A 114787-nucleotide genomic window follows, 5' to 3' on the forward strand; every position below is an offset into this window, starting at 1 on the left:
TGTGTATAATGGGGCTCTGCTTGGCATTAAGTGTGTATAATGGGGCTCTTCCTGGCATTACGTGTGTATAAGGGGGCTCTGCCTGGCATTACGTGTGTATAACAGGGCTCTGCCTGGCATTACGTGTATATAATGGGGGGTACTTGTGAGATATCCGGGCTGCCGATTTTGTCCTTAAGTTTAGTTAACTTAAGGACACCCGACCGACGCGATGCCCGCGATTTAGCCCCAAATCGGGGGCATCGCGTCGGTCGTGGCCGTTATAAGGGACCGCGACGCGATGCCCGCGATTTCCCATAGACAGTAATGTTAAAAGACACGATGGACCCGATTTCCCATAGACAGTAATGTTAAAAGACGCGATGGACCCGATTTCCCATAGACAGCAATGTTAAAATAAAATGACAATGTGAAATTGGCCAATATGGCCCTTTCACATTGGATATGTTTTAAAAAAAAACAAGTACCTAATGGGGCTCTGCCTGGCATTACGTGTGTATAATGGAGCTCTACCTGGCATTACGTGTGTATAATGGGGCACTGCCTGGCATTATGTTTGTATAATGGGGCTCTGCCTGGCATTACGTGTGTATAATGGGGCACTGCCTGGCATTACGTGTGTATAACGGGGCACTGCCTGGCATTGCGTGTGTATAATGGGGCTCCTCCTGGCATTACGTGTGTATAATGGGGCTCTGCCTGGCATTACGTGTGTATAAGGAGCCTCTGCCTGGCATTACGTGTGTATAAGGGGGCTCTGCCTGACGTAACACATATAATAAGGGTCTGCTTTGTTTAATGTGTGTTAAAGGAGTTCTCTACCTGGCATAATGTGTATAACGGGGACTTCATTATACACATTATGCCAGGCAACGCCAAAGGTATACCAGGTGGAGCTCCGCCTGCATACCTCCCAACATGACCCATTCCAGGAGGGACAAAATGCTCTGCTCCTGGACTTCCTTGCCAGTGGCAGTTGCAGAGGTGGGACTGGACCACTGTCCAAAATTCAAATAGAGGAGCCACACCTGCCAGTGATTCCTTGACTGTGGAGTTTGGGGTGAAAGCTGGTGCAGCTCCCCTATCTGAATTTTGGACTGTGCTACAGCCCTACAACTCTGCAACTGCCACTGGCATCCAAGTCCAGACACAGAGCATCTTGTCCCTCCTGGAATAGGTCATGTTGGGAGCACTGCCTGGCGTAACATGCAACAGGGGATCTGCCTGTCATAAAGTGTAATTAGACAAGCCTCAATACGAATTCAGTGAGGGTGCATCTAAACCAGGGATGGGGAATCTTCTGCCCTCCAGCTGTTGTTGAACTGCACATCCCAGCATGCCCTGCTACAGTTCTGCTATTTGGCCATGCTAAAACTGTTGCAGAGCATGCTGGGATGTGTAGATCAACAGCTGGAGGGCCGAAGGTTCCCCATCCCTGGTCTAAACAATTGCAGGCTTGCGGGTATGTCAATATGCTTGTATTGCACCAAATATAGGGCTGGTGGAAGTCTGATGATGACATGTCGACATAGATACCAAAACAGTGCGGGGGGAATAACATTAACTATGTCGACCTTTTGCATGTGTCACCCTTCTGTCAATGTCGACTTAGTGTATATCGACCATTATTAGGTGTCAACTTAATTACTGCCGACCATATATGTCACAATCTAGCTTGAGATATACATGTGACATCACTTAGAACACGGTTACTCTCCGGCTTCCCCGTGTTGGGGATTAGCACAGGACCGACCAGACTTTAGCAGTATCACTTTCTCCCATACTTCCCCTTCAATGAATGGGGACTTTCAGTGTCTGCAAATGATGACACTCTGCCAGATGGCAACACGGAGGAACCATTGAAATGTGTGACCTAATACGACACAGAGAGAATATTCTCCTCTGAGTGTCGGAGAAAGCATCTGTAAGACTATCCTGGCTTCCCAATGACTGGCGAGGCTGTTTCCTCACAATGCTGAACATATATTTTCCTGGCTCCTCTATGACTTTAAGAATAACTCCGATTTAGTCCGTCTGTTGCCTTGGAGACATTCTACAGTACACTCCCCTCTGCCAAGGCCCGGGACTCACATGGGACGTGGTGCCTTTGATCAGACGGCTTCTAGTACCGTAACTGCGCACATTCATAAGCGCAATAGAAAAATGACATTGTCTAGAAAGAGCGCTGTGCATGACGCTGCTGAGGCCTGGAAAGAAAATACTAATAGAGTGATTGTGCCTTTGTGAGTGAACCAGAATAATCTCCTAATGGACAAAACCATGTGCACTGCAGGTGGGGCAGATGTAACATGTGCAGAGAGAATTAGATTTGGGTGAGTTATTTTGTTTCGGTGCAGGTTAAATACTGGCTGCTTTATTTTTGCACTGCAATATAGATATCAGTTTGTAGTAAAACCCCACCCAAATCTAACTCTCTCTGCACATGTTACATCAGCCCCACCTGCAGGGCACATGGTTTTGACCATTAGAGAGTTATTGTGCTTTTGCGAGTGAACCAGAATAACCCCCCCATAGTCTGCATACTAATAATCTCCTGCTCTCCTTAGATTAATAGTCTAAATGGCCACAATAGTACCCCCTCCACACACACACACACACACACACACACACGGGAGAAAAAAATTACAAATTAACACTCAGAAGAAAAAAACACACTCTGGTCACACAGGAGAAAAAAAACTAATACCCCTTTTACACCGTCGAAAAATCTGGGTCAGCGGCGGGTCAGACCCGGATCATCAGCGGTGTAAATGGGGTCAAGCCGTGTCCATTTACACGGGGTCCTCTACCCAGGTCCTGACCTGGGTAGAACCCGGATAGGACCCGTGTAAAGGCCGGTGTAAATGGTCCCGCTGCGGGTCCAGGCACCCGCAGCGGGTCCACAGCGTGCAGCGCTGGGGAAGCTGTCGCCAGGTGCTGAGGGAGGACGGGGGGATACCGGTCAGCCTGACTCTGAGGTCGGAGCCGGAGGGGATGATGTGCGCCGCTGCCGCTGTACCTCCCCCCGCAGCTGCGAAGTTCCTGCGGCGAATGGACAGTCAGCATCGGGGGTCCCTCTGGTGCATGGGAACTAGTACTAGTTCCCATGCGCTGGAGGGACCCCCGCCACTGACTGTCCATTCGCCGCAGGAACTTCGCGGCTGCGGGGGGAGGTACAGCGGCGGCGGCGCACATCATCCCCTCCGGCTCCGACCTCAGGCTGACGGGTACCCCCCTCCCCTCTTCCCTCAGCCCATACTGCCCAGATCACCGTAGCAGCACGCCAGTACACCTACAAATGTGTATTTCTTTCATCTTGAACAGATAAATGTATCAGATCAGTAAAGATCACATTTGCTCCCTCAGATGGAATAAATGGGCGCTACTGAATTGTTGCTCCTATCAGATGCCCTGTTACCCATGGTACACACTTTTTCCAGCATCTTCTGGAGGAGAAACAATGCGTTTGATGTTGAGTGGGGAAGATTCCCCCCTCTACCCCCTCAGAATTTTTATTTAAGTAGTAGTAATATATATATATATATCTTCCAAGATACAGGCGTCACTCCGGGGCTTGTGTAAACAAGTGAAGTTTATTAGCTTCTATATGGTCAACGCCGTTTCGTGCATGTTTGATTGTCTTCTGGTCCTGACGAAGGGTTAACTCCCGAAACGGCGTTGACCATATAGAAGCTAATAAACTTCACTTGTTTACACAAGCCCCGGAGTGACGCCTGTATCTTGGAAGCTGTATTGGTGGCTGTATTGCCACAGAGGAAGGCACCCGGGCCCTCGGTATCATTATCAAGCGGGGAGTGCCGGACATCTACCTACCTGTATGTGTATGTATATGTATATATATATATATATATATATATATATATATGTGTGTTGCCTCCTGGCAACAAGCAATTTCACCCCCCTTGGCAACGAGCAAGCATTTTTAACGACATCCACAAGGAAAGGCAGGGCTGACCCAGGTTCAGTGTAAATGGTGCAAACCCAGGTCGAAGTGCTGTGTAAACTGGGTATAAAGCAGGGTCAGACCCTGGAAACTCCAGCGTTCAAAGACCAGGGTCCGACCAGGGTTTTTGGTGTAAAAGGGGTATTATTGTCCACACAGGAAATATAGAAACACAACCTCTGATTGATGATTACAGAGTCAGCAGACAGAAATCAAGATGGCATGTTTGTGATATAGAACATGATTTGTATATAGCTTTATCCAATAATGAAACTGGGCCAGATTCTCTAAGCTTCAAAAGTGATAAAATGAAGTGATAAACAGCCAGCCAATCAGCTCCTACCTGCCATGTCACAGACTGTGTTTGAAAAATGTCAGGCAGGAGCTGATTGGCTGGCTGTTTATCACTCTCTATTTTATCACTTTTGAAGCTTAGAGAATCTGGCCCACTGTCTCTGCAAGCCTAATTCACTTCTTGGACACCGTGGGCCTGCGAATGATCCGACTATTGGTTCTTGAATCCGTAGCAAAGTTCACAACGCATCCCAATGACCTCACGGCATGGGAATGAATCATTAGCATTGATGCCTATGATAAAAGTGTTCGCAGACACAATAACGCATCAGAGGAGGAGAGTCCACTAACTACTCGCTGGTCTTCTCTGCTACAGCGCGCGCACGTTTTATATGCTGGTTATTAATGGTCATTCCCTGAAGCCTAGAAGAAACTTCCCAGCCGTAGGAGTTCCGAAACAAAGATCCTTTCAGACAGTTGTCAGATACTTGTCAGGTCGACAATGGGAATGTCAACAGTCAAAAGGTTGACGTGAGTTTTTCACTTTTTTGTCTCAAATGTCGACATGGACACTGTCAAAGTGTACCGCATCCGCCCGCCATGCTTTGGGCACGGTGCCTCGCTTGCATCTGTGCCACGGTGTAGTGGAGGGTAGGGCATTAAATACCACCTATCGGTACATGTCTGCTACAGGAAAACGTGGAAAATTCATGGCAACCTTTTTACTGTCGACCTTTCCATTGTCAACCTAATACTTTTGTTGACCTTCCAAACCTGTCGACATTAGCAATGTCAAACTGTGTCCCGTTGCTACACCCGAGGTGATTTTATTTGGTATTTATGCGTAATATTGTAATGCTAGCTTTATTATTTTTGTATATTTATGAGCCTTCCCCTAAAAGTTATATTATATTATCACTGACATTATGCTTTTTTTGTTGTCTTTTACCCAGCCAGAATGTTTGCCCCAAGTACCCCTGTTCTCCTTGGATTAATGGCCCATCTACTTCTCCTCTATCCTACGGCCCTCGGTTCAGACTTCCGTTCCGCTTTCTCCGTTGCCCGTACTAGCAGCATGGAAGGAGGACCTGAGATGGTCATCAGATTTGACAAGGTGTATGTAAATATTGGAGGGGATTTTGACCCCAAAGCTGGGATTTTCAGGTGCCGTATTCCTGGGGCTTATTATTTCTCCTTCACTATTGGGAAATTCCCCAAGAAAAACCTATCGGTCATGCTGATGAAGAACAAGAACGAGGTCCAGGTGATTGTCTACGATGAGCATCATCATAAAGAGAGAAAGGTGGCAAGCCAAAGTGCGATGTTGCAACTCGATTATGGAGACACAGTTTGGCTCCGGCTCCACGGAGACCCAAAATATGCCCTCTACAGCAATGTTGGACCTTATACAACCTTTAATGGCTATTTGATCTATCCAGATACATCCTACTATTTCCAAGGTAGCAGTGAATCCAACAAGCTTCAAAGTTCCCAAAACACGATGACCTCTAAAGAGGAGTCCTCTGAGCAGAATGAAGTCTACAGAAAGAACACAATGGCAGCCGACCAACCGGCGATAGACACAGACCCTAGGTCGGCTTTCTCAGTTGCTCGAACCCAAAGTCTTGTTGGGACAGAGGACAAGAAGACCCAGCATCAACCAATCACCTTCGACACAGAGTTTGTCAACATTGGAAAAGATTTCAACCTGTCTTCTGGAGAGTTTCGATGTCGCATGGCTGGAGCTTACTACTTCTCCTTCACCATTGGGAAAATGCCTTCTAAGACCATGTCCGTCAAGCTTATGAAGAACCAGAATGAGGTCCAAGCGATGATTTACGATGATAGCCACTCCAAAAAGCGAGAGATGCAGAGCCAAAGCTTGATGTTGTCTCTGCATCCCGGAGACACGGTGTGGCTCTACAGCTACAGACATGAAGGCTACGGAGCATACAGCAACCATGGAAAATACATTACATTCACTGGGTTCCTGGTGTACCCAGAAGCATCGCCTAAGCCACATGTATCGGTAACAAACCAAAACCCAGAAATAATTACAGAGATTTGACGGATACTGTGACGGGACCCAACTGTGACTTGTAAACAAGGCTGGGTTTGATATTTATTACCAGAGGCACCAAGTGTACGTCAACTCCACTCACATTACCACTCACAGCCTTCGTGTTTGTAGTATGTTGCCATCGTCACCCCCCCTCTGGGGCAAACGTTGCTTAATTTATCTTCAAAAGTGACTAATAGATTTAGTACAGATATAGCCAGAATTATCCGAATGTGAGGTCTTCATTATCTAGGATACCACTGTCTGATTCTCATTACTAAGGGCCTGATTCAACATCAGTCAGTCCACATAGAATTTTCTGCGGGGACCGACAGTGCGGTGCATGCGTATAGGCGAATATACAATGCTTTCGGCGACTATCACAGTCATCAAGGTGTTCGCACAGGGGGGGGGTGTTTTGGGGGGGACAGGGGGCTTGCGATTGGGGATACCCAGCGTTTCCTTCCACAAAAACAGTGGGTGTGCTCAAAAAAATGCTTGGTGTCCCCGTGCGAACGCAGGCGGGTCAAATCCCGCACAGGGAGGGCAGCTCACATCACGCCAGCGCCCGCCCCATTCTTGGACGGACTTATTTGCGAACGGGAAAAAACAATCTTTAGATGTTCGGCGACCATCAAATGATTTTTTTACGTACGCTTGCATGCTTCCGAGGGGATTCGTGTTGTTAAGACACTCACTAAGCAGCGAACGACCGCTGTTAGCAAGCAGTTCTGAATCAGGCCCGTAGTGTAACACGAGTAAGAGAATGGAAATCACCGTTGGATAACATTGGCTGCATCCATAGCAATGTCCAGACCCATCTCAAGTGTAAATCTGTCCTTGTCTGATGTTATCCCGGGAGTCCCGTGTTTGCACTCTTTATTTGTGTGTAGGTGAGCATGTTATAAGACGGTGCACTTGCATGAATGGGGGGGGATGAACCCCCTCACGTGCCATAATTCATTGTTATCGCATAAGGAAAAAAGCAATAGAAGTTGGGGCATATGGTCGTTAGGTTCACATGCATTGGGTCAACCACTGAAGGTGGACACACAAAATAGGTTGACATGGCTACAGTCGACAGGGTTGGAAGGTCGACAGTCAAAAAGTCAACATGAGTTTATGTTTTTTTTTTTTGGGAGCCGACATGTGCCGACAGGCAGTATTTCATGCTCTACCATCCACTAGGGCATGGAGGAAGAATAGAATAGTGTCCCGAGTGCAGCACCGTGCCCGAAGCATGGCGAGCTCAGTGGTACACTTTGAAGGTGTCCATGTTGATTATGTCGACACCTCCCCAAAAAAAACCTTATGTCGACATTTTGACTGTCGACCTAATGCTTGTGCCAACTTTCCAGAATATATATATATATATATATATATATATATATACACACACACAAGAACAGTGTAAGATACCCAGGCAATGAATGCAGGACACTATACATATACATACACAAGGGGGTTGATCAAACAAACAAAAAATAATAAATTGTTTTTTTCTAATAAACTCGTATTTGTAGCTTTCTAATGTCATTAACACGGTCTGTTTATTAAAATCTGTGCAATGTAATTTCCATGCATCCCCTGGCGGCTTATTTCTGACTCTAGCAGATCATTAAAGCCGTTAATGAACCACGATAACACCATTCAGCACAATCCACAGCTCGGAGCCGCTAGTTCTGGGTGTCACTGACATCAGATTCTAGCACTGCAGGTGGTGTGATAACGAGGGCTGCCGGAATACTGTAATAATACAGGAATAAATCATTTCCATCCCCACAGACGTCTATCAATCACAGCTGCCAATCACTAGCAAATGTAGCAACGGCAAATAAAAAGCTATTTCTTCATCCATCAGCAATTAGAAAATAGTGAGGAGTAAAAACTTAGGGGTGTATTTATTAAAGCTTGGAGAGAGAAATAAATTGTGGGAGATAAAGTGGTAGCCAATCAGCTTCTACCATACATTCTACAAGCGGTGTTTGAAAAATAAATGCTAGGAGACGATGGATTGAGACTTTTTTTTTTACTCACAATCAGAGGTGGATTTAGACCTTATGGGGCCCCTTGCAAGATACAGGTGTGGGGCCCTCCTTAAACAATCCATAGCACTATATTTTGCTGCTGATTGCAGGCAGCATCGATAGAGGACCTTTCAACGTGCACAGTCTACTGATAAATGGTCAGATGCGTGAACATCGGCATTGCGTACAAATCTGAATAAGGGGCGAGGTCCTTTGGAAATAGGCTTATTACCGTGTCACATGTAAAGTAACCTGACCACCCGCATACAGTGCATGAAATCATTTGTGCGTCCAAATATAATTTTTCCTATCAAAGAACATCAAAGGGCGTTTGGGAGCATGGAAAGGTCGATGTGATGTCATGACGGCACGCAATACTCCTCGCAATGCTCATCTGGGAAGGTTTTGGATGCCAAGCATATATTTATGGGGCGCTAGGCAGGCGCCCAGTTGCCTTGTGTAAAATCCGACTCTGCTCACAGTTGTATCCATCTCCAATACCCCCGATACTCAGCCATGACGTATTGCTGGTATAGACGCAGCACCGTATATTAGGGAAGGTTGAATGTCCGCACAACTTAGGAAACGGGATGTCCCACTCATTGGGCTCCCACTTTCATGCCACATTAGAATTAAATTCACTTCACCTTACCAGTGTTCAAACGGACTCCAGAGGTGTCAGATTACAACTGATGCCAGCCCGGCCATTTCCAAGATGTCGCAATATGGTGGCGCCCCCTTATGGGCCCCATACATCAGCAATCACAATTAATGGATTTCCAGATCCAGGGATTTTTTGGCCAGATAAATGGATTTTACAATCTATTTGACTTGCCCACACATTACAGATTTATTTCAGTGATCGGCAGATTTTTCCATCTAAAGATTGCATCTTCATATCTGGAAATTGCCCCAATCGATTGTCATTTCAGCTGTTCATAATGTAAATAGATGAAGAAGACGAATTGGGAATGCCCACACATATAAAAAAGATCTGCAGATAATACCAGATTATTAAACATGTTTAAAAACCTGATTAAGCAATCGATTGGCGATTTTGATTGGGATTGCCAAAAGGGGGAGCCCACACATCTAAAATTAATTGTGGCAATCATCTCCATATCTGAAAATTGTCACAATTAATTGCTGATGTATGGGGCCCATTACTTTTACCTACTGCTATCCCAGAACGTTTGGCACTTCAAAGCTAGCGGAACAGAGCAACTGCCATTGTGTGTAGTACCACATAAGGGGCCAAATGTAATAGGGTGAGAGTTTCAGAAAGTGAGAGATTTTGGGAGAGTTTTCCCATGTTTTTTAAAGCAGCAATCAATTACATGGCAAAATCAACCTGGTTTTGCAGTGTAATTGATTGCTGCTTTAAAAAACATGGGAAAACTCTCCCAAAATCTCTCACTTTCTGAAACGCTCACCCTATTACATTTGGCCCAATGTCTCAGTTTAGAAATACATAGACACATAGTAGGTGTGATCATCATATAGTGTAGGACCACCAGAGCAGAGCCGCCCTGCCATGGCTGGAGGCTTACCAGAGGTTTGCAAATGTGTGCAACAGAGATCTCTGCATTTTCTATTCTATAGGATGGAAACCTCTCTTGCCGGTCTATCGCCAGTGTGCTGGGGGATTAAAGGTGCGTACACACGGATAGTTTGGCAAAAGATCTGGGCGTTCCTGACCAATTGAAACGACCAATCGCTCAAATCGTTCCGTGTGTATGAACGATATATTGGACGATGCGCGTACCCGCCGGTCGTTGGTAGAGGTCGCTGATCTTTCCTGCATGCAGAAAGATCAGCGACCAATCGTTAACGATGTGTACCAATCGTTTCATGCGTATGCACGATGAACGATTTGGTACGGATGATTGACTGGCTCCATCTCCCTCCACCATCGTTAAAGATCAATCTTTCATGGGTAATCGTTTGCTCAATCGTTCATCATTTGTCACCAAATCGTTTGTGCAGAAGGTTCAGAGGAAATCGTTAACGAGATTGAATAATTGACCAAATCTATCCGTGTGTACGCACCTTTAGTCTTCTCTAGATGAACCTCTCCCTTAAGGTGCCCACACACTAGAACAATTTTTTTGATGATTGCCCGTTTTCCAACTGATCGGACCAAAAAAAAAAAAATCAGTCGATTTTTACCATTAAGCAGAAGAAAATCGTCCGATAACGGTCGGATGCGCGCTCCTGCGGATCTTTTGCTGCATGTTAGATCAGTAGATTTGGCAAAAGGTCCATAGGAACGCACATGGGATCTTAAGAGAAGTCTTGGGTAAAGATGTGCGCCTGCCTAATCTTTTGTTCAGGACGGGCAAAAGATTTCAAGACTAATTTATGCGCAGATCTTTCTGGTGTATGGGCACCTTTACATGCACCTGAGATGAGTCTATAAATTGATCTGAACTGCCATTGATGCGACAGGGCAATGTATATATGATAGACATCTGCTCTCACCATGCATAGTTTGCAATTCAGAAGATCTGCTCAGGTCCCTGCTGGCGCGTGATGATAGGATTGGCTGTATTATGTATAACAGAGGACATCCTGACTGAGCAGTGGGGGGGAATACAATGATGTAAGGGAATAAACTGGCAATATATACTGCCTTTACTAAATCAGTCTGCATTTGCTTACAATGCCACATTGATACATGCACACCATGGGGACAAGCCATGAAGATAAAGGGTGCTATTCAATTGTTTTTTACCAGCATTTCAGTTCGTATCTCCGGGGGGAATGATCTGAAATGAGAGAACATGTTGCTAAACCTGACGACAATGAGCGCAATATGTGATGGATCAATTGAATATCGCCCTACGAACTCCTGTCATATTAGATGGGGGACTGGGACGAGACGTAGGAGGACAAGGAGGGGGAAGAAGAGGACAAGGAGGGGGAAGAAGAGGAAAGAGGGGACCAAGAGATTGGAGAGAAGATCAAAGGGAGACGAGGCGGTATCGGAGATAACATCTACCGACTCCCTCAGAATAATCAATCTCACTACCCATTCCCTCACAGAGGCACAAACATCTATACTTAATAAAGGCCTTAGTTTCTCCCCCACAAAGAATATAGATCGTTTTGAGTGTGAAAAAGATCTCCACCTCTACGTCAGGAAACTCTTGCTGAAAAAGTTTTTCAAAAAAAGACAAGAAAACATAATCAGCACAGAGCAATATGACATTACCTATGACAACACAGACCCTACACAAACCCGCATTGACCAATTTTTTGACAGCAACGACAGAGAGATGCTCAGGATCCTTGAGAACCTCTCAGAGGAATGTGAGGATGAACTCTATGATACGCAATCCCCTGACAGAGCAGGAGCTGACACTATCAGATTGAAGAAAAAATCAACTTTTCTTCCTGATGTGTCAATTTGCCCACAGATAAGGGTGTTTTTGGAAATGGTCAGCAGAGACCTTGATAAAATTGAAACCAACAAACCCTACTGCCACTATAATGATAATATCTCTGTGGCAGAGAGAGAGGCACTTAAAGAAATAAGGGGATGGGAGGACACTGTCGTGAAACCATCCGACAAGGGAGGAAATATTGTATTATGGGCCACTGACATGTACAGAAAAGAACTGAGGCGACAACTGGATGATATATCCTGTTATAAACCTCTGACTTTTAATCCTACCAGTGACTACCTGGAAATATATCAGAAAATTCTAGACCAGGCCAGGAGTGAGGGGGTAATAACCAAATCGCAATATGATTTTTTTGGAAGTGAAAACGGTGAGAATTCCAACTCTGTACCTCCTTCCTAAGATACACAAATGCGAATCAAACCCGCCTGGCAGGCCGATAATATCAGGCATAGGAGGCCTTACAGAAAAGGCAAGTGAGTTTGTCGACTTTCATCTAAGAAAATATGTCACTAGTCTGCCCTCATATGTGCGCGACACTATGGACGTGCTCCAAAAGATACAAGACATAGTACTCAGCCCAGACTCATGGCTCGTCACCTGTGACGTTGAAAGCCTGTATACCAGCATTAAACATCAAAATGGTATACAGGCTGCAGAATACTTCCTCAGTATGGAACGTGACACCCCTCTTAACACATTCATTATCAGATTACTACGCTTTGTCCTATACCGAAATTACTTTGTATGTGAGGACCGCTTCTACCTCCAGGTACAGGGGACTGCGATGGGGAGCATATGTGCCCCCACGTATGCAAACCTGTACCTGGGATGGTGGGAGCGGGAACATGTGTTCACAGAGATCAATGAACAATACACTGAACATGTTCTAATCTGGCTACGATACATAGATGACTTGTTCATCATCTGGCAAGGCGAAATCCAAGTCTTTATGGACTTCATTGGTAAACTGAACAACAATGATTTGAATTTGAAACTGACGTACCACATCAGCCAGAAGGAAGTGGAGTACCTAGATCTCCGCATTTGCGTTGAGACAAATGGGTCCATTACCACCGATTTATTTCGCAAAACAACAGCGACAAATTCTCTACTACATAATAGTAGTGCCCACTTCCCCCCGGTCCTCAAAGGACTCCCCAAAGGGGAATATCTGAGGACGAAGCGTAATTGTTCAAAAGAAGAAACTTACAATAAAAGGGCCAATGAACTAGACATTAGACTTCTAAACAGGGGTTACAGTAAGAGGTGCGTACGTAAAGCAAGAAGAGAAACCAGCGAGTACAACCGTGAGAGCTTACTTGTCCCCAACAAGCACAAGAAAACAGAATCACATGATAAAATTAGATTTATCGGAACTTTCTGTCAGGAATGGCGTGAAATTCAAAACGCACTTGACAGACACCTGAATATCCTCAAGACTGATAAAGACCTGGACGAAGTCCTGGGCAACAAAGTTGATATAAGTTGGAGGAGGTGCAGCAACCTCAGAGACCAATTGGTCCACAGCCATTTTGAAAACAAAAAAACTAAGCCCAAAATCATGAAGAAAGGGTCTTTCAAATGTGGTACGTGTAAAATCTGCCCATATATGATACAACAAAATGGGTACATTGATAAGTTTGGCAAGAATTGGAAAATTAAACAATACATCACATGTGACACCGCAGGGGTCATATATAATCTTCAATGCCCTTGTGGGAAGAACTATATTGGGAAAACCAAGAGACCCTAAAGAAACGCCTATCAGAACACCTGACAAGCATCAGGAATGCAGAGAGGGATCGACAACAAGGAAAAACCCTGACACCAGTGGCCAAACACTTTCTAAGATACCATCATGGAAGTGCTAGTGGCCTCAAAGCATTTGGCATGGTCCAGGTATCCCTGGGCATACGAAGGGGAGACTGGGACAGGGAGCTCTTTAAGCAGGAGACCAGACTTATCTTTTTGATGGGGAGTATGTCCCCTAGAGGTCTCAATGAAGAGAACAACTACATGGTTTTTCTCTAAACACTTTTCCCTCACGACGTGTCACTGACACACTCTGAATACCGGTCAAATTGAATGAGTCACCCAGTATGGCACTCATCTCATCGCCCAACTGTGATTAGACTTACCACCTAGTCCATTCACGCAACCCTCACGGGTCCCCACTCTTTGTCACCACTCCCTATTTTGGGAAACCTCACTTGTCTCATGACGGAACCCCGTTGTAAAAGAGGAGTACAATTAATATAAACACAAAAATATTATCACAAAATTGTATAGCCAATCAAATCCACGGATTGTCTACATACCCACCCCTCAACTCACTGATACCTATACCGATATACACTTGTCATACCCATTCACATCACGTGTGTCACTAATTTTTAATTTTTGTCTCACACCCTTTTTTCTTACACTGTTTTTTCACATTTTTTCTAAAAACCTTACCAAACACCTAGTACACAACTTTATTATTATTTTTATTATTATTTTATATTATTCACATTAATTATTTATTTTTGGATCACTGGGCGAATGATACTACACTCTGTCAATATTTTATGCCAGGTAGATAGATACTCACAATTTTATATTAACACTCTTTATCAGTATCTCATGTCCCCCTATATACCTTTTTGAATCAATTCTGCTACTTAGTATCAGGACCCAACATAAGTCCTGTAAACCATTTGCTTAATCCATGGAAATGCAACAATGTATATCATTCAATCATATACTTCATGCTCAAAGGAGACTGGGTCATGCCATATGTTCAGAAATACACATCCCTGCTGGAAGGTATGTTCATGACAATATTATATCTGCATATCAACATTATTACCATATTTACCAGGCAGGCCGGTCTGTGCATTGTATCTCACGTCGTTTCTGCACTATACAAACATAATAACGCAACACTTGTAGAACGCATACATGTGAACCCTATCATCCCGTTCCTTCAATTATCATGACACTAATCTTGGTACAATCCCAACACAGCCACAGCACTTCTCTGTTAACATTCCTTGTGAGACACCTGGATTTGACCACCAAACTATTAAAAATGCCTCTCTAACTTAATATAAACAGGCGCACCGCTGCTGACTGATGACATATTTACCCCAGAGATGATTCACATAAACCACGCTCAGGATCTATATCAAATTCCCTGCTAGGCACAGGATAGCACATATACAAGGTATACATTCGCATATTAGCGGATTATCTCTTAAAAACATACTCCTTCCTAGGTCGCTCCTCCAATTTGTTATGCTATTAACTGAGATGACAGACGTCTCAATAAGAACCGACAAAACCATACAGTGTGAATGCATGGCTATCATTGGCATACATATGCATTCTACCACTTCGCCCCCTTCTTTTCATCTATACTAAAATTAAATATTGTCATTACCATACCATTATGCCCCTCCCAATAAATATTTCTGACAACACGCCAGAAGATGACCAACATATGAATGGAATATCTCCGCTTAAACTGGATTCCTTTACTACTGCTGATATACTTACCTTTGAGACAAATTCCCTAGACTGCGTCCAGGACCCCCACCACATTTAATTACGAATATCGGAGAGCTTACATATGATGCGATCCATCCACACAATTAAACTGCCCGGGTCTAACTCCAGTGATGTGCAATAACAGCACACAAAAGGGGAGATTTCTGCAACAGACTTATTTGACGTGACATATAGAATAACGTAGAAAATCAGTAAAAAAAATTATCAATATTCATGGCACTAGCCTGTCACCATCACACGACAGCGCCCCTCACAATAAACATTCATGACGACACACAGGAATGTGACTATCCTGTGAATGTAATGTCTCTGCCTATACCCTATACGTCTACTATCGCTGACATACTCACCTTCGAGATAAAATCCCTAGACCACGTACAGGATCTCCACTACGTCCAATTATGGGTACCGGAGAGCGTACTCATGAGACAATTTATCCACACTTCAGCGTATGATATGACATTCCTGACGACACGCAGGAATATGACCATTACATGAATGAAATGTCTCTGCTTAAACTCCATGCGTTCATTTCTGCTGATATACTTACCTAGAGATTAAATCCCCAGATTACATGCAGGATCTCCACCACATTTAATTGTGGGTGCTGGAGAGCCTACACATGAGGCGATTTATTTACACATCAGTGCATGATATGACATTCCTGACGACACGCAGGAATGTGACCACCATATGAACGGCATGTCTCTGCTTAAACTATATGTGTCTATTACTACTGATATACTTACCTATGAGATAAAATCCCCAGACCATGTACAGGATCTTCAGCACACTTAATTATGGGTGCCGGAGAGTGTACACATAAGGCTATTCGAATTGATGATATACCAGGATTGCCCAACTACTGTCAGCAAACACGGTAACTGTGAAAATTAAACTGCTCGGATAAAACTTCAATGATGTGCAAGAACAGCACACAGACGGGGAGATCTTTACAACAGACACATTGGATGCGACTCATAGAATAACATACACAGGAGACAATTCACCTTCCGTCTGCGGGCATATTATTATCACAGACGGTGAGATGCACCATTGACAAGCTGACTGTCATTATGTGGAACAACGAATGTAGCAATATTGGTTGCCTAGGCAACCCTGGTAAACTACAAGAACACAGCGCTAAGCAGAACATACACGGGGACACCCGTGTTAAAGATGCAGACAAATGGGGATATCCATGATAACGTTACACCCCGTGCAATGCACAGTAGGATGCACACATATATTTTTCATTCTAAGTTACTCTCCTGACCTCTCCGCTGTTCACAAGTGATAACTTGTTTATTATAAACAAATTAAGACAATTACAATTATAATGTATGGGACATATAATCACACGGCTGAACGTCCAAATTTCTGTCATAAACATTAACAAAGCAAAAACTTATTTTAATACAGTACTTAGAACGAGTGTCGGAAAATTACTGATAAGGGATGGACATTCACGCATCATGCGTGACACCCAACCCCCGTGACCAATGAAACAAAGGGGATCCATATATACACTCCCATCACAATTTGCATACTATGAATATGCAGGGAGGAACTAGTATTTAAGGAGCTTCCGGTGACCTGTCCGGTGGTCCTGAGGAAGCTTTTTTGCGAAAGCGTACGCTCGACACTACACACCTAGTGTGTTTAATACCCCACTCTCCCCTCCCCACTTACTAACTGTATATTTTGAACTGTTGGCTGCGTGAGGGGTTTCCGTTGGACACGGTCCCCTATCCTAGACACTGACACGGTATCTGGCGCCAGAACCGGTAGTGTCCCTGTTTGTTCTAAAAATCCACGAGAGCAAGGAAGTGCAGGCAGGCACTCCTTTGATGTAGCTCTGTGGTAAGAACACATAATTCACTGGCTCCAGTAAACTAGCAGCAGCGCTGAGACGGAATTATATCCGTGCTCAGGCGCTTGCTAGCAGTTATCCCTGAGAGCCCAGAGTACCCTGCAACGCTGCAGACTATTTAAGTTAATTAGAATCATTTACAAATGATCACCTACAACGCAGTTCAACAGCAAGATAATTAAAGCTATCATTGGGAGATCAATTAGTGGGGCGTTTCCACTAGGTGAAGGATTTTTTATCCTTTTTTATTTTTTCACTAAATGTTGTCTTATGTCTTGTCAATATCTTTTTATATTTCGCAACTATTTTAATTAATGAAATAAAAGTGATGTTTTATGACTAATTTTTCTCCAGGTGCACCATAAAAAGACACTCTTTTCTTTACCGTTAAACTTTGTCCTCTCCGTGTCTATGGTAGCACACCCTCGTAAATATTATAATTTATTAGTGTAATTAACACACTGAGGGTCCATTTCTATATACCAACCTATGTATTTCTGTGCGACTGACTACACCCATTTTCAGTTTCCTAGATGGGGGACTGGGCGTGATCTGACAAAATGTCCAGAAACAGTCATTTATCGAGCACAGTTTATGAAATGACAATTAGCGGCTAATTTGTTGCTTTGTACAACTACTCCTTCGATCTCTCTCAGAAGGCCTTAATACATACCACTCTTTACCTGTCAGCCTAGGGAAGAAAGTAATCATTATCAAGCAGAGTCCCTTGTAGCTGGATAAAAGCGCGCAATGTTTGACTTTCCATCAAGTAAGACGCATTATCTGAAAAAAAAAAAACCAAGACATCTCTGATGCTTGGAAGGTAGGTATGACAATGGGAGGGGAAAACATTGTAAGCTATGTTGAGGATCCAGAACTCCAGTGGATTAATGAGATGGGATACGTGTGACCGCATCATCCTAATCCTGATAAAAGGCCCTGTGAGATGTATCAAAGGTAATTTTGCAGTCAAATCTCTGAAAATGCATTTCCCATATGGGATACATTTCGGAGCTCGGACCCAGTAACCAACTCCTTCTTTAGATGGTGAAGCATAATAGAAGATGATGGGTTTTTCATTTTGCAATGTGCACAAAGAGGGATCCTATCTGATCCCTCCCAGTGTCTGCTGTGCTACATGAGTCATGTGACGCACAAGCCAACGAATCATAGGTCATAAACCAGGAAGTCCTTGTATCGCAAAGGACAAATCTTAAATCGGGAGAGGTGTCTTAATAAAGCTACTGTTGCAAATAAAGTGACATATAATACAATCCATACAGTGAAAGTGTAGCCAGTGGTAAGCGAGGATGGCGATACCACGTTTATGAGATTACCTCTGCTTGTTCTGACTTCCCACTCAGTCTCATACACATTTGGTAGAAGCAGACAGTGACGGTTACAGTAGGTGTTTATTTTATGTACATAAATAGGTATGACAGGCTGCGTACAAGAACACAGAATAGCACAAACTATGCCGCCTCTACTTTGCCTCTCCCTTGGTTTCTCCTGACTCCAGCTTCGGACGCTCCTGCTCCTCCCGGTAAGCTGGGAAGGTCTCCCACGGGCTGCTCAAATCAAATTTTCGGAATTCCTGTGCCAGTTGCACTGGCTCTGCCACAACGCGTTTCACCTCGTCATCGTAACGCACCTGTGAGACGAGAGGACCCTTATGTCATTATCTCTAAGGACAACGTGCGCCCGATACACACTGTATATAGTCACAGCTAAATGTTGGACAAGTGTGATGAAGTGGAAGTGTGGCATTCTCTGCGGGTGCCAATTCCCTACACCGACCACTCAATCTGCCATTCACAATCTATTTCAAAGCTGCTAGTACGTTGTATGCTGGGACTTATACCTCCACAATAGGTAGTAGCTAAAATGTACCTAAGAAACCGCAGTAACATGCAACATCTCCATGGCAACATCTCCTGGCTGCTAAGAATTGCAAGTCCTAGAATGGTTCTACAAAAATGAGATAACCAATAGGAGCCTCCGTTTTATACCTTGGCACGGCTGCCATTTATACTGGTGGGTCCATAAGCAGAGATACATTTTAAGTAGAGCTATATTTTAAACAGGTACATTGGGGAAATTTACTAAGATGGGAGTCAGATACAATCTATTATCTTCTAGTGCAGGCCTGGCCAACCTGTGGCCCTCCAGATGTGGTCAAACTACAAATCCCATCATGCCTTGCCACAGCTTTGCTATAAGGGAGTGTTAAAACTGTGGCAAGGCATGTTGGGATTTGTAGTTTCACAACATCTGGAGGGCCACAGGTTGAAGACCCATGTGCTAAATAAATAAGACATACATTGTGTTGTTCATCCCATGTGAAACAGAACTCACATCTTAGTAAATTTCTCCCGTTGTGTTCATTTGTCACTCACATGTTTGATATAACAGGACAGGGACCACAGGATGTTGCCTCCATTAACTGCCCAGTGCATCTAATAGGAGCAACATTACCAGGGGTTGGTTGTCCTGTCCGGATTCCCTCAACTGAATCCTGTCTCCTTGTCCCTGGATTCCTTCTACTGGGATCCGCCTTCTTGTTTCCAGACACAGTCTACCCAGCATCCTGCTCTGTGGGTCTATCTGGGGACATCCTCTACCTGGCCCTTGTCCCTGGTGATAGAGTTTATCTTACTCAACATTATATCACTTATACCATAGCATTGGGTGTATCTTAAGAGACATGTTCGGAAATCGCTTGAGCCCAGATATGATGATCCATTTCAGGTCCTACTGACTGCACCAACATCAGTGAAGCTACAGGGGAGGGACACATGGATTCATGCCTCCCATTATAAACGATTACAAAGTTAAGTTTGAAGATGCAGTTTGCTGAAATGTTATTGGGGCCCAAACCCGATAAAAGTCTATGGGGATGTATTATGTGTTTGGCAACCACAATAGTGGCAATAATATGGTTATGTACAATACTAGAGGCACCAGATTATGTTAACAATAGTACAGTACAAGTTACCTCTATAGTCTATCCCAAACCACATTATGTGAGAAAAAGGGAAGTAGTAAGCCCTAACCATGAATGTAGGAATGTACCACTCATCTCATGGTGTATTTGAGAGTATTGTGGATAGCCACCTGAGGAAACATGCATAGAATGATGAAAGGCCCCTAATGGAGAAAACCGAAATATGTTGTTGCAATTGCATAATTTGGTAGGAAATGCCCTTAACACTACAAACTGTTGGATCTGCTCTCAAGGTCCTACCTCAGGAGGAGGAGAGTGGACATTCGTCCCCATCACATTTGATGAATGAGACAGGAAGCAATTCCAACGAGTTTGTAATTGATAGTCTAACGACAGAAAGAGGATTGGATAATTTAAGGAGAATGTGGGACAACATACCTCCAATTCTCCCAAAGAATCTATATTATTTATGTGGGAAATATGCCTACAAGTGGTTTGTTTATGGCGACTATGAGAATTTCACCCTAGGATGCATAGTACCTGCAGCACAAGTGATAAATCATGAAGATCTAAAAAATATAATCAAAGGCCAAGAAGGCCAAGTAAGGAAGTATAATCCCATACACAGGCACAGACAGGAGGTTATTGTATGACCTTATATACCCAGACAGGAATATTGTGTTGTACATTTATTACTAATAAGACTGACAATGCACAAGAGACAATAGAAAAACATGTACAAGAGATAGAAGAAGAAAAAAAGATCTATGCCACTAAGCATAATACACCTGACACTCTAGGAGGTGATTGGGGCTGGCTGTCTTTTCTAAATCCATCTACATGGTTTTCAGGAATCGGTGGATGGGTTATGGGAATTCTCATGTTTGGCCTAAAAAATTATAGGACTATGTATACTTGCTTATATTGCTTTCAAGGTATTGATGTGTGTTTTCTCTATTTGTCTAAAACAGTGTCAGTCCGCAGCAACTACAACCAAGTTCAAAACAACTCATATCTGGAAGGACACAGAAAGCAGAGAATCAGTCTATTCCGATGGATGTGAGCGAACAGCCAATTGCTCTCTGACGACAGGGAGAAGCTACCTTGTTCTCAGGGCCATAACCCACTAGAACCATCTGATGTGACTAATACTTTGCATAGTTAGGCAGTTTGAATTGTAAGATGTCCGACCACTATGAGTTTTCTTATATTTATAATAATTTTTTTGTATTTTTGACTTTGTTTACTACTGTATGTAAACAATGCAATCTCAATTGTAATGTTTAATTATTATAAAAAGGAGGGAGTAAATGATAGAGTTTATCTTACTCAACATTATATCACTTATACCATAGCATAATTCTTGTCAGTACAAAGTATTATAAAGACCCATATGTACTAGCATTATATATAATTATCTTGTGTACAGGAAGCTGAATGGGTTAAGAGATATATTCCTTCTGAGTTTCAAGCTTCTGTAGATAACTCAAGGTTACCCATATGAGGAAATACACTCTTCCATGTCATCGGAGATGGCATAGTAAAGTTACTTCAAACCAGTTATAGACTTTGTAACACCACACTAGGGGAGTGTAGCATGTGAACATGTATGTATTTGGTAATATCCCCTCCCATAAGGGGGAGGAATCATTTGTGTTTCATGGTATAAGTATGACCAACGAGCTATGGAAGTTACGGTACGGTGAATAAACCTGTTTGAAAGAGACCGTCTGCAGTCATTTCTAAACCTCTGAGATATCTGCGTGCTCTAGAAAGGAAGGTCGCATTCCTAAAGCTTTCACTGGTTTCCCTCACCCTGATCCAGTCCCATGTGTTCCTCTCCTTGTCCCTGGATTCCCTTGACCAGACCCTGCCCCACGCATTCATCTCCTTGTCCCTGGATTCCATCTGCCAAATCCTGTCCCATGGGATCCGCCTTCTTGTTTCCAGACGTCATCTACCCAGCATCCTCCTCTGTGGGTCTATCTGTATGTTACTTGACGTCCTCTACCCGGCCCGTGTCCCTGGATTCCCTCGCCCTGATTCAGTCCCATGTGTTCCTCTCCTTGTCCCTGTATTAACCTTGGCCTGATCCGTGTATCAATTTCCTTGTCCCTGAATTGCATCTGCTAGACCCTGGTCCCATGGGTCTGCCTCCCTGTTCCCAGACACAGCCTACCCAGCATCCTGCTCTGTGGGACCATCTTTACAGTGGTGCTTGAAAGTTTGTGAACCCTTTAGGATTTTCTACATTTCTGCTGAAATTTGGCCTACAGCTGCCTCACAACAGATGTCTGTGGGTGATTGGTACTAAGTCCCGGCGGTCGGAATCCCGGCGTTCAAAATTCCGACGCCGAAATCCCGACGGAGGGTGGGGGTCTTGGGGCATGGAGTGGGCACCCATAGAGAGAGAAAGTGTCGGGATTTCGGCGGTCGGGATTGTAACCGCATCCCGTCTGTGGGTGTGTATCATGCCAGAGGATTTGTTGATGCCCATCAGGCTGAAAAAAGGGCCATACATACCCGCGATAACCCAAAACTAGGTGCAACTGAATACCCCTCATAGACTCCAATATAATCCTACTACTTACCTCTACATAGCCAGAGAGAGGGAAGTCCTTCCGGAACGGATGTCCCTCAAACCCGTAATCTGTGAGAATTCTTCTTAGATCCGGATGATTAGCAAAAAATACTCCATACATGTCCCAGACCTAACAAGCAAGCACACGTTACATATAACTATATGGGCACTATTGCAATGTAACAGCATATACATAGAGAGAGGACATACATGTCCCAGACCTAACAAGCAGCACACGTTACATATAACTATATGGGCACTATTGCAATGTAACAGCATATACATAGAGAGAGGACATACATGTCCCAGACCTAACAAGCAGCACACGTTACATATATCTATATGGGCACTATTGCAATGTAACAGCATATACATAGAGAGAGGACATACATGTCCCAGACCTAACAAGCAGCACACGTTACATATAACTATATGGGCACTATTGCAATGTAACAGCATATACATAGAGAGAGGACATACATGTCCCAGACCTAACAAGCAAGCACACGTTACATATAACTATATGGGCACTATTGCAATGTAACAGCATATACATAGAGAGAGGACATACATGTCCCAGACCTAACAAGCAGCACACGTTACATATAACTATATGGCCACTATTGCAATGTAACAGCATATACATAGAGAGAGGACATACATGTCCCAGACCTAACAAGCAGCGCACGTTACATATAACTATATGGGCACTATTGCAATGTAACAGCATATACATAGAGAGAGGACATACATGTCCCAGACCTAACAAGCAAGCACACGTTACATATAACTATATGGGCACTATTGCAATGTAACAGCATATACATAGAGAGAGGACATACATGTCCCAGACCTAACAAGCAGCACACGTTACATATAACTATATGGCCACTATTGCAATGTAACAGCATATACATAGAGAGAGGACATACATGTCCCAGACCTAACAAGCAGCACACGTTACATATAACTATATGGGCACTATTGCAATGTAACAGCATATACATAGAGAGAGGACATACATGTCCCAGACCTAACAAGCAGCACACGTTACATATAACTATATGGCCACTATTGCAATGTAACAGCATATACATAGAGAGAGGACATACATGTCCCAGACCTAACAAGCAAGCACACGTTACATATAACTATATGGGCACTATTGCAATGTAACAGCATATACATAGAGAGAGGACATACATGTCCCAGACCTAACAAGCAAGCACACGTTACATATAACTATATGGGCACTATTGCAATGTAACAGCATATACATAGAGAGAGGACATACATGTCCCAGACCTAACAAGCAAGCACACGTTACATATAACTATATGGGCACTATTGCAATGTAACAGCATATACATAGAGAGAGGACATACATGTCCCAGACCTAACAAGCAGCACACGTTACATATAACTATATGGGCACTATTGCAATGTAACAGCATATACATAGAGAGAGGACATACATGTCCCAGACCTAACAAGCAGCACACGTTACATATAACTATATGGGCACTATTGCAATGTAACAGCATATACATAGAGAGAGGACATACATGTCCCAGACCTAACAAGCAAGCACACGTTACATATAACTATATGGGCACTATTGCAATGTAACAGCATATACATAGAGAGAGGACATACATGTCCCAGACCTAACAAGCAGCTGCACGTTACATATAACTATATGGGCACTATTGCAATGTAACAGCATATACATAGAGAGAGGACATACATGTCCCAGACCTAACAAGCAGCACACGTTACATATAACTATATGGGCACTATTGCAATGTAACAGCATATACATAGAGAGAGGACATACATGTCCCAGACCCAACAAGCAGCACACGTTACATATAATTATATGGGCACTATTGCAATGTAACAGCATATACATAGAGAGAGGACATACATGTGCCAGACCCAACAAGCAGCACACGTTACATATAACTATATGGGCACCATTGCAATGTAACAGCATATACATAGAGAGAGGACATACATGTCCCAGACCTAACAAGCAGCACACGTTACATATAACTATATGGGCACCATTGCAATGTAACAGCATAAACATAGAGAGAGGACATACATGTCCCAGACCTAACAAGCAGGACACGTTACATATAACTATATAGGCACCATTGCAATGTAACAACATATACATAGAGAGAGGACATACATGTCCCAGACCTAACAAGCAAGCACATGTTACATATAACTATATGGGCACTATTGCAATGTAACAGCATATACATAGAGAGAGGACATACATGTCCCAGACCTAACAAGCAGCACACGTTACATATAACTATATGGGCACTATTGCAATGTAACAACATATACATAGAGAGAGGACATACATGTCCCAGACCTAACAAGCAGCACACGTTACATATAACTATATGGGCACCATTGCAATGTAACAGCATATACATAGAGAGAGGACATACATGTCCCAGACCTAACAAGCAGCACACGTTACATATAACTATATGGGCACTATTGCAATGTAACAGCATATACATAGAGAGAGGACATACATGTCCCAGACCTAACAAGCAGCACACGTTACATTTAACTATATGGGCACTATTGCAATGTAACAGCATATACATAGAGAGAGGACATACATGTCCCAGACCTAACAAGCAAGCACACGTTACATATAACTATATGGGCACCATTGCAATGTAACAGCGTATACATAGAGAGAGGACATACATGTCCCAGACCTAACAAGCAAGCACACGTTACATATAACTATATGGGCACTATTGCAATGTAACAGCATATACATAGAGAGAGGACATACATGTCCCAGACCTAACAAGCAGCACACGTTACATATAACTATATGGGCACTATTGCAATGTAACAGCATATACATAGAGAGAGGACATACATGTCCCAGACCTAACAAGCAGCACACGTTACATATAACTATATGGGCACTATTGCAATGTAACAGCATATACATAGAGAGAGGACATACATGTCCCAGACCTAACAAGCAGCACACGTTACATATAACTATATGGCCACTATTGCAATGTAACAGCATATACATAGAGAGAGGACATACATGTCCCAGACCTAACAAGCAAGCACACGTTACATATAACTATATGGCCACTATTGCAATGTAACAGCATATACATAGAGAGAGGACATACATGTCCCAGACCTAACAAGCAGCACACGTTACATATAACTATATGGCCACTATTGCAATGTAACAGCATATACATAGAGAGAGGACATACATGTCCAAGACCTAACAAGCAAGCACACGTTACATATAACTATATGGGCACTATTGCAATGTAACAGCATATACATAGAGAGAGGACATACATGTCCCAGACCTAACAAGCAAGCACACGTTACATATAACTATATGGGCACTATTGCAATGTAACAGCATATACATAGAGAGAGGACATACATGTCCCAGACCTAACAAGCAAGCACACGTTACATATAACTATATGGGCACTATTGCAATGTAACAGCATATACATAGAGAGAGGACATACATGTCCCAGACCTAACAAGCAGCACACGTTACATATAACTATATGGCCACTATTGCAATGTAACAGCATATACATAGAGAGAGGACATACATGTCCCAGACCTAACAAGCAGCACACGTTACATATAACTATATGGGCACTATTGCAATGTAACAGCATATACATAGAGAGAGGACATACATGTCCCAGACCTAACAAGCAGCACACGTTACATATAACTATATGGGCACTATTGCAATGTAACAGCATATACATAGAGAGAGGACATACATGTCCCAGACCTAACAAGCAGCACACGTTACATATAACTATATGGGCACTATTGCAATGTAACAGCATATACATAGAGAGAGGACATACATGTCCCAGACCTAACAAGCAGCACACGTTACATATAACTATATGGGCACTATTGCAATGTAACAACATATACATAGAGAGAGGACATACATGTCCCAGACCTAACAAGCAGCACACGTTACATATAACTATATGGCCACTATTGCAATGTAACAGCATATACATAGAGAGAGGACATACATGTCCCAGACCTAACAAGCAGCACACGTTACATATAACTATATGGGCACTATTGCAATGTAACAGCATATACATAGAGAGAGGACATACATGTCCCAGACCTAACAAGCAGCACACGTTACATATAACTATATGGGCACCATTGCAATGTAACAGCATATACATAGAGAGAGGACATACATGTGCCAGACCTAACAAGCAGCACACGTTACATATAACTATATGGGCACTATTGCAATGTAACAACATATACATAGAGAGAGGACAGAGATGGTACTAGACAGGAAAAGGGAAATGGAACTTGTTTATTGGTAGTTATGGCGCTGGGTCCACTAGGTGGTAGGACACTGGAAGGAAACCTCTAGGACTTAATGTTAAAGTGCCAGAAGAACTGATCGTATGCCCTGTACACTGCCGGCACCTGAGGCTGTCAGCAGGGTAAACCGTCATTAGGTTGACATGCACTGAAGGTCAACATGGCGTGGGCGGAAATATGCAATAAATTGACATGGCTAAGGTCGACACGGTTGGGAAGTCGCCTCAATCATTAGGTCGACAATGGGAAGGTCAACACGAGTTTCACCGATTTTTTTTTTTTGAGCCGACATGTGCCGACAGGCGGTATTTCATGCCCTACCATCCACCACAGTGTGGTGGGAGAATAAAATAGTGTGCCCGAAGCAAGGTGAGCGTACGCGGTTGACCGTCGACATTGCTAACATGAAAAACTCATGTGGACTCTTGTGTGTTGACCTTGCCATTGTCTACCTAATGCTCGTGTCAACCTACCAACCCTATCGAGCTTAGCCATGACGCCCTATTTCAGGTGTCGACCTTCAGTGGTCAACCCAATGTATGTCAACCTAAATGGGGTAGACCCAATGACCCATAGCTGAATTAGCAAAGCACTGAGAGAGCTAAAGCGGAGAGATATAAAATACGGCCAATCAACTTCTGCCATCTTCCAGGCTGTTTGATAAGTGACAGGAGCTCATAGGCTGGCACTTTAGCTGTCGCCAAGCGTTGCCGAATCCCCTACGTCTCGGTTTATGACGTAATTACACTGCGGCTGGGTTCTAATGACCTCGCTGCGCACCAGTCCTGCTGTATACGGGTGACAGGAGGCCTCTGCAGGTTGGTGTCGGCTATATGAATCAGATGCTTACCTCTCGCTCATACCAGTTGGCAGATTGGTGGATGGAACAGAGTGAATCAATCGCAGTCAGTTCGTCGGCGTAAGTCTTCACGCGGATCCTGGCGTTAAAGCGCAAAGACAGCAAGTTGTAAACAATCTGGGGAGTAAAAAAATAATAATCTGAAAATGACAATACAAGCTATAGGACGGGTATTAAGCGCAAAGCGGGCGGGTATTAAGTGGAAAATGCGGTAAAACCCCCGGTTTACCGTGTTTTCCTATGTACTAAAACCCGGCCGCACCGATACCGCCGGTCAGGGTATCGCCACCTTTGGGTGGCGATACCCTATAGAAGCCTATTGGCTTTTTTCGCCGCAACCCTGCCGACCCCCCTCTCCAGCTAACCTTCCTGAAAGGTCCTCCTGGACCCTGGAAGGTAAACCCCCCTCCTCCCCCTAGCAATGCAGCCGGACGTCCTTCCGGCTGCAGGGGGGAGGAGGAGGCGCCGGGGTCAGCCACGCTGAGCTGTCCCAGCTGCAATGGAGCAGTAGGCAGCTGGGAGGTGATGGAGACCCCCCGCACACCACAGTACAGGTATCGCACGGGGCCTCTGTCACCACACCACGATGCCAGTCATATGCGTTAGTACATATGCGCTGGCATCACGGCGGCCGGGCGGAGATGTATATTAATACATACAGCCCATAGAATCAATGATCGGCCTTGACATAATCAAATAAACATGCAATTATAAACCTGCTGGAAGTTCACAGATGCGGCCGGCACATACATTACACTCGCTCGCTCCAGCACTTACCTCAAAGCGATTTTCCCTTGTTGGGACATCGACTGCAGTCAGGTCCGCCAAGCATTTAAACTGGGCATTTGTGTGATCGCGGAGAAATACCATGACAGGTATGACACCATCTGGATGGATCATGATCTCCAGTTCTCCATAGCTTGTTACCTATGAACGGCAGCAGTTATCAGATAGAGAATCGCACAGAACAGAGAGCACATGGGGCACATCAGCACTGGCCCTGGTCTCACGCTGGGAGCTTCTAGGCTGCACAGTGGATAAGGTACAATTAAGGTAAGTCCTATAAACTAGACATGTTAATTATGGGGCGATTTTTTTTTTTGGGGGGGGGGGGGGGGGGTTGTGAACCCCTTGAATTCCTGTTGTGGGGCTGCTCAGGGCATCACAATAGACCCAGCAAATTAACCCTTGTCACCCAGCAAATTAACCCTAGAATGTCTGCGTGCGCGTGTACATGTGGTAGGGAATATAGATTGTAAGCTCTACTGCGGCAGGGACTGATGTGAAAGTTCAACTAGTCTCTGTACAGCGCTGCGGAATATGTGTGTGCTATATAAATAACTGTTAGTAGGGAACAGGTTTATGGGAGTAATAGTGTGACATCGCCATCTAGTGGTGAGACGCTGCAACATCACAAGGACGATGGACAAACTGCAGTCTATGGCAGCTGGCTATGGGAAGATTTATTATTTTCTTGGTGCAAAAGTGAAAGTTACGGATTATACTTACGATAATTCCTTTTCTTCGGAGTACTTCATGGCAGCCATACAATGGGTTCATCCCTCTCTCCCCTTACAATTAGACAGGTAGTTTTTCCCTAGGACACGCCCCCTTCTTCCTCCAGTACATAGCCAGCACCTTCCCCCATGACTCCAGTCTTTTGACTCGTCTCCGCCACCGATCCTAGGGAAAAACACAAACACGGGGGGGATAATAATACAGGCTGCCATGAAGTACTCCGAAGAAAAGGAATTATCGTAAGTATAATCCGTAACTTTCTTCTTCTTACTTCATGGCAGCCATACAATGGGATATACCAAAGCAGTAGGGTGGGCTACAATACCTTAAATCAAGGCCTGATGTAGAACTCTGCTCCCAAAAGATTCTTCAGCTACATCCAATGCATAATGTTTTGCAAAGGTATGTATGGACGACCATGTCGCAGCTTGGCATATGTCTTTGACCGAGACGTTAGCCTCTCTTGCCCAGGAAGTTGCCATTGCCCTAGCCGAGTGTGCCTTTATACCTTCTGGAGCTTGTCGGCCAACTTTCTTGTAGGTGAAACAAATAACTTCTTTGAGCCACCTTGAGATAGTTTGTTTTGAAGGTGCAAATCCTTTCTTTGCTCCTTGTGGAATCACAAACAACGATCTCGTTTTCCTGAAGCTTGCTGTACGATCCAAATAAATTTTGATTATTCTCACCATATCCAGTGTATGAAGATCTTTTTCTCTTCTAGTGGTTGGATTTGGAAAAAAACAAGGCAAAACAATATCTTGACTCATATGAAAAGATGAGACTACCTTCGGAAAAAATGAAGGTTTGGTTCTTAGGACTACTTTGTCCGGAAATAACTTAAGGTAGGGTTCACAACATAGTAACGCATGTAACTCCCCTACACGTCTTGCCGACGTAATAGCGACCATAAACGCTACCTTCCACGTAAGAAATTTTAGCCCAGCTCTCTCACATGGTTCAAATGGGTTTGCCATGAGACCGTTTAGTACCAGATTGAGGTCCCACTGAGGAATCACTGGTCTAACCCTTGGACGGATTCTTCTGGCTGCTTGAAAAAATCTTTTTATCAGTCCTTGGTCTGCTAACTTCTTATCCAGTAGAACACTAAGGGCTGAAACTTGTACCTTCAGAGTTGCTATGGATAGGCCCTTATTAAACCCTTCACAGAGGAACTGTAGAACATGCGCCAGTCTAGCCTTGGGAAAAGGAAATCTATGTTCAGACCATCCCGCGAAGATCCTCCAGATTCTATAATATATATCAGAGGAAACTTTCTTCCTTGCTTGAAGCAGCATGTCTACTACAACTGCTGACAGGCCCTTATCTGTCAGTTGCTTCCTTTCAAATTCCATGCCGCTAAATGAAGCTTCTGTGGGTCCTGGCACATTACTGGGCCCTGCATCAGAAGATCCTGTGACACTGGGAGAAACCATGGCTCTGCCACCGCCATGCCCTCTGCCATCGGGAACCAGGCCCTCCTGGGCCAATATGGGAGAATAACTATCGCCCGAACTCTCTCCGCCCTGATCTTCCACAGCACTTTGTGTATGAGTGGGAAGGGTGGGAAGATGTATACCAGGGAGAACTGCCATCTTTGGGACAGGGCGTCCACGCCTTCCGATCCTCGTGCCGGGTTTCTGGAGAAGAATCGTTGAACCTTCGTATTCTCTGGCGTCGCCATCAGATCTATTTGTGGCTGGCCGAATCTGCGAACGATTTGTCTGAAGACTGAGTCCTTCAGCTCCCATTCTCCCGGCAGAATTTGAGTCCTGCTTAGGAAGTCTGCCAGCTGATTTTCTTCCCCTGGCACGTGTAATGCCGAGATGGATCGGAGATGTTTCTCTGCCCAGCCCATGATCAACCGGATCTCTTCTAGCAGTGGGCGACTCCTTGTCCCCCCTTGCTTGTTGGTATAAGCGACTGTCGCTACGTTGTCTGAGAAGACTCTTAGGTGGGATTTTCCTATTTCGCCTGAAAAGAACTTCATGGCCATGAAAACTGCTCGAAGCTCCCTGTGGTTGGATGATAGATCCGATTCTTGGACGGACCAGATACCTTGGGTAGTTTTGCCTGAGCAATGCGCTCCCCATCCTGTGACGCTTGCGTCTGTTGTCAGCACTACATACTGTGGGCTTGAAAGAGACATTCTTCTGACCGCCATGTACCTGCTTTGCCACCACTGCAGTGACGACACCACTGATTGAGGGAGTGTGATATAGCGTTCCAGAGAAACTTGGCTTCTGGTATAGGGTAGGAGATGCCACTGTAGTGTCCTCATATGCCACCTGGCCCATGGTACCACCTCCACTGTTGAAGACATCATCCCTAAGAGACTTATTGCTAGTCTCAGCGGAACCTTCCGATTCCTTTGGATTACCTCTACCAGCTCTTGAATCTTCTCGCATCTCTGGACGGACAGGGTGACCTCGAATCGTACTGTGTCCACGATGACGCCTAGGTATTGGATGGTCTGTGTAGGACACAGATGGCTCTTGTTCCAATTGATCAGCCATCCGTGATCCTGTAGGAACTGGACTACTATTTCTGTATCTCGGACGGCTTCTGCTTTTGACTTTGCTGAGATAAGTAGATCGTCCAAATAAGCCCATATTGCTATGTTCTTTCTCCTTAAGCACTCTATCATGACTACGAGTACTTTTGTAAATACCCTCGGTGAGGATGTGAGACCAAAGGGAAGGCAGGTAAACTGAAGATGTTTTCCTTTGACGCAGAACCTGAGAAATTTTCTGTCTGGTATATAGATAGGGACATGGAAATAAGCGTCTCTTAGGTCTATAGAGACCATGTAGTCTTCCCTTCTCAGACCCATAAGGATAGTCTTGGCTGTTTCCATGTGGAACTTGCGTTTCCAGATTCTGGCGTTTAGATCTCTTAGATCCAAGATTGTTCTGAAACCTCCAGAACTTTTTGTTACCACGAACAAACGGGAGTAGAACCCTAGGCCCTGCTCTGCCTCTGGGACCGGCTCCACGGCCCCCGAATCCGCCAGATCTCTTATGCTCAGGGCCAATGCTTCCTGCTCCGCCCTTAAAATTGGAATCCTTGAAACTAAAAATTTTTCCCTTCTGGGTTTTGAAATGAACTCTAGGCGATATCCCGTGGACACCACTTCTAGAACCCAGGTGTCTTGTACCGTTTGTTCCCACATGTGGGCAAACTGCAGCAATCTTCCGGCCACCTGTAAATTGTCCACGGGACACAACTTGTCACTGTTTCTTATCCCCTCTTTTGACAGTCTGCCGAAAGAAGGCTCTGGAAATACCTGAGGTATATCTCTCCCGAAAAGGCCTCCCGGGCCTATAGGCCCTGGCTTGTCTGAAGCTTTGCCTGGGGAAATAATTGAAACCTCTTCCCCTTTTATCTTGGGGGAGTCTCACTGACTTCCCACCCGACATCCTCTGTATCATCTGGTCGAGTTTGCTGCCGAAAAGGAATTCCCCCTCGAACGGCAGGGTTGCCAGTTTATTTTTAGAGTGGGTGTCTGCTGCCCAAGACTTGAGCCACAGGGCTCTCCTTGCTACCACTCCAGAGGTCAACGCCTTCGCTGAGTAATCCAGCACGTCTAGGGATGCCTCACATATATAATCAACGGTAAGTTGGATTTGTGCCAGACTGCTGATCATTTGCTCTCTAGCCACCCGTTCTTGTAGGTCCTCTTGTAAAGAGGCGCACCATATCCTAAGGGCTCTAGCCAAGGAGGCAATACCCACTCCTGACTTGATAGATGTGGCGCTAGAGATGTGCAGCCTTTTTAAAGCGCTCTCCATACGCTTCTCCATAGCATCCTTAAGAGATGCCCCGTCCTCAAGAGGAATCGTAGTTTTGGTGGTGACTTCGGACACTGCAGCATCAATTTTGGGGATACTACACCACTTTAGAAATTCTGCATCTTCTATGGGGTACATCTTCTCTGTCCTTTTCACAGGCCCAATCCGTTTGTCCGCATTGGACCACTCCTTAATTAGGATCTCCTTAACCACCTTGTGGACGGGAAAACACCTCCCCTTTCTCGACCTGTCCTCAAACAGAGCGTCATACTCGGTTCTTAGTGGTTGTTTATAGTTTAGTGTTTTATACAGTTCTTTAAGAACCACCTCCACTAGTTCTAAATTAAAGGACCGTTCCTCTTCCACTAGTTCACCGGCTTCTGTGCCGTCATCCCCATCATCATCATCATCATCATCATCATCATCAATATCTGCAGCCGCAGGTAAATCACATTCTACATCCAGACTGGTCTGAGACCTGGACCTCTTCCCCTGATATTCTTTCTTGGAGACAAAGTTATCTTTCATCCAGGCCATAAGCTCACTAATCTGGGAAACAGTCCCAATACTGGTATCAGCTCCTTTGTCACAGCTGCGGCACAAGGAATTCTCTCCAGTGAAAATCTTATCACAACCAATACATGTCTTGCTAACATGTTTCTTCTTGGCCAATTTCTTCTTAGTCCCCACAGGCACACTAGAAGATTAAATAACAATAATCACTAACTACTCTGCGTAATTTTCCATATATATATAAAAACTCAGTCCTCTGAGAGGACCTACCTGGGCAGCAACGTAGAAAGTTTTTGAGAGGCTTCCTCCTCCATGTCTCTGGTACCACGGGGCTTGCAAACAACACAGCTAGCACGAGGAAGCGCCTGTAACACCGACCAGGCGCATTAAGAAGGCTACTTCCGCCTTACGGCAGCGTCAGGCAGCGTGCGCGTCATCCCGACGCTTGGAACGCACGCCCGCCTGACTTCCTGCCCCGTGGACCGCAAGGTTGCGTCACAGTACTGCGCGGGGACAGCGTGTTTGGGTCAGAGCAGCGCGCCTGAACGCCTGATGACCCGCACACCGGGAGCCCAGCACGCGCCGCACAGACGCTTCTGTCTGCCGGCGGGGATTTAACTAGGAGAAAAACCTCCGGCTCCCTCCGCTTACCAGTACACGCAAGCGAGGTACATGCCGCCGGCCAGACCTCCTAATGGGAAAAGGCACCGCCACCCCAACGCTGCCCAGGACTGGCAGCGTAACGCCTACCAGTAGGTAAGAAACAAATAAAAAAACCTGTACTACACTGTCTATCTGTCTAGGAGACAGGAAAAAGACTGGAGTCATGGGGGAAGGTGCTGGCTATGTACTGGAGGAAGAAGGGGGCGTGTCCTAGGGAAAAACTACCTGTCTAATTGTAAGGGGAGAGAGGGATGAACCCATTGTATGGCTGCCATGAAGTAAGAAGAAGAAACAATAACTTAGGAGATCTACCATATACGATTCTCTCGCTTATGCAGTTATGTCTCTAAAAGTTCATTCTTAAACTTTTGTTTCAACTAGTTTTAACTACTAAAGGAACGTATATATGCAGGCTTTTTAATTTATTGCCAGTTATTTACATAGCGCACATGGATTCCGCAGTGCGTTAGAGCATATTAGAACATCCACATCAGTCCTCGCCCCAGTGGAGCTTACAATCTATATTACCTACCACATGTAGGTAATATACACGCACACATTCAATCTAGGGATAATTTTGTTGGGAGCCAATTAGCCTACCAATGTAATTTTGGCTTGTGGGAGGAAACCGGAGTACCCAATATGGGGAGAATATACAAACAGCACAGTTAGGGCCATGGTGGGAATCAAACCCATGACCTCAGTGCTGTGAGGCAGTAATGCTATAACCATTACACCGTCCGTACTGCCCCGTATATATAACACATGGTGGGGATAGAACCCATGACCTCAGTGCTGTGAGGCGGTAATGCTAACCATTACACCATCCGTACTGCCCCGTATATATAACACATGGTGGGAAAGAACTCATGACTTCAGTGCTGAGAGGCGGTAATGCTAACCATTACACCGTCCGGTATATATAACACATGGTGGGGATAGAACCCATGCTGTGAGGCAGTAATACTAACCATTACACCGTCCGTACTGCCCCGTATATATAACACATGGTGGGGATAGAACCCATGACCTCAGTGCTGTGAGGCAGTAATACTAACCATTACACCGTCCGTACTGCCCGTATATATAACACATGGTGGGAATAGAACCCAGGACCTCAGTGCTGTGAGGCAGTAATGTAACCATTACACCATCCGTACTGCCCCGTATATATAACACATGGTGGGAATAGAACCCATGACCTCAGTGCTGTGAGGCAGTAATGTAACCATTACACCATCCGTACTGCCCTGTATATATAACACATGGTGGGAATAGAACCCATGATCTCAACGCTGTGAGTCAGTAACGCTATAACCATTACACCATCCGTACTGCCCTGTATATATAACACATGGTGGGGATAGAACCCATGATCTCAGCGCTGTGAGGCAGTAACGCTATAACCATTACACCATCTGTACTGCCCGTATATATAACACATGGTGGGGATAGAACCCATGATCTCAGCGCTGTGAGGCAGTAACGCTATAACCATTACACCATCCGTACTGCCCCGTATATATAACACATGGTGGGGATAGAACCCATGACCTCAGTGCTGTGAGGCAGTAACGCTAACCATTACACCATCCGTACTGCCCAGGCGTTGTGTGAAAGACTCTAGGATGTAGCGTTACTATAGCTTCCAAACATGGAAACCAATCAGCTTTAACCTATCCCTTCTCTATTGTATACTAGAAAATGAAAGTCAAAGAGGGGTATTCAATCCCTGCCGCTATTTCCGACGGGGGAAAATGCGGTGGGCGCGTACTCAATGCTGTCAGTCCCGGCAGTGGATTGTTGAGATCACGATGGATCTTGACAATGCACGGATGTTTTCACAGAAACGCCCACTTTTTGCCGATTGGCAGATGGGACATTGAATCCGATAAACTGGCAAGTGGGCCGAAGACGGCCAGGGTCCCGAATGCTGGGGTGTACCGACAGTCGGGACCCGAGATTGAATACCTCCCTAAATCTGAGTATGGGAAACACCACCACTTGTATGTTTTAGCAGCCTTAGTGAATGTACCCCTAGGATTAGTCATTCAGGGGCAGAGGTATAGGCTTCAAATGGACTGAAATAGTTGAACATTACATTTTTTTTTTTTTTAAATAATCATGTCCATTAATTTCACCCCGCTGTACCTGGACAGGGCACTTTAATCTCAAATTTACCTGGACCTGCTGAACGTACTTGGGCAGAATCTCTCCCACATACTCGCCAAACGCAGTCAGGTGGTTCTGCAACACTGGATCCGCGGGACGAACAGTCGCTGTAAGTGGGAAAAGTACAAGACACAGGGATCGTTTACAAAGGAATAACTGTCCCTCTATACAGAGAAACATCAATGATTGCATTAAGCCAGGCATGTCCACACTGTGGCCCTCCAGCTGTTGTGAAACTACACCTACCAGCATGCATTGCCATAGTTTAAGCATTCCCTAATAACAGAACTAGTGTTCCTGCTAGGCTGTTTTAGCGGGGCGCTGCGCCCTGCCCGATTTTGAAAGTGCTAAATGCGCCCTGCCCCTCTGGCAGCGCCCCGCTAAAACAGCCTGCATTGTCCCCTCTGTTGTGACCGGGGAAGCCCGGCGTCGCTGTACTTAGCGATGCCCGGCACTTCCCCGGCAGTGTACAGCCGTCCGGGTGGCCAGGATGTGCCCCCTGTGCGTGACGTCGCCGGCCGGTCCCACCCCTTTGCGTGACGCCGCCGGCCGGGCCCGCCCCTTTACGTGACACAGCCGGCCGGGCCCGCCCCCTTTCGTCGCAGCGTGGCCCAGGCACGCCTCTTTTGTGACGTCGGCGGCCCGGGCACGCCCAAAACAGTGACGTCGGCGGGCCCGGTCCGTCCCCCTCCCGCCCTGCCCGCCCTAGTTCCTAGAAGGAACACTAAGAACTGTGGCGTGGCAATGCATGATGGGACTTGTAGTTTCACAACAGCTGGAGGGCCATAGTTTGGACATGCCTGCCTTAAGCCATCTCACTACAGAAGAGCATGAATCAGGAAATCTATGTACATATTATAGATGTGAAAGAGTCTGCTCAGATTTTCTTATATCCCTATCAAGTTTAATTTTTTTTTTTTTTTTTCAAGTTTAACTTTTTATTGAAGTCACATATCAAAATAAACAATGTAGCATTGCAATCGTTTCGTATGACTTTGATTTTTCTGATTTATGGGGAAGTGGTACAGAACAAAGAGAGGGGTGGGGAGGGAGGGGGGGTACGGTTACAGTTCCATATTGTAAAAACATAGTGCAGAAGTACAATAATACAATCTAGTGTTCGGAGTTAGAAGGTACATATACTGTTTAATTTCTACATTGCTAGTTCTGGTTATATTCCTTCCAAGTCTGCCATAGTCTAGTTGCGGAAGATGATGTCGATGAGTTAAAAGATGTGCCCGCTAATTTGAATTCAAAGTGAGATTGTACTGCTTCTTCTATCTCTTTAAGGCTAGGTATGTTCGTTGTCCTCCAGTTGCGGGCTAGGAGACGTTTAGTTGAGGCCAATATATGACTAACTACATACTTATCGGAGTATGAGGCTATGTCTGGGAGGACGTGAAACAGTGCAACCTTCGGCCGTGGGTCGATAGGGTAATGTAGTATATTGGAGACTAATCGGAATACTCTCCTCCAAAGGTCAGTTACTAGAGGGCAAGACCAAAATATGTGGTATATTGATCCCACTCCGCCACAATTGCGCCAGCATGAACGTGGGTTCGAAGCGCTTATTTTGTGGAGAAGGGCGGGGGTCATGTACATCCTATGTAGTAGTTTAAAAAATTGTTCTATATGGGATACACACTTAGACATTTTAAAGCACATCTGAAAGACGGACTGCCACTCCTCTTCTGTCATAGTCACACCCATATCTGTTTCCCATTTAATTTGAGATGAGAGTTTTGAATAATGTTGAGGTGTGACTAGAGAGGTGTACCATCTTGATATTGCACCTTTACTATTTGTCTTATGGAGTAGAGCCCCTGTTGTATTGGGTATTGGCTTCAGGGCCTGAGAGGATGGGGAGACAGCCTGTAGCCAGTGTCGCACCTGCAAATATTTATAAAACTCTTTCCAGGGTATGGAATATTTTTCTTGAATCTGGGTAAAGGAAAGTATTGTTCCTGAGTCTGTTATATCATTCAGTGTGAGTATATTATTAGCTATCCACAGGTCAAGGGACAAGTCTGGGATCAGGCGTGCCAGTCCTCTCATTGACAGTTCTAGCGTGGGTTGTGGCCCTCCTAGCATGCGGGACCTCAGCGTATTCCATGTTTTACATACTGCCTGAACCACTATAGAAGGTTGGGTGAGTTGTTTTACCTCTGATGGAGGTAGCCATAGTAAGTCCATGAGGGGGAATTGAGATACTAGACCTCTTTCCATTATAACCCAAGGTTTAGGTTTATCAGTTATCATCCATGCCCCTATGGAGAATAGCAACGAGGCCCTTTGGTACGCTTGAAGGTCTGGGTACGCCAGACCTCCATAGGATTTGGGTTGAGCCATTATCCTCCTTGCTAGCCTTGGTTTTTTGCCTTTCCAAATGTATGATGCAAATAGTTTGTTGAATTTAGCTAGTAGGGAGTCTGGCAGTAATATGGGAATTGTTCTAAATAGATATAGCAGTTTTGGGAGCAGCATCATTTTTAGCGCCGCTATGCAGCCCATCCATGATACGTGTTGCATCATCCATTCCTGTGTTAATTTTTTAAGATTGGCTAGCAGGGGGAGATAATTACATGAAAGAATGTTTTGGGCTTTTGCCGGGACTTGTATGCCCAGGTATTTGATGCTATTGTCCTGCCATGCGTATGAATATTTGGATTTAAGTTGGTCTAGTAAATTAGGGGTGAAGTGGATCGGGAGAGCTTCCGTTTTGGAGCAGTTTAGTTTATAAAAGGAAACTGATGCATATATTTGTAGGACTTTGTGTAGGTCTCGTAGGGAGGTACTAGGATTTGTGATAGCCAACAACACATCATCCGCAAATAGGCATATTTTCTGCGAGTGACCAAACAATGAGGGGCCTGTTATTGTAGTTGTGGTCCTAATAGTTTCGGCCAATGGTTCAATTGCTAAGGTAAACATTAAGGGGGAAAGGGGGCAGCCCTGGCGCGTGCCATTGGATATAGCAAATGCCGCAGAGAGCATTCCGTTTATGAAGACTTTAGCCGATGGGTTCGAGTATAAGGCTAATATTGATGATAGGGCTCTATCCTTAATACCAAATTTAATCAGCACCGCCCGCAAATAGCCCCAATGCAAGCGGTCAAACGCCTTCTCCGCATCCAGCGAGAGCAGGAGCAGCGGCTCAGGGGACACGGAGAAGGCGTCTAGGACATCAATCAGTCTTCTAGTGTTATCCGATGCTTGGCGGCCACCCACAAACCCCACCTGGTCGTGACAGATGAGGGATGGGAGCAGCGGCGCAAGTCTGTTGGCAATGAGCTTTGCATAAATTTTCACATCCGTGTTTAAAAGTGCAATGGGTCGGAAGTTGGCAAGGTGAGAGGGATTCTTCCCCGGTTTGGGGAATGCGACTATTCGCGCTTCTAACATTTCTGTTGGAAAGGACCCTGTTGCGGAAGCCTCCTCATATACTTGTTGCATTGGACGGGAAAGTAAATTTTTGAAGATTTTGTAAAATTTATTGGTGTAGCCGTCGGGGCCTGGTGCCTTTTCTAGTGGGAGGTCCGATATGGCTTTCTCAATTTCATCTATCGACCAGGGGCTCTCCAAGGAAACGAGAGTGGCTTGGTCCAGGGAGGGTAGAGAGATCTTTTCTAAAAATGAGGCTATACCTTCCGTCGTGGGTTGGGGGGTTTCAGGGTCTTTTTTTAAATTGTACAGTGATGAATAATACTCAGCGAAGGCATTCGCAATTTCGGATGGATCCGTGACTTTCGTGCCTTTCAAATTTACCACTCCCTTTACTCTCTCCTGTGCTACTTTGCCCCTAAGTTTTCGTGCTAATAGCTTACCGGCTTTATCACCTTGGACATAGAATTTTTGTTTCAATCTGAAGAGGTTTTTGTGCACCTCTTGCAGGGTAAGCACGTTCCATTCCTCCCTAGTTTTAAGTAAATCTTTATATATTGATTTGTCAGTGGGGGAGAGTTTAAGTTTGGATTCTAATTCAGCTAAGCGGGTTTCTACATCTTTCATCAATTTATTTTGTTTGGTGCGGTGTCTAGCTGCTGCTTGTATAATTGACCCTCTGATCACGGCTTTCAGGGTACACCAGAAGTTAAAGGTATTTGTGTCTGTTGGATCATTTGTATCTAGAAATAGCTGTAGGTTTTTTTGTATAGCTTCTTTGACGTTTGGGATGTCTAGAAGGTAGTTACCCAGGCGCCACTGTCTCGAGCCTGGATGGTAGTGGTCCATGTCCCACCTAAGTGTCAAGGCAGAGTGATCAGACCAGGGTATGGGGATTATACTAGCTTTTTTGATCTGCTGGAGTGTCCATTTATCTGAGAGGGCTAGGTCAATTCTGGAATAAGAATTATGTACCGGGGAATAGAAGGTGTAGTCTCTGCATGAGGGGTTCTTTGCCCTCCAGATATCATATAGAGCATATTCACTTAGTATCTTTCTAAATTGGTTAGATTTGTCTTTAGGGGTGGGTTTGGTTAGGGTTCGAAGTGGGGATGACTTATCCATGTGGGCGTCCAACACCTGGTTAAAATCACCTAGGAGCAATAGACTTCCCGAGCAATTAGCCTGTAATACTGTGCAGAATTTTCGTATAAAGGGAATCTGTTTGGAATTGGGTACATATACATTCGCTATCGTGACTTGTTTATTTTCCAATTTACCATTCAGAATCAGGTAGCGACCCTCTGAGTCTGTTGTTTGTTTCTCTAATACGAATTTGCAGGCTGAGGATAGTAAGATCGCTACTCCTGCTTTTTTCTTAGGGCCATTGGAGGTGTAAGTAGTGGGGAATTTAAAGTTAGTGAACTGAGGCGCGGAGGAAGCCATAAAATGGGTTTCCTGGACCGCCACAACGTGTGCTTTCACCTTTGTTCGGTGAGTTAAGACCCTTAACATTTAAGGATAAGACATTAACCATTTTTTAATTGAATTTGATGTATGCTATCAGCTAGCTTGTGGTCTATTTGTCTGTGTAGAGTCGAGGAGGTGGGCCAATCGATGTAATATAGTAAGGACCGTACCTTTTGGTTAGGTGGGGGAAAAAAACAGGGGTAATACGGGGGGGATTGAGAGTACCATGTGGGTACTGCTAGACAAGGCCACCTTAGGGGGTGGCACATTTAGGAGGCGTGGAGAGAATATGCGCCTCTGTCATTCTCTGGTTGTTAAGATTGTGTTGGGTAAGATTAGTGCAAATTGGTTTTCTTGGAAACTTAGACAACTTTAGTATAACGTACTAACCATAAAACATTAGTAAAATATTCTTATAACAATAATATTCCTGTGTAACTTTCCTGGGTAGCTTTCCAGGTATCGCCATTAACTAGGAGCATATCAAAAGGAAACATAAGGAAGAGAAAGACATCTGTACCGTCAGTCCGCCCCTTTTCATTACTAATCAATCGTGGGATGTGGCAGTCGGGATATATCCCCGCATGCTCGTCGGGTGCGGGCCAACTGCGCAGATACCTTACATATCTCTTAAGTGTACATTACCAAACTTTCAGAGTTAAAACGTGACTAAATTCAAAGGATATACTGTACACCGAAGTGCTCTCGGTTCATTTCGCCGTAAGCCAGTCATTATTTAGTCTGGGGGGTTTTGAAGTTGCTGCTGCGATGCCATCTAGGTTCCATTTGACGAGAAGTTTTATGCCATCTTCTGGTGTCGTCACTACATCTGTAGAGCCGTTGCGCCGTATTATCAGCTTGGTGGGGAATCCCCATCTGTATTGAATCTCGGCTTTTTGCAGAGCTCTGGTCACTGGCAGAAAAGTGCGTCGGTGGGCTATGGTAGCAGCCGATAGGTCACCAAAGATTTGGAGGGGGCCCAGAATCGGTGATGCTAGGTCTTTGGATCTCGTAGCCCGCAGTATTTTTTCTTTGATATGGTAAAAGTGGAAGCGCATGATAGTGTCCCTTGTCGCATCTTGGGGGGCCGATCTGGGTTTAGGGAGTCTATGTACACGGTCCAATAGTAAATCTTGGCTACTTGCTTCTGGTAGTAACTGTTTGAATATTTTCGTTACATAATCTTCTAGCTCTAGATTGGACACCGATTCCGGTATTCCTCTCACTTTGATGTTATTCCGTCTTGATCGGTCCTCAAGTTCCCCCACTTTATTCCGTAAGGATGCCACTTCAGCTTGTAGCTCGTCGTGTGAGGTGAGTAGGTCATTATGAGAGCCGACTATTTCCTCACATTTGGTCTCCAGATGATCCGTTCTTTGGCCAATATCATCGATTGACTGCTGGCAAGTCTGCAGAGCTGTTTTAAATTCTGCCGAAATGTCTGTCTTAAAGGAGGCAAGGAGTTGCTTCATTAGGCCCACCGTCAGGGGGGCATCATCTCCCATGGCCGAGACGTCTGTCTGTGAGTGTTGTTTAGGATCAAATGGGGTTGAGAGAGCCGAGAGTTGCTTTTGGTTTGCCGCCGCAGGTGGGGCTGACAGTCTTGTGGACGTCGGGGAGGCTTGAGCCTTGAAGAAACTCACTTGTGAGGTGCTAGGCGTTTCTTTTTGGCGTTTAGCTGGCATACTAAGCTTTGGGGATCACCCGAATTAGGTCCTAATGTGGTAGTCGTTCTGTGCACAATCTTTGTTTTACATAATGACAGAGGCCAACTTGTATATTACTTCATGGTGATATTTTGATCAGCGTATCTCAGAGAAAGTCTCGTGTGTATATTAACTGGAGCAGCAGAATCCAACGGCACCGATGTGGTTGTCGTTTCTCCGTTCCCTGATAGTGTTAATGTGCAGCGGGCAGATTGCTTTGAGCCGTGAAACTGTGACACCTGAGGCTAGAGCTCCTCACTGGGGATGTTATTTAACTTTCTTAACTCCAAATTTTTCTGGTGGTGCAGTTGCTTTTTTGGACCACTAGATGGAGCCCCCGGCTCATATATCTTCACTTGTAATTATAGCAATAGTTATGATTTCTTCAGTTTGGGTATAGCAGTGTTCTTTGACCCTTTATTTAGCTGGTGGGGTCTATGAATGAGGCTTTATTATGAGCTCTGTGTCCTTTATGTAATTATTCTCAGAGTCTCACTATGCTCACTTGTTTGATATTTTGGGTCCAGGCTAGGATTCTGTTAGGTCCCTGCGTTGTAGGGGGAACCCTGGGTCACCCCTGGTATGCTTCCTCTTATTTCTTGAGGTGGTGGCAAGTGGGTTGTGGGCTGCGCTGGTAACAGGGCTGTCTCTGGCTGGGGGGAGATGTAGATATGGCGCTTTGTTATGTGGGGCTCAGCAGTGGTTAGATTGTGGGATATCACCGCTGTCTGACTGGGGAGAAGGGATGCTGGCAGCACCTTACCTCTCCATGTAATGTGTCCTCAGCACGCCCTCTGAAATGATGTGCGTCAGCGTGCTGCCGTCGTCTGCTCCAAACTCGAGGTGCACCAGGCCACAACCCGCAGGAAGGCAGGAGGCCCTCCCCGGCTCCGCAGCCGGTGTCCAAGTGCTGTCCGGCAGGTAGGTAGATCAGGTCTGGCTGTCTGGGCAGTGGGTCTCCAGAAGAGGAGTGGCACAAGGGGCAGATGAGAGATGAGCCTGGGCAGTGGAATCAGGGTCCGGGTCCCTTGCTCTGATCCCCAGCATCCAGCCATCAAGTTTAATTTTTAATGTACATTTGATTAGTTGACAACACCTTGCTATAAACAGTCTTTATTTCCTGCTCATATGACATGACTGGAATAGTGTTATGGTGTGAGAAGGAAACCGCAGACTGAGAGTTATATGTTGGAAGGAGCAGGGCCCTCAGCAGCACACTGTTGTAATGTGATGCCGCTGTCTTGCCAATGGGGGAACATGGTGCTGTCAAACTCATCACTACATGAAAAACTAAAGCGCGTCAATTCCGCTTGCTTTCATTTGTGCTTATTATATAGGAACTCCTCATTAAAATAAGAGTTCCACTTTTCCGACACTATTACACAAAAAGCGGTGGCATGTGATCTGGTGTGAGCCAACTAGCTCTTTACACAACCTCGCTCTTTCTGACCTTAGGTGAGCGCTCTGGAGAGTTTAAATACCAATAACCTTCACTCCGATTGGTTGCTATAGATAACACCTCTTGTCGGCATTAGAAGCTTTAACAAAGAGTTTTATACTAATGTAAGTGATGTAGTGTTATGTGGCTCAGCGGCTGCTTGTTCCTGCAAATTGACAAGGAAGAGGGAACTTACGTTTGGTCTCCACTGTGGTGGCCTCACACCGGACTTGTGGCTGCACCTGCAGAACACGGGCTGCAAGACAGAAGGGATGCCATTAGTCCCCATGCATTTGTCATCCTGAACCATCAGATACTGTACACCAAGAAGAGATTTAAAAACATATCTGGTACTTCTGTACTTTCACGGCGCCAGCATGGCGCCGCGCGTGCGTTCTTGTGTTGAATGGGAGTAAGGTACGCAAAACGTTCTACAATTGAAACATTACCTGGGACATGTGGGACATGTGAATCATGGACTATTGCCTTTTGCCTTCAGATATGTGGTACTTCTTTACTTTCACGGCGCCAGCATGGCGCCGCGCGTACTTCCGGGTTACGCTCGCCACTAACTAAGTAAAAAAAACTAAGTTAACGCCATGCCAACATGGATAGTTCATACCTCCACTATCCATGTTGGCATGGAGTTGATTTTAATTAGCGTGGCGAGCATAGCGAGCCACCGAGCCTGCAGCGTGGGCGAGCGAAGCAAGTCCCGCAAGGGGACTCTGACGCGCGGCGCCATGCATCGGCTTGGCATCGGCGGCTGGAAGCGGAGGACCCGGAGATGTCACAGCGTGAATGGCTTGTACTCAACGTCTACGTCAACCCAGGAACGCCCCAACGCGTTTCGTCAGCTTGTGACTTCGTCAGGAGGCTGACGAAACGCGTTGGGGCGTTCCTGGGTTGACGTAGACGTTGAGTACAAGCCATTCACGCTGTGACGTCTCCGGGTCCTCCGCTTCCAGCCGCCGATGCCAAGCCGCTGTGCCGTTCATTGATTGTGGACTTCTGCCGTGCTGGTTTTTATATTGCTACATACCTGCATTCTCTATCCTACATGTATGTGAGCCTGTTATTATAGTAAAATTTGTACTTTCATACTAGCTCACCTGTGCGCTGTTTTTTCCATGCATGTTCCTACCTTTTGGCGTTTGGTGAAACACCTAACGGATCACAGCTGCACTGCATGTTTCATTGATTACGGACAGACCCTTTCCATTCTGGGACTCTTTAGCGCAAATATGGATTACCTGTATGTATGTATATATATATATATATATATATATATATATATATATATATATGGTACTCTTTACCTAGAAGGGCGCCAGCGATTGAAATCGCGGTGATCGGGGGTAAAAATCGCGGTGATCGCGGCCATCGCGGGTAAATCGGGATGACCGCGATGACCGCGATCACCGCGATTTTCCCATAGGGAACAATGTTAAAACGGCTGATTGACCGCGATTTTACTGTTAAATGCCTCAATGGACCCGATTTGGGGCCAAATAGGCCAAATTAACCCTTAAATGCCCCCCCACAATCCACGCCAACCCGAAGCGTGGCGAGCGCAGCGAGCCCGCGAGGGGCGGCGGTACGCGTCCTCCGACCTTTTCATGCCCTACTATCCACTAGGGCGTGGTGTGAGAATATAATAGTGTGGCGAGCGCAGCGAGCCACCGAGCCCGAAGCGTGGCGAGCGCAGCGAGCCCCGCGAGGGGCCGCGGATACCTTCACAGGTAGACGCGTCCCCTCGCGGGCTTCACAGGTGTCCGCGTCGACACGGACACCTGTGAAGCCCGCGAGGGGACGCGCATAAGTGTGAAGGTATCCGCGTCCGCTCGCCACGCTTCGGGCTCGGTGGCTCGCTGCGCTCGCCACACTATTATATTCTCACACCACGCTCTAGTGGATAGTAGGGCATGAAAAGGTCGGAGGACGCGTACCGCCGCCCCTCGCGGGCTCGCTGCGCTCGCCACGCTTCGGGTTGGCGTGGATCGTGGGGTGGCGTTAAAAATTTGGGGGGGCATTTAAGGGTTAATGGGCTCTGTGGCCCATTTAACATTGATTCCTATGGCCAAATCGGGTGGATTGAGCCATTTAACAGTAAAATCGGGTCCATCGCGCCTTTTAACATTGATTCCTATGGGAAATCGGGAGCATCGCGGGTACATTTATGTGCGGCCGCGACGCGACCGACACGATTTCAAAGTTTAACATTGGTTTCAATGGGAAATCGCGGGCATCGCGTCGGTCGCGTCGCGGCCGCACATAAATGTACCCGCGATGCCCGCGACGGGCGCCCTTCTAGGTAAAGAGTACCATATATATATATATATATATATATATATATAATAGCAAACAGTTCAAGGAACAGACGCACTCACCGGACTTCTTTTCTCTGCACTTTTAATCAGCATGAATAACTTCAGCAAAACATGACAGTGGGTATGGTCAACGTTTCGGTCCCTCCAAGACCTTTGTCAAGACCCCTTCTCCTGTCTCCAACGCTGATGGAGACAGGAGAAGGGGTCTTGACAAAGGTCTTGGAGGGACCGAAACGTTGACCATACCCACTGTCATGTTTTGCTGAAGTTATTCATGCTGATTAAAAGTGCAGAGAAAAGAAGTCCGGTGAGTGCGTCTGTTCCTTGAACTGTTTGCTATTTTGTATGAAGCACCTATTGGATTAGGGCTTCTGGACTGACACCCCGGCTGGTGTGCTCAAAGGTGGAGAGTGCTATCCAAGACGGATGTATATATATATATATATATACATACATACATACACATATATATATATATACACACACACACCTCACAGTGTAATGCGACTAGTTACTACTACCTGTACATAACTGTGCAAAAATATGATTATATAAATTATATTTTTTGAGCCAAAGACTTTTGTGGCCTGAATAATTTATCAAGTTACAATTAAGATGTTTTCCTGACTGTTACAGAATGTTATAAAACAGACCCACAATTATTATACTGTATATAAACATCACCAGTTTAGATATTAACATAAAACCACCACAACATCTGGGACCTGATCGGATACCTCAACTCAAGCACAATGGTATTTTTAGGCAAGGATAATCAAATGCTTACACAGGCTCCACTGAGCAAATCCAAAACCCATCCTGCATAGGGTCAGCAAGAGTTCTGCGTCTTTGGCAGTGACCAATCATGCAACCTTCTTTCATTCTTGTCCATTTTGCCCCTCTCCTATCTGATAGAATCAATCAGTGTGTAATTTTCACAATGAGCAATTTTCGCCCGTCTAAGCGATTTTCCCGGGGATGGATGGCTTTCTATAGCAGGACGCTATGGAAATCCATCCACTCCGTCGCTCATCTGCTGGTAATATCAGCAGATAAGCGACTGGTGATGATGCGGGAGCGCGCATCAGCACTCACCCCTGGGCCGTACGTACGGTCTGTCTTTTGACATGAAAGCAGCTCAAACGGCAAAACTGAGCTGCTTTCAGCTCATAATCGCCCAGTGTGTATGCTAATTATTTTTATCCCAATTAGTGGGGGTCTAATGGGACCACCAGTCCTGGTGTGCTCTCACTGGGAGGGTGAATGACGTGCCCGAATAGACTTTTGGTAGTACGTTGGATGTAGTTTGCGCCATTCAAAACAAGCCTGTTTACAACAGCACAACCTATTTTGCATTCCATGCAGCCAAGTGTTGACATGCAATAGAATATATAGCAGACTAGCTTTCAAAGCATTTGCTTTGAGCGGAGGAAAGGAAATTAGGGTACTTATGTATTATCTGGACTCCCATGTTAAATGCACCCCATTTTTTCATACCCCTACTATCCAACTACGCATTGAGTTGATTTTATATAGTGTGGCGAGCACACGCTTCGGGCACGGTGTCTCATAAGAAAAACGGAAGCCCAGATATTACATAAGTACCGAAATTTGTTTTGAGCGGGCTTACTAGTAGATCTATAATAACTATGGTAGTATTTGAGATGCTATGTGTAAATTGCTTTTTTCCCCCTTTTTAATAAAGGATGACATGAAAACAGCTTCTGTTGTGACAACAATGGACCTCACTATGGATTAAAATCAATGTCTATGTATAAGTGATGGACTTTGCCAAATATATGGTAGTATGTCAATGTTATTTTTCTATACCTTTGATCAGGTAACCGCCAGTGTTTGCTGACTGTACGCAAGCACACTTTATTTGTCTTTTTTTACTCTCCACTGGATGCAATGGGTTAAAGGCATTGGAGACAATAATGCTTCCATGGGGATATGTACTAAGCCCTGGCCCCCAGGAGAGATTTAACAAGTGAAACCAGGCATGTCCAAACTATGGCCCTCGAGCTATTGTAAAACTACAAGTCCCATCATGCCTTGCCACAGTTTAAACAATTTATTGTAAGATGTACAAATAATAATAATAATAATAATAATAATAATCATCTATTCAGAGCAGATGTCATGCATCTATTAAACTGGCTGTCATAGCATGCTGGGACTTGTAGTTCCACTACAGACCGCCACTGAGCCACACAAGCTTGCCTAGTCGCTGTTGTGGCTGGCAGTGCACGCTGGCACTTGTAGTGCTACCTATATCCCGGCTGTGTCCCGGGTGTCACCTGCCATGGCGCCTCCCTCTCACCTCTCCGGAGCAAGCCCCGGGCTGCCCCCCGCACTCCAGCCAGCATCATTCCCCCCCGATCCGGATAGACAGCAAGGGCAAGCAGGGCAGCTCTGACGTCACCACCTGTGTCAGGTCCGGCTGACAAAGCGCTCCGGGTAACTTCCGGTGCGCGCAAGCTGGAGAAGGTGAGTTCCGGCTGTAGAGGGTAAGAGAGGAGCGGCAGCAGCTGGGGGGAGACTGAGGGAGGGAAACACACCAAGCCCCTCACCTAGAGCCGGCCAGAGTCCCTGCACACGGTGTAAGGGCGCTCAGGAAGAGTTATATGTGATCCATAGCCATAGTATAGTGATACTGAGTACTGCTCAGCATGTGCCCCTGTGTGTGTGTGCTCTTCCTACCTCCCACTGTATGTTATCCATGTTCTCATGTAAATAATGCCACCAGGCTGCACAGCCTGCCCTCACCCCCATCATCCTAACTCTTCCCTACATTGTGGTAACACTCTGGTTCTGCTTTGCCAACTTATTTCCCAATTGCCTTCATCTGAGGGCTGGGGAGAAAACAAGATGTCTGTCAGACAGTCAAAGAGAACCAGATTGGTGGTGGTGGTGATGTCACACTATCATCTAATGTGTTTGTGTGTATATATATATATAAAATGGTACTTGTTTTCTAGCACGGCGCCCTTCTTGGGTCATCGCATACCTCAAGTTAAGGTAAGCGATGGACGCGACCGACACGATTTTTGGGCTATGTTTAGCCTTTTTCCCGACAATTAAAAAATCGCGTCCATTGCATGCCTTAACTTAAGGTATGCGATGCGACTGACGCGATTTAACATTTTGCATTGTATTCAATGTTAAATTCCTATGTAAAATTGGATCCATTTAATGCCATTATAATGTCATACAATGCAACCGATGCGATGGACCCGATTTTACATAGGAAACAATGTTAAATTGCCCAATGGACCCGATTTTGATTGTATACCCACCCTGATGGGTAATTTGTATGTGAAATGCCCCCCCATTGTTAACGTCACCCCACGATGAACGCGAACCCGTAGCGTGGCGAGCGCAGCGGTACGTGTTCTCCGACCTTTTCATACCCCCACTATCCACGTCGGCGTGGAGTTGATTTTATATAGTGTGGCGAGCGCAGCGAGCCCGAAGCGTGGCGAGCGGACGCGTAGTACCTGTGAAGTAATGCGCGTCCCCTCGCAGGGCACGCTGCGCTCGCCACACTTTGCGCTCGCCACACTATATAAAATCAACTCATATGGGTGACTTGTAAAACCCCACCCAAATCTAACTCTCTCTGCACAAATAACATCTACCCCACCTGAAGTGCACATGGTTTTGTCCATCTAAGAAGGAATTTGCCAGAAGGAGTGAACCAGAATAAGGCCCTCAGTCTTTTGACCTACACATTCCTAAGGCTGGGTGCACACACTATGCCAATGGTCCGTCGACAGAGCTACAGATTTGGTAAGCATACACACTTACCAATCAGCCACTCTGATGCAGACGCCACAACTGAGTGGGCATTTTAATTAGCCCCGCCCAGCTGTGATGTCCGTCGCTGTAGCCAGTTTATGGGTGACCAGACCACCGATAGATCTGTAAGCTGTGCTGCAGGGCCGACATGATCTGTCTATGAACACTGTCCTTCAGACATATCGGGTGTACACACCCGCCGACCGGGGTGTACCCAGGCCTAGACCACTTGCAGCTTGAGGGTCAGATCAGAGACTTTCATGTGTCCAGTACAGTAGGATATGAGAACCCGTTCTGTATCTCGGAAATATCTTTCATACATTGTGTAAATTCTGTAGCCGTGCCGTTTGGAGGTTGATGTAGGGTACAGGGTTCTCCTGGCCTTGATGACTAATCATGCCGTATAGGGTACAGCTTTTCACGTTTTGTACATCTTCCAGGCACCCAACATTCAGACTTGTTACAGAACATGGACCCTTCAGAGGAGGCCGCCTCTCAGAACTTAGCAAGCACCACGGAGGAGAATTATTTTGTGACGTACACATTTACAGACCGCTCTCACAGCAGCCGCGTGGCACAAAGCATCATGAAGCTGTGCATGGAAGAGGAATTATTTGCCGATGTCACTATTCTAGTCGAAGGAAAAGAGTTCCAGCTGCACCGGTTGGTCCTTTCGGCTCAAAGCTGCTTCTTCCGCTCCATGTTCGCCTCCAATCTGAAGGAGGGACGTAACCGCGTCATCCAGCTGCAGGACGTAAGTGAGAGCGTCTTCCAGCTGCTGGTAGATTACATTTACCACGGGACGGTGAAGCTGCGGCTGGAAGAGCTGCAGGAGACGTATGAGGTGGCCGACATGTACCAGCTGATGTCTTTGTTCGAAGAATGTTCCCGCTTTCTGGTGAGGACGGTGCAGGTGAAAAACTGTCTGCAGATCATGTGGCTGGCGGACCAGCACAGTGATACGTCTCTCTACACTGCGGCTAAGCATTGCGCCAAAACACACATGTCCCAGCTGTGTGACACAGAGGAGTTCCTCAACTTACCTCTGCGGTTGCTGACAGACATCATCGAAGGTCAGTTGCCTGAGCGGTCTGGCAGCGTTAGAACGATGTCCAGTGGGAACATATTATATATTATATGACCAATATGAAATGGTTGCACTACCATTCTGTATACATGCAGCATAATGGAGGAGGTTGGTGGGGTACACCACTTGGATCAATTACAACGTTCACGGTGTTATCCAGAATATTGACATTCCTATCATTCGCATCATTATTTCATTGTATAGTCAGTAGTAAAATGAGAATGTTTACATGAGCTTAAGCAACCCGAAGAGAGACATATAATTACTATGCTCACAGGGATATCCCATTGGGCAGCCAGTCCTAACATTAGAATGTTCATTTGGCCAGACTAAGTCAGTGGTTCTCAAATTCGCTCCTCAGGGCCCCACACAGGTCATGTTTTCCAGGTCACCCGGGAGGTGCATTGTATATCACTAACTGTCACATTTAAAAAAAATTCCATAGGTGACCTATTTATTTATTAGCAGTTTCTTATATAGCGCACACATATTCCGCATCGCTGTACAGAGAATAGTTGAACATTCACATCAGTCCCTGCCCCAGTGGAGCTTACAATCTATATTCCCTACCACATGTACACGCACACACAGACATTTCTAGGGTTAATTTTTGATGGGAGCCAATTAACCTACCAGTATATTTTTGGATTGTGGGAGGAAACCGGATTACCCGGAGGAAACCCACGCAAGTACGGGGAGAATATACAAACTCCACACAGGGCCATGGTGGGTGTCGAACCCATGACCTCAGTGCTGTGAGGCAGTAATGCTATAACCACTACACCGTGCGTGATGCCCAGACCTGGAAAACATGAACTGTGCGGGGTCCAGGGGTCCGAGTTTGAGAACCTTTGTAGTAGTCATTCACTTGAATGTTCAGTGCAGACAAAATGATTCCTAGTCTGGTAACTGTTGTCCTTTCCATCTAGATGGAGTTCCCTGCTCACAGAAGCCAACCATAGCTATCAAAACCTGGATCAATTACAATAAGGAAGAGCGGGAGGAATACTCGGAAGTACTTCTTTCTAGCTTAAAGGTAAATTATCTTTTTATCAGACTATGGGTGAGATTTAGTGAAGTGCGATTTTATTGCACTTTCAGAAATCACACCAAATCGCACTTTTTAAAATCGCATAATTGGCCCGATTTTCGCATATTTAATGAGATGCGAACTTGCGGGAAAAAAACCTGCGATATAGTGCGATTTTTAGTCATGAAAATCTGCACATTTTCAGACATGTGCGATTTTGGTTAAAAAAAGTAAAAAAAAAAAAATTGCGTCTGGTCCCCCCTCCTGAGCATAACCAGCCCCAGGCTCAAAGAGCAGGTCCGGGTTTCATAAAATCACGGGGCAGAACAAATAGGGGTCCCCAGGATTTTATAAAACTAGCACCAGGCTCAAGGGCCGGTCCTGGTTCCCAAAATTGGAGAACCACATGTCCCAGCATGCGGGGCAATAAAGGGCCCACTGGGACTAGTAGTCCCCCAGCAGTACAAATAGTTAAAAAAAAATACACACTTACAGTTCAACAATACAGGCCATGCATTCCAGCTCACCTGACTTGATAGAAGATCGGTCCCTTTCAGAAGAATCCATAGTGGGGTACCTGTAGAAGCAAATTATACTCCCCACGCTGATCTTCGGGGCTTCTCCGGACCCCTGCAACGCTGTCCGGTATCTAAGGGCGGGTTAGTTTACATCTGGAGCTCTGCCCCCAGACCGGTACTTAGCCCCGCCAGCCAATCATGGTCTGGAACCTTTACTAAAAATCGCATCCCATAATTTTGCAGATTTGTATACTTTTTAATGGGAAAACATCTGGATGCGATTTTTAGTGTTACTAAATATTGCACCTTTAAAATGTGCGATTTTAATTTTTTTTGCCATAAATCGCATCCTATAAAATGTGCGATTTTCGGAAAATGACCGAAAACGGACGTTTTTTTTGCGAAAGAAAATCGCACCCTATTAAATGTCACCCCATGTTTCTGTAATCTATATTACAAAATGACCGGATCCGCGGCTTGCAGCAGTTTTCATAACTACCCTAGTGTCTGTTTGGTTTTATTATAATTCTTCTTCTATAGTAAAGCTGAGCAAATGGGGATTGTTAACCCCTTGAGTGGTGGGTTTTGCTGGGGCAGGACAAACTTACCAGGGCAGGTTTGTCTTACCCCAGCAAAACCCACCACAGAGCTGTGGGCCACCCCCCGTCTCTCCCACCCTCCTGTTGCTCCCCCTCATCTCTGCTTCGGTGATCGTACGCCGGAGCTCCTGTGCCCTGCCGCTGCCCCAGCAGCCGATCATAACACGTGGCGTCTGCTTACTAGAACTAATGGGGGCAGGGGAGCTCCGGCGTACAATGGCCCGAGAGGTGAGGGGGAGTAATGGGAGGGGAAAGGAGAACGGGCACTAGGGGCGTGCCCTGACAGGTGGTGCAACACTGGCACACACCTTGATCCTAGTGGTATGCCCAGAAATGTGCCAGGACAGCCCTGCTGCGGCAGCGCAGCTGAGCCAGGAAAATTTCTGAGCATGTGACCATCACATATACGTTACATAAAGGGCCTCATTCAGACCGCATATGCGCAGCCTAGCGAACAGGTGAATGCCACCCGACCGAACAATAGGCCCCTCGGCTGACTTTTATCTTGGCTGGAGATGGCTGAATGTGAGGTGGACGCTGACTTCATGTTGCGTTAGCCACTCACCCAAAGCAGACATGGACACATGTGTGTGTGCAGGAGAACGCCCAGTGTTTTAATGGGCAGGCCCAGCCCCCTGCCCGCCCACTTCCCACCCCTCCTGGAGCAAACGGCCCGGCAAGTGTGAAACTCACCAATACTGTTAGCTTCCGGATTTTTTCCATATTCCGGGACCATCAGGAACAAGGACCAATTTGGCCTTTTCCGAATCGGCCCCAAAGTTGAGATTATCCAAATACAAAATACAACACCAACCTCAGAGAAGAATTCCTGCAGAATCTGTTTATATCCTGAAGTCGTATTCAGTGGAATTGTGCAGATCCGTCCCGGCTTCTTTTTGCTTCCGTAGATTCTACCCCCACCTGCTGTCTGCAGCTCAACAGCCATCTTTAAAATTAAACTTATTGAACATGTCTCTACTTAATGGCTAGTTAACATTGGCTGTAGTCAGGACCCGGAGGTGACAGCGGAACGTTCTAGCATAGTGCCTTCATGGCTTCACTACTTGCAGTGATAATAGCAGATCTTTGCTTCTAGAACTGGGGTAGCCAAACCGCTCCTCAAGATCTACTAACGGTCCACGTTTCCCAGACCACCTAGCTGGTGCACAGGTGTAGTCATTACTGTCACATTCCCCAGATCACCTAGCTGGTGCACAGGTGTAGTTATTACTAACGGTCACATTCCCCACATCCCATAGCTGGTGCACAGCTGTAGTCATTACTAACTGTCACATTCCCCAGATCACCTAGCTGCTGCACAGCTGTGGTCATTACTAACTGTCACATTCCCCAGATCACCTAGCTGGTGCACAGGTGCGGTCATTACTAGCTGTCACATTCCCCAGATCACCTAGCTGGTGCACAGTTGTAGTCATTACTAGCTGTCACATTTTCAAACCTGCTGCATTCATTCCTACTATAGATCCACAGGTTGTCTGAGAAACATGAACTGTTGGCAGATCTTGAGGACAGGTTTGGCCACCCCTTATCTAGAGCAACAGTAAATAAAATGCAGACAGTGACTGTTGCAATATTTATGTTTAAATGTCTGTTTTGTCTTTTAAGGAAATTGGGGAGAATGTGCACATCTACCTGATTGGGAAGGAGGAGTCTCGCACCCACTCTATTGCAGTCTCTCTACACTGTGCGCAGGATGACTCTATAAGTGTAAGTGGGCAGAACAGCTTGTGCCACCAGATCACAGCGGCCTGCAAGCATGGCGCTGATCTGTACGTGGTGGGAGGTTCCATCCCCCGGCGGATGTGGAAATGTAACATGGAGACCATGGACTGGGAGCGGTGCGCACCGCTTCCCCGAGACCGCCTGCAGCACACGTTAGTGTCTGTCCAAAGCAAGGACGCTATATACTCTCTCGGGGGTAAGACGTTACAGGACACACTGTCTAACGTGGTCATTTACTATCGAGTACCGGACAATGTCTGGACAGAAACCAGCCAGCTGGAGGTCTCCATCTCCGGAGCTGCGGGCGTGAATCTTAATGGGCTGATCTACCTGATGGGCGGGGAGGAGAATGACCTGGACTTCTTCACAAAGCCCTCACGTCTTATCCAGTGCTTTGACACAAACACTGAAAAGTGCCACGTGAAACCCTACTTGTTACCTTTCGCCGGGCGAATGCACGCAGCCGTACACAAGGACTTAGTGTTCATTGTGGCAGAGGGAGACTCGCTCGTCTGTTACAACCCACTTCTGGACAGCTTCACGCGGCTCTGTCTGCCCGAAGTCTGGAGTTCCCGACCGTCTCTCTGGAAAATCGCCAGCTGCAACGGCTGCATTTACGTTTTCCGAGATCACTACAAGAAAGGGGACGCCAACACCTTCAAGCTAAACCCAGCCACCTCTGTGGTGACGGTGACCAGCGGCATTCGCTTCTTGCTGACCAACCTGCAGTTCTTGTTGGCGTGAGGCCTACTCTGGAACGTAGGAGCTGGAGAACGTGGAATCCCTTGGCCAAGTCACTCTAGTCTGGCCAGAGAACCTCCCACCACCTTACAGATGCAGGAAGAAAAAGGTCATAAACTGCTCTGTAATACAACTCGACGGGACCATCAACTTAATTCAGTGGGCTTGGTGCACCATAACAGCCAGCTAAGTGTTCTGTCGACAGCATTGTTCTTTGTTACATGCTGCTATATCTATGCTTAGATTTCTGGGTTTGTGTCTAGGCTTTTTTGCCCTAAAAACACTAATCTCCAGGTTTGTAGATCTCTCCTCTGTCTTGGCTCACTAAGTCTTTAGTGTTGATGATCTTTAGTACCCAACGAGCTGAGTAACACCACAGTAAACAGTTGTATTGCTACAGTATGTACAACTGGAAGTGTGACGGTGAATTTTTTTTTTCTAAATAACATTGGGCCTTATTTTGGTTCATTCTTTCTGACAAAATCCTTCTTAGATGGACAAAACCATGTGCACTGCAGGGGGGGGCAGATGTAACATGTGCAGAGAGAATTAGATTTGGGTGAGTAATTTTGTTTCTGTGCAGGGAAAATACTGACTGCTTTATTTTTACACTGCAATATAGATCTCACTTTGAAGTAAAACCCCACCCAAATCTAATTCTCTCTGCACATGTTACATCTGCCCCACCTGCAGTGCACATGGTTTTGCCCATCTAAGAAGGATTTTGTCAGAAAGAATGAACCAAAATAAGGCCCATTATACCCTTATATGAAATCGGTCTAAATTAACTTTTATAATTGCCTGATCACACATAATTATTTTTTATGTTCAAAGACAATTGTCGCAACCTTGTATTCAAACTATATATTATCAAACTCATGGCGTATATCAGCTGAGATAACGCCTGTGCCATCATCTGTGGGATATAGAACAGCTCACTTTAATGCTTTGTTTAAAGCCATGTTTATATATTTTTTTAATTATAACTTCCTGTCAGAATATAAGGAGTAACTTACTATTTACCATGTTCCTTTCTTTGTTTCTTCAGGCTGCTATTTCTGATTCATAATTTTGCATTATGGGCTACCATGGTGACCACAGTCACGTGATTCAGTGGGCAGAGAGGCTTTGGCACACCCCTTTGACCTCTGTGTGCTGTATAGTGTAAAATAATCACCTTCCTCTCTTATTCTCTGCCTTCAGATGGCATGCTGAGAGATGTGTGTCTGTGGCAGACATATTTTGTCACCTCCTGGTAGTTTTTCATTAAGAGATAATGATTTGTATAAAGAAAGCCATAATCATTGCTTAAAGGGTACTTGGTAACGAAATAAAAAAACAACAACAAATAAACAAACCTATTTGGGATTGCTGCTTTAAGAAACGTAGTACAGTACTTATTTTGGAAAAGTTCCATAACCCATAGGAATCCATAACCTATTTGCCATCATTGGTCTCGTTTACACTGATTAAAGCTGATATCGGATCTACCAACAGGTCATGTTTTCCAGATCCCCTAGCTGGAGCACAGGTGCATTCATTACTGTCACAATTTGAAACCTGTGCTGCATTCATTACTAACTGACACATTCTACAGATCCACACGTGGCCTGGAAAACATGGGGTGGTGGTAGCTCTCAAGGAACGGTTTGGCCACCACTGGTTTACAGTATACGTTACACGGCATCCACCCTCCCTGATGAGCCTGGAGCCACCCAGGGGCTGAGCAGTTTCCCTGCAGTAATTTGGGTGCAGAGAGCCATATGACTGGGGGAGAGGACTGCCCTCCGCCTGCTTGTCCTCTGCTCCCTGGCCGTCTACTAGCCACCTGTGTAAGCTCACCTGCACTTCTCCATCCTTGGAGAGGCACAGCTGCTGGAGGCTCGCATGTAGAGGCTGTCCACAGGTACACGGGGGGTATTGGAACTGTTGCTGGATGCTTACAGCAGAGCATAGAATTCTATATGTATTGTATGGTCAGGGCCGTCTTTATCTTTCGACTAAGTGGGCAAATCTGCCACCGATAACCGATACCACCCCAGAGGATTGGCTCATGTGGGCCCCCATACATTGTTTTGCCCAGTACCCCACAATGCTGCTGAGACGGCCCTGCCCACACCCAGGACCTTATTCTGGACCATTCGCTCCCCTGTGCATTTGTACAGCGATGTTTTGCGACTGCGCATAAAATTTTCTGCGCATGTGCAGCCGCTTGGTGCGAGCGGGCGCAGCAAATTGCTTATACACTGGCCCATGAGGAGCTGTGCCCGTGGGAATGCTCAACGTTTCATGGGCGCTGTCATGGAAACACCGGGTGCTCCCTTGTAAATGCGCGGGGCGGGCAGTGGATGTCCGCTGCCCAACCCGCTTCCCTGCGCTTACAAAATTATTCGATGGACGGCAACCATAAAATCTGAGAATGGATGTCTATGTTAAATATCCATTGGGGGGGGGGGCACACACAAAGCTGTGAATGTGGCAATTATTGGCATATAGTCGCAGTTGTGGATCTCAATGAATGGCAACAACAACCAGATCTGAATAGAGGAAAAGGGCACAATCTGTAGTGAAAAGGCCCAAAACAGGTGCGATATGAGTGATGTGCCGCATGCGTCATTATTATTAATGTGCCACTTTTGCGCCAATTCTATTGCTAAAGAGACAAATCTGATTTACTTAGTATATTATAGGCCTGGATAATGCGGGGCTGTGCGTCCATTGTAGTGCGCCATGGCAGAGCGGGACTCTGATAATATGCATATGCTAGTTTCAGCCTTCCCCGTGTGCAGTAGCATGCACTGTAATGTTCAAGCCATGAGATGGAACGTAGGGAAATAGTAGGAGAATGGAGTAAACAAAAAAGTGCACGTCATGTGAATTTCACCAAGCATCTCAAGCCATGTATACACCTCCCAACTGTCCCACGACTTCTTCTACGATCCCCATGGCAGCCATGACAGTGGGATAGTCCCCTCCTCCTACTAGTTTAGACAGGACGTTTTTCAGGGACCGCCCACCTTGGGTATAATAGCTTGCTCCTCCCTTCTACCTGTGTCTTTCTCCTGTCTCTGTCTTTGTAGGACAGGTAGGGCTTTTATGTTTGTTTCAAGCAGGGTTACCTCTATTATGAGCAGGAGCTGATTGGGGTGGCACCCCCGGAAGAGGAGGAGTGTGGCCTTTTAAGAATCCTGCCTCCTACACTATTGGCGTCTATAATATATGGATATATATATCCCATGTAGGTGCGGCACTCGTAGCAATAATAACATACTCTTACAACTGTAAAGTGATCAACGTTTCAATTTTATAAAAAAAAATTTTATAAAATGTAAACGTTGATCACTCTACAGTTGTAAGAGTATGTTATTATTGCTACGAGTGCTGCACCTACATGGGATATACAAATTACTTATAGTGAAGGCACCAGCCTGGATTTTGAAGTTACAGGGAGTGCCAATCCCCGCTCTACAGATAGATAGATATATATATATATATAAAACAAACAAAAGTGGTCAGGAATTGCGCTCGGAGTAGGCCTTTCGACCAGCTGCAACTCTGGAACGACTCTCCTGTTAGTGAGAGACACAGATAGAGTACAAGAAAACGGGGTTGTCCAGAGTGCGCTTCCAGTAGTACCACCTAGCCAGTAAGGGTATAGAGTCCCAACTTTGTGTGATCCTGCCGTCACTTATATCCAAACGGAGTGTTTGTAGATTTCAAAATAACACCGAAGACTTCGAATTTTAAAAGGTAGTTCTTTATTAGAAGCCCAACGCGTTTCGTCTACACGACTTCATCAGGGGCAAAGGCTAAAAAGTGGTACAGAGAAGGGAATGTTGGCAAACATTCAATACAATATGAAATCTAAATCATTACTTTCACATGATTTGTACATACCATGGCCTGGTATGGCCAGAAATCCAGACAGAAGTGAACAAATGGAAGTATCCCTTTACATAAACAGTTAAAATCTGCAATAATGTAATTGAATATCAAATTAATAAAAATAATTTATATGTAAAGAATTTAAAAAATAATTTAAAAAAAAAAAGGGGGGGGGGGGGGGAAACAACATAGAGGAGCAAGCAATCGAAGATGAAACTAAAAGAACACATACCGGTATTGGTAGGTATGGGAAATAAGCGCCAAAAGGTATAAATCTCCAAAAATAGCTCCTTGAGAGGAGATATAGAACCTACAGATAGTAAATATTAGTGGGTTAGTCCAAACATAGGGGGAGACAACCCAGTTTATACATGAGTTCCCGGAGTATGGAGGTACATACCAAAGGGGTGGAATCCAAGGTATAAGACTGGAGGGAATGTCTTCCTCTCTCACAGCCCGCCAGATAAAAGCAAATATAGTATGATCCTAGAATAGTAATCCATGAATAATAAATAATTGGCCTTAGAAGCATATTCCAAATTCTTACGGAGAATTAAAAGGGGGGGTAGTATGCGAATTTATAGACGTAAAACGTCATCCACAAAAGAATAAAAAAGGGGGGGTGGTATGTAAATTCATAGACGTAAAAACGTCATCCAAAAAAGGGGACAATATATATGAAATCCATAACAATAAAGTATTACCATATAAATAAATAACTGGCAGGACAATATAAATAAATACAAATAAAATCCATACAATAAAGTTCTGCCATATAAATAAACATATATTAGTCTTTAGTACATGCTCCATGGGAATAGTAGATGAAAAAATATAGGTTCCCATAATAAGGCTTCAGATTTTATAGCTAGGCTAAAAGAGTCCATAATAAATTCATGCTATAATACGGGCATCAATAATAAATTACATTTAACTGTTTAAATTTCAGAGGGTGAGTATGAGCAAATATACATAGGAAACATATTCAGAAATGGACATGTACACTCAAAATGTTAACACTTACCACAGCAAGCGAATATAGGTGCTTACTCCACTGCAGACCAGGATGGACTGAGTGGATATATGCAGCCTTTTTATGGGAAAAGGGTTAGAACCCTATTTCCGGTTTGGGAATTCTCCCTATGAGACTTTATAACGATAATGCAGGCACAATACACCTACCAAATAGACAGGGACCTATAGTGATGTCAAGGGTAATAATAAATAAATAAATAAACTGGAGCTGAGATGAGAGCAGAATAAATTTAATAGATAAGAACGCGCTTTTGGAACGCATAATTAACATGTATGCGTTCCACCGGTCAATGCCGGATGCGGAAGTGAAGTGTACTGTGTGGTAGCCGAGGGGACGAATGGAACGCAGAACCTTACCGTCTGCGTTCCGATAAGGGGACAGGACCGGATGGCCGGACAAGAGATAACAGCATTACCGCTGTATCGAAGGAGGTACGCAGGTGATAGACGCACCATGCCCTGTTAGCCGATACCCGGAAGTGCCGGTATCGTCACATCCGGTCACGGTGGAACGCAGACTACCGTTGTCTGCGTTCCAACAACAAGAAATTATTCTCTTTAAAGATATATACAGCGCAGGCGTAGTAGTTCGCACTAGCGTTCCTAATATACCAGATGTGAATCTCATATATTAAATATAGCTAACAGATCCATAAATAAGTAAGGTCTAGAGGTGGTGACTCTAATTAATTAATAACTAAAGTGAGTAGAATGATCATTAAATAGTAGGGGTTCAATATATTTTAGACCTAACATTATATTATGTATTAATTCGAAAAATCTAAGTAGTGTAGTGAACTATGTGAAAAATAATATTAATAATAGTTAAAATAATAGAATATAAGAAATGAAAATAATTAATTATTCAATTACCTAATCTATAATGGATAAATTAAGAAAATTAATAATAATTTAATTAGTATAGGTGGGTGGTTATTATTTATTATTTAATAATAATTTTATTAATATAGTGGGTGATTATTATTTATGGGGTAAATGATTTTAATGGACACTAATATTTAGTGGAGGTGAAATATATTATAGGCCCATCCCTACATGGAAAAACCAAAGGGGAATGGAAACCTATAGGAGTGAAAGAAGTGAACGGGGAGGGGTATATGAAAAAGAGGGGGGGGGGGGGGGGAAATAACCCCATAATAAAAAATGGCATTCTAATAATAATAGCATAGTGAACATCTTGAGTGTACATTTACAGACACTGGACCGAAAATAAGTGATCAAGAATATACATATACATTTTTTACAGCCATATTTGTTGTAACATGGTAGAGAATATTACGGTATATCAAAACATAATTAGGGTCAATGATATACATACAGGTGATGTACGTATGTATGGAAATAGATAGAGTAACAACCTCTTGTGTTCGGTATATCAAGGGTAAAATATAACCGATGATGGTTCCATGATCATAGATCACATTTATAGAACAGAGCAAAACAAGAAAAAGACCATTAGAACATCATGAGGAACTGTGCGTATCATTCATATCCATATATATGGGGGCCAAGGCTTACATATAAACACATATAAAAGATATATGGAATGTAAGGACACCCAGTACTAAATATGACCTAGACACGGAGTTTCCAAAAAATGATGATGATCTGGATGCTTAACTACAAAAAGGAAACAATGTCGATGTTCTCGTTTAACCCTTCAGGGATCAGGGTGTTTAGGGTGTAAATCCAGTAGCTCTCCCTCTTGGCCAACTGGAGTTCTCTATCACCTCCTCTTGGGTTGGCCTTCACATGCTCCAAGACTGTGAATGAAAAGTTGTTCTTCTCCACTTTACTGTCATGTTTGGTGGAGAAGTGTCTGGACAAACTATGTAAGAGGAACTTGTTTTTAATGTTCCGTAGGTGTTCCTGTATTCGGATCTTTAAAACTCTTTTAGTTTTGCCTACATAGGCCAGCCCACAACCGCATGTGATCCTATAAACTACGAAGTTAGTGAGGCAAGTACAGCTTGACCCCAGTTTGTAGGTGTAATTGGACGGCAGTTTGAAACTGAAGGAGTTTCGTTCCATATATTTGCAACAAATGCACTTATTGCATGGGGTACAGCGATTGGATAGGCCTAAGAATGTATTTCTGGAGATGTTACTATTCGGGGTCTTAAGTTTACTGGGTGCCAGAATGTTCTTCAAATTACTGGCCTTTCTGAAGACCATTGTGGGTTTAGCTGGTAAGGTGGGTCCTAAGACTGGGTCCTTCAGTAATATATACCAGTGTTTTTCCAAGATTTTGCGTACTTGATGGTTTTCCCTATTAAACTGGGTAATAAAAGGTCGAGCTTTTTTGAAGGCCGGATCATCTTCCCGTTTATTTTTTGCTCCTAACAGGAGGTCTGTCCTTTCTTTCCCCAGGGCTTTGAATTTAGCATCCTTGATTTTTTCAGGGTTGTAACCTCTTTCCAGAAAGCGTTCCTCTAAGATGGTGGATTGGGACTGGAAATCCTCCACTTTGCTGCAATTACGCCTTAAACGCAGGAATTGTGCATACGGCACACTTTCCTTCCATCTGGGGAGGTGGCAGCTAGTTTGTGGGATAAAGCTGTTGGCGTCGACGTCTTTAAAATGGGTCTTAGTTGTAATGGCCTGATCTGCAGTGCCCTGGAGTACAAGATCAAGGTATTCAATCTTCACGGGGTCCATTTTGAATGTGAATTTTAGACCTAGGTGGTTAGTCTGTAAGTTATTCACAAATTCCTCAATCTCCGAGGGATCACCTTGCCAGATGACCAGCATATCATCGATGTAGCGTTGGTAGAAGGCGATTTTCGAAAAGAATTCGGACTGGTAGATATACTGTTCTTCCCAAACAGCCATTACTAGATTGGCGTAAGATGGCGCAAATTTTGTACCCATGGCTGTGCCATGTGTTTGGAGGTAGTAGTTACCATTAAATTCAAAATAGTTATGTGTGAGGATATAATGTATACTCCCGAGAATGAAATTCACCATGCCATTAGGAAATGAGGAATCTTCAGACAAGATCTTTTTAATTGCCTCTATTCCTCCCGTATGAGGAATGGATGAATAGAGTGCTTGCACGTCGATAGTGACCCAAACCATGTTGTCCTTCCAGATGAAATTTCCCAGTTTGGTGAGGACACTAGTAGAGTCTTTTAAGTGGGAACGGTTTTTCAAAACAAAAGGTTGTAATTTAGAATCCACAAAATGTGATAAGTTCGCTGAGATGGATTGAACTCCCGCGACGATCGGTCTACCTGGAGGGGAATTTTTGCATTTGTGGATTTTTGGCAGATGGTAAAACAAAGGAATGAGAGGAAACCTAACGAAAAGGTATTCGAATTCTTTTTTGCTGATTAATTGATCCTTTAAGGCTGAAGAAAGGAGTTTGTAAAGTTCTTCCTGGAAGCTCTCCGTTGGATTTTCATTTAGTATTACATAGGTGATACCATCATGTAGAATTCTGTTGGCTTCAGTAATATAGGCGTCTTTCGATTGTAAGACTACAGCCCCTCCTTTGTCTGCACTTTTCAGAATGATTTCATCATCTTTACAGAAATTCTTCATGGCTTTCAACTCCTGGGGTTTTAGGTTACTGCTGTGATGCAATTTTAATTCTTTAATTCTTTTGAAGTCATCATTGACCGATTCATAGAATACTTCTAAGAAGCTCCCCCGTGACTCAACCGGATAAAATTTCGATTTCACAGAGAAAGGACTGTGTACGTAATCTAAATGATCATTTACTATGGGGTTTTTCAGGAAATGCCTCTGTAGAGTTAGATGTCTGATATATTTGTTTAGGTCGATATAGAGATCAAATTTATTCACATGACTATCGGGGGCAAATTTCAGGCCCCTTTCTAGTAATGAGATTTGAGGTGGTTGTAGTTCCCTCTTAGAGAGGTTAACAACCCCTGTTTCGGAATTTGAGATAGTGTTAATCCTCTGCTTCGTTTTGGGCTTTGTTCTTCCTCCTCTTCTACCTCTTCTTCTCCACGTAGGCTGCGTTTTCTCCCTTGTGGGGAGTCCAGTCTGGTGTGAAGTTCTTCCCTTCTGTGTATGAAAGGGCGTGAAGCGCCCCTCTTTTCCTCTAAAAAATGTATAGAATTTGTCTTTCTGTTATCAGGTGAGGGAGATCTTAGAGCGTCATAACGGTTCCTAACCGAGGGGTATCTTTTTCTAGAATTATTCTGATAGGAAGGAATTCGGTTCCGATAGCCCGTGTTTTCTCCTCTCTGTCTATCATGGGGTCTTTCAAATTCGCGTCTCGGGGAACCATTGCGGTAGGGTCTACGATCGGTTCTTTGCCATTCATTTTGGTTAGGTCTCTGACTATCATATGGCCTCTGCCTATAATTCTGAGAGCGGTTGCCATAATGCTGTGGGGGATAATCCGACCGTCTTTCCTGGGTGTTCCAGGTTCTATGATCCGTTCGTCTATCTTGATTGCTCCAATTGTGGACGTCCACAATTGGAGCAATCAAGATAGACGAACGGATCATAGAACCTGGAACACCCAGGAAAGACGGTCGGATTATCCCCCACAGCATTATGGCAACCGCTCTCAGAATTATAGGCAGAGGCCATATGATAGTCAGAGACCTAACCAAAATGAATGGCAAAGAACCGATCGTAGACCCTACCGCAATGGTTCCCCGAGACGCGAATTTGAAAGACCCCATGATAGACAGAGAGGAGAAAACACGGGCTATCGGAACCGAATTCCTTCCTATCAGAATAATTCTAGAAAAAGATACCCCTCGGTTAGGAACCGTTATGACGCTCTAAGATCTCCCTCACCTGATAACAGAAAGACAAATTCTATACATTTTTTAGAGGAAAAGAGGGGCGCTTCACGCCCTTTCATACACAGAAGGGAAGAACTTCACACCAGACTGGACTCCCCACAAGGGAGAAAACGCAGCCTACGTGGAGAAGAAGAGGTAGAAGAGGAGGAAGAACAAAGCCCAAAACGAAGCAGAGGATTAACACTATCTCAAATTCCGAAACAGGGGTTGTTAACCTCTCTAAGAGGGAACTACAACCACCTCAAATCTCATTACTAGAAAGGGGCCTGAAATTTGCCCCCGATAGTCATGTGAATAAATTTGATCTCTATATCGACCTAAACAAATATATCAGACATCTAACTCTACAGAGGCATTTCCTGAAAAACCCCATAGTAAATGATCATTTAGATTACGTACACAGTCCTTTCTCTGTGAAATCGAAATTTTATCCGGTTGAGTCACGGGGGAGCTTCTTAGAAGTATTCTATGAATCGGTCAATGATGACTTCAAAAGAATTAAAGAATTAAAATTGCATCACAGCAGTAACCTAAAACCCCAGGAGTTGAAAGCCATGAAGAATTTCTGTAAAGATGATGAAATCATTCTGAAAAGTGCAGACAAAGGAGGGGCTGTAGTCTTACAATCGAAAGACGCCTATATTACTGAAGCCAACAGAATTCTACATGATGGTATCACCTATGTAATACTAAATGAAAATCCAACGGAGAGCTTCCAGGAAGAACTTTACAAACTCCTTTCTTCAGCCTTAAAGGATCAATTAATCAGCAAAAAAGAATTCGAATACCTTTTCGTTAGGTTTCCTCTCATTCCTTTGTTTTACCATCTGCCAAAAATCCACAAATGCAAAAATTCCCCTCCAGGTAGACCGATCGTCGCGGGAGTTCAATCCATCTCAGCGAACTTATCACATTTTGTGGATTCTAAATTACAACCTTTTGTTTTGAAAAACCGTTCCCACTTAAAAGACTCTACTAGTGTCCTCACCAAACTGGGAAATTTCATCTGGAAGGACAACATGGTTTGGGTCACTATCGACGTGCAAGCACTCTATTCATCCATTCCTCATACGGGAGGAATAGAGGCAATTAAAAAGATCTTGTCTGAAGATTCCTCATTTCCTAATGGCATGGTGAATTTCATTCTCGGGAGTATACATTATATCCTCACACATAACTATTTTGAATTTAATGGTAACTACTACCTCCAAACACATGGCACAGCCATGGGTACAAAATTTGCGCCATCTTACGCCAATCTAGTAATGGCTGTTTGGGAAGAACAGTATATCTACCAGTCCGAATTCTTTTCGAAAATCGCCTTCTACCAACGCTACATCGATGATATGCTGGTCATCTGGCAAGGTGATCCCTCGGAGATTGAGGAATTTGTGAATAACTTACAGACTAACCACCTAGGTCTAAAATTCACATTCAAAATGGACCCCGTGAAGATTGAATACCTTGATCTTGTACTCCAGGGCACTGCAGATCAGGCCATTACAACTAAGACCCATTTTAAAGACGTCGACGCCAACAGCTTTATCCCACAAACTAGCTGCCACCTCCCCAGATGGAAGGAAAGTGTGCCGTATGCACAATTCCTGCGTTTAAGGCGTAATTGCAGCAAAGTGGAGGATTTCCAGTCCCAATCCACCATCTTAGAGGAACGCTTTCTGGAAAGAGGTTACAACCCTGAAAAAATCAAGGATGCTAAATTCAAAGCCCTGGGGAAAGAAAGGACAGACCTCCTGTTAGGAGCAAAAAATAAACGGGAAGATGATCCGGCCTTCAAAAAAGCTCGACCTTTTATTACCCAGTTTAATAGGGAAAACCATCAAGTACGCAAAATCTTGGAAAAACACTGGTATATATTACTGAAGGACCCAGTCTTAGGACCCACCTTACCAGCTAAACCCACAATGGTCTTCAGAAAGGCCAGTAATTTGAAGAACATTCTGGCACCCAGTAAACTTAAGACCCCGAATAGTAACATCTCCAGAAATACATTCTTAGGCCTATCCAATCGCTGTACCCCATGCAATAAGTGCATTTGTTGCAAATATATGGAACGAAACTCCTTCAGTTTCAAACTGCCGTCCAATTACACCTACAAACTGGGGTCAAGCTGTACTTGCCTCACTAACTTCGTAGTTTATAGGATCACATGCGGTTGTGGGCTGGCCTATGTAGGCAAAACTAAAAGAGTTTTAAAGATCCGAATACAGGAACACCTACGGAACATTAAAAACAAGTTCCTCTTACATAGTTTGTCCAGACACTTCTCCACCAAACATGACAGTAAAGTGGAGAAGAACAACTTTTCATTCACAGTCTTGGAGCATGTGAAGGCCAACCCAAGAGGAGGTGATAGAGAACTCCAGTTGGCCAAGAGGGAGAGCTACTGGATTTACACCCTAAACACCCTGATCCCTGAAGGGTTAAACGAGAACATCGACATTGTTTCCTTTTTGTAGTTAAGCATCCAGATCATCATCATTTTTTGGAAACTCCGTGTCTAGGTCATATTTAGTACTGGGTGTCCTTACATTCCATATATCTTTTATATGTGTTTATATGTAAGCCTTGGCCCCCATATATATGGATATGAATGATACGCACAGTTCCTCATGATGTTCTAATGGTCTTTTTCTTGTTTTGCTCTGTTCTATAAATGTGATCTATGATCATGGAACCATCATCGGTTATATTTTACCCTTGATATACCGAACACAAGAGGTTGTTACTCTATCTATTTCCATACATACGTACATCACCTGTATGTATATCATTGACCCTAATTATGTTTTGATATACCGTAATATTCTCTACCATGTTACAACAAATATGGCTGTAAAAAATGTATATGTATATTCTTGATCACTTATTTTCGGTCCAGTGTCTGTAAATGTACACTCAAGATGTTCACTATGCTATTATTATTAGAATGCCATTTTTTATTATGGGGTTATTTCCCCCCCCCCCCCTCTTTTTCATATACCCCTCCCCGTTCACTTCTTTCACTCCTATAGGTTTCCATTCCCCTTTGGTTTTTCCATGTAGGGATGGGCCTATAATATATTTCACCTCCACTAAATATTAGTGTCCATTAAAATCATTTACCCCATAAATAATAATCACCCACTATATTAATAAAATTATTATTAAATAATAAATAATAACCACCCACCTATACTAATTAAATTATTATTAATTTTCTTAATTTATCCATTATAGATTAGGTAATTGAATAATTAATTATTTTCATTTCTTATATTCTATTATTTTAACTATTATTAATATTATTTTTCACATAGTTCACTACACTACTTAGATTTTTCGAATTAATACATAATATAATGTTAGGTCTAAAATATATTGAACCCCTACTATTTAATGATCATTCTACTCACTTTAGTTATTAATTAATTAGAGTCACCACCTCTAGACCTTACTTATTTATGGATCTGTTAGCTATATTTAATATATGAGATTCACATCTGGTATATTAGGAACGCTAGTGCGAACTACTACGCCTGCGCTGTATATATCTTTAAAGAGAATAATTTCTTGTTGTTGGAACGCAGACAACGGTAGTCTGCGTTCCACCGTGACCGGATGTGACGATACCGGCACTTCCGGGTATCGGCTAACAGGGCATGGTGCGTCTATCACCTGCGTACCTCCTTCGATACAGCGGTAATGCTGTTATCTCTTGTCCGGCCATCCGGTCCTGTCCCCTTATCGGAACGCAGACGGTAAGGTTCTGCGTTCCATTCGTCCCCTCGGCTACCACACAGTACACTTCACTTCCGCATCCGGCATTGACCGGTGGAACGCATACATGTTAATTATGCGTTCCAAAAGCGCGTTCTTATCTATTAAATTTATTCTGCTCTCATCTCAGCTCCAGTTTATTTATTTATTTATTATTACCCTTGACATCACTATAGGTCCCTGTCTATTTGGTAGGTGTATTGTGCCTGCATTATCGTTATAAAGTCTCATAGGGAGAATTCCCAAACCGGAAATAGGGTTCTAACCCTTTTCCCATAAAAAGGCTGCATATATCCACTCAGTCCATCCTGGTCTGCAGTGGAGTAAGCACCTATATTCGCTTGCTGTGGTAAGTGTTAACATTTTGAGTGTACATGTCCATTTCTGAATATGTTTCCTATGTATATTTGCTCATACTCACCCTCTGAAATTTAAACAGTTAAATGTAATTTATTATTGATGCCCGTATTATAGCATGAATTTATTATGGACTCTTTTAGCCTAGCTATAAAATCTGAAGCCTTATTATGGGAACCTATATTTTTTCATCTACTATTCCCATGGAGCATGTACTAAAGACTAATATATGTTTATTTATATGGCAGAACTTTATTGTATGGATTTTATTTGTATTTATTTATATTGTCCTGCCAGTTATTTATTTATATGGTAATACTTTATTGTTATGGATTTCATATATATTGTCCCCTTTTTTGGATGACGTTTTTACGTCTATGAATTTACATACCACCCCCCCTTTTTTATTCTTTTGTGGATGACGTTTTACGTCTATAAATTCGCATACTACCCCCCCTTTTAATTCTCCGTAAGAATTTGGAATATGCTTCTAAGGCCAATTATTTATTATTCATGGATTACTATTCTAGGATCATACTATATTTGCTTTTATCTGGCGGGCTGTGAGAGAGGAAGACATTCCCTCCAGTCTTATACCTTGGATTCCACCCCTTTGGTATGTACCTCCATACTCCGGGAACTCATGTATAAACTGGGTTGTCTCCCCCTATGTTTGGACTAACCCACTAATATTTACTATCTGTAGGTTCTATATCTCCTCTCAAGGAGCTATTTTTGGAGATTTATACCTTTTGGCGCTTATTTCCCATACCTACCAATACCGGTATGTGTTCTTTTAGTTTCATCTTCGATTGCTTGCTCCTCTATGTTGTTTCCCCCCCCCCCCCCCTTTTTTTTAAATTATTTTTTAAATTCTTTACATATAAATTATTTTTATTAATTTGATATTCAATTACATTATTGCAGATTTTAACTGTTTATGTAAAGGGATACTTCCATTTGTTCACTTCTGTCTGGATTTCTGGCCATACCAGGCCATGGTATGTACAAATCATGTGAAAGTAATGATTTAGATTTCATATTGTATTGAATGTTTGCCAACATTCCCTTCTCTGTACCACTTTTTAGCCTTTGCCCCTGATGAAGTCGTGTAGACGAAACGCGTTGGGCTTCTAATAAAGAACTACCTTTTAAAATTCGAAGTCTTCGGTGTTATTTTGAAATCTACAAACACTCCGTTTGGATATAAGTGACGGCAGGATCACACAAAGTTGGGACTCTATACCCTTACTGGCTAGGTGGTACTACTGGAAGCGCACTCTGGACAACCCCGTTTTCTTATATATATATATATATATATATATATCACGATTGGTGGTGGTACTAGCGCTGTCAACTCCTCCTAATATTTCCCTATTGATTTGTATACACTTTAAGAATGATAGTCTTTATAGAGTTCTTTCTACAATAATTCACACTTCTCCCTTATTCCAGGGCGGCTGCTCCTTCTCCAAATGGTTCTAGTTCCAATTGAACCCTTGAAATTTATCTGAAAAAGAGAGTGAGAAGGGCGCCTCCTAGTGCAGTATATAGATATATTTCTGTGAAGTAACCCTCCACCTGAGAAAATAGCACCCCCAAAATTTAAGGAGTACCGTGGGCAGTGGTATCCAACCACTGTATTTTTAGCCTGATGTATTAGTCCTCCTGCTGGCGGGAATCATCCACAAAAGGTCCTTGATCCTTGTGTCTCATTTAATATGTATATGAAAAACAAGAATATACAGGAATATATATATATATATATATATATATATATATATATATATATATATATATATATATATATGCATATAGTGTTCATTCTAGCATCCGTGATCTTAGAAAACCCTCTTCCCTGCCTGGGGTGTCACTGTCTGCTGTGGTGTTTCTAGCACAGGTCTAGTTTGCATATCAGTGCTGATATAAAAACCACACTGTGCTAGGAGGAGAATTCTGAAGAGTCAGGAGAATTAGAGGAAGATGTTAAAGCATTTAATCTTGATGTAGTGGAGAGTATGTTGAAGAATATTTACAAATCCATGAATTACCAAGAAGTGCCTAATACCACAGAAGATCCATTATTTGAAGACAGGTCCAGGAAAGGTAGAACCTTTCCAGTTCATAAAGTAGTTTGTGAGATAGCAAAGAATGGACCAACATTGATGAGGTTGGGAGGCTGGGCCAGAGTAGATAAAATGTATCCATTCGAGGATGAAGAATTCCTGAAGTGGTGTCTGGTTCCGAAAGTTGATGCAGCGGTGGCGGAATTAACTTCCAGAACGACAATGCCATTAGAAGATGGAGCAGCGTTTAAGGACGCGATGTAGGAAAATTCACTCCGAAAAATACATCTGGCATCGGCCTTGTCACTTAAGTCTAGTGTTGCTATAGCCTCGGTATTTAGAGCACTCAGACTGTGGTCTTCTGACCTACACACAGATATCAATGATAGAGTTTTGAAGCAATATCTTACCAGAAGTCTGCAAATAATGCAGAAGGCCATAGAGCAGGGGTAGGCAAGTAATTTTTGATGGAGTCCGGAAGTTTGAAATGATTTTGGTCGAGGTCCAAAAAATCACACAATCAGATCTCTCGAATGTAATTCGTTTTATTTTGGTGCAGAAACATATACTTATTACTTACTTTGTAATATACAACTGCTTAGTAACAGACTACATTCCTTAAAAACAATTTTAACAATTAAAACTTTAGTAGACATTATCTGTCCTTATGTTACACTTGAAAGTGAATCTGGTTGGCATGCAAGAGCAATCTCCTTTTATGTTGGACATAACCATGTAGCACTGCAGGTGGGGCTGATGTGACATGTGCAGAGACAGTTACATTTGGGTGAGGTGTGCCCAAACTGATATCTACACTGCAGTGTAAGAGTAATGCAGCCAGTTTTTACTCTGCACAGGGCCAAATGCCTCACCCAAATGTAACTGTATCTGCACATGTCACATCAACCCCACCTGCAGTGCTACATGGTTTGGACATTTCAGAAGGACATTGCTCTTGCAAACCAACCAGAATCACCCACTTAATGAGAGAAATTGCACTTGCGATCCTGAGCCAGTTTTTTAAAGTTTGGAATTCTTGGCGAACAACTAATACGCAGAGTGTCTTCAAGGTGGGCATCTGTTAACCTTGATCGATGTCTGTTCTTCAGAAAATTCAACTTGGAGAAAGAGGTCTCACATATGTATGTGGAACCAAACATGGAAGCTATGTTGATAGCCAGTTTTTTACAATTTACATACTTTTCAACATGCTTAGCCCAAAAATCTTCAGTGGATGCAGTATTGTACATTTTCAAGGAAACATCTTCTTGCAGGTCGATTATCTCCATTTGAAGGCTAGCTTTTGAAAGTCCGAACAACTTCTCAGCTACATCAGTCCATTCTCCCGCTGGCGAAACTTCAAAGGGAGTTTTTAAAAAATGCGTCATTTTCCCTATCTCCGCAAAGTCTTTGAATCTTGCTGCAAATTCCTTTCTAAGATCTGAGACAAAACTTGAAAATACTGCAGTGTCCATTTCAGAATCTTTTTCCCTTAATTCACGAGTAGTTGGAAAATGAATAAATTCTTCCTTTTCAATGTCTTCTTGAAATATGTCAAGCTTGCGACGGAAAGCAGAAACACTTTGTATCAGATCGCATATTAACTTTCCGTTCCCTTGCAAATCGGTATTAAGCTCATTTAAATATTTGAGAATGTCTTTCAGAAAGGACAAAGCTTGCATATTGCACTTGTTGGCTAGGAACTCCATGTACTTCCCTGCTTCTTCAGTATTCAAATTTGCCAGGAATGCCGTCACTTCGTCTTTTATGTGCCAAAACCGTTCAATAACTTGGCCTTTACTCAGCCAGCGAACATTGTTGTGTTGTAATAAATCGGAATAGGCCGAATCACATTCAGACAAGAACTCTTTGAACTGTCTGTGTTGAAGAGCAGAGCGAGATCTCATAAAATTGATCAACTTAATCAAGGTATCCATTATGTTCTTCAATGTAGCACTGAGTTTGCCACAAAGGGATGTCTGATGAATTCTGCACTGATAAGATAATATCCCAGCATTCTTATCCCTGATTCTCTTTATCAAACCCTTTTCTTTGCCTATCATGGCCGGGGCGCCATCAGTTGAAATGGACACTATTTTATCATAGCTAATTTTTGATTTAGTAATGAAATCATCAAAATGTTTGAACAAATCTTCTCCGCGAGTCTTGCCTGTAAATGGCAATATTGCTAGCAACTCATTTCTAAACAGTTTACTTTCAACATCATAAAATCGCACAAAAATGGACATTTGTTCATTGTCAACAATGTCGCAAGATTCGTCAAGTGCAATGGCGTAACAAGGTGCCTTATGTAGAAGTTCAAACACGCTGCTTTTGTTGTCTGCAGCTAAAATTTCAGTTCTTCTTGAAGATAAAGGAATGGCTTGAATAGCCGTAAGAATGTCCTTCTTTTCTTCAAAAAGTGCTGTGACCGTTTCCAACATACATTCCTTTACAATCTCTGAGTCAGAAAATGGCTTCTGGTGCTTACTAAGTGTCCAGCATATGCGCAAAGCTGCTTCTGAAGATTTTTGTTGTTCACTCATGCACCGAACTAGTATAGCCGTACTATTTTTGTAAGAAGACAGACAAGACTGCAGTTTGTCTTTACGGGCTGCACTACCAGGAGGAAACTTTTTATGAAAATCATGATGATTTGTTTTGTAGTGTCGCTTTAAGTTTCCACTTTTAATAATAGCGACCGTTTTGTTGCATATTAGGCAAACTGGTACAGCTCCAGTTCTTTCAAGCAGCGTAAAACAGTATAGTTCAGTCCACTCTGACTGAAACTTCCTGTTTTCACTGTCAACTTTTCGCTTTCTATAACAACACATGTTTATGCGCAGTACAAAGTTGGAGTACCGGTTCGTACTCACGGATTCTCCTCCACGGATTCTGCAGCGTCACAAGGTGCCTTTTGTGCCGTTCAAGCCTCTGTTACAGGATTCACCTGAGATTAAGCAAATAATACAATGTGTGACCAAAGGTATACTCTTAAGAAGTTCAGTTTGGACCAATACAGACACATGATGCAGCAGATTCCCTTGCGCTTTATGGACAGTGATAAAACAAACTGATTAGCAACAGACAGACTTGGAGGTAGTAGGACCCTGCTGCAAGCTTACAACATATGTTTATGTATTGTTGTATGCAGCTGCATTTAGGTATGAAATAAAGACATGATGCATGCCACTTCAATAAGCCAAAGTTTTTGTCTTAATTTTATACCCGAGTGCCGCCACATACAACACTACTTGAATCTGGGTTTAGCAATTTGCTAGACGCCAGGCGGAGGCACGGGGACCATTACACCAAGTTTAGAGAGTGCCAGTGATCTTAACGGTCTCTTCTCACTGAGTCAAACACATGCTCCTGGCTTTTTGCAAAACAGTGATGAGACCATGGAGCGGCAGCCTGTTGTATGTAACTATACACATATATGTATAGTTACATACACACATAATGTACAGAGATATGTGGCACAAAGAATCAGATATTGTTGCACCCTAAGGACTGTGCCACCATTAAATGTTTACTCCCAGGGTGAAATAATTATTTTCCCACACCTCTACACTGGATTGCACACCCAGAGCTCTACAGGGAATGTATCTATTTGGCAATACAGGGACAATGCTGCCAATACAGGGACAATGCTGCCAATACGGGGACAATGCTGGCAATACGGGGACAATGCTGGCAATGTAATGACAATGCTGGCAATACGGGCACAATGCTGGCAATGCAATGACAATGCTGGCAATACGGGCACAATGCTGGCAATGCAATGACAATGCTGGCAATACGGGCACAATGCTGGCAATATGGGCACAATGCTGGCAATACGGGCACAATGCTGGCAATGCAATGACAATGCTGGCAATACGGGCACAATGCTGGCAATACGGGCACAATGCTGGCAATATGGGCACAATGCTGGCAATACGGGCACAATGCTGGCAATACGGGCACAATGCTGGCAATGCAATGACAATGCTGGCAATACGGGCACAATGCTGGCAATGCAATGACAATGCTGGCAATATGGGCACAATGCTGGCAATATGGGCACAATGCTGGCAATACGGGCACAATGCTGGCAATACGGGCACAATGCTGGCAATGCAATGACAATGCTGGCAATACAGGGACAATGCTGGCAATACAAGGACAATGCTGACAATACGGGGACAATGCTGACAATACGGGGACAATGCTGACAATATGGGGACAATGCTGGCAATGCAATGACAATGCTGCCAATACAAGGACAATGCTGGCAATACGGGCACAATGCTGGCAATGCAATGACAATGCTGGCAATACGGGCACAATGCTGGCAATACGGGCACAATGCTGGCAATACAGGGACAATTCTGGCAATACGGGCACAATGCTGGCAATACAATGACAATGCTGGCAATACAGGGACAATGCTGGCAATACAGGGACAATGCTGGCAATACGGGCACAATGCTGGCAATGCAATGACAATGCTGACAATACAGGGACAATGCTGCCAATACGGGCACAATGCTGGCAATACGGGGACAATGCTGACAATACAGTCACAATGCTGCCAATACGGGCACAATGCTGCCAATACGGGCACAATGCTGGCAATACAGGGACAATGCTGGCAATACGGGCACAATGCTGCCAATACGGGCACAATGCTGGCAATGCAATGACAATGCTGGCAATACAATGACAATGCTGCCAATACGGGGACAATGCTGCCAATACGGGGACAATGCTGCCAATACGGGCACAATGCTGCCAATACGGGCACAATGCTGGCAATACGGGGACAATGCTGGCAATACGGGCACAATGCTGGCAATACGGGGACAATGCTGGCAATACGGGCACAATGCTGGCAATACAATGACAATACTGGCACAATGCTGGCAATACGGGCACAATGCTGGCAATACAATGACAATGCTGGCAATACGGGCACAATGCTGGCAATACAGGGACAATGCTGCCAATACAGGGACAATGCTGTCAATACAGGGACAATGCTGCCAATACAGGGACAATGCTGCCAATACAGGGACAATGCTGCCAATACAGGGACAATGAAGACACATTTTGCTCACCTTTTTAAAAATGCCAACTCTGCATACTGTACTTAGGGGACGGGCAGGCCTGCAACCCGCAGAGGCACTTAAAAGTGCCTCCCGGCTCCGCTGCCTGCACCCCTCTCCGGAGTCTGGACTCTCTCCAGGGACAGCCCTTGCTCGACAGCCCCTGCTCAGGTGTGGGGTGCGGCGTCAGGCAGCTCCTTTACTCAGCGGGTGGGAGGGCGGGCAGCTCCTTCACACGGCGGGCGGGCAGCTCCTTCACTCGGCGGGCAGGAGGACAGCTGGGCAGCTCCTTTACTCGGCGGGCGGGCGGCCGGGAAGCTCCTTCACTTGGCGGGAGGGAGGGAGGGCGGACGGGCTTGGCGCGTGCGGCGTCTCCCCCTGATCACGCTGGCCGCGTCTTCAGCCCCCGCCCACGTGAGGCGCCGCGATAGGACGCTCGCTCGTTAGGGGAAGGAGACGTCATGTCTCACTTCCCCTGGCATATTTACAGAAATACTGTGAGGTCCGGAGCTCTGGCTTCTGCGGTCCGGAGATGGACCGCGGTCCGCCAGTTGCCGGTCCCTGCCATAGAGTATCTGTGTGAATCATTTCTTAATGCAGTGTCCTTCTCAGCAAAGACCATGGCAGCAGGAGTCACGGCTAGGAGGGCACTCTGGCTTAAACCTTGGAGCGCTGATGCCAGCTCAAAGAATAGGTTTACGACTTTACCATTCCAAGGAAGCTTCTTGTAAAATTACACTCCATGATTCAGAGGATTTCAGGTGGAAAATCGGCCCGGTTACCCCAAGAAATATGACTCATCAGTCTTTTCGCCAGTCATTTAGAAGAGGCTCAAAGTTATGACGGTGGATCAACAGTAAAAGTAGGAGTCCATCTACTTCAGTTTGTGAAGGTCTGGAAAAGGACTATTACAGACAAGTGGGCAATCAACAGTGTAGAGAAAGGTTACCAGTTAGAGTTTTTAAAAAAAACATGGAAAGTCAGATTTCTTGAGTCCCCTGGAGAAACAGAACCTTTTCCTAAAAATTCAACAGTTACTGGAAATAGGAGCAGTGGAGTATGTTCCAGAAGATCAATTAGGTCAAGGGTTTTATTCAAACCTATTTCTTGTGGAAAAAAGCACAGGAGGTTTCAGAACCATTTTGGAACATGTATATAAAAAGAACGAAGTTCCGGATGGAAACAATAAGTTCAATTCTCACAGGTATAAAGCAGGGAGACATCTTAGCCTCCGTCGATTTAAGAGATGCTTATTACCATGTCGCAATATGTCACAAAGACAGAACATTTCTGAGATTCTCTCTTCAAGGTCTCCATTATCAATTCACCTGTCTTTCTGTTGGACTCAAAACATCTCCCAGACTGTTTACAAAGATCCTAGTAATGCTTATAGCAGAACTGAGGAAACAGGTGGTGCAAATTTGGCCCTATTTAGACGACCTGCTGCTGTCAGGAAAATTGATAGAGGAAGTTCAGCACAGTGTGGAATTCACAATAAAATTCTTTCAAGATCATGGTTGGATTATCAACCAAGAGAAAAGCCAGCTCCTACCTTCTCAAAGGATCACATTTCTAGGAGTCCTGATAGATACGAAGATGTTTTCGGTGACGTTATCAAGAGACCGGTGTCTGAAAATACAGAATCTTGTTCAAGTGCTCTTGCTACAAGGGAAATGTTCTTTGAAGTCAGGCCTTCAACTTCTGGGAATGATGGCTTCCTGCATTCATATCATCCTCTGGGCACAATGGTACATGAGGGGTCTACAGTGGCAACTCCTGCCGTATGTGAGAAACAGAAGCAGCGACAGAATACGGATTCCGTTGAATGTCAAAACAAGAGAATCCCTAAGATGGTGGAGAGATGGCTTCGGAACAAGATTTTCCAGCCTAGCAAACCCAGAGTTCCTCGTGCTTACAACAGACGTGAGTCTACAAGGTTGGGGTGCACATCTGGAAAACAGATTCAGTGCAAGGAACCTGATCCTGGGAAGAGAGCACAAAGTCATCAAATGTAAGGGAATTACAAGCTGCTACAATATGCTGTCTGAAAAACAGAATTCAGAACTCCAACCTGAGATAAAAGAACCATATTTGGTAATTTTCCCAGATAGAGTACTAAAAACTCACCCAGACTTTCTGCCTAGTCATATCAGCATTCCATCTTAATCAGGAAATCTCTTTACCGAGTTTTTTTCCGGATCCAGTAGATGAGGAACAATGAGCATGGCACATGTTGGACCTGGTACGGGCAATTTCCACATACATTGACCGAACCAAAGGCTTGAGAAAGACAGATCATCTGTTTGTTATTCCTGAAGGGCCAAGGAAGGGGGTGGCCCCAACAAAACAAACCATTTCACGATGGATTCGAGAGGTGATTGATTTTACCTACAAGCAGGAAGGCAAAGTAGCACCTCCAGTGATTTTAAGGCACATTCAACCCGGGCAGTGTCCACATCTTGGGCTAGAAGGGTCAAAGCGTCTGTGATGGAAATTTGTCAAGCAGCAACGTGGTCATCAGTCCATACTTTTACTAACCATTATGCCTTAAATGTCTTGACCGCCCACTTTGGGAGTCATGTGTTGCAAGAGGCGTTATCAATAAGATAATCATCTCTGGAAATAAACTTGATATATTTTGCATTCGCTATGGCTCCCTCCCTATTTTGTTCAGCTTGGGTATGTCCCACTGTCATGGCTGCCATGGGGATCGTAGAAGAAATATGTGAAATATACTCACCGATAATTCCTTTTCTTCCTAGAGATCCCATGGCAGCCATTTGTTCCCCTCCCTTGTGTTATACATCACTTTTTTTCAGTGACCTTATTATGGAGACACTCAAAAGACACAGGTAGAACAGAGGAGCAAGCTATTATACCCAAGATGGGTGGTCCCTGAAAAAAAGTCCTGTCTAAACTAGTAGGAGGAGGGGAATATCCCACTGTCATGGCTGTCATGGGATCTCTAGGAAGAAAAGGAATTATCGGTGAGTATAATTCACATATTTCCGCGGTACAATACCATCCACAGCCAGAAGGGTCACACGTGGGGGTAGGGGCAGTTGGAAGTGCTGAGCTAAGAACATGCACAAACAACACTTGGTGCGGCTTACTTTAGTGGTGGAACTACTCCAGAGTCCACAGGACCTAGGATCAAGTCCTGTGAGGTCCTTGTGGCATTGCTCACCACTCTTCCCAGTCAGTTTCTAGATGCTATTAGGTCCAGGTTTCCCATGGAACAAAGGGCCTTATTTTGGTTCATTCTTTCTGACAAAATCCTTCTTAGATGGGCAAAACCATGTGCACTGCAGGTGGGGCAGATGTAACATGTGCAGAGATAATTAGATTTGGGTGGGGTTTTACTTCAAAGTGAGATCTATATTGCAGTGCAAAAATAAAGCAGTCAGTATTTTCCCTGCACAGAAAAAAAATTACTCACCCAAATCTAATTCTCTCTGCACATGTTACATCTGCCCCCCCTGCAGTGCACATGGTTTTGTCCATCTAAGAAGGATTTTGTCAGAAAGAATGAACCAAAATAAGGCCCTCAGACTGAAAGTCTGCCAGATCAGAAGGATCAGTAACACCGGCAGAATCCCACGTCTATTGGTAATCCCTTCCAAGAATTTCTGTGTCTCTTCTAATTGTGAGAGACCAGAACTGTTTATGCTGGACTGTTACCAGCGGAGCACCCCAAAAACAGACTATGAATGAGCAATAAATACAGTTAACTTTATTTACATTTTGTTAATAGGAAACGTTTGGCTTAGGGGTTCCATGATACTCTAGGGCGCCAGGATTCAAAAACATTTGGGAACCACTACCCTTGTGTATGGGCACCCTAAAGCTGGTATGATATTTCGGTAAACATTTAATACCATGGTTGATACCACCAGATGGCACTCAGGAGCAGAGATGCTGGAACTGCATTTCCAAAACTGGTACAAAAATGTGTCAAGATTATTATTATCAAGTTATGGTATAAATTGGGTTGACAATGTCTAGGTCTATGCACAAGTTCGATATAGATAAAAGGTCGATATGGGATCGTCAACACGTAGAAAGGTCCGTATGAGTTTTTCGTGAATTTGTTTTATGTCAATTTGTAGATTTCATCACGTGGACACTAAATTAGTGACCGTGTCCCCTTGCATGGTCTTACTTCGCTCGGCATGCTTCCCGTTCTTGTTTCTTTTAATAAATGATGTTGTACGTAAGGGATTCTGCTTAGCTGGATACATGATCTTACGTGTGGAAAACAGAGAAGAGGCCTCAATATTTCATACTGTTCTGTTACGGCTTGGCTCCTGACATGTGAGACTTGTGTAATCACCCAGAAGAAAGCAAGTGGTTCTCAGCAAAACCTTATTGGGTATTGCGTGTGTATAATCTTTCAGGCGAATCTCAAGAACCGCTGTACTGATTTTGATGTGGATTTCACTACTTTATAGGGCATTTGTCAATGAAGGTTTAGCAGATTGAAACATTAATCTATACCAAAAGGGAGCTGAGCAATGAAAAGTGACAATTTCAGCAAGAGAATGGTAGTGCTCTACAGTGCATACAGTGGTCAAGAGAGGTAGTGCCGAAGCTGTGCTCTCAGAGAAGACTTCAGGAATTCATCACAGCTCACCCGTCACCGCCCCCATATCTTCGGTGATTGTTCGGCAGATGTAGGGCCCTCAATAAGTTTGTCTGTTGGCATATTTATGAAGATCTATTTGTATTGAGAGTATCTGCTACAAGTATTCTTGTTGTAGCCAAGTGAATGAGATATTTCAGTGTGATTGCACTGAAAGTTCTGATCCAGCTTCTCTACACCTAGTATATGGAGCATCTGCAGGCAGTAGTAATCCCGGTATGGAGCTGTTCTACATTAATGTATATATTTAGCATGGATCCAATTGGCCATGAAACCTTAATTCCTATTCCAAATCTGATAAGCCTATAGGCCCCAATACACTTATTCAATTCGGCCTCTTTCCACCCGGTTCCGAAGGATTGAGCAGAGCAATCAGGTGAAAAGTGTCCAAATCAGAGGTGTTTGACATCCGATCCGATGTGCGGTCCCATGCGACCTCAGATTCCTGGCAGCGGGGAACGGGATCGCATTCGATATATGTAGTTTAGGACATGGGGGCCTTTACAAAGGAAAGGGAACTAAAGGTGAGTAGTTTGGGACCCTGTCCATGGATGGGGTGTTTGGTGAATGGAGCCTGTGAATTGTCAGCCTGGTGCTAAGGTTAAATTCTGTGGAGTCATCGTCATAAGATTTGTTGGTTAGCGTTTGATGGATCTAGATTTTCTATGTCATTTGGTATCGTAAACCCCTGACGATGGAGACGGGGTCAAATTCAGGTCTGTACAAACAGTTCTTGAAGAAGACATCCCTGTTTGGTTGCTATGCTGTATATTGTTTATATGGACACTAGGTGGCAGTATGTCCCGAAAAAACTGGAGATCCTCTATATATAGATTCATTTTAATTATATGGTTCTTCTTGTGAAGCAATTTATTATAATTATTTAATTATACTTTATTTATATGGCATCACAAGGGGTCCACAATGGCTTACAATTACATAAACAGGAATAGTATAAACAAAAAGTTACTTACAGTACGGAACATTGCAGAACATAGACAAGGTTTGTAAACATTGCTGCATCAGAGGTTATGAGGCCCAAATTCACAACGGGACGGTCTTACCCAAAGGTTTAGCGGTGACATTGGCAGCGATGAAACTAATGTATACGTGGACCCTGCCCAGGAGAGCTGATTAATGCGGTTTCAGGCTGGGAGACAGATAGAGAGTGCTGACTGGCCGCTCTGTGTGTGTGTGTGTGTGTGTGTGTGTGTGTGTGTGTGTGTGTGTGTGTGTCACAATCAGTGCGGCTGGACAGAATTCTCTACCTGCCTCGCAAAAGAAGCTCTGGAGGTTCCAGCCAATCCAATCTCAAAGGCCCCTAAAATAGTTGGGCCCTGGGCAGCAGTACAGTGTGTCTCTATGTTAAGATAGCAGACTTCCTCTCTGTCCCGGTGCATTTAAGGAAATTATGGCTTAAACTTTGGTAAATGGCTGTTCCTATGCAATTTATTGCCTAGCAAAGCTAATCATTCATCTGCAGAAGAACACAAAAAGTTCACAAAAGACCAAATTACTGAAATTCAGCTACATGCTGGACATAACAAAATCTAATGCCGTGTTATGTTTATAGTTCTGTAAAGCGAAACCTCTGTAGTTTGTTCATGATTAGTGTAAGGTGTCTTGAGCCCTTTTGGAGAAACGTGCCAAATAAATAACGTATTTATGTAGCGTATGAGGGCGGATGCTTGGACAGAAGGGTTGTTGTGGGTGGAGCACTTGGATAGAAGACATGCAGGGGATGAGGGCACATACCTGTACATGAACAGAAGGTGAGTGAAGAACTGACTGGACAGAAGACGTGCAGGGGATGAGGGCACATGCTTGAACAGGAGTTGTGCAGTGGATGGAGAACTTGATTGGACGGGGATAAGGGCACATCCTTGGACAGGAGACGTGCTATGGGTGGAGCACTTGATTGGACAGAAGACGTGCAGGGGATGAGGGCACATGCTTGGACAGGAGGCGTGTTATGGGTGGAGCACTTGATTGGACAGAAGACGTGCAGGGGGTGAGGGCACATGCTTGGACAGGAGGCGTGCTATGGGTGGAGCACTTGATTGGACAGAAGATGTGTAGGGATGAGAGCACATCCTTGGACAGGAGGCGTGCTATGGGTGGAGCACTTGATTGGACAGAAGATGTGTAGGGGATGAGGGCACATGCTTGGACAGGAGGCGTGCTATGGGTGGAGCACTTGATTGGACAGAAGACGTGCAGGGGATGAGGGCACATGCTTGGACAGGAGGCGTGCTATGGGTGGAGCACTTGATTGGACAGAAGACGTGCAGGGGATGAGGGCACATGCTTGGACAGGAGACGTGCTATGGGTGGAGCACTTGATTGGACAGAAGACATGCAGGGGGTGAGGGCACATGCTTGGCCAGGAGGTGTGCTTTGGATGGAGACATTGATTGGACAGAAGATGTGTAGGGGATGAGGGCACATGCTTGGACAGGAGGTGTGCTTTGGATGAAGACCTTGATTGGACAGAAGACATGCAGGGGATGAGGGCACATGCTTGGACAGGAGGTGTGCTTTGGATGGAGACATTGATTGGACAGAAGACGTGCAGGGGATGAGGGCACATGCTTGGCCAGGAGGTGTGCTTTGGATGGAGACATTGATTGGACAGAAGACGTGCAGGGGATGAGGGCACATGCTTGGCCAGGAGGTGTGCTTTGGATGGAGACCTTGATTGGACAGAAGACATGCAGGGGATGAGGGCACATGCTTGGCCAGGAGGTGTGCTATGGCTGGAGCACTTGATTGGACAGAAGACGTGCAGGGGATGAGGGCACATGCTTGGCTAGGAGGTGTGCTTTGGATGGAGACCTTGATTGGACAGAAGACGTGCAGGGGGTGAGGGCACATGCTTGGCCAGGAGGTGTGCTTTGGATGGAGACATTGATTGGACAGAACACATGCAGGGGATGAGGGCACATGCTTGGCCAGATGTGCTGTGGGAGAAACACTTGACTGGACAAAAGGAGTGCATGGGGATTGGGCATCTGATAAAACAGGAGGAGTGCAGTGGATAAGGGGCATATAGGGCACATCATTGGTCAGAATGCAGGTAGAGCAGGGGGGCACGTGAAAGGCCAGGAGGCAAGCAATAGTAGGAGGATGAAGCACATGACCTGATAGAAGGCAGGTAGAGGAGGCGGCACATGACTGATCTGGTGCCACAGCCATACAGCCTCATTTGTAATCAGGCCATACACCCCCACCCAACCTGACTGATCACTACAATGGGTACAATTATCTGCTCTTCAGGGACCTACAGTCCGAAAGGTAATGTTTTGGGATCACAGTAGAGTGAATGTTGAATTATTAGCAATAACTGCCCCATAAAATGCTCCAAATCCCTTTGAAAGCAAAACAATGGATAAAAACCATGCCCTCTCCAGTGTCACCAGCTAATGCCGCAGCTCGGTACCTCCCCACTCCTCTGTAATACTCCCATTTAGCCTTTCACTAAGTGCACTGGTGTCCAATGAGAGGCCTCCTCTTGTATACAACGGCACCTCCCGATGTAGTTAGTTGTCCTATGGAATGCATTGAAACAATGGAGCGATTCAGTTATGGGGAAGAGAGTTATTCAACAGCCGGACCTACACATAATGGGCTTTAGTGTGTCCGTGTTTCAGGGTTCTCTACGCACAAATATCGCACATCATACGTGTGTGTGTGTGTGTGCTGCAAATGTGAGCATACAATATCTCTACAAATAAAGAAGCTACTAGACTGACTTAGTGCCAGATTATATTTATAAAATGTCCTCTACAATAAGGACACAATGAGCGCACACCGTGCTAGACTAAACATTCATTCCTCCAATAGACGGTGACAGGAATAACACAGCAGCAGTAGACAATCTTGAGGCCTGAGCTGTAGAATGGAGTTCGCCACAACGGCACAAGAGGCATCTGACGTAGAACGTTTCTTGCTGGACGTAGAACAGAAGTACAAGTAATCCCCCTTCATGTCAGCCTCCGCTGCCCAGCGATTCCGGATTAGTAACCAATAGATAGAACTTCTCCAGCATTTGTTGCTGGCTGCTGCGGATCAGGATATGTGGCCGGATATCCGCTATGTAACTAGTGGCAACGTCGGGTTTCCATTTATGTCTCTGCACAAAGAAAAAAGAAAAACCTTGTGTAAGTTCTTTAGGACACGGTTCTGGGGCCATTGCTCCATGACGTCTATCAGGGACTTAGCAAACGTACAGGTAATCATTCCTTCCTGGACAACTACCCAAAGATACTGTAGATCACTGGTGCTCAAAGTCAGTCCTCAGGACCCCACACAGTGCATGTTTTGCGGGTCTCCTCACAGAATGAAGTAACATAATTAGCACCACCTGTGGATCTTTTAAAATGTGGCAGTTGGTAATGAGGGCACCTGTGCACCTGCCGGGTGACCTTAAAAACGTGAACTGTGAGGGGTCCTGAGGACCGAGTCTTAGAAACACTGCGTTAAAAAACTAGGAGCACCTAGTGCCGTGGGTCAACACACTGGGCGGTATCAGTAAACTATATAATTCAGTGACGTCACCGCTGCTTGCTTACATCCTTCCATCAAGCCACCTCCCACTTGCTTGCACCTCATGTCATCTGTCGGTCACTCCTTCCCTCTAGACTGTAAGCTCCTCTGAGCAGGGCCCTTTTCCCTCCTGTTGCCAAAACCCTCTTCTCACACTTCACTTCCAGCTCTCACCTACTCAGCGACCACCTTTGCCCGCATACTCTTCAGATGGTTACGGCGCATCTCTATCCATGACCGCCAGCCCCCAATACTACGCTGATTACTTTCTCACTACTTACATCTAAGAGGGAGTGAGTTTTCCTTGAAGAAGAGGGAATGATACACTGGGGCAGATGTATTAAGCCTTAACAAGAGATAAATCCAAGGGTGATAAGGAGAGATAAACGTCCAGCCAATCACCTGCTAACTGCCATGTTACAGGCTTTGTGTGTGAAAGAAGTCAGTAAGGAGCTGATTGGCTGGAAGGAGCTGCGGCATGAACTGGAAGCCGCGGGACGTAGGTACAGGAGCCGGGTGGTCCGGCATGAAGGTACGGCCGGAGCCAGAAGAGGTGGTGGCTCCTGTTAACTCTGCCGCTGGGGAGTGTGGAAGCTGCTCTTCATGCTACCGGCGCACCCTAGTGTGACAGGCAGCAGCGTAAGCAGTGCACGAGAGCCCCTCCCTGCACTGCCGACCTAATTGTGCAGGCAGCGCCGGCGGCAGCTGTAATTAAAAATTAAATGAATTAAATATAAAACTTGGCTGCCCTCTCTATTTCACTGACGATTTGCGCTCACACGGGAGCACGCATCGGCAGCGCATCAGGCTCGCAAGCCCTAAAAAAGCATGCGATATGGCTTCTGATGTTCAATATATCGGCATCATAGGAAGCCATGACGCTTGGTGTGTACACACTGGGCTTTATTCTGCTTGGTACGGTGGGACCGTATACGGGTGGATCGGGTTTTTTTTTTCCATCTGCGCATGCGTAGCTTTCGCTATGCGCAAGTGCGGCGACCTCACACCGCTCAGCGACGGGTCTCTCAGTGCGAAAAAACCTGTCCGCAAGAGTACGGTCATTGTGGGCGGCATGGGGGCATTGTTGTGGGAGCGGCCGGAATAATGAGGAAAACTGGGCGTAAACATGGGCGTACACAAAAAATATACGGTGCTGCAACCGCTCGATCGGCGAACACACCGCGCATTTTGGGCCAAAAACAGGCGGACGCCAAAGATAGCTCCAGGCCACCCCTAGAGATACCGTATAAGAGCGGACGCCTGGGTCTGCTAATTAACGCTGATTACTACACCTGAATTTAATAAGCAATGCTGCAGCCTATTAAGTGAAAACCATGATTTCACTACCTGCAAGCCACACACAGCCCTCAAACACATTGGAAGCATATATTTCTACACTTCTCTACATGTAAAGGTTGGTTTCATTTTAGGTAAGATTCATTCTAAGACCTGCTTATATATGTCAAGGTAGTTATTAAAAAGCAGGACACTCAATTCAGAGAAGTCGACGTGTCAACTTTTTCACTGTAACACCAACATAACTTTATTTAAAAGTAAAACCAATGTGGGGACACATAGATAGTGATTAAAATGTAATGAGGGTTAAAATGTTGTTTTATTAGGGTGTTTATTAAGGTAGACAATTGAGTTATTAGTAAACAATTATTGAATGACAATTAGAATAATTAATTAAATGTCTTAATTATAGTTGAAAAGGAAGATTTGCAGTGCCATATATGCGAAGGGTATGCCAGCGTGCACGGACGTACGCTCACTCTCACGATCGGTGACACACGCTGAGTTTTCCATTGAAAAAAGGCGAGACCCGTCCGTGCACTGTGGCGTACGCTCCGATATACGGAAGATGTCGGTGTGAAAACGGACGAGACCCATCCGTATACGGTGGCGTACGCTCTGTTGTACGCCAGTTAACGGTGTCTAAGAGGAGACCCATCCGTATACGGTGGCGTACGCTAAAGTGTACACCACTCCCCATTGTCGGTGTTTGTGCCCGTCCGTATGCGGATGTTTTGTGGGCGGACTTACGCTCACCGTCCACGTACGGGAAACGGACCTACGTCCGTTGCACTGCACCAACCAGAATAAGGCCCACTATAACATATACTTCCAGACCTCAACGCATTTGTAGTCATTTTTCCCGCTGTTCAGGACCCTGCAGCCCGGCCGATGAAACCAAGTTGAATACAAAACAAATACAAGGTCACATTCCACTATAGGACACACTTCGGAATGTTATTAGAAAGTCTTACAACAAAGTAACGTATTTTAGGCTAGATGGCTTTTTATGACTATTTTTAGGTTTATGGAGTGATATTAATGTTTTAGACAAAAGTGGGTGGATTATTGAAGCGCACAATAAAAGGGAATGACAATCATTAGGTTCCGGAGAAGGAAAGCTGAACAGAGAATACAATATGTTTCTCTAATGTGCAGAATTTGGCAGCAGTCATCCATTAGAGCCAATGAAGGTAACGTCTGAAAAATGCACTTGGATAAAATCTAATCTAGCCAGAAAGGCAGACAAGGGAGCCCTAGGGTAAGAAGCCGTGCGCTGGAAGAGACGACACTCAATTAACAACTACATCACTGAAGTAGTCATTCCCATCCCCCTCCTTCCAGCATCCAATTCCGTTGCTTCCATTCACAACTTGTTCAAGCCCTCAAGTGGCCTACACACGGTTAGACTGCTGAGCGATCTCTGCAATGTACAGTGATGTGTCAGCGCTGAGTGATCTGTCAGGGCCAGTGTTCTCCGGTGAGACCACAGGCCCTGACCGGCGATTAAGTAGATTTATCCAGCGTGTACACAAGACCCTCATTCTGACGGCGCCCTCCACCGGCTCCCTCATAGCCCCCACTCGCCCTGCCCGTCTCCCTGAAGTGGAGACGGGCAGGGAATACATTCCCCGCCACCGTGCTGATAGGACGCTGGCATGTCTGGCAATTCCCTCAGCTGGCTGAGAGGCGCTTCATCTGTACAAAGCAGAGCTATTTATTTTCATAGCCCTTGGATACCTCAAAAGCAAACTCTGCTCTGAACTTTGGATACAGCCACAGAGCTTATAGAGAAGTAAACAGTAAATTACGGATGTGTGCACGCTTGTACCTGCCGTTCCTGCAATTATTACTTAATCAATTGCTTCTCCTGTCATTATTACAGAGGCTTTTAGATTTACACAGCGGAGGTATTTATTTTCATAGCCCTTGGATACAACAATAGTGAACTCCAGTCAGAACATTGGATACGCCCAGAGAGGAGGTTAGAGAGAAAACTAGTGATGTATTCAGTAACAGCCAAGCTAATAAATCATACAGGCAACATGGTTCATGGATCTCACCTCAATTAAATAGGCAGCTACCATTGTAGCGCTGCGGGAGCGTCCAGCCTTGCAGTGAATGTAAACGCTGTTGCCCTTTTCTCGGTGCTTGTGAACAAACTCGACCCCTTTCTGTAAATGCTCCAGGGTAGGGACGCCGGTGAAATCAACCGTGCTCAGTCGAAGCTGTTCCACACCCAAAGCTTCCCACTGCTGCGGAAAGACCAGAGAATCCAAGTAGCTGGGACACATTGAACAATAGACGGAGCGATACGCAGATACAGTTTAAAGGACACATCCACTACATGGAGGATTTGAAAGTTAATATACCCCCCCCCCCCCCCCCCCCCAGTCATTTGGGCTTGGATCTGCTTACAGCATCATGTAACCCTGTAAGCTATTAATAGGGAAGATATGACAGAAGGACCGGCTCGGACTGACCAATAAGGGGGCTGTAATGAATGAGAAGGGCTGGTGTCAGCAGTGATCCTAGCAGCGTGGAGTTATTAGTGACCACTGATGGCTGAGCACACTGCCAGCAGGTTACAGAGTAGTGTGTGGTCACTCGCAGACATCTCTGCGGCAGTGGTGGTAGGGGGCCTCAATGAAGAGAACATAAGTGATCTCCACAACAATGGTGAATTTGTATTGGAACTAATATTGTGGTGGGAATCAGATGGCTACAACATTGCTGAAGTAACTATGCCATTAGGCTACATGATGGAACACTGGTTAGTACTGGAGTCTGTACCAGAAACACATCTGTGTGCAGTTTGTATGTTCTCATTGAGTTTGCTCTACTCGTCCCCAGCAATCGCCTTTCTACCCTGATTCTCTTTTACACTGTTCCCCTACAGCTGTGATCCACTTCCCCCAGATGTTTCTCTCTCAACTGAATTAACTAAAATATTTTATCTTAAAAAAAGAGTTAAGGTGGGTACACACGGAACGATGTCGGAAGTGTTCAGACATCGTTAACAAGTGTATCAAATCGTTCATCGTGCGTACACACGGAACGATTTGATACACTTGACAAAAGATTTGTCTACGATATTCCTGCATGCAGAATCATCGTTAATGATGTACGGAACAATTTGAACGATTGGTCGTTCCCATCGATCGGGAACGCCCACATCTGGCTTCAAATCTATCCGTGTATACCCAGCTTAAGCTTTCAACATATACACACACACAGGCCATAATTAGTGTCTTACATTGCAAGATATTGTAGGACAAGTACATGACTGCCTCATCGGTCATAAGGGTGGCAGAAACCAAGGGTTAGATGCCTTTTTAAAGGAGTATAGAGTAGATCAGGGGTTCTCAAACTCGGTCCTCAGGACCCCACACCGTTCACGGTTCTCAGGTCTCCTGGCAGGTGCATTCATTACTCATTGACACATTTTACAAGATCCACAGGTGGAGCTAATTATTTCACTTGATTTTCTGTGAGGAGACCAGCAAAACATGCACTGTGTGGGGTTCTGAGGACCGAGTTTGAGACCCTGTGGAGTAGATGATCGTATAAGTAAAGGAAGGGAAAGCACATGGTGGATGAGGGCCCTGCTCGTGAGAGCTTACATTTTAATGGGGTGGGGAAGACAGACTGGCGACAAAGGCAGTAATCATGGAACAGTGGGTTAGTATGAGAGCTGAATGGCTTTGATGAAGAAGTGGATCAAGATAGGATATTTTAAGAGAGGTGGAGAGTCTGATAGCGTGAGGAAGAGAGTTCCAGAGGTAAGGAGCAGCACATGGAAAATCTTGGAGGTGGGATGAAGGTTTCAAGAGAGGCGATTTGTGGAGCGAAGAGGGCGGGTGGGAGTGTGAAGGAAGATCAGGTCAGAGATATAAATGGGAGAGGAGTGGGAGAGAGCTTTGTAAGGGAGTGTGAGAAGCTTGAAATTGGTTCTGAAGGGGATGGCTACAGCCAGTGTAGGTGTAGGAGAGGGGAGGCAGATGTAGTATGAAGTAGGAATACGCAGAAGCAGAGAGGTATTGGTGAAGGCAGGAGGGAAGGGAAGGCAGGAGGAGAGCCATTACTTCATTTCCAGATACAGGGGAGAAATCACAGTTTGTAAGATGGGTGGAGAGGGGTAAGCTGGGGTAAGTCTCTGACAGCAGCACTGTAGTATGAGAGCGTGATTTCTCCACTGCTCCTTGGCAGTTTGTGACTAGTTCTGCAGGTATCTGATACATTGGAAGTGCAGAGTTGAGGTGTAGATCTGCGAGGGTGAGGAGTGATTGCTGGAGTTACAGAGTCAAGGGCAGAAGTAAGGGAGGCATTGTATAGGGAAGTGGCTTGTTTCGGGCAAAGAAAGAGAGAATAGGTGAGAGTTGTACATGGTGCTGATAGGTTCAATTTTACGCTTACTGATGGTAACCATGGGAGGCAGCGGTGGGGAAGAGGAGAGGGATGAGATATAAGAGAAGAGGTGATGTCAGAGAGGGGAACAGGGAACTTGTGTCATCAGTAATATTACAATGGTGAGTGAAGACCAGATTAATGGGAGAGATCAAACGCTGGTGTGAAAGTAAGGAGTTTAGAGGCAGAGGATTCAGGATGAGGAGGGGGAAGTTCTGAAGACAGCAAGTAAGGGAGACAGAAAATAAATTGGTCTAGGAATATAGGGGTAGATGTATGAAGCAGTGATAAGGGAGAAGTGAGCCAGAGGAGGAGTGGCCTGTGGCAACCAATCAGCACTGAAGTAACATATATAATTTGCATAATATAAAATTATACAGAGCAGCTGATTGGTTGCACATTTCTCCTCCCTTATCACTTCTTCATACATCTACCCCATAGTGAGAGGACCATGAGGTCAAGGTGAACAGCATGTACCCCAAATGTAAAGAATGGTTCTGGGGGTATGAATTGGTTGGAGTAGTCGGAAGATAGAAGGACCCCAACACCACCACCATGGTGACCACCAGGCTAGCAGGTTACTACAATTACGAGTGCGATTACCTTTATTGTGTAACACTAATGCTAGCGCAGCAATTAAACATTTATCTGTACATTATCTTTGTGTGTGTGTGATGGAGGACTTCCAACCTGAGAATTGTGGCACAAATGTCTGGTCTCATATTCTTCGTTCATAGTGATGACCCCATGGATGTTCTCCTCTTTAATTAGCTGCGGGAAACACAACAATGTGCATCAGAGGTCATTCCTATTGGACAATATTCACCGTACAGACTTGAGAAACGATAGCAGCATACACGCAATGACTAAGTAGGAATCTCAGGAACACTCAATGAAGATGTAGGACTTACTAACTGCATCAGGTCATGTATTCAAAAACAAGGCCCGGGGATGATGTGCTAGTCTGGTCCATTCGCAGAGAGACGACAGAACTTTTCTTTTGATTAGAGGATATTGCAAGTACAACTAAATCATAGGGGGTAATTCAAAACAGATCGCAGCGGCCATGAATTCGCAGTGGCTAGCAATCAGTTAAGACGCTGCCTGGTTAGCGAGGGACGCTGTGCGAATAGATGTGTAACACTCCCACTAAGCGTTCGGTTACCGCGCCCGGACGCCTACTTCCTGTCAATCACCTTACAAACACCCAGCGATCAAACAAAAAAAGTAGCAGTTCATCGCTGCCAAGGATTGCGGCCCAGACAGATACATTCGATAGGTAATAGCCCGCCACGTGATCAGGGCCGTGCGCTCTCTCTCTCTCTCTCAGACAGGTCAGGGTAGTCATCTGTGGGCTGCTTGGGCAATTTTTGTTTTATTTATTTCTGTTGAAGACAAAGGTTTTTTTTTCCCTGTAGGGACAATGGCCCTTATTCAGATCTGATTGCAGTACAAGTTTGTTCTCAAAATGGGCAAAACCATGTGCACTGCAGGTGGGGCAGATGTAACATGTGCAGAGAGAGTTAGATTTGTGCGAGTTATTTTGTTTCTGTGCAGGGTAAATACTGGCTGCATTATTTTTACACTGCAATTTAGATTTCAGTTTAAAAACACACCCCACCCAAACCTAACTCTCTCTATACATGTTACATCTGTCCCACCTGCAGTGCAGCATGGTTTTGCCCATTTTGAGAACAAATTTGTACTGCGACCAGATCTGAATAAGGGCCAATGTTTGCGTGCTTTTTTTTCCCATGTGGTGGCCATTGTGTACTTTTGGCAGCACAGTAAGTATTATCATCAGATATAACTGCCAACATCCATCTTTTCATTGTCTGTCAGACTTCGGTCTTATAGGGCCTACACACATACAGATGTGTGAGGGCTTTCTAGCTATGCTAGGTTGGCTGAGCACCCAGCGCCGACAGCCCACACATAGCGCAAGCGGTCATCGATGTGTGCTGCGTGAGCGGACAGTGCCAGTGTTCTCCAGTGAGAGGACACGGGTGATAGACACTGTTCATTCTACCAGCGATAGCGCAACGTTGGGCCGCGCACCACTATCGTTGCCCCCTACACACACAGCGATGTAGGGTCTTTTTCTAAGCGATCTAATCAGATCGCTTAGAAAATGGATAAAAATCGCTATGTGTGTAGGCCCTATTAGGTTCAGGGACTAAAGTAAAAACATAGTATAATAATTACAGACACAGCTTATAAAAGGGCCAACTAATTAGCAATATGGAAGAGTGGAATAATTAAATTTCTTTACCTTAGCAGAGACAAATTAAATTAATGAAATGTCACCTATGGGTCATTGGAATACCTCTATGCCCAATCTCACAGCAGAGCCCACCCATAGCTAAAGTAATATCATTGTACTCATGAGACAGAACTGCGCATGCGCGGCCGCTCACCGTGTCACTCATGCCTCGGAAGGGCAACGCTCCCAGGATCACAGTGTCATCTATCCGGTCATACCACTTCCGGCTGGACACCTTCTCCATCACCACGTTATAGAGCAAGGTCGGATAAAACAAAACGCGGGTGGCTACCGACTGTAGAGACATGATTCCTGTAGGTCAATGTTATACGGCATCGGTAGCAACTGTAGACGCCATGTTTGATACTGGAATTTCCGCCCTGCTAATTGAAGCCGTCACTGTATTGTGGGCGGAAGTGGGGCGAGCGGCCGCCGCCGCCATATTGTATGAGGGCATGTGGTGGAAGGATGGATGGGGAGATAGGGATCCTTTATGATACGAATTTTGAAGAAGTATGGGTCCTTTGCAGATGCAAAAATCGTCTTTTTGACTGGGTTAATGATGCAAACAAAATGAGGGACCATACCCTCCAACATGACCCATTCCATTAGGTACAAAATGCTCTGTTCCTGGACTTCCCTGCCAGTGGCAGTTACAGAGCTTGGACTCTAGCACGGTCCAGTATTCAAAGAGGGGGGTCACATTAACTGCCAGTAAGTCCAGGACACTGATGTTTGGGGTGGCATTAGGTGTGGCTCCCCTTTTTGAATATTGGACTCTGCTGCAGGCTCACATCTGTAGCTGCCACTGGCAGGGAAGTCCAGAAACAGAGCATTTTGTACCTAATGGAATGGGTCATGTTGGAGGGTATGAGGTACTTCCCCATCTTTGCGGGCCCAGTGACGTTAGCCGCTTTCGGAATAGCACTATTGTCCCCTCGCGGGCTCTCTTTGCTTGTCACGATTCGTCTCTCGTTTCGCTCGTCACAACTTTACTAAGTTCCGTAGCGTAAGTTGTGGCCGCAAAGATGAGGAAATACCCATCATGATGATGAGAACCGTATCATTTAAGCATTAGCTGGGCAGGTGCTAAACTCCCGCTACCTTACCTCTCTCCGTTTCTTGCACAGTGGAAAGACAGGGAAATTTGTCAGGATAGAGGGGATGGTAGCAGAACAGTGTGCGAGGGGGGAATGAGGGGATGGTAGCAGAACAGTGTGCGAGGGGATGGTAGCAGGACAGTGCGCCAGGGGAACGAGGGGATGGTAGCAGGACAGTGCGCCAGGGGAACGAGGGGATGGTAGCAGGACAGTGCACCAGGGGAACGAGGGGATGGTAGCAGGACAGTGCGCCAGGGGATGGTAACAGAACAGTGTGCCAGGGGATGGTAGCAGAACAGTGTGCGAAGGGATGGTAGCAGGACAGTGCGCCAGGGGAACGAGGGGGTGGTAGCAGGACAGTGCGCCAGGGGAACGAGGGGATGGTAGCAGGACAGTGCGCCAGGGGATGGTAGCAGAACAGTGTGCCAGGGGATGGTAGCAGAACAGTGTGCAAGGTGATGGTAGCAGGACAGTGCGCCAGGGGAACGAGGGGATGGTAGCAGGACAGTGCGCCAGGGGAACGAGGGGATGGTAGCAGGACAGTGATATAAGAATAGTATTGTCCCAAAAGCTGAGAGAATGAGATTGGAGATCCACCCAAGCAAGAGAAGAAAAGGGAAAGGAACAAAGACAAAGGGGGACGATTAATAAGATTGGAGTTCTAGTTCACATGGGATGTTGCTATGGGCAACAAATCAGAATCTAATTATTTATTTAACACTTTCTAGAAGATAATAGCATCTGATTGGTTGTCCATTGCAACATCCCATCACAACCGCCGGGAGGGTTGGCGGGCCACAAAGACCGGCTGCGGGGGCCGTATACAGTCCGCGGGCCAGAGGTTCTCTGGGATGGAGGACCACTGACGTCAGCAGCAGCCCTGAGTAAGTCTAGACTTAGGGGGTTATTCTGATTCACTCAGAAATGCACAATCACCCTCTAATGGACCAAACCATGTGCACTGCAGGTGGGGCAGATGTAACATGTGCAGAGAGAATTAGATTTGGGTGGGGTGTACTTCAAACTGATATCTATATTGCAGTGTAAAAATAAAGCAGCCTGTATTTACCCTGCACAGAAACAATACAACACCCAAATCTGTTTAGAGAGAGAATTTGCCAAGTCATGCCATGTAGACCTTTTGTCTGTCGATCCCTGTTGACCTTTGGACCCTGTTGACCTTTGGACCCTGTCGACCTTATGACTGTTTACCTAGAGTCAATCATGAGTCCGTACCGCATGTAACAGTAGAGCATGAAACGCTGAGATTAGTGAGACAGCGATTACAAGTGCAGTGAAGGGGATGGGAAGAAGGAGGTGGATTGGGAAAGTGTGCGTGTGTGTGTGTGTGTGTGTCTGTGGGGGGGGGGGGGGGGGGTGCAGCTAGTTTTATATCCTTTTATGTGGAAATGTCACATGCAAAATCAGCATCTCGCGTACTGTATATCCGGAGTAATGTTCCTTAGTCAGGCAGCTGGTCAGCATAAACGCTGTGTGAATGAAATAACAATGTTGAAGTGACAGTGATCTATTATGTGAATGATGAGCAGACTCCATCCCCGCTTCAAGGAAAAGCAGCGTTTCCAGAGACATAATAGGAGTTACTTAGCGGACGTAACACTGCATCGCTCTGCATTACACGGCTAGCAGCGTAATGAGTCTCTGTGAAGAGAATGTGGAACCAATCTATGGATTCCTTGTCATTTCCTGACATCTCCACATTCCTGCAACCCTATAAAGTCAGCAGTATATTATATAGCGTTCCTGGGTTTCCTAAATCACAGTTGATTTTTGGTCACTATGGGGCAGATTTATTAAGCTTGAAGAAGAGATAAACTGGAGATAAAGCGGAGAAAAGGTAAAGGGGGAGATTCTCTAAGAATCTCCGCCACCCCTTCGCCGTCCATCGCATTTATAATTATCGCATATGTTCTAACATATGCGATAATTATAGCAAAGGACAGCTCTTGCCTTAAGAGCTGTCCTTTGCGGTGAGAGTCGCCAGGTCCCGGCGGCTCCCCCCTCCCTCCCACACCCGGCGCTGCTGCTGCTGCGCCGGGCTCTCCTCCTCCCTGCACCCGGAAGAGGATCAGTGCAGGGAGGAGGTCACAGGTCCGGGCAGCACAGCTCTGTGCTGCCCGGACACAGGTGAGTGAGGAGGGGTCGCTGCGGGTCGGCCGGGGTCCGTGCGGGGCGACGGGGGGTCGCTGCGGGGCGGCGGTGGGATGCAGTAGAAGCCCATAGGCTTCTATGGGGCATCGCCAGATTTTTCTGGCGATGCCCGGCGGGGGATGCTTACAGCATCCCAAAATGCGGTAAAAACCCAGATAACGAGGTTTTTACCGCATTTTTAGCTTAGAGAATCTCCCCCATAAGGAGATAAAGCACCAGTCAATCAGCTGTGTTTGAAAAAGACAGTTGGGAGTTGATTGGCTGGTGCTTTATCTCCTTTTACCTTTTCTCCGATTTATCTCTTCTCCAAGCTTAATAAATCTGCCCCAATATCTAGAGTACATCATAATGAAATGTAATAGGATGAGAGAATCAGAAAGTGAGAGATTTGGTAAGAAATCTCCAGTTTATTTAAAGCGGCAATCATTTACACTGCAAAACCTGTTTGATTTTGCGGTGTAAATGATTGCCGCTTTAAAAAATCCCTGGAGATTTCTTACCAAATCTCTCACTTTCTGAATCTCTCATCCTATTACATTTCACCCCTTATGTTTTTTTTTTGTTTGTTTTGTTGGGGGGGTGCCATTCAAGCATTTATTCACGGTAGACAGAGGAACTGGGTGCAATGCCAGCAGGACATATCCTCACAGTGATGGGAAATGGGGGTGTGGCTCGCCATCACCGCTTCCCACAAAGCCATGGCCCCTTTTGATGTGGCCATACCCCTTTTGGAGAGCACACGCCAAAGGTGAGCAAGCATCCCAACTTCAGCAGGATTCAGGTTGGCTTCGTAAGCTGTGAACAACGCAGCTTACCGAGCGCCTGAGATGCCATATGCTGCCTGTCTGAATGATCACCCCTCCTCCCCCCCCCACGCCAATTCCCCTTGGTGACATGCGAGGGGATGTGTAACGCTGCCCGTTCCCAAGGTCCTCCCTTGCGCATGCGCAGACCCCAAACAAATTCGCCCTGTTCCGAGTAAACGAGAATTAGGCCCTCTACGTATCAAGATGTTGGCAGGTTCTGAATTCAAAGAGCTGGCAGGATTTCAGCAAGGCTGCATATTTATTTAATGCACCAATCGGTGATAAGGTCGGTTCTGCCATATAACTGACTCGCATAGCCGAAATATCGCTGCAATCCCACCGGTTCCTTTAAATCCACATATTACTGAATGGCTGCGATGCAGATTGGGCTTGCATGTAAAGCAGAAAGTAATCATGGAATACACTGTATAACTGTCAGAGATTGTTCCCACACAGTTACTAGTAAATAAAACCTCTCTTGGGCTGTGTAATTGTGAACAACATATTATTGCCAGAAGATCCCGCAGGTCAGCCAGAAGGGGCAGTCCGAACGGGTCATCAGTCCCCCTGGAATTATTCCGTAAGGGCAGCTTGACATGACTGAGGTCAGTATGGAGAGAACAATTAACTAGTATGTATATGTGTCTCCCTTCAAAGCTGGATTCTTAAGCAGAGCCCGGTACTTTCATACATTGATTAGTATTCGGCAGGGGTGGGGAAGCTTTTTTTTGCCATGGGCCGTTTGTATGGGGGAAAAAATCCTTCGGGGGCCATATGTAAAAATGTATCTTTCAAATTGTCCTGCTGCAGCCGTTCCGTGCTCTGGCGGCTGCCGCTGAATAAGAGTGACAGTCTCCGGCTGCTGTTGATTAAGAGGAACTTCCGAACTCCCCTGTACTTGACTCCCGGCAAAGCCGCCAGGCAGGTGGGAGGGACTCTCAGACCGACTACAGGGGCCACATACGGCCCCTGGGCCTGAGGTTCCCCACCCCTGGTATACGGTATAAGACAAAGGGCCTGATTGCATATGTTTGCGGACTAGCAAACAGGTAAATGCCCGTCTGAACGCCACCCTGCGCCCCCACCTCCACGTGAAACCCCTCTCTAACATTCGAGGGGAGGTGTACGCTAATGCATCCCCTCACACAAGGGCGTCAGTGGCGCACACAGTGGGGAGGGGGTTCTGGTTGCACAGAAACCTCCCTGACAGGTCAAATTTCTTTTTTTTGTAGGCTGCCTGCCACTGCTGCTTCTAAATGTCCAGCAGCCGTTCAGCGCTAAAGAGCTCCTGCCACTGCTGCTTCTAAATGCCCACACCCACTCAACGCTAAAGACTTCTCCGTGCTTCGCAAAGCAATGCAGATGGCAAAGGTGACCAGGAGCTGAGCAGCGGTGGGCACTTAGAGGCAGCAGCAACAGGACATCAGCAATGGCAGTGACAGGGACTCTGCTACAGAGAAAGGGGATTGTGAATTCTACGGGACCTTGGCAGCGGTGGGGGAGGACCTTCAGCAGTAAAGGGCATTTGCCAGAAGCAGGGGAGGCCGTCTGTATTTTCAAGTATGTGTACGGAAGACGAGTGTCATTCCTATCATCAGTACTGTATGTATGTGTCATATATAAATTCAGTAATTCCTTTAAATATGTTTAATTTTATATATATATATTTTATAGACTTCACGATAAACGGCACTTGAAGGGATAATAAAATACGCTTCACAACATCCAAGTTATCTACGTTACCACTGGAATAAAAACACAGCAGTCCGGTGTTATACCAACGTTGTAAGGGCAGCGTCCTGCTGCTGTAATCTTCAGAGGGCACTGTCTTTACCATCTTTACATGGTCACGTGGAGTGCCATCACAGAAATTATATATATATAATCGCACATATCTGGAAACCCCCGTTTAGAAATCCTGCATTTGCCCCTGGGAATAACTAAGTAATATGTTTTACATATATTTATCACCATCAGTTGGTAAATAGAGGGCCCCTACAAACTTTTGCTATGGGGCCTACGAATATCTAGTTACAGCCTGGCCCTCACATGGGGCCACAAGTCAGATTTATCATTCGACGGTACCTCACTATCGAATGAATTCTACTACCATCGCTAGTCAGCCTGGACTGACTTTTCTAGCAGCTGCTATCCGCTGAATTCAGGGCGGGTTCTGACGTCACCTGACATCCGCCGGCCAACTGAGCAGGCATCACCACGCCAGCATCTGCTGGGCCCAGCGTTTCTATGGGGATGCCCATACAACTTTCATTGAATTTGACGTGGACTCTGATTGGGAGCAGTAAAGTGGCCCAAGTGAAGTGAGCCTTGCAAGTTGAGGTGGCGCCAGGACCCCACACAGTTCACGTTTTCCAGGTCACCCGGCTGGTGCACAGATGCATTCATTACTCACTGAAACATTTGAAAAGATCCAAAGGAGGGGCTAATTACTTCACTTGTGATTATGTGAGGAGACCTGGAAAATGGGAACTGATCTAGAGCAAGGAGAATAATGTAGTCTTTAGTTATGGCACTCATTATCAGTATTACAACATAACGGGCATAAACACGGGGCGATTAAGCCCCATTTCTAATTGATCTGACTAGATGCATCACGGGTGTATCGCCGGTGTATCGTAATTGGCCGCCGGTGTCCTAGGTTGTCCTGCGCTCCAGGGCCTGCTTTATTCAGCACACTGAGCGAAGAAGAGGAAGTTGGAGGGGGTGGGGTGTTTGCATTGGGTAAAATGAGCTGGGGCCCGGGAGAGCTGTACCCACATTGGCGGCCCTGGTCATAGTTACAGTATCTCCTAAGCGCAGACAGATGGTGCAATGATGACACGTGTATGCACTGGGACAGAACAGTGCCACTGTCAGGTGCGCAGATGCTGTTGCAGAAAATGGCGCTGCCTGCATGCGGGCACCACAAATCCAGGCCCCATGTGTCAGATGATCCAGTGCAAGTATGAACTGCCACAAGTGGTGACACTGGACAGTTCTCATATCTTCAGTCCTATTTTATACAGACGGCCACAGATGTAATAATGTTCTGTCCCGTTCTATTGGCAGAGCGCAACAATAACAGACATCTAATCTAATGTGGTTACCAAAGTTTGCTTGCAGCGGTTGGAAATGTATGTCACTTGATGATATCAGCTGATTGCCGTGGAAACCAATGACTGTTCATCATCCCTTAGTTACCAAGATCGGACGGCAGCACAACTGCATGGGGGTTGTCTTTAAGGAGAAAGGCCCTTATTCTGGTTCACTCACAAAGGCAAATTCCTTCTCAAATGGACAAACCCATGTGCACTGCAGGTGGGGCAGATGTAACATGTGCAGAAAGAGTTAGATGTGGGTGGGGTTTTACTTCAAAGTGAGATCTAAATTGCAGTGGAAAAATAAAGCAGCCAGTATTTATCCTGCACAGAAACAAAGTTACTCACCCGAATCTAACTCTCTGTTAGATTTGGCTGAGTTATTTACAAATGTTACATCAAGTGCACATGGTTTTGTCCATTTGAGAAGGAATTTGCCTTTGCGAGTGAACCAGAATAAGGACCATTGTATGGAAAGTCCATGTATGGATGTAACAACCTGGTCATGAAGCGTATTTTTTGTTGAATAGTTTGGAGTGAAAGCTCCTGTTTCTTCCTAGCTATTAAAACTTTGGCATGCACAGATTTTTTTTTTTGTGGACATTTTTTTAGTACATTTCCTGAAGACGGGCTAAGGCCCGAAACGCTGTAGGCAACAGTAAACTTCAATATATATATATATATATATATATATATATATATATATATATATATATATACACACATACATACATACGAGGGTGGATCAATGAGTACTTGTGTTAAGAATGAAGACGAACATTTTTCACAACAAATGTTATTAATTTTTCAACATAATCTCCTTTCATGGCAATACACTTTTACCAACGTCCCTGCCATTTCTTTAAACTCTGCGATTTTCAAACTCACGTAGGCTTCTGTCTCGGCGATGGCCTCCTCGTTTGAGCTGAATTCTTATCTCGCGAGCCACGGTTTCAGGTTAGGGAACAGAAAGAAGTTGCAGGGAGCCAAGTCAGGCGAATACGGTGGATGCGGTAACAATTCATAGCGCAATTTATGCAATTTGACCGCAACAATTCCAGATGAGGGAGCTGGTGCATTAAAAAAAAAAAACACCATTTAGTAAATCATGCCTTGGGTCTGAAATCTGAATATGAAAAATCCATTGAGCGACAGACGCAATAGGAAATCAGCACCTGTTGTACTTTCATCAAAGAAATAAACAAGATGCTGGAATCTCAGATCAACAAAATGTAAAAGGCACTTAAGGTCGCCTGGAGAGGACACTCCTCAGTAAACTCCAGTGGAAGAGGACAGCTTTTCTCTTTAAAGTACTTTGAAAGCTAAATTGCTTTCTATATTAAGCAGCCATTTTAGTGTTCTTCTCCCTGGTTTCCATGGGAACAAGAATATTTGGACATATGAAGCTCTATTCACAGACTCAATACTAAGATTCAATGACAAAGACCCATTCGCTAAGAGATTATTATATGCAAGGTCACAGAGAGAAATACAATTTAACAAAGAAATACAGCAGATTCAAAGGGACAGGGAGAAGGTCCTTAAGCGTAATTCAAGTAAAATCTGTTGGATGAAGAATTGGGTACTTGTTTCCTAGCACGGCCATAAATCGCGGCCATCGGGGGTCATTTTAGTGGCCTGCGTGGCGACCGACGCGATGCCCCCGATTTTTCCATTGAAATGCATTGAAAACAGTGAAAATCGGGTCGGTCGCGTCGTGTGCGGCTAAAAATGCTTAAATGGTCCACACGCGATGGCCGCGATTTCCCCATAGGGAACAATGTTAAATGGGTAACTTTACCCCCGATTACCGCGATTTCCCATAAGAAACAATGTTAAATGGGTCAATTTACCCAAATCATCATAGGGAACAATGGTAAATGGGCCAGAAAGCCCAAAAAACACCCCTGAACATTGACATGTCCCCCCAAAAGTAGTTCACGCCACCCCGCGATGAACGTGAACCCGAAGCATGGCGAGCGCAGCGAGCCCGCGAGGGGCGGCGGTACGCGTCCTCCGACCTTTTCATACCCCCACTATCCACTAGGGCGTGGAGTTGAGAATAGAATAGTGTGGCGAGCGCAGCGAGCCACCGAGCCCGAAGCGTGGCGAGGGGACGCGGATACACAGGTAAACGCGTCCCTTCGCGGGCTTCACAGGTATCCGCTTCCGCTTGCCACGCTTCGGGCTCGGTGGCTCGCTGCGCTCGCCACACTATTCTATTCTCAACTCCATGCCCTAGTGGATAGTAGGGGTATGAAAAGGTCGGAGGACGCGTACCGCCGCCGCTCGCCACGCTTCGGGTTCACGTTGATCACGTGGTAGCGTAAACTACTTTTGGGGGGACATTTCAATGTTCAGGGGTGTTTTTGGCCCATTTACCATTGTTCCTATGATAATTTGGGTAAATTGAGCCATTTCACATTGTTTCCTATGGGAAATCGTGGTCATCGCGGGTAAATTGAGGCATTTAACATTGTTCTCTATGGGGAAATCGCGGGCGTCGCGTCTGGCCCATCGCAGCCCATTTTTTAGTGCATGCGATGGCCCCGATTTTACCCCCGATGCCCGCGATCATGATCGTTGTGGCCGTGCTAGGAAACAAGTACCAAGAATTGCATGTGTACTGTATACAGGGTTTGTAATCAGACCTATATTTTCTGACGCGACTGTACGTCGCAGCGCGCATGCTCCAGGCGGATTCGATGGAGGGGGAAGTCAGCTTCAACACGCACCGAGCGTCAGCCGCCTACGCGCTTCCGTGCGGTTCATATCGTGGTTTTAGTGGATCCCTCTCCATAGACCATAAAAATGCAATGTTCTATGGAACAGCGAGACGCCATCAAATTCTGTGTGGGACTCGGAAAATCGGCTATGGAGACGTTGGCCCTGATCCAGAAAGTGCATTGCCGCCAATTGGAAGCTTCATCATGGCAATGCACCAAGCCACACCTGCTTCGTAGTCGACGACTACCTGCCCGAAACAGCATCACAACGCTTCCCCAGCCCCCATACAGTCCCGATCTGGCCCCAGTTGACTTTTTCCTGTTCCCACAGGTGAAGACAGCTCTCAAAGGACACCGCCATGGGACCATAGCCCTGCTTGTAGGACTTCCACGGCGCCTTCCAAGTGTGGACAACTCGTTGGCTGAAGTGTGTTGACGCACAAGGTTCTTATTTTGAAGAATTGTAATTGTTTGTAGCGATATCTTTAGTAAATATTTTTTCCCGAATTTGGTCTCATTAATTTTTATACAAACACTGTACAAGATATGAATAACTATTGTGTGGCAATAATACCTCTTTCACACCGTACAAATAACCCAGGTCGATGTGGTGTGAAAGTTATTCCCGAGTCGGGCCCAGTTTACTGGGCAGTGTGAATGAGTAACCCGGGTCCTGTTCACTTCTATGGAGGAGGCAGCAGCGCCACTTGGTGCTGTTGCCTCCTCCCTCACCTGACACACCACCGCTCCGCCCCGCTCCCCAGCCCTGTAGATTATCGAATGACCATATCATACATAAGCCGTTTGTGCAATGGTAGCCAGCTACCCACAGTGTGATTGACACCCTGCAGTCGTTTGGGAGTGGAAACAAAACATTGGGAGGGGTAAGTGCGGACACTGCGGTGGCGGTGCGGTGTTTACCTGATCGCTGGTCTCTGAAGTCTCACAGCCCAGCTGCCAGGCGCTTTCTGGAGCAGGGCTCTTGTGCTGGTGCATGGCCATGTACAGTAGTTACACCCTAGGTGTTAGTGCTATGTCAATAAATGGTAGTGAGGATCACCTCAAGGGCCACATTGCTGCAGATAGTTTTATACAGAACATGTGGAGTAGAGACGGATCTTGTAATACACAGACAGCTGTAGTTCAGATAAGGATGTACATGTGTTTAATGTACCCTGGAAACCACATTGATGCTGGCAGATAGTCTGATTGCATCAGTTACTAGCAGCTACCAGTGAGATAATACATTATTCAGTGTACACAGTCATTTAACAGTGCCACAAATGGATTACCCCAGACCATAAGGAAACATATTCTGTATGAAAAATATATCACATAAAAACAGCAGAGTAAATAAGTGATGAATACATAAACATTTCAAAAATGTCACTCAGTTGAAATAAAAAAATAATGTAAAAGAAAAAACCTTAACCCTTTTATCTGCTAAAAAATGCCAGCGTCGCTCACAATTGTTATATAGATTCAAATAAAAATGTGTCATGAAAGTTTTTATTTCCTATATAAGGTAAACGTTGTCATTATGGTAATAAAAATGTTTGATTGCCCATTTTCACAGCTATTTTGACAAATTCACTTGGCCCTCAAAGGGTTGATAGAATCTGTTCTTGCCCACTGGGTGGACATATACAAGGCTGTTACATAATCAGACTGGTGCTATTTACATTTCATTCAATCAAGTGCATTTTGACTCTGTTCCCCTTAATACAGCTAACAGGGGGGGGGGGGGGGGCAGATTTGGGACGGACGTGGGGCGAAAGTAACGCGCTGGATAGGAAGTGCCCATCACACTGTCACCAACATGGATTTTAAACATATATTGTATATTATTTCCATGATCTCCTGACCTATTGTGTCTCCCAGCTATGTATATGAATCCTTGGTGGTTTTGTATTGTCACCTGACTCACTTGATTATTAACAGGAAGCGATGTAGTGTCCAAGCCATGTCCCTTCCTACCTCTTGATGAATTCACACTGACGAAACGCGTTGGGTCCGATACCTACCTCATCCACCAAGATAAGCTACCCCATCTGTTTTATCCACATTGCAGTATATGTTTGTATAGTTTAGCATGTATTTTACAGGTAAATTCCTCCTTTTTATGTGTGGCTTTAATCAGTGGCATAACAACCAGAAAATGTTGCCCCCCCCCCCCCCCTCCACATCTGTGGCCGGGACCCGCAGATCTGCTTGTCTGCATCCCGGCGCTCCTCCTGGCTCCTTATGAGAAAACGTACTTCAGAGAATGGCCGCCCCCTTACAGCAGACCATTTTAAAGGATGCTAGAGGAGGCTGCCGCATCATTAACAATATAGTGTGTTCAAACTAGATGATATGCACCATTTTTTACATTAATTTGCATATCGTTAAAAAAATTCAAATCGCTTGTAGCAACCCAAATCTGTCCCCAGCCCTGATGTTCAGGGTCTTGCGCATTTCTGCTCATGTGCAAAACCCAGCACCGAGTGGTTTCAGCGAGTTACACACTTGCTGGGCCGTTCAGAGCTGGGAGGGATGGCTGGGGGGGGGGGGGGGTGGAAACGGGCTGGACCATGGGAACCCAGACGGGTCGATGCCTGCCAGGGGTAAACGGGTAATGTCACATGACATCATCTCCTGCCCCCCCTTTTCGAAGGAAATAAAAGTCAGTTCAGACTTATTTCCGAAGGGGAGAAAAATCATTCGATGTTTAGCGACCATCAAATGAATTCTCGCCCTTTGGCCGCATGTGAGGGGATGTGTGCGCGCTCATCCCTTCGCATATAGAGGATTCGAGGGGGGGGGGCTGACGTGCGGCCGGGCATTGGGCGGCGTTTCAGCGTACCTCCCAACATGATCCAGGAGGAACATAAGGCCAGATGTACTTAGCTTTAAAAAGTGATAAAATGTCAATCAGCTCCTACCTGCCATGTCACAGACTGTGTTTGAAAAATGTCAGGTAGGAGCTGATTGGTTGGCTGTTTATCACCCTCCACTTTATCACTTTTGAAGCTTAGTGCATCTGGCTCATAGTGCTCTGTTCCTGGACTCCTGTATGAGTGCCGCCACCCGTGTTGAACAGGTTAATTGCTAATAGTGGGTACACACAGTGAGATATGCACCATCTTTCTATTCCATTTTGCTTATAGAAGCAAAAACGAATCGCAATTGAATGCGTTTAGCCGCATTCGATGCAGATCGATCCCGGCGCGCGCTCTGGTGTAGTGTAAAACAAATGGGGAGCTGCAGGGCGGCGAGGAGCAGTGGGGCTGGCAGCGGTGATGCCAATGAGGAGCAAGGCAGCGGCAGTAGCGGGGCAGGCGGCGGCTCTCAAATGAGTTCCCGGCGGGTGCTGGGTGCGGCGAGTGCTGCTGACCTGGCCGGGCATGTGATCACAAATAGCAGCAGCGGGGACGGGCAGTGCAGTGGCGGCTATTCGATTTTCAAAATACCTGTCAAATGACCGGCCGTTCTCTAATTGGCTGAGAGAGCTCTCAGCCAATCAGAGAACGGCCTGTCATTTGACAGGTATTTTAAAAATCGAAAAGCCGCAACTGCACTGCCCGTCCTGCAGTGCTGCTATTTGTGATCACATGCCCGGCCAGGTCAGTGTGTGCTAGTGCTCAGGGACCTGCTGCCCGCCGTGTTGCTCCCGGTCAGTCTGCATGCATATGCCTGTCAGGTGGGCAGGCATATGCATAGCATACAGAGAGGTCGGATGATCTTATGTGCTGACCGTCCCACCTCCCTGATCCGGTCCCATGCGCACGGCACCGCGCATCGGATCGGATCAGATATTACACAACTGCCATTTTGGGCCGATTTCACCCGGTTATCGGCCCAAAGTGCCGAAATCGGATGAAATCGTCCCAAAATCACATAGTGTATGGGGGCCTTTAAGAAAAATCTTTGGTAAAGGTGTGCGCTTGCCTGAAATCTTTTGTCCAGGACAGGCAAAAGATTTGAAGGCTAATTTATGCGCACATCTTATGATCGCAGATCTTTCTAGTGTGTGGGCAGAAGATTGGTAAAGTAAATAATGTCCTATTGTGGTGCACTAATGCACAGTGTCATATGATAATGATAAATTAGTGCACCACAATAGGACATTCTTTTCATTCCCAGTCTTCTTATATATAAAGTGCCCACACACTAGAAAGATCTGCGATCTTATTATGTGCACATAAATTAGCCTTGAAATCTTTTGTCCGTCCTGGACAAAAGATTTCAGCCAGGCGCACATCTTTACCAAAGATTTCTCTTAAGATCCCGTGTGCGTTCCTATGGATCTTTTGTTAAATCTTCTGATCTTTTGTGCAGCACGTAAGATCAGAAGATTCAGCTAAAGATCCACAGGAGCGTGCATCGGACAAAAAACGGCCGATTTTCGAAAGAGTATCGGTAAACATCGGACGATATAGCGGCCGATTTATCGGAAATCGGCCAATCCGCCCAAAAATCGTTCTAGTGTGTGGGCACCTTTAAGATCCCATGTTCGTTCCTATGGATGTTTTGTTAAATCTTCTGATCTTTCATACAGCAAGTTAGATCAAAAGATCCACAAGAGCGCGGATCCGACTGATTATCGGTAAACATTGTTTGATAAATTGTTCTAGTGTGTGGGCACCTTTACAGAATGGCTGCAGGTCAACAACACCTGCCCTCTGTGCCACGCGAGACGGTTTCTCCCACCTTAATGGACGGCTCCCCAGCAAACCAAACATAAGATCAATGGTCTCTAAGGCGATAAAAAGTTCCTATTTTAAAAGTTCAAAAGTTTTTACACTTTTATAGTGTTTTAATCATTTAATTTTTTTATATTTTTTTAATTATTAAAAGACTTGTCACTGATCCCTCCAGTTCCAACAATTATTGTTACACGTTTACAGTGTTTTTCTCTTTTACTTTATGTTCTGTTTTGAAACTGCAGGGAATTGAAGTGAACAAGCTGAGGATTAGGGCTACTGGCGACACCCCCCAAAAAACGACATTGAACAGCCACCTCATGGGTGTGTTGGAAGAGCTGCTAAATATAAGTGCTGATAATTAAATCCAACTCATTGGTCATTTACTGTAATAATTTGAACATTTAAACTTGGGTATCACTGAGTACTTCAGCTATTAATTAGTAACCTGACCCTTTTCATCGCCAATATGTCTCCAAGTCATTATTTTACATACTCTTATTATTTTTTTTACGTGTGTATAAATGTGGGCTAACAATTAGGTGAATCAGTTTAACATAATCATTTTATCATTATTTATAGATCTCCAAAATATTACATGATATTGTGGGTCAATGTCACAGGTCTTGCGATACATCTTGGAATTAACACCACATGATCTATAACCATACTTGCCTACTTTTGAAAACTAGTTTCAGGGAGATTATAGTTGGTAGTACAATATTGCACAGTGCCCCATTGAGGGTGTGTTTCATGCTCCACTTAAAGGGCATGTCTAGTTCAGGGTTGCCGACTTTCAAAAAATCCTCTTCGGGAGAAGCCCGGAGAGGAATCTTGCATTACGAGTTTTGGGGGGCGGGGCTTAACAGTGATGTAATATCCATGGAGGGGGCGGGGATAAAATGACACTATTGTGCCATTTTAGCTCCGCCCCCTCCCCTGAGACCCGCAGATTGTGGCATATAAATGCCGCGATCGGGGGGGCTCAGTGGGGGTCCCCCTGATTCCGGGAGGGTTGCCCACCCTTCCGGGGGGCCGGGAGGAAGGACCCGATTTTCGGGAGACTCCCGCAAATTCCGGGAGGGTCGGCAACCCTGGTCTAGTTCCATATATGGAGATATTGTGAAAAGAGATTGTGAACGTGGCACCAAGAAGCGTGGGTGTGTACTGCTACATCTGAGAGGAATGTTTTAAAATGACTTATATACAAATGTAGATGATCCCCAAAGCAGTTAGTAAGAGATACTATACTTGGTAAAGTGCTGGAAAATGGTGCTGATTATTAAATCTAACTGTATCTATCTCTCATTATTCCCCCCCCCCCCCCCCAAAAAAAAAATGTAACAGTGTAATGTGGGCTAGGTGACATGAGGAAGATTACTAGACTAATGAGGGAGAGAGGGAGATTGCTGTTATCTCAGGGAGTCACCTGCAGAATGCAGGAGAGGAGGTAACTATGATGTAACAGTGTAATGTGGGCTAGGTGACATGAGGGAGATTGTTAGATTAATGAGGGAGAGAGGGAGATTGCTGCTATGTCAGGAAGTCTCCTGCAGAATGCAGGGAGGGAGGTAACTATGATGTAGGAGTGTAATGCGGGCTAGGTGACATGAGGGAGATTGCTAGACTAATGAGGGAGAGAGGGAGATTGCTGCTATGTCAGGGAGTCTCCTTCAGAATGCAGGAGGGTGTCACGTTCTTAGAAGCACCAGCTGTAGTGTAACGGAGGCTGGGTGCTTTAATGTAAGGATGTTGCATCCACAACAGAAGGGAGTGAAACAATAAAATGAAATTGATTTAATAAAGATATTGCAAACAAGTGATACTGATGGCACAAATGATATACTGTAGATTATGCAAATGTAAAAGTCAATTGTCCAATAAATTATTGCAGAATATGATGATACTTGATACTTGATAGGGTTTTGTAATATTGCTTGAAGAATTGAAGAATAAATGAAGAAGAAGGGAGTTGATCGGATACTTGAAGGATTGGATGTTGGAATGAAGATTGAAGAAACAATTGGAAGATTGGATGGTTGATTGGAAGGTTGGAAGATTGGTTGAACGATTGGATGATTGGTTGGAGGATTGGATGATTGGTTGGAGGATTGGAAGATTGAATGATTGGTTGAAAGATTGGATGATTGGTTGGAGGATTGGATGATTGGTTGGAGGATTGGAAGGTTGAATGATTGGTTGAAAGATTGGATGATTGGTTGAAGGATTGGAAGATTGATTGGAGGATTGAAGGATTGAATGATTGGTTGAAAGATTGGATGGTTGGTTGTATGATAGGATGATTGGTTGGATGAAGAATATAAATGAAGAATATGAATGAAGAATATGAATGAAGAAGACTGTCCTTGCTGGATTGGATCGTGGCTGCAATCAGAGGTAACCTTGGATATAACCGTCGGGAATGATGAGCAAGATAATACCCCTTGGGGGGCTAACCTTGCTTAATCCGCTTTGGCGGCAGTTGAGTCCGTGGTACTTGAAAAGAGCAGTGGACGATCAGCAGGAGAGACTTCCCTTGAAGACACGCAGGATTTGTAGTGGGAACTACAGAGTCAGAGCGGAGCAATGATGCATAGGTTTAGACATCATTGTACTGACTGCCGGTCTAACCCGGCCAGTTGGACTGTGCGGCGATTGGTCAGCCCATTACCAGGGGGGCGGAGCCACACAGGAGAGGCTGAGGGAACCAAAAAGATGGCAGCCGCCAGAGAGGGCGACAGGTTACAGCCGGCTGTGATTGTGCGCAGCTGCGCAAACGCCGGCATTCAGACCCTGGCCTAACCAGGCACAAACACACATGGCGACTCAGGGCCCACATCGCTCATGCCCCGCGCGGCACCAGGGCACACAGCACCAGCATCACCACGCGGTGACAGTGTGGACACATGTACCCCACCAGGACCAGGGACACAAGCAGAGGTGAGTGCCATGGTGTTACATATGCGATTAGAGAGCCTAGGGCTGGGTAAAGCACAGGGGATTTGGGTGAGAGCCATGGTGGATGTGACAGTATAATGTGGTCTAGGTGACATGAGGGAGATTGATAGACTAATAAGGGAGAGAGGGAGATTGCTGCTATGACAGGGAGTCTCCTGCAGAATGCAGGAGGGGAGGTATGACAGGGAGTCTCCTGCAGAATGCAGGAGGGGAGGTAACTATGATGTAACCGTGTAATGTGGGCTAGGTGACATGATGGAGATTGCTAGACGAATGAGGGAGAGAGGGAGATTGCTGCTATGTCAGGGAGTCTCCTGCAGAATGCAGGAGGGGAGGTAACTATGATGTAACAGTATAATGTGGGCTAGGTGACATGAGGGAGATTGCTAGACTAATGAGAGAGAGAGGGAGATTGCTGCTATGTCAGGGAGTCTCCTGCAGAATGCGGGAGGAGGTAACTATGATGTAACACTGTAATGTGGGCTAGGTGACATGAGGGAGATTGCTAGACTAATGAGGGAGAGAGGGAGATTGCTGCTATGTCAGTGAGTCTACTGCAGAATGCAGGAGGGGAGGTAACTATGATGTAACAGTATAATGTGGGCTAGGTGACATGAGGGAGATTGCTAGACTAATGAGGGAGAGAGGGAGATTGCTGCTATGTCAGGGAGTCTCCTGCAGATTGCAGGAGGGGAGGTAACTATGATGTAACAGTGTAATGTGAGCTAGGTGACATGAGGGAGATTGCTAGACTAATGAGGGAGAGAGGGAGATTGCTGCTATGTCAGGGAGTCTCCTGCAGATTGCAGGAGGGGAGGTAACTATGGTTTTACCCAGGTGCACAGTTACTTGTTTTGTCTTGCTTTGCTTATAATAAGCCCATTAGCCTGAATATTTGACCATGTGTAAACTCCGCCTGTCTGGAACTTGAAGTCATGCGCTGTCTGCCCTAACCTTCTGTTACCTGATATCTGCTGTGACCTGACCGGATGCCTGTTACCTGATTGTGATCACCTGATACCATGCATGTTTGCCTTGTCCCCAGATTCCTGCAGCATCACCTGAGCTGTCAGTATATGTGTTCTGTAATTCCCCGCCTTGTCTCCTCAGACACCCTTCGTTTTCCAGCAATTTGATCCTGAGCTGTAATATAAAACTCAGCGCTAAAAGCCTGGGGATAACAATACCAGCAAGAATACTATACTAGCTGTATGTGCAAACAGGTTTGTTTACATGCAAGCCACGTAACAGGGCCACTGAACACATACAGTATATACAGTAGAACCTAGTAATGACACTGGACATTTTAATACACTGGATATTGTATTCAATACAGTATCAATATATAAAACTATAGATGGTCTATGGCTGTATCAAACATATTTAATATACGTAAGTGGCCATGAAAAGGTTAAACATACTATAATAAATACTGTACACAAACATAATAGAGCAAGAACTGCACTAAGCATTATCCCACCTCATGGTAAGGCTCCTGTCTCTTCTTCCTGGCAGCTGCTCTCTGGTCCAGTGCTCTGATTGAGAACCTTACACACAACAAACTTGATTAAAGAAGATGGGCATGTGCCACAAGTCTGCCATTTTACCAGGATGCATAATTTGAGCCACTTGCTAAGAGGGGGGGGGGGGGTTCTGGGCATAATGTATGTATGCTAGGGACAGCCTGCCAAGTCAGGCTCGAGGGGACTGTCCTCTGTAATCCCCCCCAGTATTTAGCGGCCAGAGTGATGTATTAACAGCCACCTAGGCGTTAAATTGCCCTGGCTGTTGGCTCCGGACTGCGCTGGAGATCTTGCGATAATACGTGAGATCTTGCGCATGCCCATTACAGCCGCTCTCCTTATCAACGCTGGGGGGAGGGTGGGGGGGTTAATACATTCAGCCTCTACAGGTCCCCGCTTCTCCATGTTATGCAGGAGAAGCGGGACCCGTTATTTTGAAAACATTATTTTATTCATGTTATTTACATTGTATGTTGTATTCTGTTGTTGTTTTCAGTGCCTGATTGGTTTATGTTGTTACCGTGGTTATGGTTGATACATTTGGACGTACTGCATGTTCCGCTTCATCTCCCCTACCTGGTACTGTGATTCCAGCTGTACATCTGCATATTACAATACACCTGAAACCCTGGTTAGGTCTCCCTGTGAGATCCACTTCATATGCTGATTCAGCTGCGCTCTGCTATTATCCAGCTTGTTTATACCAAAAATACTTCACACATATCAAAAAAGGTTGCTCCACCCTGTTTGGGAGGAGGCACTGTGTTTGAGAAGAGGTGAGACCTGAATAACTGTGAAGTAAATTCCAACCCTTCCTATTGCTGTCGATGTTTCAGGCTGTGCATCTGTTTTATAACATCTTCGTACATTATAATTTGATGATTTAACAATATCGTTCACGATACTGATCAGTGACGTCACCCATCCCCCCACACCTTACAGGCGGTCACTGACAATATTGTCAGATTGAACTGCATGTACAGATGACAGGGGGGCTCGTTAATGACCCACGGACATACGCATCGTTAAAGATATCGAATGTACACATTGGACGATATTCACACAATATGGTTAACGATA

At 45.1% G+C, this 114787-nt stretch overlaps 5 protein-coding genes and 2 long non-coding RNA genes across 13 annotated transcripts in view; 3 read left to right on the plus strand and 4 right to left on the minus strand.

Annotated features, from left to right (window-relative positions):
* C1QTNF4 (C1q and TNF related 4) overlaps positions 1 to 7827 on the plus strand; it is an 18679-nt gene extending 10852 nt beyond the window's left edge. For 2 of the 4 annotated variants that reach the window (XM_083164354.1, XM_083164353.1), the window contains exon 2: positions 5212 to 7827. In XM_083164354.1, the coding sequence (XP_083020480.1) occupies positions 5217 to 6326 (1110 nt within the window). In that variant the 5' untranslated portion in view covers positions 5212 to 5216 and the 3' untranslated portion in view covers positions 6327 to 7827. The remainder of the gene's footprint in view (positions 1 to 5211) is intronic. The other 2 variants (XM_083164355.1, XM_083164356.1) reach the window with 1 other exon arrangement.
* A 10742-nt stretch (positions 7828 to 18569) lies between these two features.
* On the minus strand, positions 18570 to 49430 carry NDUFS3 (NADH:ubiquinone oxidoreductase core subunit S3). Its single transcript, XM_083164361.1, has 7 exons — positions 49273 to 49430; positions 44816 to 44875; positions 36634 to 36731; positions 28748 to 28897; positions 27962 to 28087; positions 22712 to 22831; positions 18570 to 18827 (listed from the first exon to the last, which is right to left on the minus strand). The coding sequence occupies exons 1-7, from the start codon at positions 49319 to 49321 to the stop codon at positions 18660 to 18662; spliced, it is 771 nt and encodes a 256-aa protein (XP_083020487.1). The 5' UTR covers positions 49322 to 49430; the 3' UTR covers positions 18570 to 18659.
* Positions 49298 to 57490, plus strand: KBTBD4 (kelch repeat and BTB domain containing 4). 4 transcript variants are annotated; one of them, XM_083164360.1, is made up of 4 exons: positions 49298 to 49439; positions 51191 to 51823; positions 52767 to 52873; positions 55611 to 57490. In XM_083164360.1, the coding sequence occupies exons 2-4, from the start codon at positions 51220 to 51222 to the stop codon at positions 56469 to 56471; spliced, it is 1572 nt and encodes a 523-aa protein (XP_083020486.1). In that variant the 5' UTR covers positions 49298 to 49439; positions 51191 to 51219; the 3' UTR covers positions 56472 to 57490. The 4 variants fall into 4 exon arrangements, with proteins under 4 accessions (XP_083020486.1, XP_083020485.1, XP_083020484.1 ...); XM_083164359.1 differs by having other exon boundaries at positions 49397 to 49459; XM_083164358.1 differs by lacking the exon at positions 49298 to 49439 and adding an exon at positions 49456 to 49552.
* A 2901-nt stretch (positions 57491 to 60391) lies between these two features.
* LOC146045583 (uncharacterized) lies at positions 60392 to 60841 on the minus strand. The gene is made up of 3 exons (XR_014465480.1): positions 60754 to 60841; positions 60586 to 60663; positions 60392 to 60439 (listed from the first exon to the last, which is right to left on the minus strand). It is a non-coding gene; the product is annotated as an uncharacterized LOC146045583 (long non-coding RNA).
* Positions 60842 to 70858: 10017 nt separating this feature from the next.
* On the plus strand, positions 70859 to 71451 carry LOC146045689 (uncharacterized). The gene is made up of 3 exons (XR_014465562.1): positions 70859 to 70946; positions 71037 to 71114; positions 71258 to 71451. It is a non-coding gene; the product is annotated as an uncharacterized LOC146045689 (long non-coding RNA).
* A 1925-nt stretch (positions 71452 to 73376) lies between these two features.
* Positions 73377 to 74942, minus strand: LOC146045118 (general transcription factor II-I repeat domain-containing protein 2B-like). The gene has a single exon (XM_083163794.1). The coding sequence runs from the start codon at positions 74940 to 74942 to the stop codon at positions 73377 to 73379; it is 1566 nt and encodes a 521-aa protein (XP_083019920.1).
* Positions 74943 to 83010: 8068 nt separating this feature from the next.
* PTPMT1 (protein tyrosine phosphatase mitochondrial 1) lies at positions 83011 to 95027 on the minus strand. The gene is made up of 4 exons (XM_083164362.1): positions 94794 to 95027; positions 93067 to 93147; positions 90033 to 90224; positions 83011 to 86260 (listed from the first exon to the last, which is right to left on the minus strand). Exons 1-4 carry the CDS (start codon positions 94944 to 94946, stop codon positions 86117 to 86119), a joined length of 570 nt encoding a protein of 189 aa, XP_083020488.1. The 5' UTR covers positions 94947 to 95027; the 3' UTR covers positions 83011 to 86116.
* Positions 95028 to 114787: the final 19760 nt, after the last annotated feature.

This window comes from Crinia signifera, chromosome 11 (assembly GCF_055691185.1).
Source record: "Crinia signifera chromosome 11, ASM5569118v1, whole genome shotgun sequence".
Lineage (NCBI taxonomy): Eukaryota > Metazoa > Chordata > Amphibia > Anura > Myobatrachidae > Crinia > Crinia signifera.

What these genes read in the sequence shown, in the direction of transcription:
- NDUFS3 (XM_083164361.1), bottom strand. Translation starts at nt 49,321, where the DNA reads ATGATGCTGGCTGGAGTGCGGGGGGCAGCCCGGGGCTTGCTCCGGAGA. An exon ending in CACCACAGTGGAGACCAAAC is followed by an intron (nt 36,732 to 44,815) that starts GTAAGTTCCCTC and finishes TCCCACTTACAG; the next exon opens with CGACTGTTCGTCCCGCGGAT. An exon ending in AGTACGTTCAGCAGGTCCAG is followed by an intron (nt 28,898 to 36,633) that starts GTAAATTTGAGA and finishes TGCCGTTCATAG; the next exon opens with GTAACAAGCTATGGAGAACT.
- KBTBD4 (XM_083164357.1), top strand. Translation starts at nt 50,708, where the DNA reads ATGCCAATGGTCCGTCGACAGAGCTACAGATTTG. An exon ending in GCTGACAGACATCATCGAAG is followed by an intron (nt 51,824 to 52,766) that starts GTCAGTTGCCTG and finishes CTTTCCATCTAG; the next exon opens with ATGGAGTTCCCTGCTCACAG. An exon ending in TACTTCTTTCTAGCTTAAAG is followed by an intron (nt 52,874 to 55,610) that starts GTAAATTATCTT and finishes TTGTCTTTTAAG; the next exon opens with GAAATTGGGGAGAATGTGCA.
- LOC146045118 (XM_083163794.1), bottom strand. Translation starts at nt 74,942, where the DNA reads ATGAGTGAACAACAAAAATCTTCAGAAGCAGCTTTGCGCATATGCTGG.
- PTPMT1 (XM_083164362.1), bottom strand. Translation starts at nt 94,946, where the DNA reads ATGTCTCTACAGTCGGTAGCCACCCGCGTTTTGTTTTATCCGACCTTG. An exon ending in TCCGAGGCATGAGTGACACG is followed by an intron (nt 93,148 to 94,793) that starts GTGAGCGGCCGC and finishes TGTTTCCCGCAG; the next exon opens with CTAATTAAAGAGGAGAACAT. An exon ending in TAGCTGCCTATTTAATTGAG is followed by an intron (nt 86,261 to 90,032) that starts GTGAGATCCATG and finishes TTCTTTGTGCAG; the next exon opens with AGACATAAATGGAAACCCGA.